A 144,179-nucleotide genomic window follows, 5' to 3' on the forward strand; every position below is an offset into this window, starting at 1 on the left:
ATTAGAACACGACCGTAGGTTTTCGGCTGTTTGCCTTGTCCTCAGCCATGCCAACACGATCGCAGTTGGTTTACGGCTGCTATCCATGTCCTCTGCCATGAGAACATGATCACAGTAAGTTTACGGCTTCTAGCCTTGTCCTCGGTCATGAGAACATGATCACAGTAAGTTTACCGTTGTTAGCCTTGTCCTCTGTCATGACAACACGATCGCAGTAAGTTTACCGTTGTTAGCCTTGTCCTCGGTCATGACAACACGATCGCAGTAAGTTTACCGTTGTTAGCCTTGTCCTCGGTCATGACAACACGATCGCAGTAAGTTTACCGTTGTTAGCCTTGTCCTCGGTCATGACAACACGATCGCAGTAAGTTTACCGTTGTTAGCCTTGTCCTCGGTCATGACAACACGATCGCAGTAAGTTTACCGTTGTTAGCCTTGTCCTCGGTCATGAGAACACGATCACAGTAAGATTTCCGTTGTTAGCCTTGTCCTCTGTCATGAGAATACGATCACAGTAGTTTACGACTGCTAGCCTTGTCCTCTTGGAAATTTTATTATAATGTTTATTATAAGATAACATTTATAACCATCTTTGACCAATAATGCCATCTTAGTTCATGCCATAATATTTACACCTCAACTTTCATTCCTTAAATGAACTGCGTTTCGGCAATTGCGTTTATCAATTGATGAACGCAACATCTTCGGATAGGTTCGGATCGCAATTCATCACATTACAATATACATGAAAACTATAGATCTTGTTATTGTTTATATTGTGTCAGCAGGTTCCGTAAAATATAAATCAACATTTTAGAAAGTGCTAATTAATTATGTTTTAAATGTATTGTTGCCATAAGTGTTTAATTTTTGCGTTTGAAAGTGATTTCATATCCCGATAATGACATCAACCCCGCAATTCATTCCTTTATTACAGAGAGGTTTCAATCGTTCATGGTAGAATGATCGCACGTTGTAGAATGATCGTTCATGGTAGAATGATCGTTCATGGTAGAATGATCGCACGTGGTAGAATGATCACACGTGGTAGAATGATCGCACGTGGTAGAATGATCGCACGTGGTAGAATGATCGTTCATGGTAGAATGATCGCACGTGGTAGAATGATCGCACGTGGTAGAATGATCGTTCATGGTAGAATGATCGCACGTGGTAGAATGATCGTTCATGGTAGAATGAATCTGGTCAATAAGTCAAAAGAATATTGATTTATATTATATCTTACGTAAATGTGTCTCTTCGTCGTGTATATAAATTCGATTGGACCGTATATCACTGTATTTTGATAAATATCCAGTTTTATGTCGTCAGCGGTCCATGATTTATTTTGGCTGATCCGGAACTGTCCAAAAATAGTTTATGGACCGCTGACGTCATAAAGCTATTGAGTGCGTCTTTGTGATCGTTACAACGGCGAAATATTGTCGTAAGTAAACACGGCCAGATGTTCAATGAAACACATCAAAAGCGTAGAAAAATTGCATGGTAATATGAATTGTTTTGTAAAATATAAGAAACATAACATACGAATTCGGGCCAAGGGCATTGTAAGGACCTGCCAGTTTGCCCCCGAAAGTAAATTGACCTCATCTAACCTCTAGGTCCATATTCACATTTGGGGGCTGTTTGTCTATATACACCTTCGGGGCTGACTGGCCGGTCCTTATAATGTCCTATATGATCCTCAGTGGTGTGTAATGTTTTTATTAAATACTAATGATATCAATATCGACTCTAAACGTAGGGATTTAATCCTTTGATAAAGTCTATTGAAAATCGGCATTAGATATGTTTCTCTAGGCTATAAAAATTGCCAATTGAAGAAGATGTCAAATATACAGGTATTAAGTAAAGAAACAAAATTCCTCTTAATTAAACACGATGTCTGTTTGAGCTATAAATTATGCACTTCTAGGAAATTGGCAAATCAATTTTTCACATCCAGATCAGACAGTTATTTATATAGCCTATAGTGTTAAAAGCATTTGCACATAAACACTCGCCTACCACCCAACTACTTAACAAAATCATGCGATTCCAATAGTTAATCACATATTCCACAGTATTCGAACATTCAGGCACACATAATATTGATGATATTGCGGAACTGTTTTGTCAAACGTTTATTTATTGCATTTCTAATCACGTTCTGGAAAATGATTTAAGGACAGAAACTGCTCCACTTTTCATGTTTATTAACATACAAATATGTGAAGTGACGTTCGGAAGAGATCTATACAGATTTAAAGAAACAAACTCAACAAAAGTTTCGGAATACATGTTTATAGATCATTGTGAACGAAATTTAAAAAAATGCAAATATTTCTAGTAGAGTGTTAAACATATGAATATTGAATGCCAAAACATTAGTTAAGAGGGTATTTGATTACTTTTGTGCATAAACAAAATCAATTTATTTTTGAGGATCCGAATATCAATTTGACTTTATATCTTGTGTTTCTATAACTCACATTCGTCCATGGTATGACAAATAGTACAACGTTCATTAACGCTTTGATAATCCTACTTACAAAATGAATACTTATTTTCGGAATCAAAATGGTATTTGAAGAAATATACATTGTACGTTCCACATACAAATGAACCACAATATATGTTTATATAAACATACGTGATTATATTTCATATGTACATTTACACTGACCATTACATACAATATTAACTGTGCACAACAATTAGACTAGTAACGACAATGTACATGTATCAGGTTCTATGAAAGTCTAATTTAAGTATTCTAATGAATGTTCTTTTAAACTGGGCATTCGCAAAGGCATAGCAAAAGGGATTAATTGGACTGTTCAAGTAACACAGCCAGTATGTGAAATAGTAGAACTGTATATTTATACAGTCCCAGCTTTTACATATCCCAATAATAAACACCATCACGTGATAGGGTGTCCAGCATAACACATAAGCACCCAGAATGATTGAGATCGTCCTCAATGCTTTACGAGCTCGATTTTCAGATTTTGATTTTGTTTTATTTTTGTTTCCTTTTTTATTTGCCGACGGCCGTAAAGACCTTACCAAGGACTGGAGAGGACTTCCATACGGTCGTTTGTCTTTTGATTTTTTGTCATTACTATCACTTTTATGCGGCACTCTGAGATTGTTTTTCTTATGGTCATGTTTCCTATGTCTGTGATGCGGCCGGCTGTTTTCTGTTGCCTTACTATTGCACTGCCTATCGTTGGCGGTCTTGTTCGCATACCCCGTGTCTATAACTGAAGATAGAGCCTCGGAGCTTGCCGAGTCGCCCGAGTTGGGTACAAGCAAAGATTTATCATCTTCAATTGCACGTTTTCGCCAGACTGGCGAATCTGGTTCATTTTTCCGAGATGGACTAAGTGGCATGTCTTTAATTTCAGCTAATAATTTCATATTATCTGCTGATGTCAAAGACTTTAAACTGTCTTCATCAATGTAACGTATTCCGTCCAAAATATCACTATCCATTAACGCTGCAGCCGAATTAGTAATTTTATTTTCATCATCCTGATTTTTTGAAGTAATACCATCTGACGGCTTGTCAACGGAATCCGAATCTATAGACTTAAAAGTATTAGAGACCTTTTTAGACAACAATGGCTTAATTTGATCATTGTCACCGTGCTGATTTTGGGAAGGGTGTTCATCGGATGAATCCTTTTCAGCAGAGCTCTGTGAGACCTGTGAAGCACTCACGCTTGTACCAGACAGCGAGAATGCGAGTTTAGACATGTGATTGACTGTTGAGCCCATCATTCCTCTTATGGTTGGTTCAGTTTGTACGGCACTATTAACGTAACAACTTGTCTTTTGGGTCTCAATCTCGCCACTGCTGTTCTCCTCATCGTCCGATGCAAATGCAGGACTGGAACTTCTGTCTTCTTCCGAAGGCTTCGAGTACTCGTTGTCTGAGTGTTTTGAAAAACTGGTGGTAAGAGTATTGTTTTCATTGGCACCCCTTAGATACCTTGCATTGTTGTTCTCGATTCGTTTTCTACTATCCTTGGACTTAGCACCACCGGATTTGCTCTTTCCCTTTGACAAGTCCATGGCGTTTTGCATTTTTTTATGCTTTTCATTAGATTTGCGCTGAAGCTTCAAGGCAACACGGTAAATTCCAACATAAAGAGTTATCATGACAAACAGTGTCGACCAAAAGTAACCTATGGTCAACAGAAATATGAACGTAGGATCGCTCATAAACTGCACTTCGCATTCGTTCTCTGCAACCGTCCTCTTCCCGACGAAAAATTGCCATCCGATAATGGAAGTGAAGAACACAACAGATGGTATTATCCATGACAGGGCAATCATTACCCGGACTTTACGATCAGTCCTCCAATTGCGGTATTTTGCGGGAATCGTGACACTGCAAAATCTATCGGCGGTGATAAAGAAAACTGTGTATTGGGAAGCGAGACAAACTGTCCAATCTAGTGAAAGCCATAAATCGCAAATAATTTCCCCTAAAGGCCAACGTCCAAGTAGCAAATACAAGGTAAAGCACGGCATGGAAAACGTCCCAATTAGAAGATCCGACATGGCTAATGAAGCGATGAAGTAGTTTGTTGGTTGACGTATTGATCTCTCGAGGAAAAACGAGAGAAGCACGAGTATATTCCCTAGCACTGTCACTACTATCACTATTGACGCTGCCGTTCCTAGTAATATAGTCAACCATAGAGAATGGGGAAGTTCATACACAGGCGAGTCCAATGTCTCATTGCACGTCCCATTTGTATTGTTATAGAAGGTTTCATTCCCACATATACTCACGTCAGTGTTATTCGTAACACCAACGATCCCAGAGATATCATCCATTGTGACCCAGCCTCTTGTCACCAGCCCTCAAGGACTCTACGAACTGTCCACTAACTGCTCGGGCGTTCAAACGACTCACCCTCTACATCCTAATCGGTTTCCATGCTGGCAACATTCCGCCATCTGAAAGTAGATACGAAAATACCATGATAATCCATTTGACATAACAGTGAGATGTTCCTTGTAGGAGGCCCACTGTAGCTGTGATGGTGCACAGTGTGAATGCCTGAGCCAGGTATTGGGTATTGAATCTAGTATCGATCATCGCGTTTTACGATGAAACGGGCAGCAGGAGAGAAAACGCTACTTTCTTCAATACGGGCGAGTTGAATCAAAGAAAAAGTAATCCTATTTAAATCGTTTGAAGTGTTTGTTTCTTTTTCTACTGGGTTTGTCCTAGTAATTCGTTCCGATTGATACTGATTTAGATTCACTGTTTGCCACATCATCTACAGCGGTCAATATACTTGAATAGATATTTTTGTAATCGATTAGTATATTTCGTTTGTCCGGATTTGACAAACACCCTGAACTGAATGCAAGGTATAATGGGGGTTTCAGTTTTGGTAGCAGATTATAATTTCTACTTCATATTAATACAAACATATGATACACATGAAATATTCTAAACATACAAACTTAAAAGATAGAAAACAATAAGCGTTGAAACGATCCTATATAAAACAAGATGACATATCTAATAAGCATAGTATTCCTTTTGTATAAATTGGCGCTGCTTCGTTCTAATACAATAAATGGATTTTTTACATAGCCTGTATTTTTATTAATATCTAGACACCATTTGCACAGAAAATATAGAACCATTAAATCTATTAGGTGCCTATAAAGATCAAAGTTATGGCTGAACTATTCAGCCATCCTAATAGTCTAACACGTCTGATAAGATCTATTTCACATTAAGTCAGTTCTGATATTCAGTAATACATGGCAATATGTTCCCCATAGTTTCCCCATTCATCCTGAAACTAAGGGAAATGATTTACACAACACTTCATCCATATATTCCTTTTCATATGAATAACGGATTTTGTTTTATTTATGATAAATGTTCACTTAATCGCTTGGGACATATTGCCTTTGATGTTAAAACGTAAAAAAAAAACGATTTTATGAACTGTAAAACCGATAGTATTGCAAGGTGCCAAGATATATGACAGTCATTACGACACCATTACGACACCATTACGACACCATTACGATCAAATATGACAGTCATTACGACACCATTACGACACCATTACGACACCATTACGACACCATTACGATCAAATATGACAGTCATTACGACACCATTACGATCAAATATGACAGTCATTACGACACCATTACGACACCATTACGACACCATTACGACACCATTATGATCAAATATGACAGTCATTACGACACCATTACGATCAAATATGACAGTCATTACGACACCATTACGATCAAATATGACAGTCATTACGACACCATTACGACACCATTACGATCAAATATGACAGTCATTACGACACCATTACGATCAAATATGACAGTCATTACGACACCATTACGATCAAATATGACAGTCATTACGACACCATTACGATCAAATAGGACAGTCATTACGACACCATTACGATCAAATATGACAGTCATAACGACACCATTACGATCAAGCTGAATAGCACGATTTCTATCAATAGCTCTATCGTTAAAGGAAGGAAGTTGTTTAAATCAAACAGTATAAACTACATCGACAATTACAGAATCATCTTAACTTAGTTTTAGTTATCACCTATTCATCTTATTTGAGAATTATTTTACTGTTTTATTCTAAAGGAAAGGTATGTATGTTAACTGAACACGTTCTAACCGAAGTATAGACACTCCGATTTTTTTTTAAATTGATATTTTAGTTTCTTCAAGAAAAACACCATTTACAAATGGCCACCAGGCCTGTGCGCCATTGGAATTGAAGCATACGTGGGGCCCTATGACGGATGGCTTTTGGGGAATGGACTGCCGCACTCTGGTCAACAATTCGGTGGTTCAACGACATACATTGTATGAGGTCTACGTTACAGACAGCCGGCCTCTAACGCTGTGTTGGCACTAGCGGTGCGCAGTGCGGAGGTATATAAGCGGTTGGCTGCGGTTCTGATATGTTCTGAACTTTAAGAGTTTTCTTTTTCGGAAGGCCTCGTTACCGGCTTACGCGCGTGCCCTCGGGTCGGATTATTCTATCCGTACCAGAAATACAGCGGAAATGTAGGTGCAATTTCGGTGTCCAGAACAGTTCGCATATTGATCGTAAATGTTGTTAATTGAATATGTATTCATCAAATCATTATTTAAACGACATCTTTCTTTAAAGTCACAATTAGCACAAAGTGTACAGCATCCCAATGTTTCAGAGGCTTCCAATATGAACGTCTGAGTTAGAACGCCCCATTGTTAACATTGTAAGGAAATTTTCCATAAATTTTGAACTTGTTCCATGTAAATCAACTTCAAGTATTAATCTGTCTCTTGGAATGACGGTAATGATTATTCATTACGAATTGCTCTCAATTTCGGACTGTATTAATGGATAAAATATACCTGCTTTACAATTCAAACCCAGTCGACTTATACATGTACTTGAATAAAATGGAATACGCCAACATATAGACATGAATAAAGTATTTACTTTACTAAATATTGAAATTATAAATTAATTTCAATAATGTTTAAGAGTATATTTTTGTCGGTTTTAAGAATATACTGTCTCGATTAGAATATATTCAAATCATTAATTTTCTTGAAAGTTAGGAACCTGGAACTAGTTTATGTATTTCCATGGCCGATATTTAGCCGTTAATTTCCACGCGTATTTTCAGCCAACTCTTAAAACATTTTATTACCTTGGAAACGGATGGCGGAAAAACCCTCTACCATGGGCCGTCGTAGAAGATAGATGAATCCCAATCCGACAGCAGGATTCTCTAAAAATTCGTTTCCGTACAACATCCTGCCCTCGGGTTGATATATATGTATATTAATATACTGTGATGCAGATAGATACTTATACTCTTATTGTTTTCACATGTGATATTCTTACGTGTGAATCGTTTGCAGTAAACTTTGTCCCTGTCAAGTCTCTACCACTTTAAATGATTTGCTAGGATTATGTTCGGTGAGTAACCTACTAAAACATTGATGTTTTCATTGTTTACCGGAAGATCCCCAATAAACTAAACTAAAGACACACGTCGCAAAAGACAACAGACAACGAACACTAAACTAGAGAAACACACCGCCACAAGACAACTAGCATTTATCAAGAGACACACTCCGCACACGACGACGAACACTAAACTGGAGACACACACCGCCACAAGACGACGAACACTTAACTAGAGACGCACACCGCCACAAGACGACGAACACTAAACTAGAGACGCACACCGCCACAAGACGACGAACACTTAACTAGAGACGCACACCGCCACAAGACAACGAACACTTAACTAGAGACGCACACCGCCACACGACAACAAGCATTAAACTGGAGACGCACACCGCCACAAGACAACGAACACTTAACTAGAGACGCACACCGCCACACGACAACAAACATTAAACTGGAGACGCACACCGCCACAAGACGACGAACACTAAACTAGAGACACACACCGCCACAAGACAACGAACACTAAACTAGAGACACACACCGCGACAAGACGACGAACACTAAACTGGAGACACACACCGCCACACGACGCCGAACACTAAACTGGAGACACACACCGCCACACGACGACGAACACTAAACTGGATACGCACACCGCGACAAGACAACGAACACTAAACTGGAGGCGCACACCGCCACACGACAACGAACACTAAACTGGAGACGCACACCGCCACAAGACGACGAACACTAAACTGGAGACGCACACCGCCACACGACAACGAACACTAAACTGGAGACACACACCGCCACAAGACGACGAACACTAAACTAGAGACACACACCGCCACAAGACAACGAGCATTTATCAAGAGACACACTCCGCACACGACGACGAACACTAAACTGGAGACACACACCGCCACAAGACAACGAACACTAAACTAGAGACACACACCGCCACACGACGACGAACACTAAACTGGAGACACACACCGCGACAAGACAACGAACACTAAACTAGAGACACACACCGCTACAAGACGACGAACACTAAACTGGAGACACACACCGCCACACGACGACGAACACTAAACTGGAGACACACACCGCGACATGACAACGAACACTAAACTGGAGACGCACACCGCCACAAGACGACAAACACTAAACTGGAGACACACACCGCCACACGACGACGAACACTAAACTGGAGACACACACCGCGACAAGACAACGAACACTAAACTGGAGACGCACACCGCAACAAGACGACAAACACTAAACTGGAGACGCACACCGCCACAAGACAACGAACATTTAACTGGAGACACACACCGCCACACGACAACGAACACTAAACTGGAGACACACACCGCGACAAGACAACGAACACTAAACTGGAGACACACACCGCGACAAGACAACGAACACTAAACTAGAGACACACACCGCGACAAGACGACGAACACTTAACTGGAGACACACACCGCGACAAGACGACGAACACTAAACTAGAGACGCACACGACGACGAACACTGAACTAGAGACACACACCGCCACAAGACGACGAACACTAAACTAGAGACACACACCGCCACAAGACGACGAACAATTAACTAGAGATCCACAACACTTAACAAAAGAATCATATGAGTCGTATAGGTGTCTGCGATTGTAGATATTAGCCAAATAGACATGCAGTGCGATCCCAATATACGCTAAAATCCTTCCCCATAGATAAAACATGTAATTGTTTTCCATCAATCAAAGACGGTGTAGGGGGGATTTCTTACACTTGGTGATATGTAGTTTATTCCAGGGATATTGCGAAAACATGTCTCAACCAACATATGAAATGTCTGTTGTCAATTCGCGATCCAATATTTGTAGAACATTGGCATTTAAGGACTGCAAATAAGAAGAAAACTTTCAATCTAATTCCAACATGTCTTCATTTGTTCTCCCGCTCGCCAATTTACACATTGATTCCACTCAAAGGGTTGTTTTTATTTAATAGGGAAATTTGAAATGCTGGCGTAGTAGCCTGTTTATTCTTGTCTTCTGTCATCTGAATTATACCCCACACAAATACAATCGCATGCGTTTATATTAAGTACAATATAGGTTTTTCTGATGGAATTAATTTCTTATTTGTCGATTATGCAAACCAGTCGATCTTATCTATAACGTTAATCAATGTCAATGCAACTACGAAGAGAAAGCCCACGGAATTAAACCCATTTCAGACGATAGCCAACATTACATAATGCAGTTAATAGCGGAGAGTTATTTACGAAAGATTCATCCTGAATTTTAAAAGTTATAGTTTTCTACTATCTGAAATATCCAATTAGCTTTAGTGGACGACAGAGGAACTATCAGAGCTGTATTGATTTACATCCCGTGACAAATCATCTCTTAAATAGCACTATTCACTTACAGGAGCATAAAGAAATCTAAGTACTTTGTATTCCGCTTAATCACGACTACTGTATCTTAATAACGATATTAGAGCATGCGCTTATTTGCGCTTATTTGTGAGTCCAAATTGCGAGGAAAGCCCCCGGTTTTGGTATCATGAATATGACATTTATCCCGGCTCTCGAAAATTATTAAACTTGGTCCCATGAGAGAAACGCGATAAGAACCAAATAAATAACGTCGAGAAAACGGCGGGGACTTCTTTCAGCATTTAGGAAATATTGATGAATTCTTTTCTGAAGGATGATATTACTCCATAGTTTTGTATTCCGAAAGTAATTAGCGTAAAATACGATCGCTAATGACTATGCTTTTTGTAATTTCTTTACGTCATTAGCTGAAGTTAAGTTATCAATCTAACGTATTTTCTTACAAATTATTTCCATGCTTAAGGAAACTAATGGAATCCAGGAATGTTAATAATTGTTTTAATTTTGAACTGATATAAATGATATTTTAATCTATTTACAAACATGTATAACCTTATACAGGAAAATCGTGATAACGTCATTAATAAGGAGAAACTAAGCAAAGATTGTACATATCAATCGATAAAAAGAGCGTGTCTTGTGAAATTTAAGAAGGCATTAGTAAATTGCAGATCAGAGGTTCAAATAATTAGTGAATGTTTTCAAGTCTCGAGTAGCTCAAAGGTGCTGTGATGATTATAGAACTTATGGGGAGGAAAGACCGCAGGGAAGGAAATTGATTTCCCTAGATATGTTCTTGTTTTAAATAGCTGATCACCATGTCTTGCAAAATATCCTTATGAAACATGCCATATATTCCCTTTCATAGCATTATATTTACATTCGCCTAGATTTTTGTGTAGATCAAACTTGACGTTCATATTGCATAGAAAACAAGATATTGTGACGTCATTGTTTATTTCAATATTGCGCTCCAATTGAATAAGCACGCTGTCATTTAACCAATGATGTACGACGTTACAAAATCAGCTATTCATTTTTACACACGTATATTGGCTGTTACACTTCTTTTAAAAAAAGTAATTTGCAGAAGATACTGCTAATGTTTAATAACAATGAATATTTCTTTTAAAATGTGAATTTAAATATTGATCTCATTTTTTCTTACGTTTATGCTGTATGAACGCAGTACGGCGAGCAAATCCCATGAAGCGGTCTTGTAGTAATGCCTTATACATATACACTAAAGAACTACCTTTTGTGTGTACATTGTGTTTGTTTGTTACCTTGGAGTTTTGCTTTTTCATTTTTATACAAATTACGCGGGTTTGAAATTATAAGTTAGAATTCATGAAGTAAAATTTTATCGATTAGGAAGAGGTAGAGCGCGAGCCAAATTTATAAGATTTTACTTAATACCTGCTAACTGACTTAGTTTGTAACCAACATTATGACTGTCCGCCACAAATATTGTACAAGAATAGTAAGCGATTAGTGTATGCGTATTCATGTTGGAACAATTATTTTCAATATATGACTGACTAACATGACAAAGATAAAATCATATATCCTAACGCGAAGGTAATATATTACTTTAATATTCTACATGTTAACATAACAAACTACTTTTTACGTTGCATCAATCGCATGCATTGATTTAAAAACTCAACCTGATATATTCATCAATAAACTATAGCGAATCTTAAATGCTTTCGTAACATAAACGCTTCAGATTTATGTTTAATACGCAAATATTTGTGTAATAAACAGCTGTACTAGTTTAAACATACTAGGTCTTACTATATAATAACGTTTAATATAATTTTGTCTTAATTGAGCATATATATGGTATACACTTAACTATTAAGTGATACTCGTCCTCTTATTCATTCGAATTACATATTTAACATTCAAAATCATATGAAATAGGATAAGTCAACGTGTTTTGTAAGGGTGGGAACTATGACGGAAAGGAGGGGTACGTCGCTTACATATAGTTGAAAAGCCCGCTGGATTATATTACGCGTTGTACTCCGATATACAGTCCGATGAGCAATTTCAGCATTTAAGTGAAAACTTCTCCAGCTTTTAAGGGTACTAACGCTAGGAATTCAGGAATTCGGCTACACGATCATGTGCTGATTAGCCATTGTTTGTTTAAATGTGCGAATTAGTTAACAGGTGACATCGAAATATAGTTCAAGATTCAACATACTAGGTGTAACTATATATATAATCAGTAATTTGAACACAAGCGTGTTCGTCATACAAAACATGATCAAAAGATTAATTCAATTATACTCATACAACGATAACACAACCGAAACCGGAATATATACCATGAAATAGCATCCCTGCGTTGTTACACGGTTTACCCGTAAACTAGTTACGTTTCAGTTATTTTCCCTGATTCCCCGCTTATACATCAACGTACAGCGACATGACGCCAATGTTTCCAACTTATGTAATTATAACAATAAATTCGAGATTTTAACATTACATGTCATATTTAACGTTGGTGTGGTTGATGGTTCGATGCTTAGTCGTTTTGTTTGAAATATTACGTTGATATTACCCAAATTAAAGAGCCCCCCTTGACCATAAAATCCCTATCAAATGTCCGTTTTGTGCAAGATATCTTTGAAGCGACGCCGTCATTTTTTTCCGAATAGGTAATAAGACCATGCTTTTCGTTATCCAATTTCAGATAAAATAGTTCGTACTTTTCTTTAGCTAAAATTTAAAATCTGTTGGCTTAATTACGTCAAATTCTTGTTTTCAACGAGATGAAAACCACAGACTGATGTTTTATTTCTTCACCATCGACTTTTCCTAGTTGTCACGTGATGAGCAGCAACCTCCAGGGTGCAGTAGTAGTTCCAGTTCATTAGGACCAGCAACGATGTATACCCAAGTACATGTTAACATCAATTTAACTGGCTTGTGCAGTCATTAAATCTGGAGCTTTTCTAGGAACCACATGTTGACGGTTGACAATTTCATGTTCGCTGGTTCTTTAAATATTAATTCGTCTTTCCTTTCAAGTATTCCTGTTTAAAAGCTGTTTTGCAATAAAAGGTATTGAGAAATATAGATTGCGGATACAAATGTTAAGAACAATTGGTATGTAATTTCGTTACATGTAAACGTCTAAAACATATTCATAACCATACACTGAAATACAATATTTGTTTGAAGACTAGATATTCGAGATCGATTTACTGTGACGTTATTTCCTGTATCGTGTAGTTCTTATTGTTCGTCGCTTGTAGTATCATGTCTGTCAAAAAGATCGTCCCGCTTCGTGTATGTCTGGCATCTTGTATGTCCTGCATCGTGTATGTCCTGTATCGTTTATGTCCTGCATCGTGTATTTCCTGTATCGTGTATGTCATGTTTCTCGTATGTCCTGTTTCTCGTATGTCCTGCATCGTGTATGTCCTGTATTGTTTATGTCCTGCATCGTGTATTTCCTGTATCGTGTGTGTCCTGTATCTCGTATGTCCTGTTTCTTTTATGTCCAGCATCGTGTATGTTATGTATCGTGTATGTCATGTATCGTGTATGTCCTGTATTGTGTATGTCCTGTATCGTGTATGTCCTGTATCGTGTATGTCCTGCATCGTGTATGTCCTGTGTATGTCATGTATCGTGTATGTCCTGTATCGTGTATATCCTGTATCGTGTATGTCCTGTATCGTGTATGTCCTCCATCGTTTATTTCCTAGTTCTCTTTTACCTGTCATTATGGCCATAGTGTATCGTTGCACATAAGACGTGTGAGAATGTAAGCTGTAAGCTTATTGATACTCGCACTCGAGCCTTGCCGATTCGCTGAGTGGTCCGATAGGCTTGTTAGTCATTTTAGGTATTTGGAGCATAGTGCACAGACAGAATGTAACCTTGGTTCTTGAACGTTGTCACACGGGACCCCCCCCCCCCCCCATTTAACGTCCCTCTCGGCAGACAATTATTATTTTTTAGTGGTTAGGCGGGGAATCGAACCTGCATCCCACGGATTGACAGTCAAGTGTTTTACAACTCGACCACGGGACCGCCACACACATAAGACGTTATTTTGATAGATGGTTTAATCTGGAACTTGAACTCTCTAACAAATTGTTTTCAACTGAATAAAATCATGTTCTGCGGTGTGTATTGTTTGACGATGTGTTTCAATGGAGTTTTTTTTTATTTACTATCATGAATGAACACAAAATCGTAAATGACATATATTTACTTTTAAGAAACTTAAAATATAAATTCGCAAATTTAAGCCCAAGAGTTCGCATCTGAATAGCGTTACAGACACATTTCGTTCAAATGAAGCATAAAAACAGTCTGCAAAGAAAATGAGCTGTCAACACCTCCGAGGTGCAGCTGTGCCCTGTGTTTATTTATTTGATAATTTTTTTTAACGGACATATTCTGAAAACCGGAGAATGTGGTAACATTTTACTGCTATTTATTTTAATTTATATACTAACGTTTCATCGCATTGCCTGTGAACGCCATGTATTTATTAAAATGGTAATTGATGACAAAAACACAATCCATTTAATCGGTGGTCATAATTGTTTTATCTTGACTTCTTTATCTTTTTTTTCAATCCCATGACATGAAAGGTTGTATTTAAAACGAGTCTGAAAATATCAAATGTGAATCGAACTGTTATCATTAAATGCAAAACGGTTCAACATATTTATAAGAAATAACACTCCTGAAAAAGCAATCATCTATGGTCTTCTGTCGAGAATGTAATTACATAAAATAGCAAACTTAGGAGCGAGTACAGCTAATTTTCGCCAGTAAATGGGAGACTATGGTCCTAGAAGGATACAATATTAGCTGTAGACACTAATGACACGACATTATTCAAACAATTTAGTCGCGGGCCAATGTTTTATATTTGATAATACGCGAGGAAAATTGCTGGAAGTTTTGTCATTTGGTCCTTGATGATATAAAGACGGACGACTGTCTAGTTATCAGCCTTACATTTCAGGCAAGGTTGGTGCCTTTATACTTAACCTTCTCCTTTCCCTGTTCCCTAGCGGATCAAGGGGGGAGGGGGACAAGTCCAAGTTAACTTTGTATTTCAATATAGGAGTAAAAACTAATAAAAACACCACAAATTCACCATTTCGGATAAGAAACTGTTCAAATTATCTTGTTGGAGTGCCCCTAAACCCCCTACCAACACATCAAACCAATTCAATATCGTCTCTTAGAGAGGGGTGCAAGTCAAAAGGTTACGCCCCTTAAGTTACGCCCCCGCTTACATCGAAACCTGGATCCGCCCCTGTTATCAATTGGATAACTAGTGGACTCCAAAGAATCCGATTCTGCGGAAAAACAACCATTATATTTAATCAAACAAAGAATTAACTAGTAAGATAATCAATATATATAATAAAATATTTTGGCTCATCTTTGGATGCAGTAATTACCCTTTTTAATTTAATGTATACTTATAGTTAACCGGGAATCCTTACTGAATATGACCCAGTAAAATGGTATTGAATTGTTTTTCTGTAGTCAGTTATTGTAAGCGTTAACCTGTGAGTTTTTTAAATTAGCTTTTTCTATGACTAATTGATTGATAAAGTTGTTTTTTTGAATCGTGCAAATGTCCCCACATTAAAAACACTCATTGTTATATTGCAGTTTCAATATCGAACTGAGACGCTGCATTGCCACAAAGCTAACCACTTCATTCCCTTCAAACCAGGACTTCCTTGCCAGTGTAAAAGGCTTGCCATACATCTAACAAGCATTTCAAGTATAATGAAAGCTCTTGAAGAAATAAAAATGCGGTTAAGTTTGACGCAAATGACTTCCATTAATACAGTTCAAAGACAAGCGTCTCAATGGAGCAGTAACCACAGCCGTCAATATATAACAGGTCGAGTCAAAGACACAAACTAGACTCTTATTTGCGATTTCCTTGTAAGTTCCTGGCATTGGCAGATTCAGTGGCAACACAGGAAGTGGAGAGAGACAAAGAAGAGACAGAAAGCGCCCGGGTTGGGGGTTGTCAAATTTCCGGCAATACAAGTTGTCGTCTGGTACAGACATCTATTGATCGCTATCAACATGGCAATTCACTTTCATCACTGCGAATGCTATTTTCTCTTCCTCCATGACTAAACGTCATTGTGTTTTCAACATAATCAAAAAATGCAAGCTTAATAAAGAATACTACATCAATGTCAAGTTACGTCAATGATCGCAGTTTGAATAGCCATAATGTACTTATTTGGTATGCTTAATTATACAATATTGGCCATCCCATTGACCAAAACATGATGTTTATCCCTCCAACGTGTGCTTGATTATATCAATACAGTACACTGGGTAGAACCGTATGACCCTTTGTCTCAAACATCTTAACGAATATTCGATTGGAATATTATAACAAGATAACAGTTTTGTCAATAATATCAAACTACCCACAAATATTGTATTCCCATCGTAACTATTCAAGACAATGGTGTGTGTTTTATTTCAGGAAATACAACTCCTTGCAGTTCGTCGATGATTTCATACTTTATGGGCTACTTCCAGATGAAGCAGCAATTACCCAGCAATGCTTCTATTCACGGTTTGTTTAGTTATTGTTCACTCGGAACTTATCTAATTATCGGTCCAGAATTATGGCAGTATCGCTCCAATCAGCAACCATAATTGCCGCTACCAAATTCCACCGCTAAATTCAGTAATTATGTGTCACATAAAAAAACGGAAGCGCCAACCGTTTATGACACGACCACGATTGGCCATTAACAAGATGTAGTAAGATCTTGCTGAGATAAACCAAGAATGTAACGGAGTACATCTGCATATTCTTGCGCTGTTCTTCCATGTTTCTGTTTGTGATTTTTTGTTGTTATGTTCTATGTTATTGGCGTTTACCAAGTGCCATTAAATTTTATACGTTAATGTTTAAACTTTTTGCTATTGAGCTTGTTTGTGTAGTTTTTCGCATAAATATTAAAAGAATATTAAAAGAAACAATATTCGAACGATGCCTTTAAACTAACTCTTAATTTGAAGAGTTTTTAAATGTTAGTGTATTTACTTGTGAGGAATCGCACTTATTTTCCTACAAACAAAGATTTTGTGAATGGTGTACACAAATGGGATTTAGTGGCTAAAGAATTAATTGAATTACGGGATATAGCAGAGGCAATCAGTGCGTTTTTATCGAATCCTTTATATCGAAGTCTCCCTTGCGCGTTACCAGACCATATATGGACATGCCACATGCCTGAATAACGTATTCGTGCGTCTTCACTTGCTTATTTAACCTAAAACTAAGAAGGAATGGCGATGCTGCTAGTCCGGTGGATTATATCCATGCATGCCTCAGAGACAAATTCAGAAAATGTTGATGGGTCATTGATATAAGGACGGGTTTTCAACAAAGTTCATGTTGGTCTTTATCTGAATTCTATACATGAAGTTAATCCACAAAATCACTGAGGCAAGCTTCAGCAGTTTGTTTCTTTAACCTCTTTCAGAAAAAGTTTGTAGATATTTAATAAATGCAAACTAATAATATTAATGAAAAAAGAGCCCCTTCTAAAATGGTCCTAGTGAACTATTAATGCCAATATGAGTGAAACCAAATTCTCAAGACGCAGCAGAATGCACACTTCTTGACTAGAATTAGTCAAATCTTTCTTCGGTAGGACCCCTACATCCTTTATCCCGCATTTAAACCTATCTTTCTCGGTAACATAGGAATGGGGTACACGTCCCTAATTAGGCCCTATTAGTTGCAAGCCCTTAAACGTCAAATCACGGACCGCCCTTGTCACGATTCGATTGTACATGCGTATATGCATTTTATGGCATCAATAGGCAAAGGTAAAGCGTTTAAACTTAATTTGAAGTTTTCATGTAGGACTAAGTGCAGAATTTGTACACATGTATTATGTTCACAGTATTTGTATGAATATTTTCTGTTTCTTTTTTTCTCCTTTTCTCTTTCCTGCTTTTATCCTTATTTTTATTCTGCGGTCTCAACGGATACGTTTTTAGACACAGAATTCGATGTGATACAGATCTCCATGCAATGTGCTCAATGCAGTTGTATTAAATTTCTGTTTACGGAAGCCATTTTGTGCCATGAACAGTTTCATTTTGTGCAGAACTATTTCTGGGTCCGTATCACAGAAGAACAATAATCGATCATTGTAGCTTATCCTTAAATTTAAAGATTCGCTTAACTGCTCATTGATCATGTATAAAGTGTAAATGGTAAATGTATATTCTAAAGTGAAAATATTGAAACTAAACATATTAACAAATGAAAACACCCTTTTTCAGAAACAGTTATTTTTAAAGAGATGTAACAATTCATTTTTTATACTTCATTTAAAACATTTTAAAAGGTTCATAACATGTTTCTGTAAAACAGTGCCTGGAAAGCTTCTAAAAATACTAACACGTTGCAAACATTAATTGTTCAAAAACCTCAATCTCTGTATTAGATTCACCAGCCACTTATCTGAGTGTGAGTTTACATTCAATTAAACACCAACTCTATGTGCATTGTGCATTGGTGTTCGTGTTTCGAGTTCCTATAGTATTATTGAACCTCTATCTCATGTACATCAAACACATCAGATACAAGCTACGCATCCCTTGACAAACTTATAGAACTTGCTTCTATTGTGGTATTTCCATCTTCATAATAAGTCAAATATTTGCGAGTATGTTCGTACTTGGGGGTTCTATTTGTATGTTAGTTACAAACAGGTTTCGTAAAGCAGATGCACACAAACTGAAGTAAATTGACTAGACACTATCCCTCTCTTCTATTTACAGACACAAACAGCTGTTTTAAGGTTTATAATCGTATTGGACAAACAATTTCTATTGTGTTAACACAGATGCCCTTTGATATTTGAAAACAGAAATAACGGAGAGAATCGTAATGACTAAACTAAACGGAAAAATGCAATCACGTATGTTACACAAGTATCTTGACTCTTTTTATGAAGTTGGAAATACCTCAGACAGACTCATTTCCTGAGGTCTGATACAGAAATCATGCTTTGTGTTAAAGAAGATCAATCCAAGAGCCATTGTGTGGGGTAAATCTCGTGAAGTAAAAAACGTGCACAATAGGCAATAGGAATGCATCTGTATTCAATCAATTCATCAACCGGAATCTCCTCAAATAGTTTTTTTTTTTGGCTGCGTTGTGCCAACTTCTAGAATCATGTCACTAGTAGATAAAAATAATGCTCAAACAACAAAGAACACTTTTCGCAAAAACTAGCGTAAAGAGGAGAAATATGCGTCTAGTGGGACTTGGGACTATTAGCGCTGTATGACGAATGTCCTTTTGTCGGTCACGTTGCGTGTATGTTAGTTGAAAACAAAGTATAACGTTCGTGAGGAAAGCAATTGTCAGGGGAATGCTTGTCTTATATCTGAGGTTTTTGATGTATATGAACGAGTAGATCAATAATTCCATTGAAACTTCAAATACGAACATACATGAACACTTTAGATGGATTCAGTGTTGAATTGAAATTAGAACCACACTCATAGAAATGGCTGGTAAATTGTAGGTAATGCATGAATATAAGAATACTTCACATTTGCAACATGTAATTCACACAACTGTAAAGATAGTGATTGATCTGTTTGTTTTATAGTCATTAAGTGTTAGCGTTTCATGGTGAATTTCGTCCATATTATATTCGTATTATATGGACTCTTTCTTGTTGAAGGTTCTTTTGAATCGTGCCCAATTTCACAGATTAAACATTTGTTTCAATATCGAGTTTCTGCATTGCCACAAAGCTATCTTTTTCTCTCTTCAAACCATTACTTCATTGTCAGCGTAAAAGGCTTACCATACATCTAGCAAGCATTCAACGCATAATGAAAACTCTTTAAAAAATGAAAATGATCTTAAATTTGAGGCAAATGACTTTCATTGATACATTTCAAAGAATAGCGTCTCGATGGAACAGTGGCACCAGCCGTCAATATACAATAAATATCATATAATGTATAACAGGTCGAGGCAAAGACACAAACATTTATTCGCGATGTCCTTGCTATTTCCTGACCATGGCGGATTCAGTGGTAACACCGGATGTTGAGAGAGACACAGAGGAGGCAGAAAGCGCCCGGGGTGGTTTTTCGCGACTGGAAAATGGAGGTTGTCAGATTTCCGGCTACACAAGTTGTGGTCTGGTACAAACGCTTATAGATTGCTTACAATATTGCCATACACTTTCATCACTGCCATTTTCTTTTCTCCTTCACCATGCCCAATCGGCTTAGTTGAAAACGCATAAGGATTCATACATCAACGTCAATGGGTTAAACACAGTTTGTTTTTAAAGTTATGATTTATATATTCAATATGGGTAGCCAGACATACCATAACATTTACCAAAACAAAAAGTTTTACCTCCAAATATCGGTGATGGTGTCAAAACATTCCACTGGGTAGAACCGTATGACCCTCTGTCTCAAACATCTTACGAATATTCAATTGAAACAGTATTACAAGATAACAGTTTTGTCAATAATATCAAACTACCCACAAATATTGTATTCCCATCGTAATTATTGTAAATAATGGTGTGTGTTTTATTTCAGGAAATACAACTCATTGTAGTTCGTCGGTAGTTTCATACTTTATGAGCTACTTCCAGTGGAAGAAGCAATTAATCTGCAATGTTTCCATTCACGGTTGGTTTAGTAGATATTTTCATGGAACTTATCTAATTATCGGTCCAGAATTATGGCAGTATCGCCGCTCCAATCAGCAACCATAATTGGCGTTACCAAATTCCATCGCTAAATTCAGTAATTATGTGTGACATAAACAATCAGATGCGCCAACCGTTTATGACACGACCACGATTCGACATCAACAATCAGATGCGCCAACCGTTTATGACACGAGCACGATTCGACATCAACAAAATGTAGTAAGATATATTATTCGCCGAGATTAACCGACAACGTTATAGAAAACATGCCTTTTCGTGGAAAAATGAAACAATATTGTAACGATGCATTTTAGAGAAGAGGATATTTTTAAATTAAAAGAGTTTTACATGTTGTGTATTTATATGTGAGAACTCGTACTAGTTTGCCTACATAGAAAGTGTTTGCATACGGCGTACTGAAAAAAGACTTTCCCCGCCCCCCCCCTAACAGTTTGCTGCATAAAACGTTTATCTTATATCGAACAATTTACCGCATTAAGTCGTGCGGAACAGAAAGGAGTGGCACGGTTAACTTAAATTAAAAAATTGTCAATCCTTGCCAGGATATGTCAAGTGAGGCAAAGCTAATATAACAGTGGAAGAGATTGTAATCAAGGAAGTTTTATGGAGACTTTATACTTAATAGCATTGTTGAAAGAACATGATGAAGATTTAATTTAATTACGGAATGTAGCAGAGGCAATCAGTATGTTTGATCGAAACTTTTATCTCGAAGCATGCCTTGTGCGATGTCAATGACACGACGTCTGAGTAATGTATTCGTGCGCCGCTGTTTACTTATTCAAGCTTGAGATGACACTAGGCTGGTGGGATATACTCCTTCATGCTTAAGAAACAAACGAAGAGAACATTGATATGTCAATGATACAACTCTTTATCTGATTTGTATACAAAGTTAAGGAAGTTATTCCACACAATATCTGTGTAAAGCTTCAGTGAAGTTTGTTTCATTAAAGGGACTACCTCAAGTTTGATAGAGCCACAGATCGAAGATAAATCGTATAAAATGTGAACGAAATGTTTGCATCAATGTTAAGTATCTTTGAAATTAAGACTCTTTGGTTGATAAATATTGCAAAATGTGACAGAAAACGCACTGCCGACAAAGGAATGCATCTGTTTTGAATCAATTCACCAACCGATATTTTCTCAAATATCTGACTGCATTGTACCAACTTCCAGGATCATGTCGCTAGCAAATAAAAGGAAAGCACGAACAACAAAGGGCACTCTTCGCAAAAAGCTGACGGAAGCAGTAGAGATTCTCGTCTGGTCGAGGACAAAACCCAGAAGTTTAGACTGTTCAGCTCTATGTGATGAATGTCCTTTTGTCGGCCACATTGCGTGTATATTAGTCAAAACAAAGTGCTACATTTGTGTGAGAAGCAAATGTCAACCGGATGTGTGGCTTGTATCAGATGTGTTTTGATGTTATAGGGAGAGTGGTCTAATAATGCCATAGAAGTTCACTCCGAGTACGAACATACATGCACCGTGTGTATTCAGTGTTTTATTCAAGGCAAAATCACTGTCAGATTAGCAGCTGGCATATTTGATGCAAAGTGTTTGATGAGTTTTTTTTGAATAATTAATGTCTGCAGCCTGTTTGTAATTCGTATTAAATATGAAAAGAAAAACACTTGAGAACGTAATTAATTCAGTATGTTGACTTGTTCTTCTTTCCTTGGCGTTCTGATTACAAGAATACCTGATGGCGATATGAAGACCGTAAACCAGAAATACAAGTCTGTGTTTGACAGAATGAGGTCGGCAATGAAAGACACCCACTCCAAGTTAGTTTGAAAGAGTATACAGTCATTAAAGGCCATTTGGTTTTGTATATAGGCTTCTCTATTGTCAAATACAAAAACAACAAAAACACAAAACCGTTTTGTTTCATACAATTTCATGTTGATATATAGATACAGAATACCCTTTGAAGGCTGGCAAATCCCTCAGACGGTCTATCAGATTACAAGCTGTTTCAACAAGATTATCAATCTAAACTCAATCAGACAGGATTACGACATTTGACTGCTATTGAAATCGAATGAAAGCTTATCTGCGCTGATCAGCATATGATCATTTTTTCGCAACGCCTTAATGTGTGTTTTGATGCACAGTAAACATTTAAATGGCTGCCACTCCAGATATTTCTATCGGAAGTTATGATTGAATTAATCTTATCACACAAAGTGTTTGCAATGATCTTTGTACCAATGGAAATCGAGTTTTATTTAAATTGTCGCCTGTTCATATTCTGTCGAACGATCGGTCGATGACTACATCTTTCTGAACGAATCTATCGAGGGTTACATAATCTGTTGTTGAAAAGTTTGCTTTACATTTGCCCGGAATCGTGCAGTCAAACAAAAGCTTGAGACGTTCGATTTTCATTGGTCCACATATTATAGCATCCTCATATCATGATGGTGTACATTTGTAGCGATCTACTTAAAATGGTCCTCGTTCGGGCTTTTCCGTTTCTGTAAAATGATAAAAAAATATAGACTATATATTGTTTTACTAGTATCATGTTAGTGGTGACTTCCGGAACAACTCAATGCTTTTTTCGAACATAGTATTTCTTTTTCGTATAATGTGTCGTCTGATATGATTGATATACATAAAAGGTAAAACACTAAATATTTCTGCGGCTAACGGTTGCAGTCTGGTTCGTAGCTTGTAGGGTAAGCGGAACGGTGCAGCACGGGGTTGATGTTAAAAAAGCCAAATGCTTTGTACAAAAACCCGCAACTATCTCTCTATCTATGTATATATACCGTCTAGCATAAACACACTGTTTACTTAATATGCGCCTTTCGATATGTTTCCCATATTGCAAGGTGTTGCACTTTATAACAATCTGGTTAGCGACAACATGTGAGCATTGTTTACGATTCACGTCGGACAATCACTGTCCACATGGAAAACCAATATGTTACGGTAATCATGAATCCAAATTAATTAACAAGTATTTGTGATCATTGAAAGAGTTATCATTTCCCTTCACAGAACCGCCAGTAACAGGTGGTGACATAAAGTGTTTTGAAATAACCTGAGTAATTGGCACTGCTGTTAATGGTTTAAAGGAGTTCTTTAATTAATCTGTTGTCTCATTTGCATAATTGCTCCGGTAAAATGTTTGCTATTTTATTTTTATACTCGTTAAACTTGTACTATAACACCCTTACAATAATATAGCACACATCTATTACATCAGTTTAGTGTATAAGCACCATGGTTACATGGTCATAACACACCAGAAACAAACCTGAACAAAGGAGGACAAGACAACGACATTTCCAGAACGAGACCATGGTAAATACTTCAGTCTTTGACCCGGGTACACTAAGGATACCAACAACAAGAAAAGCCAATCACAGAAATGGCACGGTGTCATTTCAATGCCCGATATCAATTCCTAAATGAGGTCTATTTCCGGAAATTGCAATGCCATTTCTGAATATTTAGAAACACCGGAAAACTACAGTTCCCAATGATGAATACAAACCCTTGTATTAGGCGTTGACTGAATGCCAATGATTGCCAAATACAGAGTTGTAGCTGAACCTGGTTAACACTGCTCAAGTTGGTCGTGGTATAGAATTGCGGGAGGTTATTACTGCTGTATTAGTTCGAAACACAGAAATGCCCTTTCAGATGACGTCGAAAGAGGCATTGAAATGCTTTTGTTTTGTTGCCATTCAGATACTGAAGTTGTAGATGAACTTGTTTAGTCCTACAGTATCAGTTGAGTCAACCCACGCGTTTCTCATTTATTCGTTTCCTTAGTTAATTAGTAATTATTGATTGTTTTATTCCAAGTTAAACGTACTTTGTTAACCAAGAAAAACCAAGAAAAAGTTTTTACACCGATGAAAACCGGTCTTCGTTTCTATGATGATCATTAATATTGTAAACGTTGATTGTATATGTTTAGTGTTTGCTTGAATAAACCCTTTGAATCTTGAAAACAGTGCTCTAAATAAGAAAATCGTTATGAAATTTCCTTTGTTTTTCCTGTGCTCGAATGTTTTCTAAGTGTGCGTGTGTTGTCTTAGTGTGCGTGTGTTGTGTTAGTGCGCGTATGTTGTCTTAGTGCGCGTGTGTTGTCTAAGTGTGCGTATGTTGTCTTAGTGTGCGTATGCTGTCTTAGTGCGCGTGTGTTGTCTTAGTGTGCGTATGTTGTCTTAGTGCGCGTGTGTTGTCTTAGTGTGCGTATGTTGTCTTAGTGTGCGTATGTTGTCTTAGTGTGCGTATGTTGTCTTAGTGTGCGTATGCTGTCTTAGTGCGCGTGTGTTTTCTTAGTGCACGTATGTTGTCTTAGTGCACGTATGTTGTCTTAGTGTGCGTATGTTGTCTAGGTGTGCGTATGCTGTCTTAGTGCGCGTATGTTGTCTTAGTGCGCGTATGTTGTCTTAGTGTGCGTGTGTTGTCTTAGTGCGCCTGTGTTGTCTTAGTGTGCGTATGTTGTCTTAGTGCGCGTGTGTTGTCTTAGTGTGCGTATGTTGTCTTAGTGCGCCTGTGTTGTCTTAGAGTGCGTATGTTGTCTTAGTGCGCGTGTGTTGTCTTAGTACACGTATGTTGTCTTAGTGTGCGTATGTTGTGTTAGTGCGCGTATGTTGTCTTAGTGCGCCTGTGTTGTCTTAGTGTGCGTATGTTGTCTTAGTGTGCGTATGTTGTCTTAGTGTGCGTATCTTGTCTTAGTGCGCGTATGTTGTCTTAGTGCACGTATGTTGTCTTAGTGCGCGTGTGTTGTCTTAGTGCGCGTGTGTTGTAATAGTGCGCGTGTGTTGTGATAGTGCGCGTGTGTTGTGATAGTGCGCGTGTGTTGTTTAGTGTGCGTGTGTTGTCTTAGTGCACGTATGTTGTCTTAGTGTGCGTATGTTGTCTAAGTGTGCGTATCTTGTCTTAGTGCGCGTATGTTGTCTTAGTGCACGTATGTTGCGTATTAAGCGCGCGTATGATGTCTTAGCGTGCGTGCTGTCTTAGTGTGTGTTGTCTTAGTGTACGTGTGTTGTCTTAGCGTGCGTGTTTTGTCTTAGTGTGTGTGTGTTGTTTAAGCGTGCGTGTGTTGTCTTAACGTGCGTGTGTTGTCTTAGTGCGCGTGTATTTTCTTAGTGCGCGTGTGTTGTCTTAGCGTGCGTATTATGTCTTAGCGTGCGTGTTGTCTTAGCGCGCGTATGATGTCTTAGCGTGCGTGCTGTCTTAGTGTGTGTGTGTGTTGTCATAGTGTGTGTTGTCTTAGTGTGTGTGTGAGTGTGTGTGTGTGTGTGTGTGTTGTCTTAGTGCGCGTGTGTTGTCTATGGGCGCGTTTGTTGTCTTAGTGTGCGTGCGTTGTCTTAGTATGCGTGTGTTGTCTTAGTGCGTGAATGTTGTTTTAGTGTGCGTGTGTTGTCTTAACGTGGGTGTGTTGTCTTAGCGTGTTTATGTTGTCTTAGTGCGTAAATGTTGTTTTAGTGTGCGTGTGTTGTCTATGTGCGCGTGTGTTGTCTTAGTGTGCGTGTGTCGTCTTAGTGTGCGTGTGTTGTCTTAGCGTGCGTGTGTTGTCTTAGTGCATCGTTTCGATTGTTTAGTAATTGCATTTTTTTATTGTTGCGTCTCATAACACTATCGAAAGCTGGTTTTGGGCGGAACTTTTTTCTTTAGGATTGTTACATACTTTATGAACATTTTAAGGTGACTTTTGATGTAGAATGTTAAATGGCATTTGCCTTTTAAGGCATGCCAAAGTCTAGTGCCTCACAATATCGTGATTAAGGACCGCACAAGCAATCGCTGGAAAGGGAAAGTCGACATTCAAAGCACTTCTTTATAGCCAAACAGTGATAAGTAAAGACGGCATGTTACGGAATTAAAATAGGAAGTTTAACTTAGTAACACTCACCAAACACATACTTTCAAATGAGAAATTACCAGTATTCTGAAAGCCAAAAAATGGATAATCATTTGACTTTATTTCTTAAATCTTGGAACATTTTCTTTGCTCATGTCGATTTTATTGACCAAGATTTTCTATTTTTGAGAAGAAAATATCATTTATATTGAATGCCTTTTTATGTATGCTGAGGGCATATTGGAGATGAGTGAATCTGCTAATTGTTATCAAGACCATTAAACAATATAGATGGCCAGGCAGCAAGCTAAGCTGTATAAAACATGAGATAACGCCATTAACTCAACAGGGATTTTAATCGAAGGACCTTTATTGCTGTAAAGCATAACAGTATCGATTCAAAGAACCATTTCAGGTTTAATTTAATTACTACGGTAAGCGAAGCAAACCAATCTTAATTATTTCTTATTTGTTGGACGCGATGTATAATTACAGATTGCCTTTTCAGAAGCCCCTTTGGCGCTTCCGTGTACAATGTTCTTTAAGTATTTATGTGCTACCTCAAGCGTAGTATTTGTCTAAGAGGGAATCCGGGATGTATAAAGCTGATACTATTCCCAAATGCCCGAAAGACATTCGGGCAATATATTGAAATGTCATTTGTATAGCTCAAATTCACTACGTTGAATCTCTCTTGCTTACATAATTCGTCTTGTCCTTGTCTAGGACTGTGTGTGATTGACATTTCATGACGGGGATGTTCTTGTATTTTGGCAAGCAATATTCTATATGGGCTTTTTCTAATTGCATTGAAATTCTCCCTAAATTATACTGTCAATGGCTTTTTAAGGTGTTCTGAGAATTCAACTGAGGACTTTTCAAGAGAAAATCGAAAAATTATGTCTGGAAAAAAGAGTAATTGCCCTAATGCTTCATCTTCGTCGAATCCTTACAAAAGAAAAAAACGTTCGCTTGCGCCAAAGTATTTGTCATGGAAGTAGTTCAAATAAATTTTGTGTCTTTATTAATCAACTTCAAACAGAAAAATAAAAAGCGAAATGAAAACCAAATGTTATGGCGCTGTTGTCCAAAATTTGGCCGAATCTTAGAATTAGCCTCTATCCTATATTGTCTCGTATGTAACACTTGAGGCATTTAGCGAATGTACACGAACAAGCCACATGTTTACTATAAAATATCATCATATGTACACAATCGATTTATATTTGAACAAAAGCATATCAAACGGACGAAATTTTCGTGTATTCTTTTGTTCTTTTTTAGTGCTATTCTTTTTTTTATTTTTAAGTAAAATGCTGTTTTTTTTTCTCATGCAGCTCACTTCTGAAGTGCATTGCTTATTGTCAAATACATGTAAAACCAAATAGTTTAAATAGAAGTAAAGTTTGGTCCGGCGTGAACACTCATACTATAAGAATACTAAACCACACTTGCCACCACCCTGTGAATTTGTGTAAATCGGTTCCGAATTTATAATTGGTTCATTCCATCATCATTAAAGTCAAACCGCCAGATTCCTTGGGCAATTGAGTTGGAAAGAAATAAATGTTTCCCTGCATTAAAATGAAAATAAACCACAGAATTACAGTAGAATGGTAAGCAGGCCTCTTAACTTTTTCCTACAAGAGTGGAAATTCTCCAGACAACACTATTTCCTGTACTTAGAGCCATGTTTTGTGTTAATCTGTATTAATTTAGAAGCAATTGTGTGAGGTATCACTGCTAGAAGAGAACAACCTGCGCACGAGAAATACATCTGTGTTAAATCAATTCTTGTCTAGAATCATATCAAATATTTATTACATTTCTATATGCTGCATCCAGAGCAACTTCTTTGGCAATGTGATTTCAAGGACATAGATTTGATAAATTCCCGACTCTAAGGTAAACATATACGATAAAACTCTGATGGCTGGAACTACGTTTAGGCCGCTGGATACGTTACACGTTTTTCGATACATTGTGCTTAGTGTAGCAGATCAGTAAATCGTGTGTAATCACATCGAAGAATGACCAATGTTCCCTCCTTCGGTATGTATTTCATTTTGCAATTATTTGTTGGTAGTGTACATATATAGTAGTTAAAGCCTCCGGGAAACTACTGTTTCGCTGGTCGTTCAAAAGCGGCGATTCCAACAGCTATCGATACATATATTTTGATGAATGTGTGCTCTGTTGCGTTCAGTGTGTCTCGTTCAGTGTGTCTCGTTCAGTGTGTCTCGGTCAATGTCTCTCGTTCAGTGTCTCTCGTTCACTGTATCTCGTTAAGTGTCTCTCGTTCAGTTTCTCTCGTTCAGTGTCTCTTGTTCAGTGTCTCTCGTTCAGTTTCTCTCGTTCAGTGCCCCTCATTCAGTGTCTCTCGTTCAGTGTCTCTCGTTCAGTGTCTCTCGTGCAATGTCTCTCGGTCAATGTCTCTCGTTCAGTGTCTCTCATTCAGTGTCTCTCGTTCAGTGTCTCTCGTTTAGTTTCTCTCGTTCAGTGCCTCCCGTTCAGTGTCTCCCGTTCAGTGTAACCCGTTCTGTGTCACTCGTTCTGTGTCTCTTATTCAGGGTCCCTCGTTCAGTGTCTCTCGTTCAGTGACTCTCGCTCAGTGTCTCTCGCTCAGTGTCTCTCGTTCAGTGTCTCTCGTTCAGTATAACTCGTTCAGTGTCTCTCGTTCAGTATCTCGTTCAGTGTCCCTCTTTCAGTGTCTCTTGTCAGTGAAACTCGTTCAGTGTCTCTTGTTTAGTGTAACTCGTTCAGTGTCGCTCGTTCAGTGTCGCTCGTTCAGTGTCTCTCGTTCAGTGTCTCTCGTTCAGTGTCTCTCGTTCAGTGTCTCTCGTTCAGTGTAACTCGTTCAGTGTCTCTCGTTCAGTGTCTCTCGTTCAGTGTATCTCGGTCAGTGTCTCTCGTTCAGTGTCTCTCGTTCAGTGTCTCTCGCTCAGTGTAACTCGTTCAGTGTATCTCGTTCAGTGTCTCTCGTTCAGTGTATCTCGGTCAGTGTAACTCTTTCAGTGTAACTCGTTCAGTGTCTCTCGTTCAGTGTCTCTCGTTCAGTGTATCTCGGTTAATGTAACTCGTTCAGTGTCTCTCGTTCAGTGTATCTCGGTCAGTGTCTCTCGTTCAGTGAAACTCGTTCAGTGTCTCTTGCTCAGTGTAACTCGTTCAGTGTAACTCGTTCATTGTCTCTCGGTCAGTGTCAATCGCTCAGTGAAACTCGTTCACTGTCTCTCGTTCACTGTCTCTCGCTCAGTGTAACTCGTTCAGTGTAACTCGTTCAGTGTCTCTCGCTCAGTGTAACTCGTTCAATGTCTCTCGTTCACTGTCTCTCGTTCAGTGTCTCTCGTTCAGTGTAACTCATTCACTGTCTCTCGTTCAGTGTCTCTCGTTCAGTGTAACTCGTTCAGTGTCTCTCGTTCAGTGTCTCTCGTTCAGTGTAACTCGTTCACTGTCTCTCGTTCAGTGTCTCCCGTTCAGTGTCTCTCGTTCAGAGTCTCTCGTTCAGTGTAACTCGTTCAGTGTCCCTCTTTCAGTGTCTCTCGTTCACTGTCTCTCGTTCAGTGTTTCTCGTTCAGTGTCTCTCGTTCATTGTCTCTCGTTCAGTGTCTCTCGTTCAGTGTAACTCGTTCAGTGTCTCTCGTTCACTGTCTCTCGTTCAGTGTCTCTCGTTCAGTGTAACTCGTTCAGTGTCTCTCGTTCAGTGTCTCTCGTTCACTGTCTCTCGTTCAGTGTAACTCGTTCACTGTCTCTCGTTCAGTGTCTCTCGGTCAGTGTCTCCCGGTCAGTGCATCCTAGGCCGCAGCCTTGTGCCTTTACACAGGGTCTGTGTTAATTATCACTTCGGGGCTTTTCAATGTAGTTTTTATTGTATTACTCTTTTAAGCAGTGGAAATGCAAACAACATTATATAAAGCTAGTTATATATAGCTGCATTATAAACATTTTATACACTCCAAATCTATATTTTTCTGAGTGAGTATTTTTCCATAGAAGTCAGGATGGAAACCAGTCAAGTTCATGTATCGCTGAACATAACATGATATTCTGTTTTAAATTTGGCAAAATTTTATTAAGAAGGACATGCAACATGACAAAGCACTGACAATTTATTTCTAGTATTTCATAGTATTTTATTTCGCAAGTTGAGGAACAATATTGTAGAACGCTCCACTGACTATGACATCACGCAACTCAGATACTGATCACAAATTAAGCGTACCCTCCGTAGCAATTTCACCGCTCATGTGTGCGCCTCGTGTTATATCGAGTGTTTCACATGCTGAAGAACCAAAGGAGTGTGGAATTTCCATATCATTCAATAATATTTCTTGACAAATGAATGAATTAATGTACACTATCGCCGTACTCTATTGTTGTTATCCGATATTTAATGAAATAATCAAAAAAGATAAATGCAAGAACTTTTATTGTAAAAGTGGTAAATATTATCAAGAAGTTGAAGAATTTTTTTTGAAATAGATATATTTTTTTGTAATTTCCTTTTGATATTGGTTTGACTTAAAATTGTGATTCACCTGTTAAAACTATTTTCAAATGAAAGTGGTGGAAAAAAATAAACGCTGGAACGAGTGGGCTGTAAAGGGCTTGTAAAGGGTTCTTCCCTGGCCGTACCAGGGTTTATTGTTAATGATATATTAATATGCATGCAGTTTGTGTTCGTTGTCTTCTTTCCTTCATCGTTTGCGGACCTTGATTATCAACATTGTGCATTTAAAGATTCACTCTTACTCCCAAATAAGATTTAGCACAATTGATACAAATGTTTTAATATCACATAAAAGAAGTGTTAATGTCAAAAACGATGGTTCTTATGAAGGATACTGACTCAGAATTATATTTGAAAGAAATTTGCAGAAAACGAAGTATTTCTACCTTATGAGACGATAGTAGATCACAGTAAATTTTTTAGCACTCACCAATTATTTAATATGTTTGCTTTTCAGCTATTAAATACACGGTTACAATCTTGTTATCAGTAATTAATATTTTCCATAAATGCATTATTTAGTAAGTAGTTTAAGGTTTATCATTCAAAATCTATTTTTGTTATACATGTGTATGTATTAATTTTGAATAAGAGTGTCACTTTAAACAAGATTCAGCCTGTAGTTAAAATGTGGGCCTCTGGGATTCCTCTTGCATTCCCAGTTTACAATTAAAGGGATAATCTGATTCGGAATTTTAGTTTCACATTTATTGAAAGCCATTTATCAGTGTTAAGCAATCATTGGTTAGTGAAATTACAATTACTATGTGCATTAAGCGATGCTCCAAAAATAGCATACTTTTTAACATGGAAGTTATAAATTATTCAAACCATTTATAGAAAAAGATAAAGAAAGTTATCGGAAAACAGCCCCGTCACACAATAGGTACTGATCGGACTGACAACAACAACAACAACAACAACAACAACTAAAAGTCCATTTTTGATTCACTGCGTTGCACTACAATTGTTCATTTAACCGACATAATGCTGTTTACATAAAGACAAAATATGCTTGGATAAAAATGTAAGAACATTTATATTGTCTGGCCATATCAAATAATGAATTAATTTATTAATTTATTTATGTTGTTGTTTTACTTCTAAACTATGATAGAAACGATCAATTTTTTTATGTATTTGGTACTATTGCATACAGTTTATATAGTATTTCCATTTTAAGACCAGGGCATTCCGTATATGGATTTTAAAATTTTAAAAGTGTGTTTCATTTTTTGTCGATGAAGTTTGCGTTTTTCTTTCAACATCAGAACTGATGACGTAATCAAATGGACAGTACAAGAGGTGGGTCACTGAGTTTTATTTAATTGGGTTTATAACCGAGTGCGCTTGAGCGCGTTTTAATACATTGTCGAATAAAAAAAAATCTATTTACACACAAGTAGCGTTTTTAATATATTGACACAAAGCCAACGGTAAGGTTTTACCACCAAAGAGCGTTCTTTCTACAACACATAATATAACAACTCGGCGGTCGTCTACGCATATGGGAGACCAACTTAATTTGGCGTCACTTGATTGCCGGAAATGGCAACAACCTTTTAATAAATAATAAGGTGATGATTTACACTGTGTAAGTTTATGGCATTTGTGGATTTATTACATGAGCACAATTATGTTATGGGATAGTTGTCAGTGCGCTATCCGTTTATGTGTATTAGAAATGTCAGCGCTGAGGGAAATAAAGAACCAAAATACACATAATGAAAAAGGTTTCGTACCAAATTCATCTTTATTGTTCATAAACTGTGTAATTGATTACCATAGAACAAAATGTGTTGCTCTACAATGTGTCGTTTAAGAATGGTCATACCCCCGTCTGAAGTACGCAATGGAGACTAGAAGGCCAAACTCTTAATTTTTAAAGCACTTGCGGCTTTAGGCGCGCGACCCGAACTTGTCCAAGATTACTATTTTATGTCAATGTCGGAAAAAATACACCCAAACTTTTATTATTTCAGACTAGAAATAACAAAATTAGTATTCGGAGAGAAGTCAATACCCCCACCAACATTTTCATCATATGCTTTGCAGGGGAGGGGGTACATGATAAATTGCACCCACAAGTTGCGCCCTTCTTACTCAAAATCCAGGATACGCTCCGGTAAACTAATTAACAATACAGCAACAATAAATTTTCACTAACCTTTTTAATAGAGGATACATTTTCCTTTATAACTTATTATCGGTCCGATATACTTAATTTAAATTTATAATATCATATTTTATAAGGAACGACGGAATATGGTATGTTCTAAAACACATGCGACTGTTTAATTGTCTTTTATTATTCAATTGTTCTTGGGAAAAAAGCATGAACATATCAAAGAGGTGGAAATTTTTGTCTTCATAAAAATTTAAATTAAGACAGATACGCTCTCAGCACGATGATGATGAACCTATCTGCTTAATATCAACTTGATGCCAACCACCGAGAGAGATACTGACGTTAAAAAGGCAGAGGACAGGTCTAGCTTGGCGTTCAAATTAAACGAGTGTCTGCCACCCAGCATGACTAATTCTTGTATGATGTATGTGTTTAATGGCGTACCAAATGGCTTTACAGTGCACCGTCAACAACAGCTATATACACAGTATAGATACAGCAGGAATCGATATCTACACCTGTATTTCATAGCTACAGGTGTAGTTAAAAGTACAGTTACAGCTGTATATGTGAAGCTGTGGCAGCAATTGACAGCTGTAGCAATAAATACAAACATTAGCAGTCAAAAATTACAGCTGTTTATAAATTTATAACTAAAGCTAAAAAAAAAACAGTTTGCTGTAAATATTTAACATGTTTGGTGCCAACAGAATGCTACAGCTATATTTCACAGCCTACTCATAGATATAGCTTAACTTTGGAATACACACACAGCTATTAATTACAGTTAAAACTTGATAGGTGAATGTTGTCATATTGAGACTTTCAAGAGTTTTAGGCCGGGTTTTAAAGGGCAGGACGCTGCAGATAAGAAATAGGGTTGCTAAGGGGTTAAATGGGCGCATTGCATTGGGCCGTGAAGAGCATGCATCATTATAAATTTGACAGAAAGTGTGTTAAATGGAAGTAATTAAAGGTTTCAACAACCAGATATTTTTAAGTTTGTTTGCTTTATTATATATTTAGATTTTAAACAAAACAAAGGAAACATTTGCTTATCTTACGCTTTCATATCTAAGAAGGCATGTATATAAGGGTGCATATGCCGGTCTTTGTTGGAGCAAATGGTTGTGACAGGGTTGCAGCACCCCCGTTATTACATAAGCTAAACTCCTAGACGTTTGCACCACTTTGTGTGACGTGTGAAGTTCAATGGAAACTACAGGGCGAAGCCTATCATGTACACGCGACTTTGTTGAAACGGTTAAAACTAAAGACCCAACATTACAAACATGTTTAAACACGAACGTGCATACTTAAAAGAGTTACTAATTATATCATCATATTGTAGCTAGAACGATGAGATACAACTTTGTTAAACAAGTCTACAACATTGTAGGTTTGTACCCCATACATACAATAATACAACAAAAACTACAGGGACAGTTCCAGTAGTCAAGCGATCAAAACAGTGATGTAATTGTTTAAAGTGGCACTCTTATTCAAAACCAATACTTATGTTAAAAAAACACATGTATAACAAACATTAATCTTGACTTATGGAACATATTAATTGCTGATTACAAGATAGAAACCGTGATTTTAATAGCAGAAAGCGCCAAATTATTAAATGATTGGTGAATGGTAAAATATTTACTGTGATCTACTGTAGTCTCATTAGGTAGAATTACCATGTTTTATGCTCATTTCTATCAAATTAAACTCGGTATCCTTCATAAGAAGCATTGTTTTCGACATTTAATCATCCTTTTTGGAATATCAAAACAATTTTATTCATTGTGGTAAACCTTATATGGGAGTAAGAGTGCATCTTTAAAAAAACCTCCATTGGTCTCGATATGCATTGCTATCATCTCATAATGCATCATTTCTTTGAACACCTTTTATCAATAATTATAATGGAGTAATCGCGTAGAGAGTGTTTGAATGGCCGTGAATCGTATAATGAGATAAAAGACAACAGCCAACATCATGTATAACTGAATGCTTTCAAAACTGTTGTTTTAACAGCATAAACAAGTTTATTCTGGCACTCGGCATGAGTCGAAATTTTAAGGCTTTTTGGAACATCAAAGTCCTTGCCAGAACCGACTTCCGCATTGAAGGCAAATAAAAAGCCGATATTTTTTCCCACTAAACAGACCACAATGTTTCGTCCCAGAGGGCGTCCAGCCCTGATTTTCAAACGTCTGGTTCGACGTCGTGACGTAGAAAAACAGAACACAGTGAGCATCTGAATCATCGGATGTTTTATGACTTTGCACTGGATGGCTGTTACCACCTATCATTATTAAGCAGTAAAAGTACCGGGCCCGTTTTATTAAAGGATCTTATCCGTAGCTGTATACATATTCTTAAATCTGCATAATTGACACAAATAAATGTTGAATAAATTTTAATAATGGCGTAAGTCTTATGAACTCACCTCTGAAGCAAAAACACGAGAATATGAGAACAGTAAAGTTTTATTTTACGACTTCTATCTCTTTTATAACGGATCACAGGTGAGTGACCTGGTATAGTATAGGTACTCTTCTCTAAGTGACGACGGTTTTGTGTTTTATCCAGACTTGTCCACTTTTCTGATGATTCTCATGGATGATACTAATAATACAGTAAACAGTATTGTTTCATCAAGTAGAAGGTCACAGTTAATCATATATAAATTTGAGCTTTAGGCTAGCGCAAACCAATTATAAACATCACCGAGTAATGGGCGATCGTGTTGCTGGTGGATTGTTTTTAAGACAATCTATATCTTAGGGTAATGTACTACTTCCGACAAATCAAGTACATTTGTTAAACACTTATAATGGAGGTCATATTATGAAACAGATTTGTTTACTACAACTTTCCACCACGTCTTATCACCCATATGTTTGTAAGGGTAATGTTCAGTAGCTCGTCCCTTCACGACAGTACAGTTTTTGTTCAGAAACACCTGTATAGTAGGACATATGAGATAATGCCACAATATGGTATAACACAAATAAAAGGCAGCAAGGGTTCGGTGAGTACTATTACAGATAAAAACTTCCTTACATAAACTCCTGGAACACGTTATGGCCACTGTGATAGAATTGGAGAGGACGGGCAGACACAAACCATACTCGGCTGGTGACGGATCAGACATGGCGATGTTGGTTTATTTTGCATAATTGGCATGTGCGTGCTGCGGGTTGAATTGATGGGGCCGACGGGCTGTCAGCGAGGGGGAGATGTTTACTGTTCGCACCATGATGTAGTCTCGCTTTCTTCGTGTATAAAAATAGCTGGTCGACTTAACAAAGTTTTCTGTTGCATTATTAAGATATTATCAGTAAACATGAGTGTCGAACACAATCTATGTATTTTTTGTTAATTTTTTTACTAAATTCTTACCGTAAGGAAACAATTACCCTAAAATACATTGTTTAACGCATTTAATGTAGTTCATGTTTTGTGCTGTCTCGTGGGTGCTTATTCGTTTTGTAGATAGGCAAATTGTATACTTTACTATGTTGTTTTGATAGCTCTGCCTCTCAAGGTCTAGGCGGCAATATCGTGTGGGTGTTGGTAATGGCGGTTTATTTTAGATTGCTTGCGATTCTTATATCAAGAAACATTACGCGTTATTTCGCAAACATTCTTATTTTTGACCATGTCAGAAAGACTATTAGTGCAAAGGTTATAAGATGCACTCTTACTTTCAAATAAATTTACCATAATTAATAAAATTGTTTAATTATTAATATTCCACAAAGGATGAATAAATGTCGAAAACAATGTTTCTTATGAAGGATGCCTAGTTTAATTTGAAAAAAATGAGCATAACACACGGTATTTCCACCTTATGAGACTATAGTAGACCACAGTTAATCTTTTAGCATTCACAATCATTTAATATTTTTTGCGCTTTCTGCTATTAAAACATGGTTACAATCTTGTATTCAGTAATTAATATTTTCCAAAAAATATTTAGATAAGCAGTTTTATCACTAAAGGTTTATCACTCAAAATTGATGTTTGTTATAAATGCGTTTACATTGATTTGAATGAGAGTGTCACTTTAAAGCTGCACTCTCACAGATTAACAATGTTGACTTTTATTTTTTTTTGTCCCAGAATCAGCTGATTTTGGCATCAATGCATTTAATTCAATCATACGAGTCTATGATAACACACTAAAGTTCAGATCTCAATTGTTTGGAAAACGGCCGAAAAAAACTCATTTTTCTTAAAGCTTTAGTAATGCTTTTAGTCATAAAACATCAATTTTCGAACGTTAATATAAAAACTGAGACCTGATCTTTTGACAGAAGTCTTATATAACTGGTTTCCAGACATACGCACAAATTGGCTCTTTCCAAGACAAAAAAGTTGTCAATACGGTCAATATGTGAGAGTGCAGCTTTAAAACAAAGAAATTGGCTTTGATTAAAATTTGAAGCGGAAACAAAATAAAACTGCAAGCTGTGTGTGCTGTCACGAGTGTCGCTTGAATGTTTTATATTGTTCATTTGATCATGCTACCATTACAAACTATCAAAGTTGATCTAACTAACGGCTTGTGACATAACACACTATTAAAGTTGGTCGATAGATAACTATTTATTTCTTCATTTGAAGAAGAGACTGAATAAAACATCATTTATATATATACATCAACATTACCCATTAAAGAAGAGTAAATCTAGCTCGTGGCAACAAGTGAAATTAACACTTTGTGACTCGCTCCCTTCTCGCTCATATATACACATGAATCTATATTTATGCATATTGATAGAAAGAATAGACACGTCGGAATACATTTCCTCATTACCATGTGAGACCAGCGCTTAAGGAAATAATTTGTCCACACAATGACCGTAAGGCATTTGCACTAAAGCAATTAGACGACGGTCAGTCAGATTAGAGCTATTTACCCTTCCTATTGACACAAGTGATTAGACTGAATGCGAGATCGGGACCAGGCAAAGACTGGCCAGAAAAGACGCAATCAGAGCGTTTTCCCAGATACGTTTTTCATCTAACCTATTGATTTGTTGTCACTTTATTATCAAAAACACGCAAAGGTCCAGGGACATATAAAGGATATTAAATGGCTATGGCTATTGCGGTAGATGAAAGATGTCCACGGCAGGGTGTTATTAGGATTGTCTACGTTCTAGTCTCAGATGTATTGACAGGTTTAGCCTGGTTTATCCTTTAGAAGTATTTTTTATACTTGCATTTGCGTATACATGTTTATTCCACATTTTCTATCTCAAAGAGAAGCATTACAGCGATTTCTATATACATGTACTACTTAAAGATGCACTCTTACTCCCAAATAGAATTACATCAATTAATATAATTGTTTTAATATACAAAAAGGATGAATAAATGTCAAAACCAATGGTTCTTATGAGGGAAACCGAGTTTAATTTGAAAGAGAGGTGCAGAAAACACGGTATTTCTAACATATCAAATGATAGTAGATCAGAGTAAATCTTTAAGCATTCACCAATCATTTAATATTTTTGCGTTTTCAGATAGTAAATACATGGTCCTAATATTGTTATTAGTAATTAATATTTTCCAAATGTGCATTGTTTAGTAAGTAGTTTCAGGTAAACCACTCAAAAATTATGTTTGTTATATATGTGTTTGTATTGATTTTTTAATATTAAAGAGTGTCACTTAAAAGAGTTATAAGGATCACCTCACGCTGATATAGCACGCCTTGACTTTTGTAGAAAACAATGCTAATTAGTCCTTTACACCCGAAATTGTGACTGATAATAATTAAGACAAATGATAATACGATGACAGCCAACTTAACACCTATGAAACTTCAACGTTTGCTTAATTTCCAGTCAAGTGCACGTCTCATAAAAATGCAGTTCCTTCTTTTTGATGCGTCGTACTAGGATATTGGTATATTATTTTGTGCCATTTTAGAAGGTTATTTCACGAGATACAACAAAGCATATTCTCCAGCAATGACTGTTTTACAACGTTTGAAGCGTATACTCTGGAACAGTTGTTTAATTGGAAACAAACAAGCAACATAAATTAGTAAACTATGATTAGAAAACATACTTTGATAAACTACCGGAGCCAGTCAAAACCTAATCAAGATTTCTAACATAATAGCATAAAGATCAATATATCGGAAAACACACGGAAAAGGAAACAATAAACATTCAAGATATGGAACGAATGCCACCAATTTCTGCAGATCTATTATTACCATCGCGGCTAGACGTTACGCAGATTATGCATAAGCACAGGTGGAACAGTTGAGTTCTTAAATCTTAAACGGATTTTCTTACGTTTAAATGTGTCAGTCAATTTTTGTACTTTGAGAAAATACTTGGTTTGGGTATGTACTGTTCTAAATTCTTGATAGTTTACGCCAGCACAATTGCTCATGTCATTTTCAACGTCATTAAAAACATGTTGACACGATTGACTGAAATTTTCGTAATTGATTGATGATCAAATTCCTTAATTTATCAAATACAATGTATCGTAATGCAAGTAATGGAAATATAAATTAAATGATGATGTTTTTATTTTATTTTCATCTACGTTTAATTTCGTGTCCGTTCGTCTGTTTAAGTTTGGTGTTTCTTCAAATGTAAGTTTAATGACTTAAATAAAATTTCATATATTCGTAAAAAACACACATTTTCATTGGTAATTGTCCCGGCTTTATGAGTATTTTCTAAAAACATTAACAATGGATTGAAGTTTGTACAAACAAATCGGAAAAAACACCGAGTGAACGTTAATTGTACCTTTCTTTCTATAATAAAACAGTTGACATATTGTTCCTTCACTGTCAATCATAGTTACCTCGCGCATGCGCAGAGGGCAGAGTGATCTATAGACGACTGTACCAAATCATGTAGACCGACAAATTTCTCTCTATGAAAATAAATATTTGTATTCAGCGTCAAATCTGCTCTACATAATATGGCGCTTCAGTAAATGGGCAGTGTATTCTCGATAGCCATTGGCCCACAAATATGTGCGGACACAGAATGTGCTTCGTAGTTTCCCGATTTGGACGATAGAAACGCAAAGACATCCGAATTTGCGATGCTAATATCAAGTCAAATTTAGTTATGGCACAGTAATGTTTTCCTCCCTCCGCTGTCTTTTAGTTTTATTTTCTTAGCAGAAATCAATGGCCGTATCTAGACGGGGAACGATAGTATATGAGAAGCCATTTCCGAAGGTAAATGCCAATTACTTGATTCCCTCTATATATTTCTTCCTTGATATAGGCCGCTAAATTGGTCTGTATTGGGCATAATAAACAAGACTCTAGGCAAGAAAGACCCGACGCGTCTGCATCCGAAGACATCGATTGATCCTTTGCCTACTTAAGAAATCCGGCAATCGCACGTAAATAATTCACCAATTTCTTCTTAAACTCCTAACCACTGTATCGATTTAGAGGGTGCAAGAAAAGCCTAAGACTTTGTCACAAGATATGGCAACATTGAGCTCCGCAAATGAGTCAGTTGGTGATGGATGATAGCGCGCAAAGCGTGGCAAAATCGTCCGTTAAATTGTAATCAAATTATAAAGTGGTAGTTTTACGCGAACCCTGGTCGGTACCAGGTATCGTGATTGTGTGGTTGACTCAATGAAATTAAATTGGAAAAAAGCAGGCGAGTTCTCCCCTAGTCTCCCAGAGGAAAAACAGAAATTGAATAGAGGCTACAACTACGACCAAACATGTTAGCTAATGGATCGTGGTCTCTGATGGGGTCAGAATATCACACGTATTCCATCGCGCTTGCAAGACGGAAAACATATATTAAATGACAGGGCAAAGCAGATTATAAACTCACAATGCAACACTCCATTAAGCCAAATGCAAATATGACATAACAAGAATAAAATATTCAGCAACATTATATGTTGATGCGGTGGCGTAAATTTAATTGGAACATTTCTGTTGTTTAAGAGCATCTGACCACAGACCTGTTCAAGATGAAAGATACCGTACGGATCGTGGCTTATCCCGAGGCTTATCCTTTGACAGCACATTTGTCCGAGCGCGAACTATTTTTGATTTGGGGGTAATTTCAAGAGAAAAATGAGGAAGTGGATTTGATATAGTTTAAACACATTTTAAAAAAATAAACAAACATAGCATACGACGTACTTCTGGTTCCAATATCACAAAATAATCAAGTAAAATTTCAATCTAAACGTATGCTTCAAAATCTTGTATGTTTTTTTTTATACTTTTTGAAAATGTATTTTCTCTTTGAATGTGTTGATAAAAAGATGTTATCAAAGAAAACTTATTCTAGAGCGAAATATATACTTGAGTAATTGTTTAAAAAACAAAGAATTTGTCTCAAGTACAATTTTGGCTGCAAAATATTTTCCATTGGAATCTTGACTTAAGACGTTAATCAAGAAATTCTATGATAGAATGTGCTTTAAAAAGCTGTAAAAAACATATATGATTTTTAATAAAGTTTGCCGCTATGTGAAAAAACGAATTGAGATTGAGATTTGGCTATTTTCGTGAAACTGGATCCAGACTGAATATGAGGACAACCATGACATTGGGAAGCAAGGTCTGACATAAGCAGGCGGGAATAGACTCACACATATCATTACAGCTTTGCCGGGGGATAAAGAACACCGATGCTCATTAACAACTAAATTATTATTGTGACCTATAGTATTTACATTATTAGAAAAACTGCTGTATAAATGGACCAAAACTGTAAACCATGCAGTCAACGTTCGGTTAATGAAAAAGTTCAGATATTATATCTGGGCCAGTATTCTTAAAACATCTGAAGTCACTTTAATTAGTTAAGTAACTCACTTATCATACGATGTAATCGCTTTATAATATCTGAAATACTTTATTGTCATTGATTTGATTCCAAATTTTACAAAAACAGTTATACTTTTCTTTTAATTTGACTACGAAAATGTTAGAAAATTGATTTAAGTATAGAAATTACTTAAGATGTCTTATGAATACCGCCTGTTGTCTGCATCATGACAAACTTGACTGTTAGGAACGCAATATTGCTCCATTTCAACATAGGAGAAATGAATTACCCGAACGTATCTAATGCATTTAATGAATAATCTATTAATTTAATATCGATTATCAGCGCTAAATAAAGAGTTGGTTTTTAAGACTTCATAGTGATTTATTATCCATACACATGAAAATAACATTTATCTCCATTTTTTATCGTTCAAGTATTCATTTAATATCATTATTTTATTATTAATACTATGGAACCTTTTACATATACACTCATTTAGGTCCAGACCTAGCGGGTTAAGATATTACAAGTAGACACGTACTACATGCTCGACTCGAAATGAAACACGATGATACCGAACGAAATTATTTATGATTGTTAAACGCACGCACACACAAGTCTACCATCGGATTGTTCAGTCTGCGATGCTCTTAGAATCTCTATTAGTTACAGACCCTATAAAACATCCATGTCCGGGGTCCCGTTTTCATAGTCGATTTTAAATTTTAATATTTAAGTGCCATCTTTTCGTTATTTTGCAACATATTTCAACTGTCACAAACAAAAACATTAAAGTGAAAATTTAAATAACGAAAATAAATAATTTAGAATGTTTGACATTTGCGACATTAACACAGATTTAAGATTATTGACGTTATGACTAAGACCCTTCAATGGCATGGGGCCCTGGCCCTAATATCACACACATTCTTAAGTCAATTCTCAATCTCAGTCTTAATTTTTTTTGACCAGAGAACCGCATAGGATAATTTTTTTTTGTATCTTTAACTATTTTTGAAAGCACATTAGCTCATAGATTATGTGATGTATAAACTTAAATGGTCAATATTTTTATATAAAATGATTCTAGAATCAAAAGTGTACTTGTGCCCTATTTATTAATTTTGAGTTATTACTCCAGTACATTTTGTGCTCTAGAAATAATATCGCAGTGCTGTTTATTAATTTACTGCACACGCGAATGCGCTATTAAAACAGTAAATTATTAATGATTGGAATCCTGTCATGCTGTAATGTGTAAAAAGGAGTTAAGTTGAGAAATGCCTTCAGTATTTTCGTGATGTTGGGACTGAGGTTAATGCTAATGCTATGGAAATGTATACTTAAGCTTATATACACAACTGGAACTTAGCTGTTTATGAATGTAGTTAGTTTAAACATACTTTATTTCACAATTGTTAAGAAACTTAGATTAACTTAAACTAAGTCACTTCCGTTGACACGATGTTGCGCGAGAGTGTTGTGGGGAAAACTATAGTTCCCGGAAACATCCTACGTGTCCGGCCTTGTTACCACCAACCGAACTCACACGCTAAACCAGGGATCGAACCATTAGCGCCTTAGTCAGTAGTTCTGGTTTACACTTAGCTATGATAAGAAATGATTACTTTTTGTTTAGTTAATGTCAGTATGTATTGGTACATGTATATACTGCAAGCCAAAACGACCATTCTTAAATTGTTTTATCAACATCCGAGGACGGTCAAATGCCATTAAAATAACAAATCTCATTTTATAAAATCATATGAAAAATAATAATCTACTATTTCATCAGTGCCGGTGAATTATGATTCTGTTTAATCTTCCATTTGATTAAAAAACAATCATCATTGCTTTTAAATGTTAAATAATTGATAGCATTGCGTTTTATCAGTAGATATATTATGTCCAAAAGAAAGGTAACCATATACGAAAACAGTGAAAATGACAAGGGCAAGCCCGGTAACACAACAATTAAAGTGATCCTCGTATTTAAAATCAATGCTTAAATATGAAAAACAAACATGATTGGTTGAAAAACCTTGAACTACTTACTAAATAATGCATTCATGGAAAATATTAAGTACTGATAACAACATTGTAACCGTGTTATTGATAGCTGAAATCGCACAAATATTGAATGACTGGTTGGTCCTAAAATATTTACAGTGATCAACTATCGTCTCATAAGGTAGAAGTACAATGTTTTCTACACCTTTCTTTCAAATTAAACACGGTATCATTCAAACAAACCATTGCTTTCGATATTTATTCATCCTTTTCGATAAATTAAAACAATTGTATTAATTGCGGTACATCTTATTCGGGCGTAAGATCTTCAACAAAGCCTATCAAACAATCAATGTTATGTTCCTCCATTTTATTATCTTTCAAGTATCCATTTAATATCATTGTCATATTCATAATACAATCAAAGTCACAATTGATATCGGCATATCCGTCAATCGTTAGAATTGTACCAGGCTATATGATGAATTGATATTGTTTCACGAAATACACACCGAGATCAGCGATGTTTTTTATTTTAAAAAGTAGTCCCGTGCTTAAACCATGTTCGATTGTTCAGCCTTAACCTCATTGCGCAAACCTTCTATGAATGAAGTGAATATGAGACGTTTTATTATTTGCAGTGTATTATGTATTCAAAGTACACCCCTGTGTATATGGTCAACCATGTGCACACTGGCAGGTTTGCGGAATATAAAACACCGTTTAAGGCGTTTTTCTTCAATGCTTTCTGGGAAGAAAAAAACACGCATAACATAATATGAATTCTGCGCGACACAAACTTTAATTAAATTTTTCCTTTTAGAACTAAATGCTACAGATTTTAATTAGTTTTACTGAATAGAGATATTCATTCCTTGTGCTTATGCAATTACGTTTCTTAAAACAATCCCAGAATCAATAAGCGTGTGGCTTTAAAAGAAGAGACTGTTAAGTTTATTTGTGTGTTCATAGAAAGTTAAGAGTTCCAACACTTTCTTGGAATAAATCTGATTTTTGCATCACTTCACGAATCTCCATATTTCCATTTGAAAATGAACACTAATTTATTATAAACGCTGTGGAGTTTTCCTCTTTTTATACAAAACAGAGGTGATAATATGCAGGATATCTCTATTCTCAACAATAATATATAGCGTTTTTCTATTCTGAATAATGTATTTATCTCTTCTTGATTTGAATCATAGTTACAAGAAGTCCCAGAAATTATTTTGGTAAAACGTATCACCGTAACATGCTGCTCGGAGGCACTTATAAACATGCCGACCATTTTCATGATTCAAACCTTTCTTTATAAAGCCTCTGTACTGATAGGAAATAATAAAAAAATCACTTACTTGTATATTTAATACCCCTCGCGTTTATGAATGATACAACGGAACGTTTACAAAATATTTTGTTCTGTTATTCAAATTACACACCGAAACTATAAATTGTAAAAAAGACACACAAACCTTTCGTCTGGGAAGCGCCGGAAGTGTATCCATGCCAAACGAAGGTGATTAATACATTTAGAGATGTTCCAGACAATACCAGTCTTTCTGAAATTTCTCAATTTGTGTCACAATTTTCACCAAACCCGCTGAATTGATCACGCCGAGATGAGAGAAAATAATACAGCTATTTCTGTTATTTTCCTTCTGAATAATTAATACACCCTGTACTCCCATACACAGGCATAAAGCTCAGAAGTGGCAGGCATCATTTAACAGACGGGAAGGTCCACCAAGGCATCTATACACACACTTTACGAAACGCGGTGTACCGAGAGTTACAGAAGCTGAACAAATGACGGATGATCGCAACTCGCAGCAACATTGCTGACGGCGTCACGGCCAAGTCCTGGCGGGGAGGGCTGCGCGCTGGATATCCAATATTAGACTGCTAGCTTGTTCAATAACGACAAACAGGCAACATCGCCTTAAATATTTGTAGGGAGATGGACGGTAATCCTGCCACTTTTTCTGTCTAAAGATACGATCGTCTTTTTATGCCCATTTATTTTTATTGGTGGATGAATGCATACAGCACGACGTTTATTAAAAAAAAATGCTACTGCGGCTTTTGACCGGAAATTAGTAAATAATTTATCGTTGTCGCATATTCATATTTTCACAAAGAGTGAAATTATATAAATATCTACTGGTATAAACCACAACAAGCGATTATAAAGAGAACTACGTGTTGTACACAATTTATTTTCACCATATTAATCAATAAGAATGCTACTCCATAACCAACGAAACTTGAATAAATAAGATTATCTAATTTTAGGTCAAGTGCAAATATACGTTTTTGGAAAGCTTAAATGACTATATTTGTATTGTAACATAACTTCACGCTGTCTATGTCGACGCGTAATGGCCTAAAATACCTAAATGAACGCTCGTATTGGCCTCAATTGTTTATTGTCATCAACAGCATGTCTCATGTTTATCCATATAGAGTCACTCATGCCGATATATATAAGTTGTTTATTCCGAGCCACATACATGTTAACATTCCCAGTTATCCTGGCTGATACAGGATGTTTGAGATATTATTACGAAACAATAGCTGTGAAGTAAAACTGTTATAAAACAATGCTTATAAAACCAAATGTGCATAAACAATCTTCTCTTATGGCAAACATGGTACCATATAAGACAATTGTTTTTGACTATGCGAGGGTATTGCCCGGAGGATAGACAGGAGGATTTTTTTTCTGTTTTTAAATCTTAAACGTAGTAATGCTCAACTAAAGACTTTTAGCAGTGTATAGTTACAGACTGTGACTAATAACTTAAGTAGTGTATATGGAAGACGCTTTTAGACTTCATTTCATGTTATTGACACTGTCTCATGTTCTGCCATTATTCTACAGTTTGGGGACATACTGAAGTGTTTGTAAACATTTGACTGAATGGACCAAATATTTAAGCCAAAGATATACATTTGACTGAACGTACCGAATCTTTAAGCCAAAGATCTACATTTGACTGAATGGACCGATTTGTTTTTTAATAGAACAATCCCACAAATGCATGACATAGAGCAATATGAACACTTATATCACTACGAATGCTTTAGTGAGAAAGTAAGACACAATGATTTTTTCTCTACTCAACACAATTAATACTGCTTTTGTCAATGCATTTCATATTCTTAAACTGATCGTTTGCCTTTGTTTCCTTTATTTTGACTCGCTGAACAATTTATTTTCTGCAGTAGTAATCGAGTTTGTGTGTTGTTTCTTGAAATTTCTGGCTCGAAAGTTTCATCATGGGGTAAAGCAAGAAGGTTCATTACTTGCAGACAAATTATTTCTCCCATGCAAACCGAATTGTGCATCCCCATAAAGGAAACATTAAATAATTTTCCTAGAACAAACACAAGCTGTCTGGCAGAGAATTTATATGACCAAATACATAAACTAAGAGATACGGGAACAGCAAATAATAACTCGCGTGCTGGGATTTCCTGAGAATTGATGTTACAAGACGAAGTTTAAAGTTCAAGCCGTGTTTAACAGGCTGCATAAACTTCAAGGTCTGTAGAACACTATACTTAAGCTAAATTTGGTTCTGTACAACCGCATCCTATAATAATGTATTGATTCAAGAATGTAAACACTATATACAATATGTTTTTACATATAACATGAACAACTACAGGAACAAGCTCAGTAGTCAGACACAGTAATGTAAACCGTGCTTAGACGAACTAGGTCCCTGCCCAAAGGTGTTGAACGAGATACACAAAACATTTACACTGTATATACAGACCATATATTTAATATCTAGCGTTTTAAGTGAGAGAAGGGATTACCGAGGTCATTACAACACGCATTCACTGGAACAAGTTCACTGGGGGTTTATTCAAATTGACCCGACTACTACCCATAGTACGCCTCGCGCCAGGCGGTAAGGGAGCTAATGTATGTATCGGTGACCAGGCAAGAGCGCTACTGTATATATTGGTTACCATACAAGGGAGCTACTGTATCGATTACTGTGCTCATTTAGGCTTCTCAACAATAAGCGTTTGGAAAACTTTGAGGCCGCGGATTTTAACGCATCGATACAGGCCGAAAACACCAACACTTATTGCTACCAGAATTACGTGTTCATGCCTAAGACTTTTTCCAACACATTGTAAAATGTGCTTGTCACAAACACTGAACAGATACTCATGGTTAGCGTGCACAATACTTTATGCGTCTCTATGGCAGTTGCAGCTGCTCATTTACGCAAAAGTCTAACTTATATATACGCTATATTTGATAATGTAAGAGACCAGTTCAACGACGTGTTCTCATTAGCGCAATGTCAAGGATCGTCTGCTGCTAATGATCTAATGTGTTTGTACGTTAGCGGTTCTGAGTGTGAAGGAACTTTGTCAAGTATATTATGTACTCCATAGAACAGATCTTCTTGTTCTACATGGCATTATTAACTATTTCACAAATACAAATAAGAAGTTATTTACTGCATTTGTGGACATTACCAAGGCATTCGATTATGTTGTACGGGATATTATATGGTATAAACTTATTAAACTTGGGGTAAGAGGTAAAATGTTAGATACTATACGTTCAATGTACATGAATGTTAAGTCTAAAGTAAAATATGACAATGTTTTAAGTGATAGTTTTACATGTTTGTTATGTGTTCGTCAAGGAGAATCCTTATCTTCATTTTTATTTTCTATGTATCTAAATGATATAGAAGAGTATTTCATGGCTAATAACCATCAGGGTATAGATTTAGATGTGTTTAAACTATTTATATTATTGTATGCTGATGATATTGTTTTGTTGTCAGAATCAGAGGCTGGTTTACAAGAAGGTCTTTTATTACTAGAGAGATATTGTGATAGATGGAAGTTAAGTGTTAACTCACAAAAGACAAAGGTCATGATATTAAGGAAAGGCGGTAGATTAAGGAGGAATTTAAAATTTTGGTATAAAGGCCAGGAATTAGAAATTGTTGACAAGTTTACATATCTTGGAATTGTATTTACACCAGGGGGTTCCTTTACTAGTACTTTTGAAACATTGTCAGGACAGGCTATGAAGGTTATATATAAACTTAGACAGTGCTTATTCAAATTTCCGACGTTGTCTGTGAAGCATAGATTAGATATTTTGATAAACTTATATATCCAGTTTTAAGTTACGGCTCTGAAGTGTGGGGTCTTTTTAATAGTCAGCAAATTGAAAGAGTACATTTAAATTTAAAAGAAATATTAGGAGTAAGAAAACAAACTCAAAATAATTTTGTTAATGGCGAACTAGGTAGGACTTCATTGTTTAAAAAACGTTCTGTAAATGTGATTAGATATTGGCTTAAAATAGTAAATATGCAAACCATAAAATATGTCAGAATTGTATATGATAAAATGTATTTAGAAGTAGATAGAAATCCAAATAATAGATCATGTATATATATGTTAAGAGAATTATTACAGAGGCTTGGATTCAATGATGTATGGTTAAACCAAGGAGTTGGGGGTATATTTATTTATTTTTAAATGTTTTTAAGCAAAGAGTTACTGATATTTTTATACAGAGCTGGAGCTCAGAATTAACAGAGTCTACCAGAGCTAGAACCTATGTACTTTTTGCAGATTTCAACATAACACCATATTTAAAGGATGTTAACACTTAAATGTATAGAATTGCATTGTCAAGATTAAGGATGTCTGCACACAGATTACAGGTAGAGGCTGGTAGATGGCATAAACCAGCTGCTATACCTTATTCGGAAAGAAAATGTCATTTATGTGATTCACTGGAAGATGAATATCATTTTGTTCTTGAATGTAAATTGTATACTGATATAAGAAAAGCTTACATAGATAAATATTATTATGCAAGACCTAATATGCTTAAATTTATAGAATTATTCACCTCTCAAAATACTAATGTAAATAGAAAATTATCTATGTTTGTTTTCAAAGCTTTCGAGTTGAGAAATGCCTACTATAGTTATTACGGATAATATTTGGTTATTCCTCTCGCTGTGTTTATGTTGTTCTATGGAACTGTGATTGTTAAACCAATTTGTAACTGTATGATTGGATGATTGAGTGACCATTGACTATGTTATAAACATTAACGTATTTTATTGATTGTGTACGCATGGGCGTATTGCCTATTGTATTCTGAAATAAACTCTAACTCTATTCGCAAATATACTATACAAATAAATAAAAGGCAATGTTTCAAATTGAAAAAAATGAATGTTTTAATTTTATTTCAGGACGTTAAGAAACACTGATAAACGGTAAAGCTCTTTGCTTATCCGGTTTTGGAAACGTAATGTCTTCTTAATGACAGCAAAATACAATCAAATTCCCCACTCTACTACTTAACTCAATACACTATTGTAAATACACTTTCTTAAGAATCAATGCAGTTGATCTGGTAGCATCTCCAAATTAAAATACGCATCATGCAATCAACAACAAAAACAACAATCTTGGGCATTGGCGATAATACATCGCTACAGCATGACATAGAACACAGTAAAATAAGCTGTTGCATTCAATCATTAATGTTGGTAGATACATACTAATACCATCACACACTCTATATCTATCATATTTCTTAAAGTGACACTCTTATTCAAAATCAATACATACACATGTAAAACAAACATAAATTTTGAGTTATCTTTAACTACTTCCTAAATGATGCATTTATGGAAATACTTATTACTGATAACAAGATTGTAACCGTGTATTAAATAGCTGACCTCGCACAATGTTAAATGATTGGTGAGTGCTAAAGGATTTACAGCTATCATTTATCAGCTATAGTATCATACCGTAGAAATACCGTGCTTTCTGCATCTTTCTTTCAAATTAAACTTGTTTCGATATATTAAAACAATTTTATTAATTGTGGAAAATCTCATATGGGAGTAAGAGTGCATCTTTATATAACTCACTTCGCCTCTTACTTCTACCAGTTCCATCTACCAGTTCCATCAAGAATGTTTAAGCAGTACTATTTTTACACATTAACTTCTTTAACTAGTTTAACCTACATGACAATGTTATATGTACAGGTATTTTAAATGTTTTCGTCTAGATGTGTTAAGAATATTCTAGAATGTTTTATTTATTCTATGTATAGAGGGTTTAGATTGGCAAGATATTTATAGAATTTGCGGGAAAGTTAAAAATATACTGGAACATTTCCCTTTTGTAAACCTCGCTGATCTGGTGTCTTGGTAAAGTTTATGACCCATCTTCATAAAAAACACCAATGCTCGAATATACTAACATTTTTGATTAAAAGTCTTTGATTTAATTGCATTATTTTGTGAGTAATTCTGAAAGTATTTTTATGAGTTGTCTTCAGCGTACTATTTAAATTTAAATCAAAGTCTATGGACATTAACAATACCAAGATCATTGAAGATATTTGGTGTAGTCTATGACGTCATTCTTAATTTTTAAGTATTCAAACTATCTAGTTTACTTGAAATTATGAATTTGTAAAACCGTAAGTATTGTTGTTTAAAGGTGGTAACTGGTTCATGTTTCTCTGTTGCGTTTGGTGGTCGCAACAATAAGTTGGACAAATGTAAAAAGAACTATTTTCGACCGACCGACCAACAAACACTAAATCTACTTAGAATACAACCAACATTTTCAGCCAATGGAATTGCAGATACGGAAGCATTCATGGAACTATACACCAGATTGGCACCAAGAAAATTATTTCTGTAACGAATCTCAGGACCTTTATTTAATAAAACGTTTTACTCTTTGATATCATAATGGTAAAAAAATACCAAAATGTAAAAAAAAATCGAGTCGGATACCGGGTTCGTACCGGTGTCGCAAAATTGCAGTAAAGTGTTGTATCCGCTTTGCTACGAAGGTTAACCCCGAAATATTTAAGCTATAAGTTGGTAATATCAAGTGATAACATCAACTAGCCAATCACGCATAAAAATGAATTCTACTAGGCATACATACCTAGTAATCTTTTTAATGGGAAAAATACGAACAAACTGCGAAAAATAAATTAAGTGTAAACTATGTGATACTGCAGTTAGTTAGTTCCAGTGCATTGTACACATCCATACCAATTTTATGTCAGTTTTCGACAATTTTCTTCTTTTTTTCGCTATTTCATCATACGGAGTACAGCCTCTTTCAGTACTAGGCTTTATCATTAAGAATTAAAACGTTCGCGGATGTTTAAAGGTCCGCCTTCTGTCACTCAGCCGATACATATTCCCTGTGTCAGTTATTGAGTTGACAATGTGACAGCCAATGAGGTAGTATTCTAAGAAAGTTAGGTGACCAGAAGTTATATTAAAACCACGCTCACTCCGCCCGTTCTTAATCATTAAAATATTACTTCGTGTAATCTAACCGTTACATGGGTCGTGGTAGGGGAATCAAAAACTATTTTAAGTCTAGAATTAGGAGTTAAACTATTTGTGTTTGTGAATTCCGTCCTTCAGTGGGTTTGTATAGTTGTAGGTACCATTAAACTAGACATATTTCAGTCTTTTACCATTGAGCGTGTACACACCCTACCCTTGGTAGAGTTCTATGCCCGCTGAATCATCCTATTTACATTGCAAATGTTACGGACGTATTAATTTGATTTATATTGAAATCTACTGCCTACGTAATGCAGTTGAGTCTCTACTACGCTGGTAATTTTTCTCTTTCCTCGTAACACCACATTGAAAAGAATATGAGCTTATTTCTAGGAAAATCTTAAATATCACAGAATGATTAATATGAACCCTATATCCAACACCAGAAAAGGTCGATCGCCATATTCAGTCATTTTGCTTAAACGGATGATTCCATTTTTCGTAATTTGCATTTTCAGTGTTGAGTCTGCGCACATCGTCTGATTATGTAAGAATTGTAGCAGGAACTATCATAAAAGTTATGTTTTTCTTGTAGCTTAGTCTTTCACCTTTCTGGCGCGCAAGAAAGTTTTGTAGCCGCTTGTCTCCTGAATATTTCATCGGAAAAAACGCATGGCATAGGACAATCAAAATGAAACAGGCCAACGGTGGGCCACGTTGTCAACTTGACCACCGTCAATCAAACCGTTTACTAATATTATTAGGGAATTGCCACCTGACAGTTTTATTTTGCAACAATCTACTTTTCTCGCCACTTTAGTATCATAGCAATTGTTAGATTATATATGTCGCAAGCCAGCAATATGCAGTAAAACCTACCATATTACAGATTTGGGAGATGGACCTTCGTGGTGTGCATTCCGCATGATACTCGAATCAGTATTTGTTTAGACATATTTCATTCAAGAAATTTCAAATGACAACGTATACTTAAAAACAAATATTGAAGACTTTAATCGGAAGCTCAAAGCTCATAATGATCATTTTCTTTAGAACAAAAGAGTTATGTGTATAAGCTTGTTGTCTTATAAATTTCAAATAATGTGTTTGCTTGAAGAAACCTACTAAGTGTTTAAAATATGACAATAAATGTTCATGACAAATCAAGTCTTCACAGAAGCTGACATAATTCTTTATTGCCCTTATTGAAGATGACAGAAGTTAATGCTTCCTTCGTGACAATGTCTTCATAGTTTAGCTGTCTATTTCGAAAAAAACCACAACTTGCCAATGCTGCCGCTATAGTGTTTATTGTACTAAAGTAACCATTACAGTGCCTTCTAACACTACACAAACAATGTGTATACTGATGTACATTCTGTATAATGTATTATGAAATAAACTAGACTATAATTAATGATAACAAGACCGAGGCATGTATCTACATATTATAACGGCAATGAATATGGCCATTTATAAGCCTTTTCTGCTTCTATACTTCATTACGTTTCGTTTTAGTTTCAGGATAACACAGCTCAAAACCTTAGACTTTCCGTGCGTTTTTTTTTAAATGTTTCTTTTAAAAAAACTTACATTTTTGTATCTGAGCGTTACATGTGAACTTCCCAATACACTTAAAGCTGCATTCTCACAGATTGACTGTTTAGACAATACACTTAAAGCTGCATTCCCGCAGATTGACGGTTTAGACAACTTTTTTATTTTTTAAATTTACGTTAGTATCTGGAAACCAGTGAAAAAAGACAAAAATCGGATTGCAGTGTTTTATATTTGCGTTCGAAAATGATGACTGTATTTGGCTAAAAGCGCTACCTACGCTTTAAGAAACAATGAGCTATTCGGCAGTTTTCCAAGCAATTGAGAGATATATATTGCGAGTTATCTTATTTGACTAAATTGAAGGCATTGATGTCAAAATCAGCTGATCATGAAACAAGAATTTAAAGAAAAGTCAATACTGCCAATCTCTGAGAGTGCAGCTTTAACGTTTCACATAAAGTACGGAAAGTCGGTTAGATTCGTTCCAGATAGTTTTTCTTACATTGTTTTCTCTACTGTCAGAAATGGTAAAAATAGCAATACTGTACTCATCAATTTGGCGTAATACTATACTAATCTTATTGAGAACACGGAAGATAGATCGGCGCGCCCTTCCATGTAGTGTCAGGTAACCATAGCATTATTGTTGTTAGGGCCTTATACGGCTACTCGATACATTTTTGGCGTTTCGTCTATCTTTGCATAGACGTTCCATTATTTCAGACAGACATTATTCTAAAATTCCCTAGACAGGATGACAACACAATAAAACTATAACCTCAATAATAAGCCGTTTTGGCATTAGCCACTTGCACGTTTACAGATCGATCCGTTCGCCGGAAACCAATGGAGGGTAATAAGCGACACTTTCTCCGAATTTCTTACTTCCGGTTGTTTCTAAGGATAAAGGCGATATAGAAAAACATCGTTTCGAAGTTGAAAAATAGCGGTTAAGTCCCTAATTGGATGGCTTGCTCGGAAATCTTATGCAGTAATTGATAGGCGAACATTGCGAAATGCTATGACAGCAATCGATAGAATGTGGAAAATGATAATAAACTTACGCGGATTGCCGGGATGTCTTTGGTTCCGTTGGCCTGAAACGTAAGGATAAAGGATATTAATAAACATTGTGACTTCCTGTCTAAAGGGCAAAAGATCGTAAGCTGCAAATGTTACACAACTGATGTAGGTGTAAGCTTTATAACATTAAACATAACAGATCAGAGTAGAGCTTAACAGAACTGAACAGAACGAAATAGAACTTAGCAGAATAGAACAGAGCAGAACAGAACACAAAACAGCTGAACAGAACATAACTGAACATCTGCACAAATTAAGCAGAATAGAACATAAAGTAACTATGCAGAACATAATTGAACAGAACAAAACACAGCTGAACAGAACACGCCATAGTTGAACAGAACTGAACAGAACAAAACACAACTGGTCAGAACAGAAAATAACTTAATCTTAGTGAGCATAACATAACAGAATCAGCTGAACAGAACAGAGCAGAAAACAGCTGAACAAAACAGAGCTAAGCAAAACAGAACACAGCTGAACAGAGCAGAATAGAAAGGAATATCACTGAAGAAAACAGGAAGAACAGGCAGTGTATTAAGACTAATGACATAGTACATCGTTTAAGTACATATATGTTTATAATTATATTTTTATCATTGTCTAAACATATAACATAATTCATTTGTAGACGATAAAAGTAAACGACATGTTTTAAAGCTATACACGACAGATAATTATCACTATTATAATATTTTGTTTACAAAGGCAATAAGAAATATCAAAATAACATTGTTGCATTAAGTTGTATTACTAATAGTTGAATTACGTTTCATATATTAACAAATATTCATGATTTCGTTTCTGCCCTAACAGATAAAGTTCGCTATTTATAGATATTAATACATATGAATAAACATACATTAGAAACCGAATATTTAAACCATACAGTCATCAATAGCCGGGGTGATATTTAATATTTGTCTGAATTTAATATAAGAACGATGTAGCTAATCGGATTGCTCGATATAAAAAAACGGACTTCTACAGTGAATGGGGTCAGTGATGAATGACCATAAAATTGACTTAAGTTGCATATTGAATGCCACGGCTGGGGCCGTATTCATAAAAATCATACCGCATTTATTATTTGGACCTTGTTCATGCGTTTTTCATATTTGTGGTAAGAACGAGATTCTGTTCACTAAATAAAACAGACTAAGATTGTAAGTATCATTCACGGCCGAGAGTGTAATATAGGTTCATCCCGACTCGAGCGTAGGGTGTTTTGCGGAAACGAGGTTGTGCGAGGGTTGGGTGAACCTTTCCTACACCAGCGGCTATGGTAGATGCTTTTTCTCCCACCTCAGTTGAATAAATTTAATGATTTTTTTTTGCTGGAACTCTTTTGTGCGTAGTGAAAATAAATGCGATTTATATGTGATAATTCGTGGTTGTCATGAATATGCGCGCAGTGATTCAGATTATGTTAATAGTCAAATCGGACTTTAAATTGTTCTGAGGAGAGTGAAGCATTATTTCTTGAAAAGTGCGTGAAAACGTTTTTATGGTGACATTTGAAGCGAGAAATAATTAATTAGCATTCTAAATATTGCCACAAGACCAGGTTTCTATGATGCTACAGACGACAGTCTTCAACAAGGGATGTAATTACAATGTGACGACCATTAAAAAGGAGTTCCATACGGGTACTTGTTTTATCTTGGCCCGTGGGCAAGATAAGGATTTCTAGCATGTTTTTTTTTTTTGGGGGGGGGGAATTACTTATCGGGGGTGGGAGAAATTTAAATACGGTACCTGGCCATACACAGATTTCATTTTTATGTTGTTACTGTTGTGAATTTTAAACCTCTATTTTACAAACTTTAAGGGGTGTTCAACTTCTAATGCCATGTATATAATTTATAGATTTTATTGTAAGACATAAGCTTGCTGAAAATAACGAAAAGAACGTGACAAAAGAAAGTTTTATTTCGATTTAAGCAATGAAAACAATGGATGCATTGCACTTGGAGAATAGTTTAATATTCCAAGAGCATTGATAAAAATTGATTAGGAAACTTTAACTTGTAAGTGTAAGACAAATTGTAATAAAGTGTTATTTTTATACACAATAAACCCCTGTTTTTTCACAATAAAATCACTTATGAAAAACCATAGGGGTTCGGAATAGTGACTTTATTGCTTGTAAGTTAGTTTCGGAACATTAAGTTGAAGTTTAATAGAATGTAAGCCATGGGCTCGGTTGCGTTCAACAGTTCAAGTCAGATATTGGAGTTAATGGTGTCAATCTTTAGGATCGACAACTTCTGAATAGTTGAAAGGCATTGAGATGATGATTACACAACATTCACAATAACTTTGGGTAACAAATAACAGTCATTGTCATAAAACCTCTTCGATTACGCAAGTTTGCAGTAAATGACGTAACATCCAGGAAAAAGTGACTGCTAGAGAGCAGTAACAAATCTGCAAAAGGACCGAATATAACGCGTCTAACCATAAGTATTGCAAGAAAAAATGCCTAAGCGTTTGGAGAGATATTTTTCTGTTTATAACTGTCAAACGCTGCAAAATTAGCAAACTCACGGGCATGCGTCATTCTTTTTTTCATGCATGATGAAAATCGAGGAAAACATTTGTTCGAAATGCGTTTTTAGAATGGTTAACTTAGTTTTATTATGTTCTAATAACGATTTTGGGTCGGAACAAACGTCAAAAAGCTTTAAAAACCTTTACTTCATCATTTTAATAAAATCATACAAGCGTGTTTTATGTGTACCCCGAGGTTGATATCACTTCTTAAGTCGATAAATCTAAACACTGAAATTACTTACAATCGATTATTGTTTTGTATAGAAATGCCATGTTTGTTTCAATCGTACCATACATGACATTATATCACAGGTCAGATCTTTAAGAAAACAGGGATATTTCCAATATTAACATCACCAAGACCATTTAGAGTTTTCGCTCATGTCTCTGCTTATTGTATTGCCGTACATATTCTCATCTAATCGTCTTAAGCTTCCGCCAAAAACCACCGTTAAATTTCCATATAGTCAGTGTTTGATTTATTCAGGGGCTGTTCAGCGTTTCCCGCATGCATTCTGGCTAGTACAACGACATTCCGCGCCAAACACTAAGATATCGTATGAGTGATCTTCTTAACCAATGAAACTGCCTGCCGGCCTAATGGTTCACATAACCAAAAATAATCAAGAACTAGTTCGTTAAAGAGTATATATATATAGTAAAAATTCATACAGCATAACTCAATAAAGGAACAACGGTAAAGGAACAAACGCAAGACATTGTATAATTGATCTTATAACGTTAATAGTGGGGTTATCCAATGGCAAAATATTTCCCGAACGATTTTACTTATGGCTCGTGACGTGGAAACATTAATGGTACAAGTAAATTGAATATGCCAATTTTATATTAATCATTTCTACATTTTTTTTTGTTAATGACAATTAATTACACAAAGAATTTTGCATTTTTACAGAGACGGCGGATATGAACGGAAATTAAGAATAAACTGTATTATAAAAATGAGCCAAGCGTTCTGGTTTCATGGGCATTTTTGTCCTCAGTTTTTATCTTGCGGCAAACGGTCATAGAAAGTAATTAACATTGGAAAAAATAAACCGAATAGAAGTTGGAAGGAACATAATTCAATTAAGTTCTTTTGTAGCAAGAAACAAGGAAACCAGCAAGATATCTTACAAAGAGAAAAATTGCAGCGTTAGTGAGGATTGTCATTAATTATCACAGCCTCTAGACTGTTATGATTGATCTGGATTTGTCCCATCGAGGGCTTTCTAGATAACGCTCGCCTTTGTTACTTAATAAGTCTGTAGTCTATTTTCACGTGTATCCTAACGGCAGACGTGAATAAGCATTAGGTTTAATCATTAGTGTGATAAGAAAATAGAATCGATGGCTTTGCTTTTGAGCTGAAGTTCGATTTCCCGTCAGATTCACCACAGTGAAATTCCCGTGTAATGTTAGAGTGATTTAGAACCGCAATTACGTAAATTTCGTTGACAAATAGAATTGAGATGAAGTTTTCGAGTGATTTTCTTTGCTGGAGACATAGCGTGATTTATGTTTTATGACAGCTTTGGTAATAACAAATTAGCATCATGTCTTCAGACATCGTCATAAATGGCACGTTGTTTTACAAGGGAATTTTAGTACTCATAATTGGCAGGGTTTCAAAAAATAATCAATGGAACGTACATGAAGATATCGTCTGCGAAAATAAGTCTGGTGGAGGTATTTGCGTTCGTATATATTTAATTTAATAAAGACATATAAATGGAAATGACTCAGATACCACTTCAAAGTACTGAAATTAGTTTAGGCATGATTCCTCTCGCTTAATGAAAATTTCACTTATTCTTCCGCGGAACTCAACTGACGCTTCACAATATTTTACATAACTACTCATTTTCAACATTTTCAGCCTAAATAATAATAACGATTGCCACGATTTCTACGTTTGTTTTGACTATATTGGTCTGGGATGACAGCCATAAAATGCATAGATGAAGTCGGTAACCCCAATATTTATGAGATAAACAATAACAACATTGTTACTGTCGTTTCATGTTAGGTTTGTGAGTTGAGATTGAAACCCCAACGCTCATTACTAAATATTTCTGATTGATATTGATGTAATGTAGATTGTGGGAGTGTGTGTTTGATTGTGTGTCCGTGTGTCACAAGTCCTTTGATTCCTGTATCACGAAACAAGATCATATCTATTTGTTAAAAGTCTTCATTCGAAGAAAATAATATTGCCTTCCTACGTAACATCTATGTCACCATTTATCACGTGGTATACATACACACTGACAGGGTAGAGTCTTAAGAAAAAGGTTTGTCCTTTTGTTCTGATGGTATTCATTACCTTTTTAATATTGCAAACATACAAACACGGCATTACAAAATACGCTATTTTGATAATATCCCTTAGCCATAGCAAACGCGGTTACAAAAAAGCATCACTTTACAGCATAACATCCTATCACTTTCCAACATACCACCACATCACTTTACAACATACCACCCAGTCACTTTACAGCATACAACCCCATCACTTTAAAGCATACCACCCCATCGCTTTACAGCATACAACCCCATCACTTTACAGCATACCAACACATCACTTTACAACATTCCACCCCATCACTTTACAGCATACCACCCCATAACTTTACAGCATACCACCCCATCACTTTACACCATACCACCCCATCGCTTTACAGCATACCACCCCATCACTTTACAGCATACCAACACATCACTTTACAACATTCCACCCCATCACTTTACAGCATACCACCCAATAACTTTACAGCATACAACCCCATCACTTTAAAGCATACCACCCAATAACTTTACAGCATACAACCCCATCACTTTAAAGCATACCACCCCATCGCTTTACAGCATACCACCCCATCACTTTACAGCATATCAACACATCACTTTACAACATTCCACCCCATCACTTTACAGCATACCACCCCATCACATTACAGCATACCACCACATCACTTTACAGCATACCACACCATCACTTTACAACATACCACCCCATCACTTTACAGAATACAACCCCATTACTTTACAGCATACCACCCCATAAATTTACAGCATACCACCCCATCACTTTACAGTATACCAAACCATCAGTTTACAGCAAAGAACCCCATCACTTTACAGCATACCACCCCATCACTTTACATCATACCACCCCATCATTTTACACCATACCATTCCATCACTTTACAGCATACCACCCCATCAATTAACAGCATACCATACCATCAATTTACAGCATACCACCCCATCACTTTACAGCATACAACCCCATCACTTTACAGCATACCACCCCATCACTTTACAACATACAACCCCGCCACTTTACAGCATACCACCCCATCACTTTACAGCATACCACCCCATCACTTTACAACATACAACCCCGCCACTTTACAGCATACAACCCCATCACTTTACAGCATACCACCCCATCACTTTACAACATACAACCCCGCCACTTTACAGCATACCACCCCATCACTTTACAGCATACAACCCCATCACTTTACAACATACAACCCCATCACTTTACAGTAAACAATCCCATCACTTTACAGTATACCAACCAACACTTTACAGTATACCAACCGATCACTTTACAGTATACCCCCCCCCACCACTTCACAGCATACAACCTCACCACTTCAGAGTATACGAACCCATCACTTTACAGTATACCACCAACTCACATTACAGTATACCACCCCATTAGTTTACAGTATACCATCCCATCACTTTACAATATACCACCCCACCACTTTACAGCATACAACCCCATCACTTTACAAGATACCATCCATTACTTTACAGTATACCACCCAAACATTTACAGTATACAAAACCATCACTTTACAGCATACAATCCCATCACTTTACAGCATACAATCCCATCACTTTACAACATACAATCCCATCACTTTACAGCATACAATCCCATCACTTAACAGTATACAATCCCATCACTTAACAGCATACCACACCATCACTTTACAGTATACAATCCCATCACTTTACAGTATACAAACCCATTACTTTACAGTATACCATCCCATCACTTTATAGTATACCACCCCATCATTTTACTGTATACAACATCATCACTTTACAGCATACAACCCCACCACTTTAAAACATACCACCCCATCACTTGACGGTATACTACCCCATCACTTTACAGCATACAACCCCATCACCTTACAGCATACAACCCCATCACCTTACAACATACAACCCCATCACTTGACGGTATACTACCCCATCACTTTACAGCATACCACCCCATCATTTTACAGCATACAACCCCATCACCTTACAGCATACAACCCCATCACTTTACAGCATACAACCCCATCACTTTACAGCATACAACCCCGCCACTTAACAGCATACAACCCCATCACTTTACAGCATACAACCCCGCCACTTTACAGCATACAACCCCGCCACTTTACAGCATACAACCCCGCCACTTTACAACATACAACCCCATCGCTTTACAGCAAACAACCCCGCCACTTTACAACATACAACCCCATCACTTTACAGCATACAACCCCACCACTTTACAGCATACAACCCCATCACTTTACAGCATACAACCCCACCACTTTACAGCATACAACCCCGCCACTTTACAACATACAACCCCATCACTTTACAGCATACAACCCCGCCACTTTACAGCATACAACCCCGCCACTTTACAGCATACAACCCCGCCACTTTACAACATACAACCCCATCGCTTTACAGCATACAACCCCGCCACTTTACAACATACAACCCCACCACTTTACAGCATACAACCCCATCGCTTTACAGCATACAACCCCACCACTTTACAGCATACAACCCCATCACTTTACAGCATACAACCCCGCCACTTTACAGCATACAACCCCATCACTTTACAGCATACCACCCCGCCACTTTACAGCATACAACCCCATCACTTTACAGCATACAACCCTGCCACTTTACAACATACAACCCCATCGCTTTACAGCATACAACCCCGCCACTTTACAACATACAACCCCACCACTTTACAGCATACAACCCCATCACTTTACAGCATACAACCCCGCCACTTTACAGCATACAACCCCATCACTTTACAGCATACAACCCCGCCACTTTACAGCATACAACCCCACCGCTTTACAGCATACAACCCCACCACTTTACAACATACAACCCCACCACTTTACAGCATACAACCCCATCACTTTACAGCATACAACCCCACCACTTTAAAACATACAACCCCACCACTTTACAGCATACAACCCCACCGCTTTACAGCATACAACCCCACCACTTTAAAACATACAACCCCACCACTTTACAGCATACAACCCCATCACTTTACAGCATACAACCCCATCACTTTACAGCATACAACCCCACCACTTTACAGCATACAACCCCATCACTTTACAGCATACAACCCCACCACTTTAAAACATACAACCCCATCACTTTACAGCATACAACCCCACCACTTTACAGCATACAACCCCATCACTTTACAGCATACAACCCCATCGCTTTACAGCATACAACCCCACCACTTTACAGCATACAACCCCATCACTTTACAGCATACAACCCCACCACTTTACAGCATACAACTCAATGACTTTACAGCATACAACCCCATCACTTAACAGCATACAATCCCATCACTTAACAGTATACAACCCCATCGCTTAACAGCGTACCACACCATCACTTTACAGTATACAATCCCATCACTTTACAGCATACAACCCCACCACTTTAAAACATACAACCCCACCACTTTACAGCATACAACCCCATCGTTTTACAGCATACAACCCCATCACTTTACAGCATACAACCCCATCGCTTTACAGCATACAACCCCACCACTTTACAGCATACAACTCAATGAGTTTACAGCATACAACCCCATCACTTAACAGCATACAATCCCATCACTTTACAGCATACAACTCAATGACTTTACAGCATACAACCCCATCACTTTACAGCATACAATCCCATCACTTTACAGCATACAACCCCACCACTTTAAAACATACAACCCCACCACTTTACAGCATACAACCCCATCGTTTTACAGCATACAACCCCATCACTTTACAGCATACAAATCCATCACTTTACAGCATACAACCCCACCACTTTACAGCATACAACTCAATGACTTTACAGCATACAACCCCATCACTTAACAGCATACAATCCCATCACTTTACAGCATACAACTCAATGACTTTACAGCATACAACCCCATCACTTTACAGCATACAACCCCATCGCTTTACAGCATACAACCCCATCACTTTACAGCATACAACCCCATCACTTTACAGCATACAACCCCATCACTTTACAGCATACAACTCAATGACTTTAAGTATATTTAACTAAACATTTCAAGGGCATAGCGACATATAGAACGTGGGACGAATAATCATAAAAGACATCCAGAACAGAATTTCCAGAATTTAATAAGAACTGACATGTACGCTTTCTTGGAGAAAGTTTGAAATGCATGGGTCGGTTGCCTATGTATTTGACACAAAGTATGTGTGAGATAATTACTGGGTGATATTGAGAAGCGCTGTGGTGATGAGTTCCCCGGGTCCCTCGTGCGACATTGCTGTCATTTTAGAAAATGGGGATTTCCATCATGGCACTTTTGTAGACGCAGTTTTTTTCCTACGCTCGTTGTTCGCTCGTTGTTTTTTATGAGACTTACACGAATTATGATACTTGATTTCGTTTTTAGCAATGCACCTAAAACACGTCTTTCAATGATATGTAAACTGGACTTATTTAATACAATTTTCGCATAACATAAAGAAAACATTGTCATTTAAAGGTAACGAAGACCACATTTTAAGCAAACTTACGCAGATAAACATCATGCATGCACTGTATAAACCAGAACTCTTTTACATACAGATAGAACTGGTTTATCGGCACGTACTGAATGGAATTGAAATGAATATTATAGCGTCAAATATATCTTAGATCGAAGTATATGGTAACAAAGAATACTATTTATTTCCTAAATCGCCCTATTTCTAGCGATAAGGCGTTCTTTGACTGATTTATGGGTCGTATCTGAGAGAAACCCAGATTGCTTTTTTATTATTCTCTTTCAGCTTCTGTCAGAGAACTTCATTAACGTTAAAAAGCTACAATGCAGTATGATAAAGATAGTTAATAGTTATCTATAATGTAAAGGGGGAAAACTAAGAATTCAGTTGATTTCAATTCCATTCAATGCTAACCAAACATTAACAATTACTCTCATTCGAACCTTGATTATTGATAGTATCGATAATGTACACGCCACTTGAAGGCTACTTCCTGTATAGAACAACTAAACATAGAATTGATGTGTGGATGATTTTCAGCGAAAACGTGAAAAAATCGTCAATATCCGTTTGGTTTAACCGGCTGTTATTCAATTTTGCACAACTTAATTAAAACGCGAACATTTCGTGAAAACGTGTATTTGTTTTGACTTTGAATCATACTGCTTAAGTGAGTATCATTCAACGGGACATAGCATATATGTTCGCATAATACAATGGAAACCTCAGGGAAAAACAAACAGAAACAGCGTGAACAAAGCTCCAACAGAATCAAGGCTCTCTCAAGTTTCTACGTTAGACTGTTATTGTCACAGGGCACAACACAAATAGGACAGGCTGTGTGAGCGATACATACGACATGCGACATTCAAAACTGAACGTCTTGCTGGCACGACTCTGGACATTCAAAAATGAATTTCGTGTGTGTCCAATATCTGGCACGACATTGAACACACACGACACATGTCCAATGTCGTGCAAGCACGATTTTCCCTTTTGAATGTTCGATGCCAAATGTCGTGTAAGTTGGAGTTATTTTTTTATTTTGTTAATGTCTAAAACACACAGCTTATAATACAGACACTTATATTTGGTTGTAAATTAATGTTTTGGTAACCAACTTGGCAACGGCATTGAAAAAAAGAGGGGCCTGGTGATAAACCGGTGGAACGGCCAGTGAAGAGAAGAGGGACCTGGGGATAAACCGGTGGAACGGCCAGTGAAGAGGAGAGGGGACTAGGGGTTAAAACGGTGGAACGGAGGTAAGCATTGGGTTTAAACTGGTGGAACGGTCAGTGGAAAGAGGAGGGGACTGAAGTAAAAACGGTGGAACGGATGTGAGCATTGGGTTTAAACCGGTGGAACGGTCAGTGGAAAGAGGAGGGGACTGAAGTGAAAACGGTGGAACGGAGGTGAGCATTGGGTTTAAACCGGTTGAACGGTCAGTGAAAAAAGGAGTGGACTGAAGTTAAAACGGTGGAACGGATGTAGAACATTTGGTTTAAACCGGTTGAACGGTCAGTGAAAAGAGGAGGGGACTGAAGTTAAAACGGTGGAACGGATGTGGACATTGGGTTTAAACTGGTTGAACGGTGAGCGACAAGAAGAGAGCGCTTGTGGTTAAATCGTTCCACGAATAAGTCTGAGTGTAACACTTTTAACTTTATATTAACATCATACTGTCATTTAAGTCTTTGAATCGCAAACTAGTATTATGTGCTCCCACATTTATGGATGTATCTGAAGACAAGAAGATGTGTCATTGTGGTAGCCAACACAATTGAGTAGTTTTGATTGTTGAAGAAAAAAGGTAACCTTGATAGGGCCATAAACAATCTTTGTTTCCTCTAACATCTCCAAAAATAGGTGAGGTTTGATTTTTACGGAACCTAGATTCTGTACCAAACCAACCAATATCAAACTATATTACTATTATATTTATATATAAAATGATTAAATTTTAACATGTACACTAAAATAATGCACATTTTTCGGGAAATTACGAAAACAAAGCGACACTATGGCATAAAATGTAAAGGGTCGGGAGGAATTACAGGGCCGGTCGGGTTGGTGCTTACAAACACTTTTACCCCTAAAAAGTCGGGTATATGATAACAAGGAATATTAGCTCAATGAGCTATTTTCTGACACACCTATTTTCCGACAGTAAGCGACAATATAGAACGCTTAGGGTTTTACACTTATTTTGCCTTGGAGTTTTGAGTATTGGAAGTGAGCGACGTGTTAGTACTTCCGTATACTCGTTGTCAACTGTTATTTTGAAGTAATCGTTCATGCAGTGTAATTAAAAATCGATTATTAAGTTAAGTGATGTTTTAAGACGGACTCTCGTGCACGATCTTCTTTCACAAAAGATTTGATGTTCCGGAAAAACAAAAGTGAATACTTTTTATACAAACCCATATAGCTCAGAAGAAGCACCTAATAACTGACAAATAAAAGTCTGAAAATAGACCGAACGGCATGTTGTTTCGAAGATTAGCAAACATATATCCTTTATTGTGTGGTATTTCAAAGTATACATATTTCATTCTTATACACCGGACAGGCATTTCCGGTGAATTTGGCCCTTTTGGAAGATTCCATCTGGCATGCCCAACTAGGCGGAATTTCTTATTTTATAAGAGATTTTATGACAATGAGATTATGACATTTCTATACAGTGAAATAACATATATATTTTTCGAAAATGTTATAAACAATATTGAAAAAACACAAACTTAGAAAAGGCCAAGAAAACAATCTTAAAAAATGCCATGTTTAAGAGGAACTTGTCGTTAAAATTGAACTGGAATTTCTACTCGTTGTGACGTCAGTTTACAACGTCGCATTCTGTTTTTGGTGACAAGTACACACATGCTTCTTCTTCGTCATTTCTTTTACACAAATGGACAACTAAACGTATTCAAGAAGAAGATCACTTATTTGTTCTCCGCCTTGATCGACAAATCCGACGCTTTGTCACGCTTAGTGGGGCTTTCGCACGTGCCATCGGGTTGGTTTTTCTGATCTGTTCCGAAAAAAATACCTGCTATCTAAGAGGCTATACTATTTTGTTATGAGCATTGATTATCAGTGTTCAGTCTGTGTCATCATGATCGTCCATTATATGTCATCATGGTCGTCCATTATGTGTCCATTATGTGTCATCATGGTCGTCCATTATGTGTCATCATGGTCGTCCATTATGTGTCATCATGATCGTCCATTCTGTGTCATCATAGTCGTCCATTCTGTGTCATCATGGTCGTCCATTCTGTGGCATCATGGTCGTCCATTCTGTGTCATCATGGTCGTCAATTCTGTGTCATCATGGTCGTACGGTCTGTGTCATCATGATCGTACGGCCTGTGTCGTAATGATCGTACAGTCAGTGTCATCATGATCGTACAGTCTGTGTAATCATGATCGTACAGTCTGTGTCATCATGATCGTACAGTCTGTGTCATCATGATCGTACTGTCTGTGTCATCACTATCGTACATGCTGTGTCATCATGATCGTACAGTCTGTGTCATCATGATCGTACAGTCTGTGTCATCATGACCGTACAGTCTGTGTCATCATGATCGTACAGTCTGTGTCATCATGATCGTACAGTCTGTTTCATCATGATCGTACAGTCTGTATCAACATGATCGTACAGTCTGTGTCATCATGATCTCGATATTTTCATTCAATTCAATTATTTCGAAATTTGCTGCTGTAAATCAACAAACGCAAGCGCATTTAATCTAGATTTTTCCGATAAAATATTGTTTTAAAACTGATAGACGTGTTCGAATCAAATACACAAATCGGATAATTGTATTCCATCGTGAAACAAAATAAACACATTCACAGGAAAGGAAAACACGACAACGAAGCTAAATTTGCATACAAATGTGATTTTTAAATCGATTCCCGTCTTTATTCTTAAAATTGAGAAATGTTTTTTTGTAGTTACACTATCTGTTTTTGATGGTGTTTTTTTTTGGCATTTGAATATACAACTTGATGCTGAAACACTCTGTTAAAATTAGAAGCAAAGTGTAACGACTGGTAATTATATCGAATTTAAACATTTGTCTTTGAAATTAAGAAGTGGATCAAAACAAAAGGATACAACGACAAGAAGAGAAATAGCTCTCTCGAGATTGTTTTAAGAGTTTGGGAAAATAATATGTAAGATAAGGACCGAGGTGGGAATACACCATGTAATACACACAGGCATTCCGCGTTGTTGATAATAGTTTTGTTTCCAGAACATTGTGAGACAGTAACGCGACCGTATTCCGTTTATGCGAACTTCCTTTGTTTACATTAACGATGTACGTGCAGTTGGCGGTATATCGGCCTAGCCGTCTCAGTGTGTGTAAACCACGTGATAAATAACGTCATATAATTATGCTACGTCGGAAGGCAACATTTTGATTAAACTAAAGACTTAAATCGAAGATAACTTTTCTTTTACTGCACAATTTTAAATGAAACAGAGCCCCGTTGTATTCCCGGACTTTGATAAGGTGATTAGTTTCCTCAAACCTTTTGACAAACTTGTTTCAAAAATAATATTTTAACAGAGCTCCATCATGCGACATTTTTGTGAAAAGGTTTGTCGAAGTGGTTTAAGAAACGGAACTTTAAATCAAACTCTGGTAAAATACCAAATGCGGGGCTGTGTTAGCGGCATAGAGTACGCCATGGTTAATTTAATATGGTGTATAAATAGTGAAGTTATCTTATTTAAAGTCATCATTCGAAGCAAATTGTTGCTTTTTGACGTTGCATTCATGACGCTATTTATCACGTGGTATACACACACTTAGTGTGTCTTTGTTTAGTTTAAACAGGGCATAAATTACGTATTTTGGGTCTTTGAAGTCCAAAACATTGTTTATTGTTATATGTTATTTTCAGTATTCTTTTTTTCTGCGCATTAACCCTTTTCAAATAATACCAACATATTAACTTTGACAAAAAACAGCTAGAAGATAAACTTTCAAATTCAACTCAAAATTTCCAGAAGCAAATTGCTGAACTCAAACAAAAAAAAATCAGTAAATGATAAAAGGAGTACAGACGCCCTTAAAATGTCGAATTACAACGAACTGTACTCTCGTAAAACAAACATAAAAATAATGGACATAACCGAGGAACGGGACGAGACGGAGGCGAGGCTGACTGAGAAGGTCGATGGGATTCTGAAGGCACAGGGGACTGAGTTAAAGAAGGAGGAGATTCTGGCTATTCATAGGATTCCAACCAGGGGTGGGGGGGGGGGTTGGTGAGGCCTGTGGTTATCAAAACAATAAACACTAGTGTAAAGTCACGGATCATGAGGAAAATAAAACAGATGAAGTTGGCATGACACAGAATAACAGACGATGTGACACGATTGAACGCAGGGCTTATCAGCAGACTTTTTGATCACGAACAAATAGAAAGTGCTTAGTTTTTTAATGATTCAGTGTTTGGACAAACCCATAGAGGGGAACGTGTAAAATTTGATATCAGAGACTACAGCTCAAACCGTGTAAAAAGGTGAAATTTTGTTTTAGATTAGTAGATGTTGTTTTTTCAGAATAGTTTGTGATTGTTTCTGAAGTAACTGTAATAATATTAATAAAATGTAGATATCTTGTTTATTAATTATGATGTAAACATGACTACTATATTATTCATTTTGATTTTGTTTTTGACACCAGTCAGGTTTACTGTACACCATCTATTAACATGTTATAATGTGAACATATTGTAGTTAACGCATTACATAAAACATATCTTTTTATGACTAAAAAAGTTTATTTAATTTAAAACCGTTTAAATATCAAGCCGGTGTACTCATAAGATGAAACAATTTTATTTAGTTTTAAAGGGGTTTAAGAATTTGCTGAATGTCTGATCTAAAGAACTATAAATACTATATCATACTGTATATTTTTCTACACCAAGACTAAATTGTGAACCAATAAGATATAGGTCATGAGTGTTAAGATTGTAGTAAATATAAGGTGTCCAAATAATCCTTTAAATTATGGACAGTTGGGGTGAACCCAATGTTGAAAGTTTTCACTAAGATTTACATCCTTTACGTCTTTCTTTTTTTTCTGTTTTCGGGGCTTGTATTTTTCTTTTTCTCTGATATAATTGTTTATTATATTACATAGTACACATATTCTGCCTTGTGTGAAGTGATAAGCGTCTCTGTTGGTTTTTCAAAATAGTTACATTGGTATCTTGCTCCAACCCTGCAGTACAAAATATTTTACTATTTATTAAATGTTGTTAACATAATTGCTCTGTATTGTGACATAACAGATTCTGCCATCTGAATGACAATCGGATTAGATGTATTTGTAAATACTTAATATGTGATCGTTGAATTTGTTTGCATGATTTAACATTTTATCGATATGATAATTGTGTGTGCATGTTTGTGTATATATACTTAATGTATATTGTTTTGTACAACATGATGCTTTGAGAATGTTTTATTTTATAGGTACATTTTTTTTCTTCTTATTAAAACAGCTAGAAATGCTCTAGAACTCTATATATTTTTTTGTTTCTGTTTTTTTTTACTTAACATAGGGTAATTATTATTGACTAAAACTGCTGGTACATGGTACCAATTTTTGTTGCATATGATTATAATATCCTATGCAACAGGTGAAAGCTAGTCGGTGTAAATTATGTATTTCCACGCTGGCTGTATTTCTTGTTCTGTTTTTTACTCTTACATGCAATGTATGTTTACTGTATGCAATGGGAAAACTGTAATAGTTGACATTATGTTTAAATGTGGTTACAAATACTATGGATATTTTTATAGTTATTTAGATATCACATGTAATACTTATGTCTAATTTGTATGTATGTTCTTACAACTGTAGGGGGTTAAATAATACAAAAAAGCGCCTTGACATATTTAATTTACTTAGAGAAAAAAAGCTTGATATCGTCTGTATTCAAGAAACTCATTTCACTTATGAACTTGAGAAATCAATATATTCAGAATGGAATGGTGAATGTTTTTACAGCCATGGGAAAACAAATGCCAGGGGAGTTGCTATACTATTTCGAAATAATTTAGACATTAAAACTAACAGTGTAGTTAAAGACAATAATAGAAATTTTCTGTTGATATAAATTTTGTATAATGATATGTCTTTCTTGTTAGCTAATATATACGCACCAAAAACAGATTGTCCGGATTATTTTTATATGATTTTCAATGAAATAGATAAACTGAGTAATATTGATAGGTATATTATTTGTGGGGACTATAACTTAGTGCTTAACCCAGAGTTAGACTATAAAAACTATAGAACGATTCACCATAATGTTAAAGCCAGGAAAAGATTATTAGATATAATTTATGAAAGAAACATACTAGATCCATATAGAGAATTACACGGAGAGAATAAAACTTACACTTGGAGAAGACTAAACCCTTTTCAGCAGGAAAGACTTTACTTATTTTTGATATCATATAATATGACAAATCTTGTTAGAAAATGTGAAACAGATATGTGTTATAAGTCGGATCATTCAATTATTACTTTAGAGTTATGTTTTTCTGCAGCCAAGCATGGTAAAGGTCTCTGGAAATTGAATAACTCACTTTTATTAGATATTGAATATTTAGGATGTATTAAAAAAAGATTAATGATGTAATTTTACAATATTGTATTCCTGTATATGATGCTGTGATAGAAATGGATAGGTCAGAAATACAGTTTGTAATTAACGATGAACTATTTTTAGAAACTTTGTTAATGGAAATTAGAGGTAAAACTATATCATTTGCTAGCTACAAGTCTGAAAAAAGAAATCAACAAGAACAAATATTGCTAAATGATATTTTAAAATTACAAAGTAATATGACGGAAGATAATAAAGAACAGTTATTAATTCTAGAGTCTGAGTTAAATCAGATAGACTCCTTAGAGGGCCTTTTGACATATGATGAAGTATCAAATACTTTAAAAGTTATGAAAAATGATAAATTTTTATAAAATGTTTTGGAAAAATATTGGCAATTTTGTTGTTAGAGCAATAAACCATGCCTTTAAGTGTAATTCGTTTTCTAGAAATATAAAGTTAGGTACGATTGTGTGTATTCCAAAGGAAAAGAAACCTAAACAATTCTTGAAAAACTGGAGACCTATTACTTTGCTTAACGTCGTTTATAAGATAGCTTCAGGTAGCATAGCAAATAGATTGAAATCTGTATTAGGTGTTTCAGTTTCCAAAGACCAAACAGGATTTGTTAAAGGTCGTAATATAAGTGAAAACACTAGGTTAGTGTATGATGTAATGAAATTGTGTGATGATAATAACATTCCTGGAATCATTATGCTGATTGACTTTGAAAAGGCTTTTGATTCTATATCCTTTAATTTTATTGAGAAAACTTTAGCATTTTTCAAATTTGGTGAAACTTTTAAAAGCTGGATTAAAATGTTTCTATATAATGCTGAAGTTGCTGTTCAATTAAATGGATACTTGTCAGATTTTTTTTTAAGATAGGTAGAGGTTGTCGACAGGGAGATCCAATTTCTCCATATTATTTTTTTTTATGTGCAGAAATCCTTTCTATAAAGATTAGACATTGTGAAGACATAAAAGGTATATGTATTGATGGAGAGGAATACAAGATTTCTTTATTTGCGGACGATACAACTTTATTATTAGATGGAACAGAGAAAACGGTCAAAACTGTCATAGAGGAGTTATATAGATTTTCACAATTTTCAGGACTAAAAGTAAATTTTGATAAGACAAAGTTGGTTTGGATTGGAACACAAAAATATTCTGCCAGATCTATTAAAACAAAATTTAAGTTGTCATGGGGGGATACTAGATTTAAACTACTGGGTGTACATTTTGATGTAGATCTTAACAAAATGTGTAACCTTAATTTTGATGAGAAACTGTTGAAAGTGAAGAATAGCATTGAATATTGGAAAAGAAGAAAATTAACACCTATAGGGAGACTAACTGTCGTAAAGACAATTTTATTACCACTGTTTACACACTTATTTATCAGCTTACCTAATCCACCAAATGCTTTTATGAAACAACTCAATGATTTATTCTCTAAGTTTGTATGGGGTGGAAAACCTAAGATAAAAAGCACCGTATTTGTGAAAGATTTTACAGAAGGTGGTATTAAAATGATAGATGTAGCGAGTTATATGTATAGTTTAAAAGTAAAATGGCTTAAAAATTATATAGTACATAATGAAAGTAAATGTTTTAAAGTGATGGAGAGTTTATTTGATGTTGATAAGATGTTTAAATTTGGTAAAATGTATTGTGGAAATATTTGCCAAAATTGTCAAATGTATTTTGGAAAGATGTTGTAAAAGCATATATGTTATATATAGATAAAATATGTATAGACACTGTAAAACAATTTTTGCACATGCCTTTATTCTATAACCATAACTTTAAAAATGGAAACTATGTATTTATGCATGCATTATTTATTAAGGGGTTACACTACGTAAAAACTTATTCGATCTAAATGGTAAAAGGTATGATCTAAGTGCTTTAGAATTGATTGTTGGCAAAAAATTGAACTTTTTACATTATAATGGACTTATATCTGCAATAGATTCATATATGAAGAAATAGAACATTATGTTAAGAGATATCGACCTTGCTCTTTGCAAAAATCCATGTATAAATTGTTTTTTATATCCTATATTGGTAAAACAGGACCTCAATAGATTTATTTACAACATGTTTATTAAAAACACTGAAAAACCAACTAGCCAACAAAAGTGGGTGTTGTTATATGAAAATATCAATATTAAATGGAAAGTTGTATATAGCTATGTATTTTATTGCACAAGAGATTCATATATTAATGGTTACAAACAAGAATAGTTCACATAATACGAGGGGTGATCCAGAATTACGTGGACTTCTTACATATTTTCTATATTTTTCGTCCAAATGATTTTTTAATTCATGAATATCTTATTCAAAGTATTCTGCATAGACGGTATGAAATTTAGGTCTGTAAAATTAATGAGTATTGCAAAATTACGGAATGTAAAATAACAGGAACGCACGGTCGGCACACCGTCTTAAATTAACGTTTACAATCTTTTTATGTATCTCTTACAACATGCTTTTCTTCCATGTTTATCTATGAAATTCCGCCAAATTACGTCACATACTACGTTGACTTCATACTAATATACTGTTCAAGTTTCTTACGTCATTTCCGTTTGAAAGTTGTTATATTCTGACTTGATTACAAGCACAGTCTAGGACACAACATGGCGTCATCGGACTTTGTGGAAGCGCGAGACGATGAAGTTTTGCATTTAATTGGGGAAAACATGGACACAGATTATGATAATGATGGCCGAGGTGAAAATGAAGCAACATGTGTCGTTCATTAGTATTTAACTGGCATTAACGTTTAAGAGAATGATGATATTCCATAGAAGACGATAAGGAAAAATCCAGATGAAGACGAGTGGCACGACGTTTTTGACGTTGGTAAAGAACGTCATCAGAGGGGATCGCCATTTGACGGTTTTTGTTGAAGAAAGCATCCTCGGGGCAGGATACGGAAGTGCAAAGAGTTTTAAGAGACGATTTAGGGGTTCATTTTTTCCATCTATTTATATTTTTATAATATATGCAGTGGATTACGTGCCATGTGTCAGTGTTGTTTGGTAATACTTCGAAAAAATATGACGCTTTATGAGCGCAACGTCATCGACGTCATTGGACTGTGCCGGTCGGGTTCAACCATGTATCGTAATTTGATTGCAATTCAGCGAAAATTCAATGTTTTGCTCTGAAAATTGCAGGAATTATGTAGAATATGTTAGATGTATTGAATGTGAAGTTTTTATGTTCTATGTGAAATGATGTTTGAATTCGTTGCTATATAAAATGAAACTAGTTGACGATAACCTATGTTCTTTTTGTGAAGGCAGTGAAGAAACTCCATCTTTTTTGGGATTGTAATAAAATACAGCCTTTGCTACAGCATATTTTACGAAAAATGTATTATATTGCTTCAAATATTGTCATAAATAGTATGTTTGTTTTGCTAGGGTCTGGAAAAAATAATTTTAGTTTTGATTTATTGTTCCTAGAATTTAAAAAAATCATATTCCTTTGTAAAAGAAAAAAAAAATAGTTCCAACAGTACATGGATTTAATAATAGCCTTAGACTGGCTTTGGATATTTATAAAAACACAAACTTATCAGTTAAGGAAAGAAGTAATTGGACAGTTGTAGAACGTTTTCTACTTTAAACTACATTTTTATTGGAATTATTTATATTTGAATTTAAGTTAAATTTTAAAGCATACAAATGAGAATATGTGATTTACTTGCATGTTTGTTTCTTTTTTTTTCCTTAGTTTATAATCATGGATATTTGTACAGTGTTTAAAACGATACAATAGAGCAAGTATGAACGCAACTTTTCATGATTGTATATACTGTTGTACCTATGGTACCTATTGTTTTGAATAAACGAAAGTGTCCATGAAAAACCCCTCAAAAAACAAACAAACATAATAAGTGGTCACCAGATATCCAAAATAGACATACATTTGGGCCGGATACCTTAACTAGGAGGTTAATTTGTTTTGAGAGCACGTACTCCAAATACGCAAGTACGTATTGCTTTCTTCTGTATGCAGTCTCATTGTGCTTCGTACTTTAAGTAATTACTCTAAACCCATAATTTGGTTATACTTTGGCTATACACACGTATTAATAATTCATGGCAAAGGTCATAAAACGATCACGAATTTTACTGTTTAATATGTTCCTATTTACAACGGGTAATAATGATAGACAATATAATTTAACGACACATACATAAAACTATTAACGCTACAGGAACACGCTCAGAAGACCAACCCAACGATCGCCTGACTAAATGGGGGACTATAAACCGACCATAAGACGACCATGAATATGAATATTTAATATGCTTTAATTAACAGCCTTGTTAAGTCGGCTTTTAAAGTGGGTCATACACGCCTCCGTGGCCCAGTGGTTAGGGCATCAACCTGCGGAGCGGGAGGTCGAAGGTTCGAGGTCCATACGGGGTTTGTTCTGATATAGCTTGTTGCTGACCAAGCAGCTAGTAAAGGGTATCGGTTGTCTTCCTGCCAGGAATTCGGCATACACATGATAGGAGGTTGCAGTAAATATATTCATGAATAAAGGTGTCTTATAGTTATCGCATTTTAGCCTTTATTGTAGAGGAGTGGCAGTATAGTAAACACCCACTTTACACACCTGTCTCTGTGTTATGATGTTTCCCAAGACTAGTTAACACCGAATCAATCCCAGGGATCGTATTGACTAACGCTTTCAGTCTGAGTTTGAAACTCAAGACTCAAAACTGCAAATCTTCATTTGCCGGTAAAATAATGAAAAGTAAAGCATAAATGTTCAAACACTGCTGTATATGACTAGTCCTCCTTCGTTCATTCTCATTTTTGTATCGATATTAATGACATTTTATGAAATTAAAAAAAATCATGTTTTAAAACGTTATTTCCGAGACGGAATCGTGTATATGATGTGAAACTATTTATTCACAGAAAAAAACAACAACCAGTGATTGCGGTTTGCAAAACAGTTTTTCTTTCATATGTTCAACGCTTCCATGTAACATATCAAACAGCTTATTTCATTTGATAGCGCCATTGTTTTGCAGTGATGTAGGCCGAATGTCTGTGCTTAAGGCGAATTTATAAACAAGAAATAGCTTAACAATCTATTTTTGGTTTCAAATCATACAAGGCTATTTGTCTTTTATAAACAATTCACAGTAAATGATTTATATAGTTCATACACCAAACCATATGAGGCTCCACAGATATATCCAGCACGAAATCAATAGGAGAAGCATCAATTCTACAATTCTATCATTTGTTGTGGCTAAAATTGATGATAGTCCGTTGTCTTTTATAAGAAGGAACGGAAATGATAAGATACACTTATTATACAACCAGTCACCAGTTCAGCCATTTCGGACAGTTTTCGTCCGAAAGGTTTTGACTGGTAGTTGATTTACATTTCATAGATAGCTACAAAGGACAACAAAGGACAATGTATTCATCGGTTGGCATTAAGGTGTAACATAATTTAATCATAAAAAAGCGTGCTGTGTCTGCATTATGCGGCGTTAATTGCCGCTGGGCTTTCAGGCCTTCCGACATTTAGCACGAAGACACAGATGTAATTTGTTAGTTGCATTATTATGCAGATTGATATTATAACATCTATGTCTGTTATCATGCGTATGCAGATATCAATTTCCGTAGTCATAAGGTGTATATAAAATACACTGAATATTTATAAAATTCGCTGAGTTTCTAGTTAAACAAAATGGGTAAATTAACAAAAATAACAGCTAATACATAGAATAATACAGATTTCCGATGTTCAAGTAAGATTTTCGTTTCACAATGTATATTGGTATTTGCCGTATTTTAAAAACGAATATACATATGGTATAATTCTTAATGACGTGTTTTGATTTCAAAATAAGGCATACTGATTACTTATGTGTATCTCATGTACTTACTTAGTTATGTATCTCATACACAGTCCTAACAGTTTGTATTTTTGTTATTTATGTAAACTAAAATAAGGTACAGCGTTTTAGCAATATTTGTATCAGAAAAGTAAGAACATATATTACCTCTATACATTAAATTATTTTGGTATGATACCAAGTATGTTTATGCTAGAGTTGAATTTTGGCGATCTAGAGAAAGTAGAACGGACGTAATTCCGATTGCCATTGGCCCACACAAAGTACATGCTACCTTAAACCACGGACACTAGCCTGACAAATAAGCTTCTGGGAAAACATAGACTGACTGAAACATACTCTGTGAAACTTTTTTTGTGCACTCGACAGAATCGATTTACGTCAATTGAATGAACAAAAAGGAGAAAAATCCTCGATAGTCATTGGCCCCCACACAAAGGCAGACTTCAAAATGATATGGGATCACCAGGTATTCATTTTTCCTCACATATAACTGTACAAAACTTAACAACATATGCGTCTTTGTTTAAGAATCTCTTAAAATATGCATCTTTGTATAAAAATCTTTTGAAAATCTGCATCTTTGTTTAAGAACTTCTTAAAAATATGCAACTTTGTTTAAGAATCTCTTAGAAATAAAATCAAATGTACAAAATGACGACACTTAATTACATTAATAAGCCATGTTCAGCTTCTCATTGATCATTTATTTATCTTTTTTTACATATATATATATATATATACGTATTGTGTTATGTGTATTTAGTAATGTAATTTATTATCATTGCTCATACACGTTGACATATTGTATAATAAAAAATATGTGTTGTGACGATGCACTATATGCAAGTCAATGAATTGTCTGTCTGTCTGTCTGTCTGTCTGTCTGTCTATATAGGAATATAAACTGTTGTTTGAGAAGCTATTGACGAACATAAGCTTCATATTTGACTGATGGGAATGTCTCTTTACACAACATTGTTTAATAAGTTTTATCTTTTCTACCATGGGACATATTTCAATTCTGTTATACACATTGACTGCATACAGTACGGCATTCACCATATCTATGTTTCGAACTTTATCAACGCCAGAAATCAAATGAATTAATTTTCGGTCATAAATCAATTTAGTTGTACTCATGATAAAAATGTCAGCTTTCTACTGCCTCACTGGAACAAGTACACGTCATGTGAAATCAGTAATTAATACACTCAAGTGATACCGAAAAGAGTCGTGGAAACAATAAAGAGCTTTTTCAATAGCATCTAACTGTAAAACAGGCTCCGATCGAAGCCCAGCAATAATACGATTTCATGAATTGCAAAAATTACCCGTTAAAGATATAATCAGTACCCTTAACGAAATTTAAAGCCTCAGTGCCAATTAGGGTGAGAAAATTAAGAGAGAAAAAAGTGAGTATATAACTATAGGAGAGTCTCATATAATGTCTAATGTTTGTCTAATATTGTATAATATAAATTCCCAAGGTCCAAGAGATGCTTTATTTAAAAAAGAAATTTATGGGAAATACCAACAAAATTTCAAACTGGTCCACTGACTTACTGTATGCCAATGAGGCAGAGATGTGGGCGGAGCATAGAATCAATGTTGATAAGTGAAAAATCGCAGATAGGTACTCGCTCATGTTTTTGTAAAATGCACTTTTTTGTACATGCAACATTTAGTGTGGTAATTAAGTAGCGTTATAACTAAGATACTTAAAGTTTGAACCCTTCAGCAAATGTTGTAATTTGCTCAAATATCGTCCTTGTAGTCCACAATGTTAATGCTATGTTATTGCGTCATTGGTTGATTGACCATATCACGTGATGTTATTAATGTATTGCCAATATGTCTACAAAGTATACCGTAGTCCTCATGGTTAAGTGGATAAGGTGGCCAAAAATCTGCTTTTATCTTGACTTTACCGGCCTGGATTCACACCCCAATAATACCATTTTTTATACTATTTTTTTGCAATTTCGTTGTCATAGAGTAAAATAATGATCAAAGAAGTGTTTTCAGTTGCATTACCCGGACACTGTTTAATCAAACAATTCTAACATGTACTTCAAATAATTATGTATCAAGAAATTCACGTGATATGCAAATTTCGTAATGACGTTGTGCGTGCTAAATTTATACTACACTTAGATTATACGTTCGGTTTAGTTTCATTTTGAAATTGCATTTTTTTATCATTATTGGCGTTAAAACGATCAAGAAGGATAAGAGAAGCGATTTGGATATACAAACAAAAAATAAGTTTACATCACTGAAACATAATGGGACCTTCAATTAATTTATTATAAGCATACTGGCAACTGACAGACGCTGCCAGACTATGGAAATCTCTTTACTGGAAAATGATCACTTTTGTCATTAATAATTCAGTCACGAATAAAAGGCTGACACATTATCAAGAACAATATATAGCTAAGAATATATTTATGTGTTTTATGCTGTCTGACACCATGTGCCTTGGAACTTCGATGGAATCTATTGCGTTGCATCGCAAATATTTCTGGACGTCATTTCATATAATTTACAAATATTATAATAATTATATTGAATTATGTTTCATAAGATGTTGTTGCAATTTAAATTCAACAAGCCTGATTTTTTTTAAGAAAACCTTTTAGAGAACTGTAGTTTTAATGAACGATACACCATTCGATTTGCTTTACATAGCTTTTATGATGTAAATGTATCCTATATAACGCGATTGCAGGGTAGCACATATCCATTTAAAGTGTTTGGTTTAAACACATAACACAATAGTGTCACCAATATAGAATGTATAAACGTACACTGCAATTACAGGACTGGTTACAGTCATTACCGAACACTTAAATGTTGGAAGGAATGGTAATAAACCTCTCGACGCGTAAAATAAGGCCTTGAGGCACGAAGAGCATCTCTTTAATTAGTCAGCATTTAATTTAACGTATGCATGGACGTCGTGATTTTAATTGCTAAAATTGTCGGTCGGCACGAGAATGGCCTTTGTTTTTCTGAGAAAAGACAATTATAACGCCAACGTGATGAAAATGCTTAGAATATGTGCTTTTAAGAAAGCATTAGCAATGTTAAGTTTTAACTAACGTAATTTAAAGTGCAACATATTCCTAGACGTCGTATTAGCTAATCACTCATTGTCAGGCATTTGTACACGTACTAGACACTTTCATACCTATTGTTTTTATGGAGGTCATGGGACAGTGTTTTGGAAGCATATGTTTACAATCGGAGCAACATCGAATAAGAAAAAGTAGTTCATAAATAAATAATCATAATTAATATTAATCAATTATTGTGTCTTAACGTGTAATTTGTATTACTAAGTTCAAATTGTTTTCCAATGACGAGTATTTTTGCATAGAGAATACAGATTCCTAAGAGTAAAGGCCTTAGGTAAAACTGCTTTTAGCGTAGTTCAATACCGTATATAATCCGAGGTTGTTTTCGACGAGAAATGAACAAGGTGTTACGATTGTTTATTGCATGTTGACGGACTGTTTCTCTATAAGGCAATAGGATAGTATATGTCTGATGGACTTGCCCTTGTTATTTTCATTTTATTTAATCAATCGTAAACATTTACTTGACTGTTGTTGCAATTTATGCAGTGTATGCACTGTTTAATAAATCTGATACAGATTAAGAATTGATATTTATTCTGTAATTTAAATATGGTAATATGTTAACATTCAAAATTTCCTACGTTTCATTTTGTTTGATTAAATATCTCAATATTTTCATGATGTACATGAATTTTAGAGTTAATAAACATGTGTTGACCGCACAAAAATATAAGTTAAACGCGCACCTTCGTAACGCTTGTGTTGACGTATAAATGATACTTTTTATATTGCCTCTGCTCGGCATATTTATTACTAAATATTCATACAAGTAAGACTATATATTTCTCGTGCCTTTCTGTAATGAGTCGAATTAAATAGTCGAATAAATGTTCTTTTCTATTGATAATGAATTTCACAAAGTTGTGTGCGCATGCGCATTAAACACACAATACAAATCATTCGATGAGAATTCTGACTGATAGACAAAAATATCATAGCCTTTTAAGACATTTAACAGTCCAACATTCATATAGTATTTCGCATTTCAATGTTTTTTAATCATTTCTGCGCCATACTGGAAAAAATGTATAGGCATACATGACATTTGAGAGTCAGACGCTCTTTACTAATTTTGGTTCAGTTGGACAAAGTTAAAACTCAACACTTCTTATCCAACGATTTCTTGGTCCTGCTAAACATGTGCGTATAGGAAACATGTGCACCAAAATGATTTTGAAATTCTTTACCAGTTATGTTGAAAACTTTGTAGAACAACGCGTTTGATGTCGACGACATTGACTAAAGCTTTTAGAAAACCTCGTCTGAAAAACCAGACGCGACCGATCAAAAATGACTTTTGTACAATCAAACTTGTTGAAATGTGCCACTGTTCTGATTCACATGCTTTAGAGGACAACTATTTTTAGGCAGTTTTCATTTAGCTCGTTACCATGACGTTATACTTATACGCCATGACGTCTTTTTTCTTTCTCAAATAATTGAACTTTTATTTGTCTGCCTGAGCGGGAACAGCATCCATCTGACATTCATCTGACAAACCGGTTTCGTCCCTTGGGTTGATTTATCAATATATTCCGGAGTAGCTCAATGCGCTTAAATTATTTTGATAATTGTCCAGTAAGTTCTTTTCGATTTCATCTTGATTTGACAGGATGCCAATTCAATGACTGGATGATAAATCAAAACTAATCAAAACGGATTAAAGTAAGCAAACTAGTACTTGAATATAACCATTAGAACAAGAATGAAACGGTAATCGACAATGCCAAAGCTCAGGACGTGAAATGCTGTCGAACTCAATGTGCTATAGGATATGAGGGGAGGATACAAATATTATCACAACAAGGGATAAACGTGATATACTTTCGAAGCATCAACCGATAATTAAACTATATAACCAAACTAAGTTAACTTGATGTTCTATGTTCATGGATAAGGGAACATGCCAACTTCTTCTGAGCCAACATCTTGATTCGGATAAAGGGAGCAAATGGTGATAGTTCAGGGTAAGTATTAGGTAAAATAAATGCTACGAATTGCACAAATATCTGAATAAAGCTGATTGAGGTCGAACCCACGAGTCTCAATCCGCAGGTGGACAATCCGCAGGTGTACACTCCGCAGGTGTACACTATTTCGCTTTGAAATTATTCCTTTAATTTGGAGTCAAAATGCTCTATAGTGACCAGGGGCCATGATTACGAACAGTCTCAAGTCCAAGTCTAGACTCAGACTCAGAAAAGCATGTTTATAAAGGAGTCTTAAATCATATTTATTCCATTTTGTAAATAATAGTTAAACATTCAACTACTGATATATTTCAGCAAATTCACCATTAATGCTTTGATAGAAGGAAAATTACAATGGAATGAAGTTTTGCCTTATTGAGTCTTGAGTCTGAACTCAAACTTGAGACTGTTCGTAATCACTGCCCCTGGTGGCTAAGCGTGTAATGTGTGTTATTCGCGTTGTCTAGCGGTGATCTACCCGCGACCCATCCTCACTCTCCAGGCGAACAATACAGCATTGTTGTATATTAGCGTTGTCTAGCGGTTATCTACCCACGGCACCCCATCCGGATCCGCACACTACAGCGTTGTCTAGTAGTGATATGTTCACGACGCATCCTTACTCTAGAGGGGGACACTGTCTAGTGGTTATCTACCAACGGTGCCCCCATCTGGAAACGGACACTATATCGCGTCGCTATTTAAGCAATTGGCCAATTGATTACAAAACACATATATTTTCTTGTTGTGCTTCATCTCATTAAAATGCAATATGCGTTCCATCTAATTGGACATTTCTTAAACAAACGTGTGTCCATTTAGTACTCGTGTACAGATAACACGTGATTCAAATCAATACACAAAGCTATGCATCATTTGTATTTACTTAAATTTGTAACCTTTTGTGATTCATAGCTTGGATTTGAACAAGACAAAATATAACTAAGAATGTACAATTTTCAATAGAATCATGCAAGCATCCTATGAGAGTGTCACCAACTCAAAATTCTAATAATTGAATTCTTCCCATCCTTCCAATAAAACAATCACTTTGCTTTAAAAAGAGAATTAGAAGAAATTGTGACAATGAATATTTCTCCCGATAAATTACTACACAGGCTTGCTTGATGTGTACTATATAAAATAGAATCATGTCGAAATCAAGCCGCTATGGAAGATAAAATGAAGTCTAATCCTGGAGCAAACAATCACTTTGCTTTTGAAATAGAAGGTTTTAGTACAAAATGGGACAATAAATGTTTCCCCGATAAATTACTTCACAGGCTCGCTTGATGTGTACTGAGATGCATGGCGAGTGTCAGTAATTGGAGTGTTTTGCACCAAACCTCTGGAACAGGTATTTATTTATATGAAAGAATGGACGATGTGTCGTTCAGCCACTTTTTGAACATACATGAACGAGCTCATACACAATTCACACAGTCGTAACTATAAATATATAGGGAGAAGGTTACACAAATATCACTATCATGTATACAAAGTTTAAAGATATTTTTATATTAATTTGTGTTAACCTTCAGACGTACATCGTTTGTTTTGCTTGTTTATAATTTCGGTTTTATATATATAATACATTGTTCATGTTTACTAATATTATTTGTCCTCATATTGACATGTACGTATGACCTGAGTGTTATTAGAATGTTTGTATTGTATTGTATTGTAAGGTTCTATTTAATTTCAATGACAGTTCTTAATGGCGATGAGTAAACGTCGTTTTAATCTGTATACATTCGCATTATTCAAGTATTTTACTATAAAATGCTAGTGTAGTAAAATTATATAGTCTCATGGAACTCAAATTTATGTGATAATTGTTCTCATCATATTAATCATATTATCATTATGAACTGTGTATTTAACGTCCATTGATAAAACAACTACAATATACGTTTCGATATTAACTTGTGTATATTTAAGCAAAAGATGTTGTTTTCTTGTTTGGTAACATAAAGAAAGACTAAATATACAGGCAATAATTAAAAAGTACAGTGTTTTCGAGACTGTTTGCAATAAATCAACTGTACTACTCAAACTCAAGGGATACTTAATGTTCTCTAGCATAAATTATGGATTTAATCAAATTGCGTGTGTGCATGCGAATTAGACATACACGGTTTGAAGAGAAATCGGAGTGTTTAACGTCATGAATATCATTTCCTCATACTTCCCTTTAGCCAGTGAGCCTAGTCTTCCAGGTCTGGTATCTCGTGTCTATTTGCAATGAATCAATTTATTATAATTAATTATTCAATAAATGTATTTAACCATCAATTACGCATTTGATTAAACGATAAAAATAACTTGGGTATGCATGCGAATAAACAAGGCAAATTGTTGAATAATATTTTGACTGATATACGTCATAGATAGCATTGCCTCGTCAGTCGTTAAACTTAAAATGAAAAAAGAATGTTTCACATTCGAATATCAAATGAATGTTAACTACAGACCTTTGTGCTCGAAAGCAAATTAAACACTTTTAAAGGCTCATCATATATGACTTAAGTAGATCTAAAAAAGCACAAACAAAAGCCTTTGTTGGCCCATTGGTGGCAGACGGTACAATCGGTATTTCCGGGGTTTAAAACACCCCACATGAATGACTAATATAACAAAAAAGACCTGTCACAGACACATGACAAATGTCACTAATTTGGGTGAAGACCATTGTATATTGTGTATTATGAAGGTACTTCGTAATGGGAATGTATGGTTTCAACTTACATAAAGTGTACCTGAAGTTGAACGACTGTTTGATGACATATCTTATCACATATAATATGATAACGTATCAGCTGAGACACAAATAATTACTATGAACTCCTCATATTTGTCCATTGACCACTATAATGACCATGACCTTTGCGGTGAGATGACAAATGTTATGCCTAACAAACCTTTCCATGCTGCTCTACAAGTCTTTGAAATTGGATCAATCTCCGATTGAAATGTCAAGTAATAGATTATAATTGAACACTTAGTAGGAAATTAACTTTTTGTGTGAGAGCATAAATGCAATGCGCTGACATTAGGATTATTATGCGAAACACATCTTTCTAGAATACTTGACAATTTCAAAAGTATAATGGAAATTCGATTGAAAGTGACACGAATAGAGCTGAAACACGGATCATTACTACGAAATTCATCTGCCCAAAATGTGTACGTTGAAACGAGTACAAGAATGCTTTGTACTAATCACTTTTCAAAGCTGCTGTACAATTATGTCACGTTTGATGGATATTCCGATCATTCAATGGAATAAGTTACAGTTGAGAAATGAATGATTAGTATGAAATTTCTTTGGGGTTCAACTGACCTGTAAGTCTGACCTTGACCTTTGTAGCGAGAGCAATAATGTTATGTTCGATTCACCTTCAAATACCGCCTTACAATTTTGTAAGGTAAGATCGAAATGACATTGAATAGGACGGAGAGTGCTATAGCTGAGACACAAACTATTACAATGAACGCTCTGTCAGGCTCCATTGACCCCTAGTTGTAACCTTGGCGTTTTAGGTAAAAGCACGAATCCTATGTGAGATACAATGTTTTTCCATGCTGTTCTACAAAACTGTGAGGTTTGATCAAACTCCGATTGAAGTTTGATCCAAGGTGGGATACGAAATATAATACTATGAAATACATATAGGGTTCAATTGCCCTCGACGTGTGAACTAGACCGTTCAGTTGACAACATGATTTTAATGTGCAACTGTCCTTCTCACGTATCTCTACACTTATGTGATGTTTGATCAAAATTCGATTACAATTTGACACGACAGCTACGGACATACCGACGGCCGCATATGTGCCTTAGCTGTGAACTTTCGTAATAAACGGTATTTAAAAATACCAATAATACCCAAGCCCTAACAAACATTAACCCAAAAAGTACTACTTTACAAATGCATTTACGTATGGAATAAAAGAAATGATACCAAATATATACCCATATATGACGTATGAACGGAAGGGCAGACGGACGGATAGTACGATAACTATCATAATAAAGTTTCTGTAAATATATTACTGCACACAATAAAATCTCACGCTTTTAAAATTTGAAGAAAATGTAATTTACGTCCGATTTTAGTTAACATCTCTTTTGAGGACATAGATGATAAATATTGGGCTCACGAACACCTATTGAAGCAAGTCATTGACGGGCATGCCCCAGTAAAACAGAAATCCCATAAAAAAAACACCACCTTACATGAACTCTAGGAAACGTAAATAAAAAAATATTTACAATGCTTGTCAAGCAACAAACACCTATAGCAGAAATCAGATCATGGCTCACTGGCTAAGCTACACAAAGTTCAGAAATCTTGAAACAAAGGTCAAAAGAGAATCTGCTGTTTATTTCCAAGAACGGGGAAGTGGAGGATCCAAATCTAAATACTTCTGTTCGACAATCAAACCTTTTCTCTCATGGTAACCAACAAATAAATCGAATAACCCAACAATACTCAATGACCACATAGAAAAAATGGTTTTTGATCAAAAGCTGGTGGCAAATGAAACTGGAAGACTGGAAAAAAGCCCTTGATGAAAACAAATATGTAGGTGCTGCAATGAACCCCTCAAAATTATTCGACTGCCTGCCCCATGATCTCATCTTAGACAAGCTTAATGAATATGTTTTCTCAGGTCCAGCATGTTAACTTATCCACAGTTATCAATAAATAAGAAACCAACGTGCCAAATTATAAGTGAGTGGGACTCAACGCTGAAAGGCGTGCCACACGCATCAATATTAGGGCCTTTAGTCTTCAACACCTTTCTCAATGACTTCTTCAACTTTCGCAATACTGCAGCTTTGTATAATAATGCAAATAACACTACTCTGTGTGATAAAATCCTGATGTTGTTGAGACCACTTTTGAAGAAGAAAGTAACATTTGGAAACGGGTTTACTTCCAATCAAATGCAGGCTAACCCTAACAAATTTCAAGCAATTTTAGTTGGCTTAAGTTCTGTTAAAGAAAAACAACAATTCAATATACTTAATCACACTATTGTTTGTAATAGCAAGTTAAACTTTTGGGCGTTGAGGTAGAGTTAATTAAATTTTAATGCCCAAATTTTTAGAATGTACAAAAAGCAGCTAAGCAACTGAACATCCTTTAAAAACGAAGCAAATTATTGAAAACCAATACTAAGCTAATCATCTTCAAATATTTTATCAGATCCAATTTCAACTACAGTCCTGTTGTTTGGCATTTTTTGTAGCAAGACCAACACAGAACAATTAGAAAAGATTCAATATAGAGCTGTATAAATGTTGTAAATGATTATACATTGCCAACATTACATTTGAGCAGGGTAAAAAACATCGCTATTGAAACTTACAAATGCCTGTACGGTATCTCACCAGAATATGTTCAAAACCTTGTTGCTTTTAAGACATGTAATTTTAATCTCAGATATGAAAACTGTGTACATGTGCCATCAGTAAGAAATCTTTCCACTTTGAGGCCAGCCAGACATGGAAAAGCCTCCCAAACGGAATAAGGTGCTTATGGAATTTAGGAGGCTGGTCCATACTTTAACATATCCCTCTTGTCAATGCCCAATGTGCATATAATCTTTTATAAATTAAAAAATAAGATGAAATTAAGAATTATTAGATGGTTCATAGAATGTATTTCTTTTTTCTTTTCAGTGGAATGGCCTACACCCACTCGAAAATATATGGCATTCAAATACCAGAAAAGATTTCAGCGGACATTTTGAATATGAATAACATATGATCAAATTAAGTAACAAGGACTTATTTATGATTCTTTTATATTTATATAACATCTGCCGAACACATACAACTTCTTGTGTTTGCATTTTCAATTAGCATTCTAACTTAGTGGGAAGGGCTGATATTGTCAGGACAGTGGCCTTGCAGAGGTTTGGATTGTTACCTGTAGGTTGTGTTTGACCCACTCATAGAAAAAATCATGCCCTTGTACGCTTCTTCTTCTGATACTATCAGCACAGTCTAGTAATATTTAAATTACATGATAACAATAGTACCTCCTCTTAGCAATACTTTCCAAAGATTTTTCCTATCATGCTAGATTAATTATAACATTTTTACCAACTACACATCAATGTACCATGCTGTAATTCCTATGTACATAATGCTACTTTTCTATAATTTTGCTATTTAAATGTATAAGAATACCCTTTCAGTTTGACTCTTGAAAGAACTTACCATTTGTCAGTGGAATGTCAACTAGTGAAACCTTGGATTAAAGAACTAGCCGTACAGCCGGGAAAACTAGTTAATGTTATCACGGTGTACAGTGCTCTTATCCATCTTACTTTTTTGTAACTGTATGCATGAATATAAAAAGGAACAACTTTTGTAAATACTTTTCCAATATTTGTACCTTTTTCAACTACATGCTTTTATGTTCAGGTCACAAGCTCATTGTAATGTTTTTGATATGTTATTTATGTTTGTTATTCATGTCGGAAAATAGCTCATTGAGCAAATGTTTCTTGTTATCATATAGCCTAAAAAAGATTCGTGTATCTTGTATCTTGAAATAAATAGCAAATCAAAAACTGTTATAACAGTGTGTATTAATTAAAAAAACGTTCGTTAAAAACGAGTGTGAACGAGTTTAAGCATTAAAAATCTCTAATTGACAATTTAAAACGGCAATATTTTTGGAGGTTATCGTGGGGAGTAAAATTTATCTTATTTAATCTATCATGCCTTATTGTTTTAACATTCTGACCATTCTCTTAAAAAATGATATATTAATAACAGCAAAAACAGGCTCATTTCTTTCTTAAGAAACGTTTATTCCTAATTTTAAGGCCACACACCTTAACCAGTTGATAAACATCAAAGTCATACTCCGTTTAATGGAAGTTGCTGGCATACGATAAGCCAACATTGTGCGTGCCAAGGGCCTTTGCTGCTCGCAAAAAAACTTTTGTATGCAGTTTATTATTTCTGAAATGTACATTTATTTAAATTTTGAAATTTGGACACAAGCATGTGAAAGATTGCACCTTTATTTGAACGGATTTTCTCAGAGTTCTTTACTATCCAATGAAAACTACATACTAAGTAATTTATTGTACAATTAACGGGACACTTTCATCCAGTTATTTCAAAACAAACGCAAATGATATCATTTGCACACTGAAATAATTGAACTTCCATTTGTTTGATACAACAGGAACAGCTATCTATCTGACAGACCGTTTTCGTCCCTTGAGATGTCCTATCAATCTTTTCCCGAATCAGCTCAATACGGTAAAACTATTTGATAATTGTCCAATAAGTTGTACCTCGAATTCATTTTGATTTGACAGTATGCCAATAAAATGACTGAATGATTAATCATAATCAATCCAACGGTTAAGGTAAGCAAACTTATACTTGAATATTACAATTAGAACACAAAGTAATTGTTATAGAACATGTCGAAACACAGTTAAAAAGAAATGTCGAATTCTAGGTGCTATAGAATAGTGAGGATAAAAGGAAGTCCAAAGGAAGAGCAAACACTCTCTTTGGTTTAGAAATTGAAGGTATTAGTAGAATTTGGGACAATATATGTTTCTCCCAATAAATAACTACACTGGCTTTCTTAGTGTGTACTTAAGCACATGGCTTGTTTCAGTAATTGCAGAGTTTTGCACAATAACTCTGAAATAGGTATTTATTTAGATGAAAGAATGGAAGCTTTTACAAGATGTGTCGTTCAGCCACTATTTGAACATACATGAGCGAGATCATACACAATTCACACAGTCGTAATTATAAATATTTAGGGAGAAGGGTTTCACAATTATCACCATCATTTATACCTACATTGTATTTGAAATGGGTATTACATTTCCTTATTTCAACCGCTTGTCTCGTCGAGGGGTTTTCTTGCTTTTATTTCTGCTTGTATATTTATAATATTTTATAATGCTAGACTAATTTGTTTAGTATCTGTTACAGAAAAGACTCGGCAAATTGTAAATTCAATTTTCCGTATTCACTAATTCCAATACATACATTGATGGATGAGGTGGTATCATCTAATAAATATCACATACAGGTATACGAATAAAAAACATCAAAAATTCAAAACATAAGTCTATTGGCCAGAAAAGGCAATAAGCGTTCAGAAATAAACTGAATATTGCTTCAGTAGTTGGTTTGCGATATGTGTTGTATTGGAAAGAGCCTGTTCTTTTAAAAAAAAATACATCGAGGTATTAATTTTCATTTATTACATCGATTTGGCTAGTCTTAAAAGAGAAATTAAATTATACTTGAAATATTAGTAATTTAGACTTTGATGTATTAATTGTATGCTTCCAAGAATCGAAGTACTGCGCGTATGCATTCAGTCAGTGCATTTTGTAAAACAGCAATTACATTCCTCTGAAATACAAAATGGTATTCATCATTTAATGTAGTTATCATATGAAATAAAAGATAATGATTTATTGCACTTGTATCTTCAAAGGGCTAACATTGACGACTTGTTCATTAAATATCACGAATGTATCGAATAAATAAACAACTAATTTTAAACCAGTCACAGCTGCTTAAAGTGATTAAATTCACTAAATGACCTTATTCATTTAAAGTGACACTCTTTTTCAAAATCAATCCATACACGTGTAAAACAAACATATTTTTTTACTGATAAACCTTTAGCCACTTACTAAATTATACATGTATGGAAATAATTAATTACTAAAAACAAGATTGTTGCCGTGTATTTAGTATCTGAAATGACAAAAATATTAAATGATTGGTGAATGCTAAAAGATTAACTGTGATCTACTATAGTCTCAACAGGTAGAAATAACGTATTTTATGCACCTTTCTTTCAAATTAAACTCGGTATCTTTTATTAGAACCATTGATTTCGACATTTATTCATACTTTTTGGAATAATAAACAAAAGTATTGATTGTGGTAAATCGTATTTGGGAGTAAGAGTGCATCTTTAAAGAAAAGATAAAAACGTAAATTATTTTATATTCTTCGAAAAAAACCTGTTTTAATGAGTTTAAGGGCGAATGGCTTAGGACAAAACAAGATCTGCTTTACAATCTAGCATGCAGTCGAACAACTAGTTCTGGTTTCATACCATTGAGGCTAGTTGTCTTTTATGAACGAGTCATACATTGTATACGCACATTAAGCCAAACAACTGTAGTCAATGCGAAATCAATTGGAAGCTCCGCAGTGCTAAAATTCTATAATTTGCTGTGGCTGAGAATTGATCATTGTCCTTTGTCTTTAATGAGCAGGAACGGAAATGAGGAAAGTTAAAACCAGTCACCCGTCAAAGCATCTAAAACATTTTTCATCGCACACCGATTGACTTGCATTCGATTTTCATCTTAAAGATAATTACAAGGGACAATATATATTCACCGAACGGCATAGATAAAGATATTTTAATCAACAAATAACCGAAAATTGTGTCATGGCTACATTATTTGGCATTTATCTAACTGATCTTTAAACTCGCAGCTACAGATATATTTCTTATTTTGGTACATTATGAACTGATATCAAAATGGTTTCGATGACTTCGTATGTTCTTGTCAGAAATTGTGATTTATTCATGAACTTTTAATACAAATAATCACCTTGTTTCCAATAGTTCGATCGCGTTCCGACATAAAACAAGCATTGTTAATTTTATTTTAATAAGTTATTTTCAACAACTTACATACAGAGCAGAACAGAACATAATTGTTATTAAGATAAAGCATATATAGCTCACCGTTAAAAAAGATATTAAAGGTATATTAAAGATTGCTTGCATTAAAGAAAAAAATGAGTAATTTTGCAATACGTTATTTCTAATCAAATTAAGCTTATTTCTTATTTAACCGGACTGTATGTGAGGATGTCTCTAGAGGTGATTTTAAATATTCAAGTTTCTTAATTTAAAAGCATTGGTACAGAAAATAGCTTATCTCATTAATAAAGTTTTATTATCAGATTTAAGTAGTGATGTAAATTTTATCATACTCGGATTTCTGTCATTATATCTAGAAAAAGAGTTCTGTCGTTCATCATTTTACATTAAACTAACTTAAACACAATAAAAAAAACACATCTTCAACATCGTTTAAATAGCACAGTCTACATTTCGTATTTTGTCTATGAATACTGTTGTGTCTCCAAAGTTCATTATTTGAAGAATGGTGATTGCATGCCAGCACATTATTGTATATGCAACCATGCGTGTTATTCTAAAGTTTAGAGTTTTAGATTATACAAATAGTTGGAGTAGACGTGAGAATACTCGACCAGACATAAGCCTTGACTCCGATCTATATCTGTGTACGATTTACATTTTTGTAGGCTGGAGGAGATCTCTTATTTCCAAAGGAAAACTTCTAGTTAAGCTGGGAAATTGCATGGTAGTTCACAAACTACACTGGAAGCTACAGAGACAAGCCCGCTAGGAGACTTTTCATGAAGACCCTGTATAAATGCATAGTGCTAAGGCCGTACAGACACATACCGACAGACACAACACGTTCAAGACAGCAAAACAGATTCTAAAATAATAGTATTTGTAATAATACCTCTAATATTCACACATTAACACCACTAAAATATCACATAAAATAAGCATACCGTTCACAGAAGCAAATGTCTCGATCAAGACAGCAAAAAATATTCATAAGGAACAGTATATGAAGTAACAATCTGATCATCACTAATAAAAAACTCCTAATGTATCCTTATGATACAATATTCATTGCTAAAACAGTAGCAAATGATACCAGACGACATAAATTGTATTATTGGGAAATCGGCAAAAGTTGTATTAAACTTACATTCATATTGACAAAGCTGACACAATGTCAAAAAGAATATATACAAAATATATTGGTGCCATCCAATAACAAATCAAATATGTCTACCATGGACTGTGTCGGAATTTCAGAAACTCGAAGGAATTGATTGACGTCGGTTTGCACTCCATTGCTTTGTATAACTTAGTATTAGTGCCTTATTTAGTGTAAGAACCTATATATACAAAATGACATAGACCCATAGAAAACTCCATATGATTTTATTTTTCTAATGTTGAAAAAATTTACAGTTATAACCAATCACTTAATATTCGCAAGAATGGAAATGAACCGCTTGAAGCGTAACATATATAATTTTCATGGTATTTTTGTCGTCGTGTTTACTTTGAAATAACTTACGTTGTTAACTCTTAACAGTTTAATGTAAGATAAGCGCACGCCCTTTACATGTATGTTGGCGTATCAGGGATACATGGCATAGTGCTTTCAATCGTATTATTCACGGCTAAATATACATTCATTAATTTAAAAGTAAAGAATTTATCTACAAACCCTTCAAGTCTGCGGTATGTTTGCAGTGAACCAATTTAATACTCGAAGTAAAGCGATACTTAATTACCTTACCATTAGTTATGCATTTAATCAAATTGCGTGTGTGCATGCGATTAATCATACAATACGGAAAATGGTTTATAGAGAATTCGAAGTTTTTGAAGTCATGAATACCATTTTCTCATACCTCCATTTAGCCAGTGAGCCTAGTCTTCCAGGTCTGGTATCTCGTGTCTATTTGCAATGAATCAATTGAATATAATTAATTATTAATAAATGTATTTAACCATCAATTACGCATTTGATTAAACGCTAAAAATAAGCTAGATATGCATGCGAATACACATATAAGGCAAACTGTTGAATAACATTCTGACTGACTGACGTTTGAGCATTAAAGGGCTCTTATTGAAAAATTAAAGTGACAAGGTGTAATTTAAACAGCCGGGCATAATTGACAACTCCAGACATGTATACATGTTACAATAAAGGATATCATAGGGTGTAATATGTAGCTTGACTTGGTCCATAATTTCCTAAACATTCTAATTGTCTATTTTACATGTATTTTTTTACGTTTTTATCTATCAAGAGTATGTTAAGAATCTAAAAAAGATACTCTTTATAGATAAAAACGTAAAAACACTACATGTAAAATACACATCAACGTAATACCCTGTTTAATGACGATTGCTGGTGTGCGGTAGATCAACGCTCCAAGTGCGTGCTTAGCGCTGTCGCTTTTATGCTGCTCGCAATAACACAAGTTACCAGTTTGTTGTTTCTAAAAAGAACAGAATTAAATTCAGAATTTTAAAAGTTGGTTGGACAAAGGCGTGTAACTTGCGCCTTCAAAAAATTGCACCTTCATTTGAACGCATTTTCTCAGAGTTCTTTACTATCAAATACAAACTACAGACTTAGAAGTTATTTGTAAAATTAATGGGACACATTCTGCCAGGTTTCTAAACAAACGCAAGTAATATCATTTGTACACTCAAATATGACAGACTGTTTTTGTCCCTTGAGACGTCATATCAATCTTTTCCCGAATCAGCTCAATACGGTTAAACCATTTGATAATTGTCCAATAAATTGTACCTCGATTTCATGTTGAATGATTAATCAAAATCTATCCAACGGATTAAGGTAAGCAAACTAGTACTTGAATATAACAATTTAAACAGAAAGTAATGGTAATATGAAATGTCAAAACACAGGAAATAAAAATATGTCGAAATCAAGGAAGTCCAATCCTAGAGCAAACAATCACTTTGCTTTAGAAATAGAAGGAATTAGTAGAAATTGGGGCAATAAATGTTTCCCTCGATAAATAACTACACAGGCTCACTTAATATATACTTAGGTGCATGGCGACTTTCAGTAATTGCAGTGTTTTGCACAAAACCTCTGGAACAGGTATTTATTTAGATGAAAGAATGACAGCTTTTACAATATGTGTCGTTCAGCCACTCTTTGAGATTACAAAAACGAGCTCATAGAGAGTTCACAACGTCGTCATTACAAATCTATATAAAGAAGGGTTACATAAATATTACTATCATTTATACCTTTTTTAAATGGTTTTTATTTGTCTAGTGTAAACCGCGTGTCTCGTCGATGTTTCTTTGCTTGTACGAGTATTTCTGTTTAGATTTCTATGACTATTTAATAATGCGAGTCGCGTTTTTCAATTTCTTTTACAGAAAGTATGACGGGATGATATCATATGATAAATTTCACAGAGAGGTTAACAAATGGAATACATATATCGAGTTGATTTTTGCGTTAAATAATACAATTTTCATACATTGTTTGAAAAGTAAATTGCCAGTGTTATACCTTTAAATTAATTCTTGGCAAAAATATATAAATGGAGAGTTACTTAAATATCATAGCAGTTTATACAATTAGAGTTGTTCCATAATCTATTCTTTATTATTATTTGGATCATAATTCATTTTACATAATACACATTAAAAAGAATAATTCGCAATCAGAATCAATAAAACAAATGGTAAACAGCACAGCCGAGCAATTGACAGAAGCAAATGGAGATGTTCTTACTATGTTAACAGGTATGTCCTACAATTATATTGATTTCAATAATATTGCTATAAAAATGGGAGATGTTCTTACTATGTTAACAGGTATGTCATACAATTATATTGTTTTCAATAAGATTGCTATAAAAATGGTAGATGTTCTTATATGTAAACAGGTATGTCATACAATTATATTGTTTTCAATAAGATTGCTATAAAAATGGTAGATGTTCTTATATGTAAACAGGTATGTCATACAATTATATTGTTTTCAATAATATTGCTATAAAAATGGGAGATGTTCTTACTATGTTAACAGGTATGTCCTACAATTATATTGTTTTCAATAATATTGCTATAAAAATGGTAGATGTTCTTATATGTAAACAGGTATGTCATACAATTATATTGTTTTCAATAAGATTGCTATAAAAATGGTAGATGTTCTTACTATGTTAACAGGTATGTCCTACAATTATATTGTTTTCAATAAGATTGCTATAAAAATGGGAGATGTTCTTACTATGTTAACAGGTATGTCCTACAATTATATTGTTTTCAATAATATTGCTATAAAAATGGGAGATGTTCTTACTATATTAACAGGTATGTCCTACAATTATATTGTTTTCAATAATATTGCTATAAAAATGGTAGATGTTCTTACTATGTTAACAGGTATGTCATACAATTATATTGTTTTCAATAATATTGCTATAAAAATGGGAGATGTTCTTACTATGTTAACAGGTATGTCATACAATTATATTGTTTTCAATAAGATTGCTATAAAAATGGTAGATGTTCTTACTATGTTAACAGGTATGTCATACAATTATATTGTTTTCAATAAGATTGCTATAAAAATGGTAGATGTTCTTACTATGTTAACAGGTATGTCATACAATTATATTGTTTTCAATAAGATTGCTATAAAAATGGGAGATGTTCTTATATGTAAACAGGTATGTCCTACAATTATATTGTTTTCAATAATATTGCTATAAAAATGGTAGATGTTCTTACTATGTTAACAGGTATGTCATACAATTATATTGTTTTCAATAAGATTGCTATAAAAATGGTAGATGTTCTTATATGTAAACAGGTATGTCATACAATTATATTGTTTTCAATAAGATTGCTATAAAAATGGTAGATGTTCTTATATGTAAACAGGTATGTCATACAATTATATTGATTTCAATAAGATTGCTATAAAAATGGGAGATGTTCTTACTATGTTAACAGGTATGTCCTACAATTATATTGTTTTCAATAAGATTGCTATAAAAATGGTAGATGTTCTTATATGTAAACAGGTATGTCATACAATTATATTGTTTTCAATAATATTGCTATAAAAATGGGAGATGTTCTTACTATGTTAACAGGTATGTCCTACAATTATATTGTTTTCAATAATATTGCTATAAAAATGGTAGATGTTCTTATATGTAAACAGGTATGTCATACAATTATATTGTTTTCAATAATATTGCTATAAAAATGGTAGATGTTCTTATATGTAAACAGGTATGTCATACAATTATATTGTTTTCAATAATATTGCTATAAAAATGGGAGATGTTCTTACTATGTTAACAGGTATGTCCTACAATTATATTGATTTCAATAATATTGCTATAAAAATGGGAGATGTTCTTACTATGTTAACAGGTATGTCCTACAATTATATTGTTTTCAATAATATTGCTATAAAAATGGTAGATGTTCTTATATGTAAACAGGTATGTCCTACAATTATATTGATTTCAATAATATTGCTATAATATGGGAGATGTTCTTACTATATTAACAGGTATGTCATACAATTATATTGATTTCAATAAGATTGCTATAAAAATGGGAGATGTTCTTACTATGTTAACAGGTATGTCCTACAATTATATTGTTTTCAATAAGATTGCTATAAAAATGGTAGATGTTCTTATATGTAAACAGGTATGTCATACAATTATATTGATTTCAATAAGATTGCTATAAAAATGGGAGATGTTCTTACTATATTAACAGGTATGTCCTACAATCATATGGTTTTCAATAATATTGCTATAAAAATGGGAGATGTTCTTACTATATTAACAGGTATGTCCTACAATTATATTGTTTTCAATAAGATTGCTATAAAAATGGTAGATGTTCTTATATGTAAACAGGTATGTCATACAATTATATTGATTTCAATAAGATTGCTATAAAAATGGGAGATGTTCTTACTATGTTAACAGGTATGTCCTACAATTATATTGTTTTCAATAAGATTGCTATAAAAATGGTAGATGTTCTTATATGTAAACAGGTATGTCATACAATTATATTGATTTCAATAAGATTGCTATAAAAATGGGAGATGTTCTTACTATATTAACAGGTATGTCCTACAATTATATGGTTTTCAATAATATTGCTATAAAAATGGGAGATGTTCTTACTATATTAACAGGTATGTCCTACAATTATATTGTTTTCAATAATATTGCTATAAAAATGGTAGATGTTCTTATATGTAAACAGGTATGTCATACAATTATATTGTTTTCAATAATATTGCTATAAAAATGGGAGATTTTCTTATATGTAAACAGGTATGTCATACAATTATATTGTTTTCAATAATATTGCTATAAAAATGGTAGATGTTCTTATATGTAAACAGGTATGTCATACAATTATATTGTTTTCAATAATATTGCTATAAAAATGGGAGATGTTCTTACTATGTTAACAGGTATGTCATACAATTATATTGATTTCAATAAGATTGCTATAAAAAAACAAGATTGAGTAAGATATCTGTTTTTTATTCCCAATAGTTAATGGTTAACTAGTTTTAAAACCATAGGGCAAATGTAAAAGTATGTTTTCAAATGCTTCTTTTCTTTCTTCATAAAAAAGATTTCACTCGGAAAAATAATGGAAATTCATCGCCTGACTGATTAATGCAATTATTAGATTTTTTCATATATTGGCTTTCTTTTCCAGAAGCCAGTTTTTACTGGAATTCTATGGTTTCTTGTTAGGAATTTAACTAAGAAATAATTGTAAGATGTCATTCTATCAGTATAAAATAATGGTTCAATGCCGGGTATTGTTATATTACATAATTGTTTTTGTATTTGAAATATTTGTAAATTGTGGCTATAATCCAAATTTTTTTAACCATTCACTTATTAAAATATATTTACCTGTTGCCGTCAGTCATTCTAGGTTTCATAACGTATCGATATTCCAATTTATTGTAAAATGTATTTGCATATGATATTATTTAGATGATGGATAATCTATGGGAATTGTCATTCAATAGTTGCTCACTAAAGTTGACTAAATACTTACGCATACTCTGGTAAATTCTAAACGAAAATATTCTCTTAATATTGTAATCAGTTTTTGTTAATCATTCTGCCAGGAAGGCAGCCATTTTATCTTTAATATCCACTGAGAGTGGCATTAGCCAAGCTTTGCCATTGACCATACAATTTGGAGTTGAAGCTTTGAAATATACTTATGAAATCGTAAGTGAACTCTTTCTATAAAAGCATGGTTACATAAGCCCCAAATATCCGATCCAAAAAGCAGTATTTGTTTCACAGCCATACCAACAATACGGTTGATCGGAGTATCATTTATTGCGCATTTGCCCTGAATAACCTGATTTGACAATCGGACTATTAGGATCCTTTCAAAATTTGTATTTAATGCTATGGCGAAACGTACTAATACTATAACTGTCTTTGCTTCTTGATTAGATGTATTATATTGCATGACTTATTTGTTATATATGTATATTTTGAAAGCTTCAATTTAAACTTGTCAGGTATTAATCTGTTTAATTGTTCTCTTGTGCTACCAACTGTATTGATTTTGTTGTTTGTGTTTCACAAAAAAAAACCCCATGTAATCGCTGATATTTCCTGAAAACTGAAACTATCAAAAAATATTTTTTTAAGTTTGAAGGCCAAGAAGGCAATCAACACTCCGTTCTAAACTGTTCATTGCTCTTAGGTTTGTTTGCAATATACATGGTATTGGAAAGAGCTTGTTGTTTTAAAACATACGTCGATGTAATTATTTTTAATTTCGACATTAATTTGGCTATTCTTAAAAGATAAATTAATTCATACAGGTCTTTTTTTCAAATATAAGTAATTAAGCGTTTGATGTTTGATGTTTCAATTGTTAACTTCCAAGAAGCGCATTACCGCGCGTATGCATTAAATGAGTGCATTTTGTAATACCGCAGCCATATTTACTTGAGATAGTGTAATTCTTCATTTGATGTAGTTATCATATGAAATAAAAGCTATCAACTTATTGCAATTGCTCCTCAAAAGGCTAACATTAACGAGTTGTTAATAAAATAGCACGAATCTTTCGAATAAAAAAATGACTCATTTTAAACCAGTCGCAGTTTTTTGTTATTGAATTCACTCAATGACCTTATTTTTCAAAACTGATAAAAGTACATTATTTTATATGCTTCGATAAAACATGTTTTACTGAGTTTAAGGCCGAATGACGTGCAAACTAGCAAATCACGATCTGATTGACAATCTAGCATGCAATTGAACAACTAGTTCTGGTTTCATACCACTGCGGCTAGTTGTCTTTTATGAATGATTCATACATTGTATACGCAAACGCACCACATAAAGAAATTCAGCTATAATCAATGCGAAATCAATTGGAAGCTCCTCAGTGCCAAAGTTCTATCATTTGTTGTGGCTGAGAATTGATCATTGTCCGTTGTCTTTAATGAGCAGGAACGGAAATGAGGAAAGTTAACTATAATATTAAACCAGTCACCCGACAAAGCATTTAGGACGTTTTTCATGGCACACCGATCGACTTGTATTCGATTTTCATCTTACAAATAACTACAACGGACCGTCCATTCGCCATACGGCATTAATACATAACCAACAAATGCGCAAAAATGGTGCCTTGGCTGCAATATGTGGCATTCAACTCGCTGGTCTTTTAGCTCGGAGCTACAGATGTATTTCTTGGTACATAGCCATTATGAACTGATATCATAACGGTTTCGAAGACTTCGTATGTTTTTGACAGAAATAGCAAATAATTTGTGATTCATACATAAACTCGATATACAAATAAACACTATGTTTCCATGAGTTCAATCCCGTACCGACATTAAACAGGCGTTGATAAATGTAATTAAATAAAATAGGTTCAACACCTTACATAGTGACCGCATTCAAGCCACCTGGTAGATATGGACCCATGCATTCAAGCCACCTGGTAGATATGGACCCATGCATTCAAGCCACCTAGTAGATATGGACCCGTGCATTCAAGCCACCTGGTAGATTTGGACCCATGCATTCAAGCCACCTGGTAGATATGGACCCGTGCATTCAAGCCACCTGGTAGATATGGACCCGTGCATTCAAGCCACCTGGTAGATATGGACCCATGCATTCAAGCCACCTAGTAGATATGGACCCGTGCATTCAAGCCACCTGGTAGATATGAACCCGTGCATTCAAGCCACCTGGTAGATATGGACCCGTGCATTCAAGCCACCTGGTAGATATGGACCCATGCATTCAAGCCACCTGGTAGATATGGACCCGTGCATTCAAGCCACCTGGTAGATATGGACCCGTGCATTCAAGCCACCTGGTAGATATGGACCCGTGCATTCAAGCCACCTGGTAGATATGGACCCATGCATTCAAGCCACCTGGTAGATATGAACCCGTGCATTCAAGCCACCTGGTAGATTTGGACCCATGCATTCAAGCCACCTGGTAGATATGGACCCATGCATTCAAGCCACCTGGTAGATATGGACCCATGCATTCAAGCCACCTGGTAGATATGGACCCATGCGTGCTATATAAAACTTTATAATTTTTAGATTACACAAAAAAAATTGAGTAGACGTGGGAAAATGGAACCAATATAAACCCTGTCTCCGATAACTATATCTGGGTGCGATCAACATTTTTGTGAGCTAGAAGAGTTCTTTTGGTTCGAAACGAAAGCTTCTAATTAACCTTGAAAATTGCATGGTAGTCAACCCTTATAAAACCCCATAAAGTTTCACATATAATAAGTTTACGTTTAACAGATGCAAATGTCTCTAACGAGAGAATCACAACGTTAAAGACAGAAAAACATATTCTTAAATATGAGTATATGAAATAATATATCAAATGATCACTCATAAAAAAGTATCCTTACACTAAGCATACATTGTACAGTAGCAAATGCTACCAGACGACGTAAATTATTATTGGGAAATTGACATTAATTGTCTTAAACCTAAACTCATGTTTACAAAGCTGACACAATGTCAAAAACAATATATAGCTGCAAATATATTGGTGTTATCCAATAACAAATCACATATGTCTACCGTGGACTGTGTCGGAATTTCAGAAACAAGAAGCAATTTATTGAAATGTGTTTGCATTGCATTGTTTTGTATAAATTTGTATTGGTGTCTTATTCAGTGTAAGATCCTAATAATGCAAATGACATAGATCCAAAGAATACTCCAATCTTATTTCAAATTTGATAATAGTACTTCTTATGCTGAGATGAAATGGTTTCTTGCTTGAATTATATATTTATTTATCAATATTCTAAACATATGACCGGTTTAAACTCCCAGTGGGTTCTTACGCAATGGTCTCTCACACCCCCTCTCCCCCACCCCCAATAAGATAGCAATTTGCGATGTCAAAATGACGCCATAAAACAAAATAATACGTCATAAAAGGGCATCAATGAAATCATGTTGTTTGTAATGAAAGGGTTTATACGTACTGGATTTGAATAGGTACGTCGTATTCGACTCTGGTAGGGTTTTGCAGTATGCCTTTGATTTCACTCTAAAACAACTTACTAGAGTCGAGTACAACCTCCTAGATCAAAATACCGTATAAATAACCATTTTTGCATTAAAAGGACTAATAACATGTACTGATAACGGTAATATAATAACCCCAATATGTACTGATAACGGTAATGAAATAACCCCTCTATAAACAGATAACGGTAATGTAATAACCCCAATATGAACTGATAACGGTAATGTAATAAACCCCACTATGAACTGATAACGGTAATGTAATAAACCCCACTATGAACTGATAACGGTAATGTAATAACCCCAATATGTACTGATAACGGTAATGTAATAAACCCCACTATGAACTGATAACGGTAATGTAATAAACCCCACTATGAACTGATAACGGTAATGTAATAACCCCAATATGTACTGATAACGGTAATGTAATAAACCCCACTATAAACATATAACGGTAATATTATAACCCCAATATGTACTAATAACGGTAAAGTAATAACCCCGATATGTACTAATAACGGTAATGTAATAACCCCAATATGTACTGATAACGGTAATGTAATAAACCCCACTATGAACTGATAACGGTAATATAATAACCCCAATATGTACTGATAACGGTAATGTAATAAACCCCACTATGAACTGATAACGGTAATGTAATAACCCCAATATGTACTGATAACGGTAATGTAATAAACCCCACTATGAACTGATAACGGTAATGTAATAAACCCCACTATGAACTGATAACGGTAATGTAATAAACCCCACTATGAACTGATAACGGTAATGTAATAACCCCAATATGTACTGATAACGGTTATGTAATAACCCCACTATAAACTGATAACGGTAATGTAATAACCCCACTATAAACATATAACGGTAATATTATAACCCCAATATGTACTAATAACGGTAAAGTAATAACCCCGATATGTACTAATAACGGTGATGTAATAACCCCGATATGTACTAATAACGGTGATGTAATAACCCCGATATGTACTAATAACGGTGATGTAATTACCCCACTATAAACAGATAACATTAATATTATAACCCCAATATATAATAATAACGGTAAAGTAATAACCCCGATATGTACTAATAACGGTGATGTAATAACCCCAATATGTACTGATAACGGTAATATAATAACCCTAATATGTATTGATATCGGTAATGTCATAAACCCAACTATAAACTGATAACGGTAATGTAATTACCCATTATAAACTGATTACGGTAATGTAATTACCCCAATATGTACTGATAACGGCAATGTAATAACCCCGATATGTACTGATAACGGTAATGTAATAACCCCACTGTAAACTGATAACGGTAATGTAATAACCCCAATATGTACTGATAACGGTAATGTAATAAACCCCACTATAAACAGATAACGGTAATGTAATAACCCCACTATGAACTGATTACGATAAGGTAATAACCCCAATATGTACTGATAACGGTAATGTAATAACCCCACTATGAACTGATTACGATAAGGTAATAACCCCAATATGTACTGATAACGGTAATGTTATAACCCCAAAATGTACTGATAACGGTAATGTTATAACCCCAACATGTACTGATAACGGTAATGTTATAACCCCAACATGTACTGATAATGGTAATGTTATAACCCCAACATGAACTGATAACGGTAATGTAATAACTCCAACATGTACTGATAACGGTAATGTTATAACCCCAACATGTACTGATAACGGTAATGTTATAACCCCAACATGTACTGATAAGGGTAATGTTATAACCCTTACATGTACTGATAACGGTTATGTAATTACATTGTATTTTGTGTATATTTCATGTGACGCTTTCCTCTCTGTTGAGTGTCTATCTAGGTTATCATTGCCTTGGTGGTTTTTACTATAATAATTATCATTTTATTAGCGAATACACGTTTGTTTCAATGTTGATTGTTTAAGTGTTTATGAAACAGTACGATTATCACAGGGTCATCCGTTTGTGTTTATGATATGTTTTAGTACCAGCCGTTAAATAGTTGTAGTAAGGATCTGTTCGTAATAATTCATTTGATTAACATTTGCTACTATTTTTGTAACTGTAAAATATCTCACCTAGTTAAAAACATATATACACCGCCAAGCAAATGTTAAATAATGGAAATGATCATGGACTATCATAATCTACTTCATAGATGTATATAATTTATGTGTGATGTTATGTGTGGAAATAAACTTGTTTTCTGTTCTGTTCCGTTTGTGTGTACATTGTGAAAATACATAACTGACAAACCCAAATTGGTTATTATTAAAACACGTCCGGAATATCGCCCAATGGCGCGTTAAACTCCCACCCTTTACCTGAATAGCGGTGTGTATAAATTGCAAACAGATAAAATACAGTCGTGCACTGAAGCATGCCGTCATAAATAACGACAGACATTTCCGAAACAGAAAAGGTCAATCAAATAGCATGCAATCGACACCATTACAAATATGAAAAGAAGCGATGTAAAGACTAATTAATTTCATCAAAAATAATCGTTCTCTTAGGATTTCTGTACTCTCATAAATCATCCAAATCTAATATATCGTGTCTATTTGTAATGAATCATTGTTTTTTACAATAAATAATTCAAAAAATGTTCTTAACCATCAATTATGCATATGATTAAACGATAAAAATAAGTTGGTAATGTGTGCGAATAAACATACAAGACAAATAGTTTGAACATGATTCTGACTTATGGACGTCATTAATATTATTGACTCACAGTTCCATAAAATGATCAATTATTAAATTAAATGGAATGTTTAACTTGTCAACATCACATTCATTTTCATTGCTGAACACACCGTATTGAATAAAAGAAGGCTAAATGACGCATGGACATGTTAAAAATAACAACACTACATTATTTTAGATTCATGCAATGTTTAACAAAAATTAACGAGTAAATTTGGCACTAAACGCCGGTACAATCGGTGTTTTCTATTCTTGATTGTGTCGGCGAAGACTCGTTAAAGAATCAAATATTACATACAGTTAAACACCGCTATTCCGAACACAATTTATCCGAAATTATCTCTTTTTCAAATTTATTTTTCGGTCCTGATTTTACTCCTTCTTTGTTTAACTAAATTTTTGGTCTTTAATCCGAAATCGCTATTCCTAAATAATCGCTATATCGAAGAAAAAATTACGGTCCCGATTTGGTATTTTACACCTATTTATCAATTCTTAATTCGAACCTGATCGTGTCATAGATTTTCACACCATTCTGCGAATCCACTGGAGCATCGGCTCGAGGTGACAATGGAGCACAATTAGCGTTTGTTCAAAATGACATTGACTCAGATGACGACATCCCACTCGCGCGTCTCGCTGAAATCATGGGACCAGTAACCATGGACATATACATCGACATGAATATCCCGACATCCGAGAACATTGACATGAATATCCCGACATCCGAGAACATTGACATGAATATCCCGACATCCGAGAACATCGACAAGAATATTCCGACATCCGAGAACATTGAATTTTATGTATATTCTATGAGTGTATAAATGTTCGTTTACTGATTAATTGATGCCTTGATGATATGCATGCCTGATCCGATATGACAACACTCGTGCATGCACAAACACACCTCTGCTTCATACCTTCCGACTGACAAATTTAAGAAGCCAACACCAACTATTTATAAACAAGACAGTCTTAGGCGTAAATACAACTCTAAAAGGTATCCCGGAGAGCAATAGTTACCTTAATTGAGTCTTATTCCCTAAACCTTCTAAATATACACATAAAAAGACGGGTTGATTTGTACCATTTTATATGGTTGCATATCACTAAAGGGTCCTGTTCCTACACTTCAAGCTGCAGATATTTATGCAAAAATTGGCTCGCTCCAAGACAAAACAACAAAAAGTTGTAAAAATGGTAAATCTGTGAGAGTGCAGCTTCAACACTTTTCTTTAACTCTTATATGTGGATACATGCTCATAATCTATGCAATACTATGTATACAATAGCACAAGTATTCATTATCAAAGGCAACCTACCTACAAAAGTTTGAAACTATTTTGACTGACATATTTTGGTATAAAAACCTTTCATCTTAACGCTAAGCAGTATCAATGTGCTTGTTGTTGTCTGCTACAGTGTGAACAGCCATCCATCTGACAGACCGGTTTCGTCCCTTGGGGTGATTTATCAATCTATTCTCGAGTCAGCTCAATACGGTTAAATTATTTTGATAATTGTCCAATAAGTCCTCCTTCGATTTCCTCTTGATTTGACAGGATGCCAATAAAATGACTGAATGAATAATCAAAATCTATCAAACGGATTAAAGTAAGCAAACTTGTACTTGAATATAACCATTAGAACAGAAAAAACGGTAATCCAAAATGTGAAAACACAGGAAGTGAAATGATGTAGAAATCAAGATGCTATGAATAATGAGGGAGAACACGAAGCATAAAAGGAGTACGTCGAAATCGGATAATCCAACATTATTTGACTGCAATATAGGCTATACAATACAGAGAAATAGTTCGTTGACTGAACATTGAGTCGTCATATTATTTTCGAAAGTAAAAGCATATTGAAAGGTGTGAATGCAATTACAGGGTAAGAATTACATATCTATAATAAAGAGGCTGAAAATGACGCAGATACAACATCAAAATGACATTTAGCTGCTGCATTGCAGGAATATTCCGAACAGTCCTAAATGTCAATTTTACGCTTTGCTTTAATTAATATAGGCCACATGAAACATACATTGAATAGAATTGAGTGTTTGTCTTGGTAAAACGTTTAACTAGTGAATGTATATTCGTGCATTTACTAGTCAAATATCGACATTCTTATCTTAGAAACGTGTTTCTCATACTATTCAAGAGCATATGAAATTCTTCATTAACTAAATTTCTTAAATCAAACCTCATTTTCGGCAAATGGCAGATTCGGCAAAGACCCCCCCCCCCCACAAGTTCCGTCAATTTCACAATGAAAACTACAGGCACAAGTCCAGAAGTATACAACACGTGACTAAAAGTTTCTCTTAAGGGTCAAGGACCAAAGCCCAACACCCATTGATCAAAACACCCAATAATACAATGACAGCTACAGGGACACACCAAGACGTACAAAACGTACAACTTGTGCCTATAAGCTTGTCTTAAGGCTCAAGGACAAGAGCCCTACAATCATTCATCAAAACACTCCATAGCGAATGACTTAGATTAGATAAATACAAATAGTAAAATATTATTGACATTAAGTGTTCTTTTTGTAGTTTGATTCATATTTCTGCAACAGTGTAAAACCGTTTTGCTGAATGTTTTGTTAGAAAGTAACTGATTAATAATTCTCTAATTGAAATTTACTTTCTCTTGACTAGGCAGTACATTTGTATTCGTGTGTGTAGAACTTGGGACAAATGCATATAAACTGTCAATGCATGACTACAGGCTTGGATAGCTGGTCATAAGGTGCATGGGCACTAATTAATGAAGGAAGGTGCAAAAAAACAAGTTCTAAAGCAAATATTTATTTAGAAAAGACATTGAAGCTTTTTGAAGATTTGTCGTTATCCTACCTGCTTCAAAATACACGAAAGGGCGCACACATGATTAAGATAACAATGTAAAATGCAGTGACCCCCCCCCCCTAGCCCCGATTGCTCTCATGTTACTAAGTCCCTTGTAACAGGATCGCACTAAGCCCACGAGGTATAGACATTATGAAAATTCCTCTTTTGAAAGAGTTTTGAGACCTTTATAGAATTACCCTTATAAACTCTGTGGTAAAGGGACATATGTTACTTAAAACCTTACGGTAAAGATATTCCTAGGGATTTGGGTCTGGATTCTGTTGAAATTAACAAGGAGCAGGGAGTGCGTTATTTAACAACAACATCATCATTATACAACATAGATATTACCATCACCAAGAACATATATCTTAATTTAATGTTATGTTATGTTTATGTTAACCGTGTGTGAGCTTTTGTGCGTTTTCTGTTTTTTAGCCATACCAACTCCGCCACCCCCCCAAAAAAAGAAGAGAAAAGAAAAGTTATTTGTTTCCACAAACATCTCCAAAAAGACAACCGGGATTCCATTTCAAACCGACCTATAGCAGGGAAGTTCATTTCTGTAGATTTTTTTTTTAAATTGTCACTTTAAAAAAGCACATTTATATTTGAGGAAATTAAGAAAAGAAATCACAATACGTCAAATAAAGGTAGGGTAGGGAGGAAAAAATAGATTCAGTCGGGTTAGTGGAAACAAACAATTTTGCTATTACGCCTTGTCATTAACAATTAAAGCGTTTGTCTGCTGATGGTTTCTCAGTATAATTTCCATTGAAATTGATAGATTTCGCATGCTTTTGCTTTAAAAAAATGTAACACATCAATAAGACATTTTATGTAGACAAAGAAACAAATTTCATCGGCAACCTTCCGGTATATCAATTATGCAAAGATAATAAAAGTCCATTTTTGATCTTCGACCAAGAGACGCGTTTGTTACGTTTTGATTGATTGCTGATTTATGTGAAACCGTTTTTTTGATGGAGCCGCAGTTTTCATTAATGTCTGCACCAATTTATGTTGTAATAGAAGCGATCCACGCTGTGAGAAAACGGAACACAAACTAAATTGGTAAGGGACATACATTATCCAATTACAATTATATGGGACGATCAACCCGAGCTCAGTAAAACTTTACAGCACTAAAAGACAGTTCCTAGTTCACATTGAAAAATACATGGTGATCTGTTCAACCTGTAAAAACAGCATAACGCATGGCTTTGTGTTCGTGAGCCTGCTTGTCAGCAGATACGTGTTAGGAAAAAAATATATTTGCGAGTGGCATAGGCGGATCGTAAAACTTGGCAACAACTTCAAGCACTGTCTATTACAATAAGAAAGCAAATAGCCAAACAAAGGGATACTTTTGCTAATGCGAGCCCCTGTTTCCAGGGCTCCTGTTGGCCGCTTCCTAATCAGAAAAACCTATTCGTGTATGGAGACATATCAATCAACGTCATGCTGCAGGCTTTTGTAGTTCAAACAGGGATTGCGATTCATGAGATGACATGTAAATGCTGCTGAACAAGCTCATTTCTGGAAGCGATGTTTGCCTATATCTTATACTTGAACAGAAACGACTTAAACGTAAACATTTGATAGTTGTTCCGCATATCATCTGAAATATAAATTGGTTTTAAGGTTTATGAGAACCCCTCGAACGGTTTTAGAGTCCGGCCAATATATACAGATAAATACCAGAGCCAGCCGATCGAAGCAACCATGCATTTTAAAAGAGCTCGCTGCTCAATAGCGCAAGCATGCAAACACTCACAACAAGTTTGCTGCTCATTGGCGCAAGTAAGCAAACACCCACAACGAGCTTGCTGCTCAATGGCACAAGCAGGCAAACATCCACTACGACTTTGCTGCTCAATTACCAAAGTAAGCAAACATCCACTACGAGTTTGCTGCTCATTGGCACAAGCAGGCAAACATCCAAAATGAGCTTACTGCTCAATGGCACAAGCAGGCAAACATCCACTACGAGCTTGCTGCTCAATGGCACAAGCAGGCAAACATCCACAACAAGTTTACTGCTCATTGACGCAAGTATGCAAACATCCACTACGAGCTTGCAGCTCAATGGCACATTCAGAAAAACATCCACAACGAGTTTGCTGCTCATTGGCGCAAGTAGGCAAACATCCACAATGAGCTTGCTGCTCAATGGAACAAGCAGGCAAACATCCACTACGAGCTTGCTGATCAATGGCACAAGCAGGCAAACATCTACAACGAGCTTGCTGCTTAATGTCACAAGCAGGCAATCATCCATAACGAGCTTTCTGCTCAATGGCACAAGCAGGTGAACAACCACAACTAGCTTGCTGCTAAATGGCACACGCAGGCAAACATCCACTACGAGCTTGCTGCTCAATGGCACAAGCAGGCAAACATCCACTACGAGCTTGCTGCTCAATGGCACACGCAGGCAAACATCCACAACGAGTTTGCTGCTCAACGGAACAAGAAGGCATACATCCACTACGAGCTTGCTGCCGAATGGTACAAGCAGGAAAAGCTGCTCAATGTCACAAACAGGCAAACATACACTACGAGCTTGCTGCTCATTGCCACAAACAGGCAAACATCCTCAACGAGCTTGCTGCTCATTGACGCAAGCAGGCATACTTCCACTACGAACTTGCTGTTCCCCGGCACAGTCACACAGACAAAATAAATGCGCACACAATGACAGCGTAAACACTTATTATTGTATACAAATGATAAAGTTGCTTGTCCATTAATACTGATGCGCTACTGGCATTGCACGATTAGCTGCAGCAGTATTCTCTTACCCTTTGATATGATTTCAATTACGTCCATTTGGGCAAACACCGTTACCGTCCAATCAATGCACACTAATCACTTGTATGCTTGTATAGTTAAGTTAAATATAAGATAGTTATTGAAACAACCCCAGCCTACGTAATAGTAAGAAGACATGAAGTAGATTCTTAATTTTTAAGAATGGGCGGAGTAAGAGTAGCAAACGAACTCTTTCTTAATCATTAGGATATTGCGTCGATCATCTAACTGACTTAGAATACAATCTCATTGGTCGATGCATTGTCAACGCAAAATCTGACACAGGGAGTGTGTATCGGATGAATGGCAGTAGGTGGACCTTTAAACACCCCCGAAAGTCGAAATTTTTAATGACTGATAAGTCTTGTACTTCATGATTGTCTATCTGCAATTTCATTTGCTAAAATGTAGGCTTCAACCCACCGAATTTCGATCACCCAAACTTACACTCATTTCCAATATGGTCCCATAGTGTAGCAGCAAGTCAACGCCAGTCCCTAAAATATTGTGCAGTTAATTTCACAATACAATTCGAAAGCAGAATGTATAAAAATGCAGTATACGGTAACGATAATTGAATATGTCCAATAAACATCAAATTATAGTTATAGGAGTGATTCTATACCTTTAAATACTCAAATGGTGTGTCAAAAATGATATACAAATAATCAAGTTTGATTTATATAGTTCCGATTTTTTTTTTACTTTAAGCAAACTTTGTCTCTGGTACAAATATTGTAGTTTTGCAATTCTATACAAACAATAACCTATTATCAGAAGCCAATAAGTCTGACTTATAATTATTTACATTCGGTGAAAAGCTAACGATATATGAGTAACTTGAACGATTCGCTCTTGGGAGCGTCTGGATCGAATGCCAAAGCGCAGAAATTATAAGATTTAATCAGTTTTGCGGTATGTTTGATTACTCTAGACTTGATTTCATCTCAATTAGATTGGGTGCCCAAAGGAATGATTCTGCAATTAATTCCAACCCTCGTCAGGAGATGCATTGGTTAAAGCCCATCAGTGGATCAAGAGGTGATCATTAAGAGGCTCTCGCTTCTGGTCTTGCCCTGTGTGGAGTGCCTCTCACACGACCAATCTCATCTTAATGTGTCTGTTAGGTGGCAGCCTCCATAGCTATCGCCATTTATGATAGACATGACTTCATAATAAATATAGCAGGAGGCTCTTAGATGAAATTCAAAATAGCAACCATATATTTGTAAATACTATTTTTGTCTGTCTTTACCTTTGGTATACATTTCGCAATCGTCTCTATATTACCTGTTAGGCCTTTGCCGTATACCTTTTCAGCAGGATTTTATTTTGGCAGATTGGTTTGACCCTGTCGCTTCCATTGTTGTATGTGTGGATATACAATTTCGTTAAACACTACACAATTCAACCTTTTTCCTGTATTATCACAAAATGCTGCATGTTCCATTCCTTTCGGTAGTTTTCGGTATTTTAAATATTATACTGATTAAGGTATTGCAAACATTTTATCTGACTATGAAAGATTAAAAAGTCGGCCATTCATCATCCAAATTCAGTTAAGATAAAGAACCAAACAATAACAATATACAATTCCCTTTCAAATCTAGATTTTATGGGGACAGCATGTATCAATGTTTTCGTCACTATCATTCGTTCAATGCAACGATATGGTTTTTTAACCTCGCATTCTTTGATTTCTTATAACACGTCAATGTCTGTAATGTATTTACTTCTTTAAAGCAATTTGTGGCATTATGACAGCTAATATCCTCACGTGTGCCAGGAATACATTTGGGATAACGAGGCAAAACGCAAACACACAAGACTAGAATAAAGTTGAAGAGAAGAAAGGGGCGAAAATTCAATCAAATAATATCCTTTTGTCTTATTTGGCTGCCATGTCAACGCAAATTCGGGATTAGATTTGCATCCAGAGGGATTTACGGAAATCCGATTTGTAATACCATTTGCTCAAAAGGCTTTTCTCCGTTAACACCTACGGTTTGTGAAAGACAAGGTTATTTGTTTGTTCAGAAATATTAACATTCGATAACAAAGAAAGGAACTATCCGTATAAGACGTACATATGCATTTTAATTAAACGGGATTCATTTTTTTGTGCTTGATTTTCAAACCTCTTTCTTCATTTGGAAAGGAAAGACTTATCTATTGTTACCTATTTAGATGGCGCGAAAACATTTTCGTCGGATCAAAATGCTTTTTCTCAATCTCAATGACACCGGTTTAAAATGTATTTATGTTTGAGCCATATTTAGATAAGTTGAATATAAGAAACGTTTTATCTGTATATGTTATGTTTCGAACAACGTCGAAAGTGAATATTTCTTTGAAACGCGACCGGTAAGAATATGTCGTAAAATCACATTCAAATACTTAACGCTCATTCATTTTAAGGAATATTAGCTTACATTCAACTTAACAAAATAAGTCTCATACTTTCTTTAACCATTTACCATAAAGAACACTAGATTTTAATATCAATTGCTCCCTCAGGCGGAAAATTACTGGTAACGGAGTTCTGGAAATGCGTTTCATTACGCACTTGGGAACGTTGGCTGGAAAAATTGAAATTTTTATTTTTAAATTGATTGTTTTTTAGGATGTTTCATATTAAATATTACCAATTATATATTCAACAAAACATTTAAACACAATTTGTTTCAGCACCCATGTTTCAATGTCAAAATAGATTACATTTATTGTTTTTCTTTTTCTTAAATAAAACAAAACCCAGAATATATTCTCAAGACAGTACTTAATTCTTGAAGTAAGGCAACTTTTAAATTAAGATGGATAGCAATAGGACTAGAGCTAAACCAACGTCATAGGACGTGTTATAGATGAATAGCTATAGGACTAGAGCTAAACCAACGTCATAGGACGTGTTATAGATGGATAGCTTTAGGACTAGAGCTAAACCAAAGTCATAGGACGTGTTATAGATGGATAGCTATAGGACTAGAGCTAAACCAACGTCATAGGACGTGTTATAGATGGATAGCTACAGGACTAGAGCTAAACCAACGAAGCTAAACCAACGTCATAGGACGTGTTATAGATGGATAGCTATAGGACTAGAGCTAAACCAACGTCATAGGACGTGTTATAGATGGATAGCTATAGGACTAGAGCTAAACCAACGTCATAGGACGTGTTATAGATGGATAGCTATAGGATTAGAGCTAAACCAACGTCATAGGACGTGTTATAGATGGATAGCTATAGGACTAGAGCTGAACCAACGTCATAGGACGTGTTATAGATGGATAGCTATAGGACTAGAGCTAAACCAACGTCATAGGACGTGTTATAGATGGATAGCTTTAGGACTAGAGCTAAACCAACGTCATAGGACGTGTTATAGATGGATAGCTATAGGACTAGAGCTAAACCAACGTCATAGGACGTGTTATAGATGGATAGCTATAGGACTAGAGCTAAACCAACGTCATAGGACGTGTTATAGATGGATAGCTATAGGAATAGAGCTGAACCAACGTTGAACCAACGTCAAAGGACGTGTTATAGATGGATAGCTATAGGACTAGAGCTGAACCAACGTCATATGACGTGTTATAGATGGATAGCTATAGGACTAGAGCTGAACCAACGTCATAGGACGTGTTATAGATGGATAGCTATAGGACTAGAGCTGAACCAACGTCATAGGACATATTATAGATGGATAGCTATAGGACTAGAGCTAAACCAACGTCATAGGACGTGTTATAGATGGATAGCTATAGGACTAGAGCTAAACCAACGTCATAGGACGTGTTATAGATGGATAGCTATAGGAATAGAGCTGAACCAACGTTGAACCAACGTCAAAGGACGTGTTATAGATGGATAGCTATAGGACTAGAGCTGAACCAACGTCATAGGACGTGTTATAGATGGATAGCTATAGGACTAGAGCTGAACCAACGTCATAGGGCGTGTTATAGATGGATAGCTATAGGACTAGAGCTTAACCAACGTCATAGGACGTGTTATAGATGGATAGCTTTAGGACTAGAGCTAAACCAACGTTATAGGACGTGTTATAGATGGATAGCTATAGGACTAGAGCTAAACCAACGTCATAGGACGTGTTATTTCTATAATGAAAATAAGCTATAATGATATCTTAAATGTACTTGTTTTGTGCGGAGTCCTCGTGTTTACAATAATCCTAATATCAAGTTAGCAAACGATACATTACCTTTTAATAAATTATCTTTTTTTTTTTACCTAACTCTGTCGCCATCCTTTCTGCTCCGAGATCTTTGAATCGTTAACTTTAATACTAACATTTATATAATATATGCATGACATTGTGTCACGTGTTAAATGCAATTTTTCGTAGCACGTGCCATATACAACTATTACAACGTTTATAAATGACCAGTCACAATTATATTCATACTACATATCAAGTAGGAAGAAAGATCCAAAATGTTCAAAGCAGAAAGCTTATAAGTAACATTACCTAAGTGTCATATTTGGTACTATCAACATCTTTACATTGTGAACTTATGAATAAGATTCAATACGGATTCTATCTTAAAAAAGAATAACTTCTTCATTATTATTTGTCTTAAAATTGTAGGCTTTTGTAGCGATTCATAAAACCTTCTTACAAACAGATATTCTTTGGTAAGCAAAGTGCTTAGAATTACAAGAACACAATGAGAGACCCCTACTCTACTGCTTACACCAAGACACAGCATGGCCGAAAAGGAACACAATAATTTTGCATGGAATATAACGATGCATTTGACGATTCGATGCTTTTATAAATTCAACATTTCTATATTTTAAGCGATTTTATAATATAATATTACTTATTTTTACATCACACCTTGCACAACCAACTTCCCAGTCTTAAGATGATACCATTAATAAGTATATTTCCGTAATAAGATATTGTTTTCATATTGAATACTAATTCATACATATATGCATACGCAAAATATCGTCTTAACTGTTCATCCATTCATCCACAGCTTATTAAAGGTAAAACTAGAGTACCCCCCCCCCCCCCCCCCCCCCTTCACGCCACAAACAGCCAAAAGAAAAGTTCTAGTATTATGTTTTGAGAACCGGTGTTTGTATCAAACCGACCTATATCAGATAAAACCTCTATTTTAGAACATAACAATTATTATGTTGTTTGTATCAAACCGACCTATATCAGATAAAACCTCTATTTTAGAACATAACAATTATTATGTTAAGTTTAAAATTGTCAAATTTTATCATTTCTACTAAATAACGGAATAATGAACACCACGGTTAGTGTGAACAAACATGTTTTACGCTATTTTCACTGAAAAAATTTTAAGCTCTCCTTTCTTTTTTACCGTTTCAATATTTCATGTATTTATTTGAATATGCATATTAAAACAAAACATTGTGTTGTAATTTTGCAACACAACTCAGTTGGATTCAAATGTATTTTGAACAGACATAAGTACATAATTGAAATTTGTTGTACCAGAATTGTTGATAATAATGCACATGTTGTTTTTTTTAAATCGTATGCAAATATCATGGACTGTAAGCTTGTTATTAGATAAAATCAGTCTTCCTTTTCTCTATACGTATCTCCTATCGGTGCATTAGAGACCTTATATAGCATGCAGACATTCGGAATCTTCCCAAATCATCACTTCGCACCGTTCTTCTAGTTGTTTTGTGACGCGGTGATAATCAGCTTACGTCTGCTAATTTTCTGAGAATGAGCATAATAGGTTCTTCTTTTTCTTGATAATCCGATAAGATCTGCCACTTTGAGATCAGACGGGCTAAACATACAAGAAAAGGAGGGGTGACAATAGAGTTATCAAAGCAGAAACGAGACTTGTAGTTCAGATTTGGGTTGACGCAATTTCCCCTTTTATGCAACTTACTGCACTCACAAGATAAAAGTGCACACTTTTTAATAATGCATTTTTAAGCATTTCTGTTGAATTTATACGAATAATTTGTCCTCATAATTTTTTAATAAATTCACGAAAACACGCATATACAAGTGTCAATAAGGGGATGTTAAGCTGATAGTGGTCCTTGCATATTTTTACCTGTGTGGAAAGTGGAAAGCAAAAGAAAAACACTTTTAAAAATCATAATGTTGTTAACGTCTGGTTAATCAATATATAAGCTTATGATTATAGGATCAAACGATGCTTAAAACCCAAAGTATTTACTTGTCTTTAGAAAATGGTCAAAGAAAGAAATACAAGCGAACATGAGAATAAGATTAAATCGTGAATTTTCGACTAGTTTGTTCGACTTCGGACGTTTTCGCGAATCTTCCAAAGATCGTTTTTTATTTTGTAATAGACGTAAAGTATACACCCAACCTTTCATTCGTTAAATATGAGGAAACCTTTTCCATTTTGACAAGGATACCAATATCCACTAGCAGTAAAAAAACGTTCATCAGATGCACTATAAAGGAATTTAATCCGAGAGTAGGTAATACATCGTACTGGTTTTATATGCTATTTTGCTTGCATTTTACCACGGTTTTTTGACGTCTGGTAGAATAAAAATTTAAAATGAGGCAGATATTATATTTGTTATTATAAATGAAGAAGTCGTATCAAACGGGGCGATTTTAATCGAGTAAAAGTCGGTCTAAGTTTAAATATAACACTTTGAAGTATAAAAAGGACATACACCAGCGCAACTCCTTAATGTTTGTGTACGAGAAAGGTCTCTTAAAGTTAATTAAATGGCATATCCTAAAACACGTGGTGTTTGATTTTTTAAGCCATGTAGTTCAGATAAAAAGAGTTATAGAGTTATAAAAAGCAGTAATACTCCTGGTTAAGTGTTTTAATATGAATCAGCACACCATTTTATGAACAATCATATAAGGCTACGTTGCCAAAATAACTTCTTTCGACCTGACCGACTAATATTTTAAGCATTTGTCTTCATTTTTTCTTCTAACATTTTCACATACAGTTACAGTTTTTGACTTGCACACCAAACGGGCTTAAGTAAATTGAATGTGTATGATATTACAAAAAATAATGATCTTGAGCTTATTTCGTGTACATATCAGAGCAATGGGGTAATGGTAGTGAACGTTTTGTTGTGTATTCACTGGTGATAGAAATAACCTTAAATTTAAGATATAGATTAGTATTAAGAAAATGTTTTTGAAAATAACCTTTTAAAGACGAATTTATGGATGGCATACCTTAAATTAAAAGTTATACCACTTAAACATAAAGCCAATTTTATAAGTTGAAATAATAAAAAATGTTTGCATTCACGTGCGTAATGTAAATGTCACTGTACCCCCCCCCTCCCCCTACCCCCGGCATTATGTATCTTAAATATTGAACGTGTCTTACCTTGTGCCTCTAATCAGGGTTAATTCTTGCCTGTTTCACTTCCGGGCGGTTCCCTGTATTTGCGTATATACCTGAAAAGATGTGATATAAACATTGAAGTAGTACTTAAAGATGACATTATTTGCTGAAAAAATTAGATTAATTAGTATAGTTTTATTTGACTGCAGGTTATTCCTTATCTAATTTCAAATGAAGAGACAACATTTGAACAAACATTCTGTAAACGCAGTGATACCTCAGAAGCACAATGTACACCGATGACAAGTACATAGTTACGTCGGTTGGCAGATGTGGTAAGTTACCAATGCATGAATTAAGTAATGTCCACTGGTAGAATTGGTAAGATCACAAAATTCACCAATAGCATGAATCAAGTAATGTCCCGTGGTAGAAGTGGTATGTTTACAAATACACCGATATCATGAACATAGTAATGTCCACTGGCACAAGTGTTAAGTTCACAAACACACCGATATCATGAACATAGTAATGTCCACCGGCACATGTGGTAAGTTCACAAACACACCGATATCATGAACATAGTAATGTCCACCGGCACAAGTGGTATGTTCACAAACACACCGATATCATGAACATAGTAATGTCCACCGGCACAAGCGGTATGTTCACAAACACACCGATATCATGAACATAGTAATGTCCACCGGCACAAGCGGTAAATTCACAAACACACCGATACCATGAACATAGTAATGTCCACCGGCACAAGTGGTATGTTCACAAACACACCGATATCATGAACATAGTAATGTCCACCGGCACAAGTGGTATGTTCACAAACACACCGATATCATGAACATAGTAATGTCCACCGGCACAAGTGGTATGTTCACAAACACACCGATATCATGAACATAGTAATGTCCACCGGCACAAGTGGTATGTTCACAAACACACCGATATCATGAACATAGTAATGTCCACCGGCACAAGTGGTATGTACACTAAACCAATTGCATGAACATAGTTATGTAGGTCGACAGAAGTGGTATGTTCACAAAATACAACAATAGTATGAAAGAGTAAGGTCCACTGGTAGAAGTGGTTAGTTCACAAAATTCAACAATAGTATGAACAGAGTTATGCCCACTGGAAGAAGTGGTTAGCTCACAAAATTCAACAATAGTATGAACAGAGTAATGTCCACTGGAAGAAGTGGTTAGTTCATCAAATTCAACAATAGTATAAACAGAGTAATGTCCACTAGTAGAAGTGGTTAGCTCACAAAATTCAACAATAGTATGAACAGAGTAATGTCCACTGGAAGAAGTGGTTTGCTCACAAAATTCAACAATAGTATGAAAGAGTAATGTCCACTAGTAAAAGTGGTAAGCTCAATGAACAGAGTAATGTCCACTGGTAGAAGTGGTAAGTTCACAAAATTCAACAATAGTATGAACAGAGTAATGCCCACTGGTAGAAGTGGTAAGCTCACAATATTCAACAATAGTATGAAAGAGTAATGTCCACTGGTAGAAGTGGTAAGCTCACAATATTCAACAATAGTATGAAAGAGTAATGTCCACTAGTAAAAGTGGTAAGCTCAATGAACAGAATAATGTCCACTGGTAGAAGTGGTAAGTTCACAAAATTCAACAATAGTACAAACAGAGTAATGCCCACTGGCAAAAGTGGTACATTCATACCAGTCAAAGATCTTAGATAATGGACGAGTCTCATAATAAGTCTAAATTACAAACTTAATAGAATATTTCACATACGAAACCTTATAAATGTTATCAGATCTGATTCATAGCTATGAGAAATGTGAAAGAGCGACTTTATCAGCATATATTAGTTTCTCCCATTTTTGGCATTTGTCAAATATGAGTTCTCCAACTTGGCTGGGAGAATCGATGTCTTAGCCATTCTATATGAGCCTACATTATGTGATTTATTTTCCCGGAAATTACTCTTCGATTACGATGCTAAACCATTACACTTAAAACTGACAAGGTAAAACATAATAAATAGCCTCACTATGGTAAGGCGACAGTTCTTTGCCATCTATTTCGAAGCAATTTTAACGCATTCGCAAACCTGAAGAAAAACATAATACTAATCTATACATTTTTCGTATCAAATTAATTGACTTTGATGAAAGACACGACGTCGAAAACAAGGCACAACATGATACTAAAAGCGAAAAATCATGTTGACAACATTATACCAGACAATGTCACTTCGTCTCAATATTGATCATTGGTTTAACGTATAAGCTTACTTAAAACTGAATGATGAAACTTGAATTAAGACGCATTGATTGTTTTTACTCGATTGTATGAACTTTGAACGTGGACAAAGCGCTAAATTAATTATACAGAGTGCTAGGTGATATATAACAAGTAAATTCAAACATTTGAAGACTCCAATGTGAGCCAAGTATATGTACACTTCCAACATATGGTTATACGCATTGTTAGCTTCATTTTTTTATATTTATCAATTATAGTTTTGTCTCAGGGTGGGAGAAATGATATATTTTTCGACAATTAAACACTAATTACTCTTATTGTGTTACGCATGGACTACTTCTATAAGTTTACACTCTACATGGATGCACAATCAAATGCTGTAACAGTAGTTATAATAAAATTTCATTGTATGGAAAATATTTAACCTTTGAAAGAAACATTGGCAATAGTTCTTGTGTCAAACCATACCTCATATATCAATTTGTACAAAACGATCTGCCTTATAAGCTTGAAAAAATCAGGCGCCCATTGTGAAATACTCACAAACTGAATTAAATGCGGGACATGAAACTACAGCCTCTTTGGTGAGAGGTGGGGGTACCACTAGACCATCGTACTGTCTTTAAACATCATTTCAGCACAACTATACATATACACCTGGATTTCGTTCCCTGCTGGTATGTACCCTGTACGTTCATTTAATTAGGACAACTTTAATGTAAAAGTGATTGGAGTGATTGGAGTGAGACCCGACTACCTGAACACATTGATGGCGAAGTGCATACATTGTAATACATACTATTAGCAACCATCGTCATTTAAATGAAGTTCCATCGAACAACACACAAGGTAAAAGCAGGGTTGTAATTATCGCGAGGAACACATCATTTCCGGAATGAACACCAAAGCGGACATGCACTTAAAGAACAGACAATGTCAGTGAATTAAGCAAATTGAAATGTCTTGTATTTCAGCGCGATGAAACGGGAGACATGCCTTTCTCGCGTGAACCTGCGCGAGGTCGCTATTGAATAATGTCGCAATCGTTACTTGATTGAATGCAAAACTTGCAATAAACGACAGTTTGACATCAGCTGTCATTAAAATGTAATGAAAGTGTTCATTTCAGTTAATTACATGCTGCAACCACGTTGACAAACCGCGTTTTGAAATCATATTGGAACTTCGTATTGATAAATGTGTAACATTTTTTTGTTAAGGGAATTCAGTGATTTTAACATGTAAAGTACTCAATACAAAAGTTGTAGAAAAGTACAAACAATGCAATCTAAACAATGCATTGATGCCGTTAATAGCTGCTACAATACCACACAAACCCTCGTCCATTTGCCAGCGGATATAAATATATAGCCTTATTTAAATTAGTTCCTCTCGTATTTAACCTTCACAATTGTCAGCGGTTTTATATTAGATTTCTTCGAGATAGAAAAAAGGTCTGAACGAGCGATGCGAACGCAGCCAGCGTAAGAGAAACGATCTAAAAGTGATAGATTACTTCGCGTTGTTGACACATCGCTTTCAGAAGAACCTAATGAAATAATGTCCGATAGCACAAGTGCATCTTATAGTTTTCAATCGCGTCATTCTTATGTAAATATCCCTGCTAACGGATCGAAAATAACTTTTTTTTGACTGACACGTCCCTGTGAGAATGTCAAATAAATGTTACCTAGTTCGCGGTACGTGCACTGAGGCCCTCTAATGATGCGGAAGGTTTACAATATTTGCGGTGCAGACAAATTCAAACAATTAGTAAAGCTAAACCGTTTTGTAAAATTACTTTATTCAAATGTATCGGCTGCATAAAATTCACTTTTTTTTAAATACATATACGGTGAACCCATTTGATTGGGATATGAAGTACGCGGTAGGATGTGGGGGGAGGCGCTCAATATATAATAAGTTGGAGGGGAGGGGGGCTTTCATGATATAATACGGGAGGGGCCTTCATGATATAATACTGGGGGTGTTTCATTTCATCATACGGGGGTGTTTATTATAACACGGGATGTTCATTATATTTTATGGGTGTGTTCATTATATAATGCGGAGGCGTTCATTAAATAATATGGGACGTTCATTATGTATTAGGTGAGTGTTCATTATATAATCCGGGGTTACTTTATAATACGGGGGGTGCTCATTACATAATACGGGGGGGGTGTTCATGATATAATACGGTGGGGGTGTTTATTGTATAATACGGTGGGGGTGTTTATTGTATAATACGGTGTGCGTTGATTATAGAGTGCAATTTTGGAAGTTATTCTGAAAATAAATCAATGATTAGGTACATCAAAACATGTTGTTTTTTTATTATATTTTTGAGTACAAGAAGTTTATCAGGCCATATTTAGGGTATTGAAAAAATTACACTTCTAAACTATTGGGCAAAGTCTCAATACATTATTCCTTTATCTAGTTCCTTATTCCATTTTTTAATTGATGGAAGTTAATTTAAACATATTTCTTTCATCAGCATATACAAACATAACATAAATACAAACTAAACAACACGTGTTCAATCTGTAGAAAAGGATAAACGTAAGATAAGTATACCTTAAAAAGTACATAGGTAGTGACGGTCATTTGTTCAGCTTACAATGCAGATGACACACTGATATTGATATGGTTGGATTAAGTGAAATACTTCCAGTCCCAAATATTTCACTGAGCCCTGAGAAATGATTGATAGTGCTGAATATCACATGTATACAGAAGAAATACCATTCGGAGTGGGGGAAGCTATAAGTAGTTGAATGTGGCTGATCACTGGCTATCAAATCCGTTTTTACATTGAATAAAGAGGTGAATTACATAAACAATGTCTTATTTTGCTTTCCTGTCAGGGCAGTATCAATACATATTACTCTCAAAGTAGAGATCCCCCTTTTTAAAAATGTTGAATGTATTACTTTATTACGCTTCACCTTCTTAAAAAAATCAGCTTCAAAACATGATCATTAAAAAAATGATCTGTTCCGTTCCGCAACTCAATTTGCATGATTCAAACATGTCTCCGCCGTTAAAGAGTGTCTTAATCTAAGACAACAAAGCAAATTAAACGAACTTTGTGATTAGGCAGACACGTTTATAACACAAAGCTGTTTTTGTCAATTTGCCCCGCCTTTGCTGAAAGTTACAAGGTATGTACAAATAGACAAAATGTTTTATCTGAAACATTCAATTCCAATGTGTTTAATCGTAAGGTTTGTTAAGCCCAATTGTGACATTTGAGGCTGTGGTTCGCTATTCGTTTAACAAACATTTCAGGCGATGTCTCATCCTTTTATGGATATCGAGTGTCATGAAATGTGGTACTTCAACTTTAAGAAGATATTTTTATCAATAGTGGACACGACTCATCTACCAAATGAAACATAAGTGAAACAGGGCAGCTACAATGCACTAAGATGCAGCAGAAATAATTGCGCAAACACGTACACACAAATGGTATCTGGGAGAACTCAATGGGACGCTGTCAAGGGTGTTGTTACACATGTAAACGTTAAAATTGTACATTATCCTTACACTAAGAATTTCGTCCTGTAGACGGAAATCTGCTTTCAAATTCAATTTCCTTTGGCAGTTCGCTCGAGTTATTTGCTTGAGATCAGAGAGATATGAAAAATGTTGCTAATGAATGTCCTTTGCTGGTAAAGTGTATTTCTTTTTCGCCTGTAAAGACTCTTGTTAGGTAGGATAAGTTGGTAATAGTGACTAAATAAAATATTTTGAAACGACATTTAAGAGTTCATGAATTTAGTCGTAGCACAATTGTGTTAATACGTATGAAATCAAACACAATAACACAAAGATGTTACAATATTTATAATGCAAAACTATGTATAAGTGACTGTTATTGAGAGTAAAATTTCACAAATGGACTATTCCCTCAGGGAATTATATTAATGTTATATGGTTAATGGAAGATTTGAGAATGGAATCGGGTTATACGTAAGATAAATGCTTCATCGATGTTAAGTACTAATTTGAAAATAATAAAAATCAATTGTTCAGAACTCTGTTAAAATTAACAAGGCTGTTTGCACATTGTTGTAAATTTTCTAATCTGCATTGCTCTTCAAGGTTCATTGATACACTTGTAAAATGCAGTATTTCTTACAACGTTTGACAAAACTGCTTCAGCTGTACTTGTTTATTGTAATTTATTTGCGAATGAAAAGAATATTTTACGTTTTAAAGTTAACCTTGTTAACTTGAACAAAAATCTGCCGGCTAAATGTTCGTTCAATGATAAAGCTACGTACCAAATATCCTTCCTAATACAACAGGACTCTTAAGCCAGTTGAGACCTTAACACATAGAACAAATGATTAAATAAATTGCAAAATTCTTTTAAGGAATACACTGATATTGAGGCGAAAGATGAAGATACACTAGAAACTAACCAGACACACTTAACGCCTCAGACCATAACATCGGTCTACAAATGCATTGTAAGACCTGTATTGATAAATATTGCGGCTATCGCCTTGGAAAGGTCAGAGAAACAGGCCCCAATTTCTTAAGCTTAATAGGCTTAAGTAGCTTATTTCAATTAGCCAAAATACATACTTAAATTGAAATTTGATTAATGAAAAAACGTTCATTGTGATTAACATACATATAATTCCTATCTGAAGTATACAAACTCTTAAAAAAAGTAAATGTTATTCAAATTATTGAAAAACAAAAATAGAGAGTTTAGCTTAATTCTGTTATAAGAGACTTAAGAAATTTCGAGAAATTGGGGCCAGGTGTTGACGCTCAAGCTGTTCACTGGCCAACCTCATACTTGTCCAAACATGTATAAAAATGTAAATTTGGTAACAATTTTAATGAGCATACTTCCGTACTGAGTTTGATACACAGCCAGAAATTGTTATTCTGTTTTGAGTTTTTGTTTGTTCTAGACCAATACTCTTTTGACTTCTTATAAGATAGCGTATAAACAGTGTTTTAACTAATTTCAACAATAAGTGTTGTAAATATTTTTTCACAAATTGTGATTAGGTAAGATTTCAAAAAGGAAGAACGAATGAACCTGTATAACCTACGAAGGTCAATAAATAACAAGACTGTGACTGTGCGATGTAAGACACGTCTTATATTTTAACTTCAGTTTGTGGTACCTTCTTGAACATATTTTACAATCGATCAGAAATGACAACAGCGGAGAGATGATTTTTAATTGAATGTTCGTGTTATTCTGTCACAACGATTACCAAGACGCTCTTGCAATAAAAGCTATATACAAAATGCAAGTTGCTGTCGTCCATAACTCGTGTCAAATCAAAGAAAGAGATCCGTTTGAAATCGTTTGTGATATGGATAAATGTATTCATCAGGACGATAAAACCATTATCCATTATGATACAGAATCCAATGTTTCATTGTAGTTCCTGTGGGACACAAGTAAGCATAACGATAATAATAGTTTTGTTATCTTATTTACATATTGTCGTTTTTACAAATATATCATATACAAAACATCACATACATACCGCACATGTATCAAATGATATGTATTGGAAAATGCTGTGGTTACCGCCTAGGGACGGTCAGTAACGCATGAGTTCACTTGGGGTCTCAACTTGTCTAGTACTACTCCATAATACACTTGCCCCAATATTTACCTCAATACAATGAGAACATTAAAATTGACCTATACGATTTAGAACAAAAAGACGTTCATCAACAAGGATGTGCATTAGAAATAATGAAAGAGAGTCAGACGATCAACAACAACATAGAAGTTTTATTAAACATGCAATGAATGAGAGCTCAAGCGACTAATCAACTGCTATAATCAAAATACAATCTTAATAGCATTACGGGAAATTAGAACAGCTCCGATATCGCGTGACCAGAGCAATAGTAATGGCATTCGAAATTATTAAATAATGCAAGTAATGTTTGACATTCTGAAGTTCCAATTTTCTGTTGTTGTTTTTTTATTCCAGGCCATCTAGCAAACATAATAATCATAAATCTTATGTAATTGAGTTGCTTGTTTCTTAGTTATCTTTTTTTGGAAGTGACTTTTGATTCATTTGCCATTAAACAAAAGAACTGTAAGGACTTGTGTTTTCAATTACATTAGGCTTATATCAGAAATGATCGTCTTGTGTACATCCCTTCTACTACAACGATGGTCAATACAGAAATTTGTTTGACTTGTCTTTTTCCGATTGCAAACATCAATATAACAGTCACGTGAGCGTGCTTAAAATCAATTTAAATTCATAAAAAATACACACAGAAATGACGCGGTGATCGCATGTCTATCTAATAGGTATCCGAGCAAACTCCTTAAGTATTAATATTTACCTTAAAGGGTGTATAATGTTCACACCAAGGACTCAGACATTAGCACTCATTTACATGAGAAACCAATCACATTTATCCTCATTGTTACTTCCCGAATTTTTCAAGCATTTTCTCTCACCGCTCCGATAACAAATTTTCATAAAATCGCAAATGAATGCAAATTGCAGAATCCGATATTGCTAATGATAATTGCAAAAAAAGTAACTTTCATTATGCATTCTCATGCGATTTTCGATGGTTGTGAAATCATTATAATTTGTTTACTATGCGGGGCTGAAAGAAAGTCTTGAAAAATAGGAAATGTAATTTCATTCAAATTTTGTGCAAACATAACTTCAATCCAGACATGAAGCACTTATATTTTCGATTATTTGAAAACACGTAATAAGAGCTACAATATAACGATTGAATTTTATTTGGAAAATATCTTCTAGATCTTCTAGATCCTCTGCTACATTTGCTTGGAATAAGTACCTTAAATGTATGATAAATAAGAGGCAGTGGTAGTCGTGCCAAGAATGTTGAAAGGGAGACAACTATTATATGACCGTTCTGCAAGTCGATTCACATCAGGGAAAACACGTTCTTCTATCAATGAGATGAAACTTTGTTTGTGTAACAGATGGTTGACAATACCTGTCTTGACATTCCTCAAAAATGGTTTCATGCGAACAGGGTATATTTCAAAGGATAATGACGAATACATAGCTATAAACTCTATATGTATAAAAGGGTCCAATTTTGTCGATAAACATATATATTTTCTGTACATTTCCAAAATTGGACAGTAACTTATTTATTTTACGTTTTATAGTTAATGCACATTTTTAAACTGCCATTTATCTACCTTATCATACACACATCCATCTTTCCGGCAAAGAAATAAATGGTAATTACTGACGGCTCAATGTTTAATCAAATACCAAACTATTCAACATAAAAGAGTGTTTATGTTTAATAACATTTAATTGTTCAAGTTTCATTTGCAAACAAGTTGAATTCATATATGTTGTAAATATTATGATCAGTCATTTGTTTATTAACTGGCATTATCTTCCGTTGGTTTTATTTTAACCTTTAAAAACTATTAAACTTTAACCTACGAAAAAGGATGGATGCATTAGAAGATATACGTTTGAAAGAATCTGCCGCACAATGATAAACAGCTTTCTTTTTAGTTCATGTTTTACAAAATAATTATTTACACATAGAGTACTTTTGACTTAACAGGGACTCGATAAACATATCACAAATCTTTTAGTTTCTTGTCATATAATGCCTTCAATTACTAAACAACTGTCATAAATAGGGATGTATACGCCGAGAAAATCTTTCTTGCTTGTTGAGGCGATAAGGTTTACAAAGTCAGCCAGTAAAAAAACATAATTCACGATATACTTGATAATGGTGTTATTGAGGTTTTGCATTTCATCTTCATATAATGGCAGCCTCTGATTAAAAATTATCTCTATGACCCAGTAAAACAAAACAATCTCCGAGTTTAGTGCTTTACTTAAACTGATGATATTGTCACACAAATACACCAACACGAACATATATAAGATGACAATGAGAAATTGTTTGGGTTTTGCCGTTGAAAAGGTTATCAAGAGGAACAACAACAACATCACCAGCAATATCAACAACAACAGCAACAACATCAGCAAAACAACAACAAAATGACAACAAAAGCAACAAAAACAACAGGAACAACAATCACACCACGAACTTCAGCAAACAGGAGCATCAACAGCAACAACAACAGCAATAACAACAACATCATCATCAACAACAACAACAACAACAACAACACTAATACAATCAACAACAAGACAAAAACGCATATATTAAAAAAATATGTTTGTATCAAAAGTTGTTTAAAATTAGGTTATCGCCGAAAGACGGAAATGAGAATGTATTGACAAATTTATCTGACTTCTCTCCTTTCAAATTTAATTTCCTTTGGCCATTCGCTCGAGATATTTGCCTCAGACCATAGAAAGTAGAAAATGGACCTTATGAATGTCTTTTTCAGTCCTTCGCATTGATAAAAGTGTAACATTCTTTGTTTTTGGAAGGCAGTGATTTTAACACGTACTCAATTACATTTGTTTCAAACCCGGTATTAAAGTACAAACAATGCAATCTAAACAATGCATTGATGTCGTAAATAGCTGCTACAATTCCACACAAACCCTCGTCCATTTGCCAGCGGATATAAATATATAGCCTTATTTAAATTAGTTTCTTTCGTATTTAACCTTCACAATTGTCAGCGGTTTTATATTAGATTTCTTCCAGATAGAAAAAAGGTCTGAACGAGCGATGCGAACGCAGCTAGCGTAAGAGAAACGATCTAAAAGTGATAGATTACTTCGCGTTGTTGACACATCGCTTTCAGAAGAACCTAATGAAATAATGTCCGATAGCACAAGTGCATCTTATAGTTTTCAATCGCGTCATTCTTATGTAAATATCCCTGCTAACGGATCGAAAATAACTTTTTTTCAACTACCACGTCGCTGCGAGAATGTCAAATAAATGTCTCATAGTTCGCGGTACGTACACTTAGGCCCTCTAATGATGCGGAAGGTTTACATTATTTGAGATGCAGACAATTTCAAACAATTAGTAAAGCTAAACAGGTTTGTAAATTTACTTTATTCAAATGTGTCGGCTGCATAGAATTTACATTTTTAAACGTATATACGGCGAACGCATTTGAGTTGGATATGAAATACGGGGGTGGGAGTGGGGGGCTTATTATATCATACGGTAGCGTTTATGATATATTTCGTTTTTTTATTATATAATACGGGGGATGCTCATTATATAATACGGGGGATGCTCATTATATAATACGGGAGGCGTTCCTTTATATCCATTATATAATGCGGGAAGTGTTTATAATATAATACGGGTTTTATTTTATAATACAGGTGTTTTTATTATATACGACGTGGGTATTCATTATACTATACGGGGGTCACTATATAATACGGGGATGTTCAGTACATAATACGGGGATGCGTTCATTATATTATACGGGGGCGTTCATTGTATAAGACGAGGTGCGTTGATTTTATAATGCAAATTCGGAAGTAATTGTAAAAATATATCAATGTTTAGGTACATCAAAACGTTCTTTACTTTACTTTTTTGAGTTCAAGAATTTGGTTTAAGAGGCCATACTTAGGGTATCGAAAAATTATACTTCGAAACTATTGGGAAAAGTCCAAATATATTATTCCTTTATCTAGTTCCTTGTTCAAAGATTTGATTTGAACCGTATCAAAAGTACACAGCTAGTGACGGCCATTTGCTCAGATGACTGAATGAGATTGATATGGTTGGTTGAAATGAAATACTTTCAGTCCCATCGAGCCCTGAACAACGAGTGATAGTGCTGAATATCACATGTATACAGAAGAAATACCATTCGGAGTGGGGGAGTTATAAGAAGATGGGTTTTGCTGATCACTGGCTATCAAATCCTTTTTGACCATTGAATAAAGAGATGAACTGCATCAAACTATGTCTTATTTTACCTTATTTTCAGGGCAGTATCAACGTATAATAATCGCAAAGTAGTGATCTCCCTTTTTAAAAAAATGTTATATGTATAACCCTATTACGCTAAACCTTCTTATAATATTAGTTTCAAAACATGATCATTAAAGAAAAAAAAAACATTTTTCAATGAGGACTAAAATATTTCATTAATTCAAATTGACAGTTTCTACCGGGCAGTTTTTTTTATCCTCAATAAACATTTACGAAAAGTATTGTATCCTTATTAACTGAATAGTTCCATTACGGATCTCATTTTGCATGAATCAATCTTGCTTCCGCCGTTAAAGACTGTCTTAATCTAAGACTACAGGGCAGATTAAACGAGCCTTGTGATTAGGCAGATACGTTTATAAAACAAGTTTGTTTTTGTCAATTTGCCCCTCCTTTGCTGAAAGTTACAAACTATGTACAAATAGACAAAATGTTTTATCGGAAACATTCAATTCCGATGCCATGACTTTCAATGACTTTATATGGTATCCTTTGTGTTCAATCTTAAGGTTTGTTTAGCTCAAATAATACGTTTGAAGCTCTGATTCGCTATTCGTTGAACAAACATATTAGGCGATGTCTCATCCTTTCGTGAATATCGCGTGTCATGAAATGTGGTACTTCAACTTTAAGAAGATGTTTTTATCGAGATTGGTAATCACACATCTTCCAAACGAAACAGAAGTGAAATAGTGCAGTGGCAATGCTGTAAGATTCAGCAGAAATAATTCCGCAAACACGTACACACCAATGGTATCTGAAAGAACGCAATGGGACGTTGTACAAGGTTAAATTGTACATCATCCGTGCACTAAGAATTTCTCCCTCTAAACGGAAACAAGCATGTATTGGACAAATTTATCTGACTTTTCTGCTTTCAAATTAAATCTCCTTTGATATTTCGCTCGAGTTATTTGCTGGACATCAGAGACATATGAAAAATGCTGCTAATGGGTGTCCTTTGCTGGCAACGTGTATTTCCTATTTGGCTGGTAATGACTCTAAGTTCATAGCAGTGAAACACAAAAAAAATTGAGACGTGATTTGATTTCATGTTTTTAGTCTTTTAAAACATTACTGCAATGGCATTGCGTATATTTCAACACCGTTTTATGTCACCCTTGTTTTATGGCAGACACATATAAATCGTGTTGTCTGGCGTCGGCGTCGTCTGAAGCGTCACACTGTCTTGTCAACTCTCTAGCGTATGCATTTGCTATCTGATCTTTAACGACCTTGGCTACAATGTTTATAGGCAAAATGTCTAGACTTGGTTTGGTCAACATCCAGATCGCATTATGAACTCCAACATGAACATTTAGTATGCAATGTTTTCCAAACTTACTAACTATTTGAACGAGCATTCTACTGCTATTGAGATCGATACACAGCCAGACCTTATTATTTCTTTCCGTTTTAAATGGAGTTTGTTTGTTCCTAGACCAATACTCACTTGACCTTGTTTAAATCAATGTCAACAAAGCTTTGTTACAAATACAATTTTTATGTCACAAATTGTTATCAGGTGAAAAGTTTTCAAAAGAGAATAACCCATGAACCCGTATAGACCACAAAAACAATACATTTGTGCGATGGAAGATAATCATTTATGTTATCTTCCCTTTGGGGTACCATCTTGGACATATATTACCATCGATCAGAAATGACAACAGCAAAGAAATGATTTTTTATCAAATGTTCGTGTTACTCTGTCACAACGATTACCAAGAAGGCCCTTGCAAGTTATATCAGTTAATTTCATTTCTATCTCTTGTCAAATCAAAGAAAGAGATCCGTTTTACACCCTTTTTTATTTAGATTCATGTGATCTTCAGTACGATAAAAACATCATCCAACTTGAACATATAATCTAACATTTTATCGAAGATTCTATGGGACAAAAGTTAACCTAACAATATTATATTTTTTATCTTATTCACTAATTGTCTTTTTTCACAAACATGTCACATGTAAAACACCACATACATACCGCACATGTATCGAAATATAATAATTAGCAAATGTTGGGGTTACCGCCTAGGGACAGTGAAACATGAGTTTACTGGGGGTTTCAACTTATTTATACCTACTTCACAACACACTTGCCCCAATATGCACTTATAATGAAAAACGTAAAAATAAATGCCTAATACGATTCAGGACAAAAAAAACCGTTTATCTACAACGATGTGAATTAGGAAAAATGACAGCGAGTTAGAACATCAACAAAAACTTTAACTAAGCATTCAATTAATGAGGGCTCAAGCGACAAATCAACTGCTACAATCAAAATACCAATCTCAATCGCTTAACGGGAAATTAGAACAGCTCCGACACTGCGTTACCTGTGCAGTAGTAATGACACTCGAAATTATTAAATAAAGCAAGTGATGTTTGACTTTCTGAAGGTTCTACTTTCTGTTGTTTTCTTTTATTCCAGGGCAGCTAGCAAACATAATCATCATCAATCTTATGTAATTGAGTTGCTTGGTTCTTAATTATCTCTTTTGGAGGTGACTTCTGATCCATTTGCCATTAAACAAAATAACTGTAAGAACTTGTGCTTTTAATTGCGTTAGGATAATATCACAAATGATCGTCTGTTGTTTTTTTATTGTACTTCCACGATGGTCAATGCAGTGGTTTGTTTGACTTTATAGAAAACATTAATACAACAGACATGCGAGATTGCTGAATATAAATTGAAATTCATAAAGATAAACACAGAAATGACGCGATGATAGCATGTCAATCTCATAGACATCCGAGCAAACTCCTTAAGTATCACTATTTTATTATAGGATTGTAAAATGTTCACACCAAGGACGCAGACATTAGCACTTAATTACATGAGAAACAAATCACATTTATCTTTATTGTTTCTTGCCAAAAAGAGACGATTTTTTCAAGCATTTTCTCTCATCGCTCCGATAACAAATTCTTCTTAAAATCGCAAATGAATACAAATTGCAGAATCCGATATTGCTGACTAAAAGTGCAAAAAAGTAACTTTGATTATGCATTCACATGCGATTGTTCGATGGTTGTGAAATCAATATATTTTCTTAAGTATGCGGGGCTGACTAAAAGTCTTGAAGAATAGGAAATATTATTTCTTATAAATTTGATGCATAATTTCGTTCCGGAGTTGAAGGGCTTACATTTCCGATCATTTGAAAACAAGTAATATGAGGTACAATATAACGATTTAACCTTATTCGGGAAATTTCTTTTAGCTAGCCTCTGCTACATTTCCTTAGAATAAGTGCCATAAATGAATGATGAATTAATGGCAGTTGCAAGAATGTTGAAAGGGAGACAACTATTGCATGACCGTACTGAGGTTGGATTCACATTGGGGGAAACACGTTTTCTTCTATCAATGAGATGCCGCGTTCTTTGTGTGCGGTTGAAATTACCGGTTTTGACATTACTCAAAAGTGGTTTTAGGCGAACAGGGAATGTTTCAAAGAATAACGATGAATATTTAAATATAAACTCTTCATGCATATTAGAGTTCAATTTTGGGGATTTACAAAACAGAGCGGGCAAACTTCGTCCGCAGGTAGGTCCGCTCTGTTGTTCTGTACATCGTCAAAATTAGACTGTAAATTATTTTGTGTTTTTGGTGCATTTGTCAGAATAGTTTTCATTCTACTTAGCTTGTCTTTTGATGATTGGGTCGTCCTAATATAGTTTATACACATGTTTAAACCACCATTTCATTATCTTTACATACACACATCCATGTTTCCGGCAAAGAAAAAATGGTAAAATTAAAGACGACTCAATGTTTAATCAAATACTATACTATTGACCATAAAAGAGTGACACTTATTATTAACATGTGATTGTTCAATTCGTGTTGCATACTATCATTTTGCGTTGTTATTTTTTTTTATTTCATGTCATATTGGTTTGTTTTTCATGAGTTATATCATGTTTTGCATATATGATTCATTTCATTTTATGTCCCCAAATTTTGCTCTCAAATTGTATACTACTGCTTTATTTCACAGAGTTCGCACTTTCATAACCAAACTAAGTTTCAAATGCAAACTAGTTGAACTCATATCCGTTGCATATTTATCATGATCAGTCGTGTGTTTATTAACTGACATATTTTTGCTTTGATTTTTAAATTACCTTAAAAATTTAAGAACTTTAACCTACGAAAGAGGATGGATGCATAAAAATATAGACGTTTGAAAGAATCTGTCGCATTCTGATAAACAGCTTTCTTTTTAGTTCATTTTTTTACAAAAAAATCATTAACACTTAAAGTACTTTTGTTGTCTACATATCACAACTGAATTCAAATATTGTCATCTTAATGCCTTTTTTTAAATAAAAAACTGACATAAATAGGGATTGATACGCCGAGAAAAACCTTTCATGTTTGTTCAGGCGATAAGGTTTCTAAAGTCAACCAGTAGAAAACCATAAATCACGATATACTTGATAATGGTGTTCTTGGCGTTCTGAATTTTATCAGGAAAAAGTTCTGTTACTAATGCAGAGGCCTGATATAATGACAGCATCTGAATTTAAGTTATCTCTATTACCTTGTAAAACAATACAATATCCGAGTTTAGTGCCTTTCTAATACTGATGTGTTTTAACACAAATCCACCGAACCGAACATGTATGAGTTGACAATATTGTTTAGGTTTTGCATTTAAAAGGGCAATTAAGGTGATACAACAACAGCAGCAGCAACAATTATAAAAAACAATAACAGCAACAACATAAAAACAAGCGGAAAACAACAACAGCAACAGCAATAAAAACAGGAACATCAGCAAACAGGAGCAGAAACAACAACAACAACAACAATTATAACAATAACATCATCAACAAGGCAACAACTACAGAGATAACGCAAATATCATAAAAAATGTAGTTGTATCAAAAGATGTTTAGGTTAGCGCCCTACAGACGGAAATAAGCATGTATGGACAAATTTATCTGACTTCTCTCCTTTCAAATTTAATTTCCTTTGGCATTTCTCTCGAGATATTTGCTTCACATCAGAGAAAGTAGAAAATTGACCTGATGATTGTCCTTTTCAGGCAAGGCAACTATATCTTACAAAACATGTAACAGAAAAACTTATAAATATATATGCATAGGAAGTTGTCTACTCTGCTAAAATATGTTTGCCTTTTTGCAGGCTTATAAGAGAGATTGGTACTTACCATTTCAATAATATGCATTCTTTTTCTACTCAATGTTAGTTGTCTTTAATGTTAGCGATCTTTCGGCGTTTTCTTACCTTGGGATATTGGGGGCACGTGGCTATTAATTGAATGCGCCCATTTAATGGAGTTTTGTATCTGTACTCAAATCATATGGTTTTTATCATTTAAATAAAATGAGAATACATTAAAATTAAAGAAAACACTATTTTACATTAACCTAAAGTGTGACCCATTTTTGTTTTTGACTTTATCAGATGTCAATATATATCAATATATATATATATATATATATATATATATATATATATATATATATATATATATATATATATATATATATATATACTACAGATATTAAGGTGACCATATATATATTAATCTAGGCATTACGGGGACCGCTGGAATAAGGCGACAAAAATTGGTCTCCTTAATATTTTCAGTCCAGATTTGATGTATCAAATGTCAATAAAAATGTCCATTGACAGGAAGTTGATAAGCTTGAATGTTTATTTACGAGATAATTTCATTGTTTTAAATCTTATTATCTTTTAATATTAAAAAAAATATTCTTAAACTTTTGTGTGTGTATATTTGTGTATCCATAAAAATAGCTATTAAGGCGACCAGGGAAAAAATCATAATTTTGGTCAAAAATAGCTATATACTAAGCATTTTTTATTTGTTTTACTTTATTTAAAGCCTATTGTATATTTTCCCGAAGTTTCATTCCATAAAAAACAGAAATAAGGAAATTCGATATTTCGTGTACCATCAGCATCCAAATTTTCAAGTATACAGAAATTTAACTTTCCGGAATATAACGGAAATTTTCGGGTATCTCCGTGGTACCATCTCCGTGCAATTATGCAGTATGGCGTTCATCTCTTACGGAAAGAGAATGGTAACTTGGTAAGTGTTTAAAATACATATTCAACGTTTTTTTCGTTTATTTTTATGACTTTTGTACAGTAGTATAAATCGTCCACCCTTTGGATGAAAAGCAAATGATTTATCCGGATTTTGTTCATCCGAAACTAAATCACTAGTATCAACATCCGGTGTAATTTTTGCTGGTATTTTGGAGAAACCCGATTGATTTCTAGCAAACTTGGTTTACCACTACATCGTCGCTTATTATTGTTTGGTATGTTCCAATCTAAAAAGGGATTTGCTCCCTTAACATCTCAGATTTTAATAAATAAAAGACGAAATGATACAAATGCCTTACATTTTGTTTGTCAATGTCATGTCATTAGTCATTCTCATCACCTTTGAATAGCAGAACAGAACGAACACTATCACCAATTCGTATTGTGGCTTTTTGCATGTGTCTTAAATGCTCATATTTGATAATAAATGCAACAATAAAATATTTCCCTTATTCTGCCACAGTTATGCACCAGTCAATTGTAACCATGGCCCCCAGGCAGGTCTTGTTTATACCAGGGATAGCAGGGGAAATGGGCCATGTTTTTACGTTCCAGGTGGACCAGCAGTGCTGAGTGAATGCGGTGTTATTGTTTTTGCGCTGAAAACTGGGAATGGGCCTAACCTAGGATGTCCCCAGGGGCATTTGACCGGGGATCTGGTCATTTCAGTAACCTTACCATTTCGTAACTGCTGAATCTTGGTTATTTCGTAACCATTTTGTTAGTCAATTCGTAACCGTCAAGAAATCAATTGCTCATATGGTAACCACCATTTAACAAGGTGATAAATAGTACACTTAGCACCTCGTTAAGTGTATTGTTCGAACGTGGATGTATATGGCACAGTAACCGAGACACTTATTGGGAGACATTACTCAAATTCTCACTAGTAACAAGCCAATGCTAAATTAGAAATGATTTGTTATACTACCAAAATATGTTAATTATTTTCTTACATTTTGCTTACTTATAAACAATAATTTAAGACTGATCGTGATGTATTTTTGAGTAAAATTACGTTTACATAAATGATCATTCTTGACCTATTTCATTGACAATATTTGTTCGAATTGTTTAAAACGAACAAAATTTTGTTCTGTTCTTTTCTCAATTGATCCATATTCTGCATACTTTATATCCGAAACCGACAAAAAACAGCCTAAAATTATTAGTTATGGTACAGTGGAAATTCACTAAACCGGATCTCCACAAAACCGGAACCCCGGAATTCCGGATACCGGACAAAAAAATCGAGAAAATTTGTTAGTTGTCAACGTAATTTTACCTCACGAAACCGGACGTTTTGTTCAAACATGTCAAAATAATTCTGTGTATTAGGAATTCGCGAATCGTGTGTCACTTTGTTTTGACAGCCGGTACGTCGTTAAATATTACACCTGTGATGTTGTGTTAACACGATAATCGATAATGATGATTGCGCTGTGGATTGACTGTCGCGCGATAATCAAACGATAATCAAACTTGTGAAAAGAAAATTGATTAAAACATTTATTTGTTTGTTGCAGAAAATAAAGAACTAGAAACGGTTTTTTAGTGATCATTTTGAAGGGTTGTTTTATCTAAAGACTTCTATGATTGAATCAAATTAGAGCGGTGCTTTAATTAAACTATCAAACATACTAAACAAGCATTAAATTACGAGAGTTGTTTTATTTCAAGACTTGGAAAAAAGATGGTTATAAAAACGCAGAAATGTTTAATTATGCTTATCACTTTTGCAAGTGCTTTAATCATGTCTCAACCTCCGTCTAAAAGTCGGTGAATTGAACTGTCCCTAGAGGACAAAAGCCTTTAAAGGTTAACTCAGTTAATATATTGAGTAAACTTACTCCGGTTTAGTGAGTTTCCAATGTATTAATTTCCAATAACAAGATACAAAATTAAACACATCGGCACATTTTTAATACAATAAGCATATAAAAAGCGCATACTCTCATTCGGCAAACTCACTACATTTTACAATACTTCTATGCAATTTAAAAAAAATTGAAATTCTAAAGTTATATGGTCTATATATTTAAAAAATATTGGCTTAAGGTCACAATTCCTCTCAATGGTAGAACATCTATGAATTAAAAAATTATTACATTTAATATTCAGCCTACTTATAATATTTCCTTCGCAACATAAAAAAATAGCTAGTGTGAATGTTTCTATTTGTCATAGTTTCAAGAGTTTATTGGCAAATCGCACTAAACTATTAGGAATAAAGAAGGAATACAACTACTAGATTTAACTTTGTTTATGTTGTTATTTTTATGTTTTATACTTACAGTAAACTTATTTTGTAAATTCAAATGGTATTAAATTAATTCCTCATAATTATAGGAGTCAACGGTTAAGATATGACCATTCGATTTCTTAACGGTTACAAATTGACTAACACAATGGTTACGAAATGACCAACAATGAGTGGTTACGAAATGACCATAATTCATTTGACAAGGCTTTTACCAGCTGTTTGTCTGTGCAGAGCGGGAATTTTACCTGGGATTGGCTGGACCGAAAGTCAAAGTCCCCGCTATTAGCAGGACCTTGGGGGCCCATGCTGCAATTGACTGTTGCATTATTTGGATTTTTTCTTAACTTTACGACACGCCCCCCTACAGTATTTTATAGTCAAGTTTAGTAACATTTATTTACAGAAATCGGATAACTTAACAAGTAAACTGTACTGAGCTTTTGAACAAACCTACATACTTATAAATCAAAATTGATATTTTAGGGTCTACACTGAATAAACCCAAAATGTTAGTTTTGATTTACTAAATTCGAATAGTATTTAGTCTATCCACACAAAATTTACAGGATCATCAGATAACAAATTTTCTAAAAATTCTCTGTTTGCCAAATAGGGAAGACAGGTTTAAGTGGGGTTAAAAGGTTGCTATCTGTGACCAAAGAAATACTGTTCAAAATTGTGAGTATTCATTTATCTTTCGTTCAGTAAAGAGCATGCAATGGCATAGTGGTTGGATTAGATAATCTGACAGCGGTGCTGGACGTCATGAGTTCAAATATTGTTGTGAGTTCAATGTACCAAAAGAATACCTTTGGAATACACAATTATCTATAAAAATGGCAGAGCAAATTGCCCATATTGTAGTAATGTCTTAGATCCAGCTTGGATAACTTGGACACAGTAAGCGGTTCACACCAAGGGAAATTCTCAGATAAAACAGCGCTTATGAACATGAACATTACATTTTTCATTGAGACAAAGAAAAAACATTATTGCTGATCTTCTGAAAACAAATCTTGGATTTAAACAAATCACCAACAAAAATATATGCATTTTAATCACACAATGTTAACAACAGCGCCACAGATCTTATCTGTATGTTTAGGGTTTTTAAAATTTAGCAGTTAAATATAGATTAGCATACTGGTAGGTCTGGTTGGTCTGTTGCTTTAGATGCTAAGTAAACATAATGTCAGTGATTTCATCACTATTTCTATTAAAATATCAGTTTTCTTCTTCAGAGCTTCTCACATTTGCACCATTTTTTACCATTTGAATCATAAAAAGATAACAACAAACACGGATGGAACATTTGAAAATACAATTCAGTTGGTTTCTATTTTCTTGCTCATTTTTGCTTGAAATTATTCTGCTTGAATGTGATATTTGTTGCTTAAATTTGAACTTAACTCTTTGTGAATATTTAAGGAATGTAAGGGGTCAGATTTCAGATTGCTCGTTATTTCTGGAACACTAAATACTTTATTTGATTGTGTACACTGCACTTTCTTGTTAAGCATTCATCCAAATCATTTGGGTAAATATTGGCAGAAAAACTGCTTTTAGATTTATACTGGTCATCAAAACCGGGACTGACAAAACATAAGATGTGTTTAATTAATGTGTGGGAAAGAGGTTTAAAGGTGTCCGCCCACAACGAAATGCTTGCGGGTCACAGTACCCCTTCAAGTAGTTCTTGAAAAAAAATGATTCTCTCAGGTAGCGTTTGATTATGTGTACATTGTATCCTTGTATGTATTTTCAAGTGTACACATGATTTATTTTAGGTTTGTACAATTTTAGTTTTATTAAAATTTTGACATTTTTTTAAGATTTGCCTGCTCCTGTCTAAACACTAAATTCTTGGTCTTTGGACTATTGTCTGCAACTTCAAAACACACTTTTTGGAACAGGACACATTTTTCTGATATTTTATCCAGTTTGACTGCAATATAAGTTGTATTTATCAATCAAGTAAAAAATGACATTTATATTTCCATAATTACCTGGTAGTTATTTGTTAATTTGTTTTAATTCATGGATAGGTTTATTGCGAGTGTCATGGAAAGCTGGAACTTTTCAGTACACAACATGCAAACTGAGAATGAACTGTGTGTGCCGGCTTTGTGAACAAAAACGCAAGGCGGCTATGGTTAGTTGCGTCAAGATATCCTTGGGACCCCCCCTCCCCCCCCCCCCCCCCCGGACACGCAATACAATTTGTGTTTTGCTGATCTGTTGGGATCAGATCATCCATTTGGGGATTTAGATATGTTACCCCAGCCAACAGGCTGCATGTTTAATTTTACTCAATACTAAACTTTGTTTTAGTGCGAACATCAACATGTTTATCTAATTGCAGTTGCTGCTTGGGACAATAAAGTTAAGTCAGCAACCAGTCTACCAGACTGCAAGATTCATCTCTTCCAAAGGATGTTGTACCTTTCCAGGTGGGTGTGCATTGATTGATTGATTGATTGATTGATTGATTGATTGATTGATGGTGAGTTTGTGTAAATGAATAACTGTGAAACCATAACCAAATGTTGGGCTGTAAAGGTGTGTATGTGCATGCTTCACATATTCTCCGTCCTGGTTGGCATACTGGACCGTCATCAGACACTCTGCCATGAATGTTAGAGAGTTTAAAGCTATTTCTTATTTTCCTGTGTAACTATATTGATGTTAGATTAAATTTATGCCGCGTGTTACTGAGTAACAATTTGAAATTGGGCCAAAATCATCAAGCTAGAGCTTTGCATAATCTTTTTCAAACTTCTGCGAGATTTCTGCCCTTGACAATATTTGCTCGCAGCCCCCCTCAAAGTTGCACTTCGTTCAGTATTTGAAAGCTTACGGATACACTTTTTTGTTAATTTGAGATCTTAATGTGGCTACTTCTAAGTAAATAGATGCTCAAAGTAACTAGATGCTCTGGCTGTTCACTGGGTGACAAAGGCTACCCAGTATTGGTTGTTTCTTTTTTCTGAAAAGATGTTTCTAGTGAATTGCCCAGTTGCAGTGGTTTTGACGCCACAGAACCAGCATAGCTCCATGACAGATATATATGTTTTCGTCATTGATGTCAGTACTGCTGTATTGGATGCCTCACAATTTCTGTGTGGAAATGTCATCTGATACACTCATAACGGCTTATTTCTAGCATAGCTTTCATAAGTGCATGGCCATTCTCTGTCATTTTCAGATACACTGTGTTTTGTGTGGATAAGAAATGCAGAGTGGTACCACCAATCACCTAATGGGGACAGTTCCTGCAATTTACAGAAAAGCTCTCAATTGTAGCCCTACGAACTTCAGGTAAGCGATAAATCTAGACTTCAAGATATCTCTGTACTCAAGTAAGTTTATACATCATTTGAATAAAACATAGGGCCGAATTCAGAACAATCACTCTCACTCACACTCAATGAGTTAATCCTCTGTAATCACATAACGGTCGAGATATTTTCGAGTGAAAGGTATATCCGTATTCACAGGTGTGAGTGAGACTCAAGTGTTTTGCGTGAGTGGGACATTTGTGAGTGCTCGGCTAGGCCACTTGAACCGCCCTCGAGGATTGGTTTTGAATAGGAATTGAATGAGTGTATGTGAAAACAGTACATGGCAAGTAGAAAAGATTAAATATATCAAATATTTGGAACAAATAAGGGACATGCTCGTTCCCAGACAATATTTAAGAGAGTGGGATAATCCATTGAAGTACATGTTCATTCAATAACGTGGCCATCTATAAACAAAACAAATTCAAAAGGATGCGCCTATCATATATTTGTTTTGTTTCGCAATGATCTTGAACCCCCAGCAATGTTGATGTTTGCAATTCATCAATGGCTGCAAAGACAGGCAGCTAAAGGTACGTGAAGTTAGCATCTTAGCGGCATCAAGTTAGCGGCCTAGCGGCGTGAGGTTGGCAGACTAGCGGCCTGAATTT

General features: G+C 35.0%; 1 protein-coding gene, 1 long non-coding RNA gene and 1 pseudogene across 3 annotated transcripts in view; 2 read left to right on the forward strand and 1 right to left on the reverse strand.

Moving 5' to 3' along the window:
- Positions 1-2,247: 2,247 nt before the first annotated feature.
- Positions 2,248-119,764, reverse strand: LOC128233724 (muscarinic acetylcholine receptor M1-like). Of its 2 annotated transcripts, XM_052947540.1 has the most exons (3): positions 119,701-119,764; positions 55,453-55,485; positions 2,248-4,974 (listed from the first exon to the last, which is right to left on the reverse strand). In XM_052947540.1, exon 3 carries the CDS (start codon positions 4,849-4,851, stop codon positions 2,746-2,748), a length of 2,106 nt encoding a protein of 701 aa, XP_052803500.1. In that variant the 5' UTR covers positions 4,852-4,974; positions 55,453-55,485; positions 119,701-119,764; the 3' UTR covers positions 2,248-2,745. The 2 variants fall into 2 exon arrangements, with proteins under 2 accessions (XP_052803500.1, XP_052803501.1); XM_052947541.1 differs by lacking the exons at positions 55,453-55,485; positions 119,701-119,764 and adding an exon at positions 45,956-46,255.
- Positions 39,047-50,650, forward strand: LOC128233725 (uncharacterized; annotated as a pseudogene).
- Positions 119,765-142,588: 22,824 nt separating the features above from the next.
- LOC128236248 (uncharacterized) overlaps positions 142,589-144,179 on the forward strand; it is a 7,581-nt gene continuing 5,990 nt past the window's right edge. Inside the window, exons 1-2 of the long non-coding RNA XR_008261300.1 lie at positions 142,589-142,677; positions 143,433-143,545. This is a non-coding gene — a long non-coding RNA (uncharacterized LOC128236248). The remainder of the gene's footprint in view (positions 142,678-143,432; positions 143,546-144,179) is intronic.

Source organism: Mya arenaria, chromosome 5 (assembly GCF_026914265.1).
Source record: "Mya arenaria isolate MELC-2E11 chromosome 5, ASM2691426v1".
NCBI classification, from domain to species: domain Eukaryota; kingdom Metazoa; phylum Mollusca; class Bivalvia; order Myida; family Myidae; genus Mya; species Mya arenaria.

What these genes read in the sequence shown, in the direction of transcription:
- LOC128233724 (XM_052947540.1), bottom strand. Translation starts at nt 4,851, where the DNA reads ATGGATGATATCTCTGGGATCGTTGGTGTTACGAATAACACTGACGTG.